General features: G+C 37.9%; 1 protein-coding gene across 1 annotated transcript; it reads right to left on the minus strand.

Annotated features, from left to right (window-relative positions):
• Positions 1 to 24,189: 24,189 nt before the first annotated feature.
• On the minus strand, positions 24,190 to 63,134 carry NAF1 (nuclear assembly factor 1 ribonucleoprotein). The gene is made up of 8 exons (XM_036853641.1): positions 62,748 to 63,134; positions 60,125 to 60,293; positions 46,463 to 46,556; positions 43,314 to 43,396; positions 37,943 to 38,103; positions 34,969 to 35,020; positions 31,717 to 31,819; positions 24,190 to 25,585 (listed from the first exon to the last, which is right to left on the minus strand). Exons 1-8 carry the CDS (start codon positions 62,999 to 63,001, stop codon positions 25,122 to 25,124), a joined length of 1,380 nt encoding a protein of 459 aa, XP_036709536.1. The 5' UTR covers positions 63,002 to 63,134; the 3' UTR covers positions 24,190 to 25,121.
• Between the last annotated feature and the right edge of the window lie 81,045 nt (positions 63,135 to 144,179).

The raw sequence follows: 144,179 nt of genomic DNA on the forward strand, positions 1-144,179 counted from the left end.
TAAGTTAGAGAGCAATAAAAAATAGAGGAGAAAGAAATCATTCTCTCCCTATAGCTTCCACTTAAAAACACGAGCTCATCTGTTGAGAATGAGGGAGAAAGGTCTTTGTTTAGGGTGGTGATTTTTTTTTTTTTTTAACCAGGTTAAATGGAGGAAACCATTTTGAGGTGACTGAATGCTATAACTTCAGACCTGTGTGCTTGGCCTTTTATTGTCATCCAGTAAATATCAAATCAAAATATTATCAGAATTTGTATACCAAGCATAATATACGCTATAACTAGTTTTTCCTAAGCCACCAGCCTAGAGGAAGATAATCAAGAGGATATAAATAAGATGATCTCCTCTCCCTCCAGCCTCACCCATAAGCTGCTGGCAGGATTTCTCAGTCCTCCTCTCCTTCTCATCTTTCTGCCTCACGGACCTCTTTCCGCTGTTCTGCCTGCTCCCTCCAGGCAGTCGTCATTCCCTTTGAGGTTTAGTTTGGTGATAAGGCTTCTGCTTACTTACAAGATATGGGTACACAAAATGCATGTGATTAAACACTAGTACAATTATTTCCTCTTAGGAAAGGGAGCAGTGTCGGTATTTCCTTAAATCCTCCCAAGGTGATCATAATTGTCAGCCAAGGTTGAGAACTACTGCTTTAAAGGAAGACTCTGTTTAAGAAGGAAGGACATTCTAAAGAAATCAATAACATCAGCAAGGAAGGAGTAAAATGAAGGCACTGAGACCAGCTACAATTCAAACACAGCAGAACAAAGTGAGAGACAGTGTGTAAGGAGTGGGGAAAAGGAGAAGTTGGTGGATGTTAGAGTTATTTCGGACAATCAAGAGAGCTTGCTACCTGCCACCCAGGTTTCTGGCTTGGGCGACTAGTTACGGGGTTGTGAGAAAATATTTAGCAGCTCTGCTATTGTTGTCAAGTAGCTGGCCTCCTGCAGGTTCTCCTGCTGAACATAAACAATGCACAGGACCTCAACACCAGCAAGTTCGCTCTGCAGTCACGATGGTGCAAGACAGAACAATGACCGTGACCATGACTGAACACAAAGTAAGAGCAGCACGTAAACCAAAGAAATGACCAAGCATCACCCCCTTCCGGCAAACACGAGTGAGTGACTGCTTCTTCTCTACCAACCACAGCATCCGCCTGCCTGCTCCATTCCTTCTGCCTGATGGGTACAAAATATTAAGATACCCAGTTACAGACCTACCCTAATGAATATACCCAATCCAGAGCCACGCCAGCTTTCGTGAAGTCTCCACGGTCATCTCACCCAAGCCCATCTCCCCTGTCTACCCTCCCAGACCACCCCTGCTGAGATGCCCACATTCCCTGTTTGAGCACCTAAATTTGTCTGGTGTCTCCTGGGGATCTTTGACTGCTGGCATTCACTGAGAAGAGAAATACTGGAGAAGGAGAGGACTGCTTGAGGGCAAGAGGATAGTTTGGTGCACGTTGAATGTCAAGTACATTATTTTTGGAGGGAAATAAATGTATTGATCTGAGACTCAGGAAAGGAGTTTGTGCTGAGAAATAGATCTGCGAGTAATCAGCATAGAGATGGTAAGTGAAGCCAGAGGTAGGCGGGCGGGTAAGGGTACCTAGAGAAAATCTGTACATTGCGGGGAGTATAGGTCCAACACAAATCTTTAGGAGAGAGTGGAAGAGAAGACAGTAACAGAAGAAATCAGGACTGGCCAGGGACTTAGGGGAAAAATACATCACTTAGGAGTGATGTCATAGAAGACAGCAAAGAAATCTCCTCAAGGACAGGGAGTTAACCAAATCTGTACAATTTGTTTAATACAATGCTAAATCTTATGCTATTATTTTTATTTGCATCCTACCTTATGAGCTCTTAAAACTATTTTATCACAAAAGCAATGCATGCACTTAATTTTAAAAAAATACGTACACATGCACCCCATACGTCCCTCAAGTGTATCTACTATTAAGGGTACTGTGTATTCCTGAGGGGTATTTTTTTCTTGAACTTTTATGAATATGGAAGCATACATATATTTTTGTTTTTACATAAATAGGAACATATTACAAGTGCTTTAATTTAATAATGAATTTCTACACAGTAAATATGACTACATAAATATCATCCTTTTCAATGTCTGTTTGATATTCTTTACTACAGTGCATCATACATTATTGTGCCATTTTTAATCAGTTTATTATGATTATCTGAGTTATTTCCAATCTTACAGAATTAAATGAAGATCTTCATACATAAATATTTAACTGCTTATGCAAGTACATTTGAAGGACAAATTCCTCAGACTGGAATTTCTGGGTTAATGGCTTGGTGTATCCAATTATAATAGTTAATTATTCACTAAAGGGTTACATGAAGTAACATACAATAGTATACGAGTTCTTATTTCCCCAGATCTTAGCAAATTCCAGATATATTTTCCCTCACCCCAATTTCCTCTCTTGTTTGCCTGAAGTATGGCCACCCTGCTGACCCCACACTGCCCTGACCTCTCCAGATGCAATTTGGTTCCCAAAAGCTAGTTGCCTTATTTCACTTTCCAGCCTGCTGACACTGTACCAGAAAGTTAGAAACTGAAAGCATACTTTTGATAGTATTTGGTAGTATTATATCCAAAAATATAAAAATGCCCCAAATTTGCCAATCATTCCTCCCTCTCCCTTCTCCCCACAAGTTTCCCAAGGTAGATCTATAAAAAGAAACAAAGCCCAATGGAAAACAAAGTACCACTTAGTGACCATGGAGTCAGTGCCCAGTGACCACAAAGGCAGATTTCTGGCAGAGACTTAGTGGCTTTGGCTAAGCATGACCTTTTCCCACACTACCCTGGCCCCTCCCAAATCTGTATCTTGGGAGGACCTGACCATAATGTAAGTCTATTTTATTAGGTGAGAAAAACAGGCATAGAGCCGCTGAGTTTGTCGGTGAATTGGCTAACCCAGCCCCATAAGATAAAAAAAAAAACAGAAGGGAGTATTTCTGGATTAACATGTATTTTTAACTTAAAGCCATCTCACCACTGGTGAAGGAAGTGGAATGTCTTAGATTTACTTATATCTGAAAGCAGCAGGTCCTCTTCCTCAGGTAGATGCAGGAAGGGGAAGGGAAGAACAGAGCGGAAAGTTGCTCCTCTCCCAGCTGTCAAAGTGGAACCTGGAAGAAAATCTGTCCTGCACCAGGACTCGCTTCCCGAAACTGCATCTTTCTGGGCAAAGTGAGTGCTGCGACAAAGGAAACTCTATAAACACCTCTCCTTCTCGGTGCATTGCTGTCATTTAACTGCTTTTATCTTTTTGACAGAGATAGAAGGAAAACATGTTGTAAAATATTTAGATGAAACTGAACTTCATTCTGAATTTAAGGATGAACTTCACTCCTGAAGACCAATGTATGAAAATATATAAATGTGCTCCTGGTTTCAATTTTTTAAGAAATTACTTTATAACTTATCAAAGATATACTGATTCTGATTTTGCCTAGAGTCAAGTAGTACATAACTAAAAGAAAGATGTGATCTCAGAGTCATGGTTTTTCATATTCTCTGTCTTAGCACATGTTGTAGGCTATTTTGAGAGCTCTTCCCTCTCTTTATCAACCTGGAAAACTCCTACTCATCCATCAAGACACAGCACACATGTCACCTCCTCTGTGCTGCCTTCCCTGCTCTCTCCTTTATTCCCTCACTCTAGCTTATAATTATTTCTACCAAGGCACCCATCTCACTGAATGGAAACCATTCTTTCCTTTCCCTGCCATCCCTGCTAGACAGTGAGATCATTAAGAGTATAGTTTGTGATTTAGTCATTGTGTTTCCAGTACTGAAAGCAATACCTGGCACATAGATACTCATTAAATATTTATAAAATAAATAAAGGAAAATGCATGGCCACTTATTATGCTTCTGGCTTGTTAATTGCAAATGACAAGGAAACTTAAGGAATATCTTTTCTATTAAAGGGTCATCTGGGGAAAGAATTCCATTAACTAGAGGTCCCATAGCATAGAGCTCACAAAATGTGAAAGTTGATGCCTGAATAAAAATTTCAGGAATATTAGTAGCTTCTGGACTCCTGGTAAGAACTTAGGAGAAAAGAAATGATTTGCATCTTCTGGATCCAGCTGAGCACTAAGTCCAGGGCCTTTTCGTGAGTTTCAGCAATTTGCTGACAAGATACATAAGTGTTCTAACGATACTTACCTCCTTTTTATTTTAATCATCTCTAAGCTTTACTGGCAATCAAAGATAATTATATAAAAAGAAATTCAGCACTTCTGCTTAAGAGTTTCTCTGTAGCTCATTCAACTTGCTCCTTTGATTTAACAATTCCCTGGATTAATGCACACTGATAAACGCTCTCACTTACCTAACACAGGGAGCTTAGGAACCTAAATGAAAAACATTTCTCTTCTTGTTACAGTAAATAGAATGACTTGCATTGCAAGTTCTACTTTACTTTGTACACATATAAAATGTTTTATTTCTTCTTGTGATTGCTTTTTTTCTAGTCACACATATAAAATGAATCACATAAATGTATATTACCGAAGTAATCTTAAATTTATTATTGCAAAATACGCAGTAAGATAATAACTCCACTGACAGACTGGAAAGACAATTTTAAATTTATTTATTTATTTTTGGCTGCGTTGGGTCTTCGTTCCTGCGCGCGGGCTTTCTCTAGTTGCTGCGAGTGGGAGCTACTCTTTGTTGTGGTGCGCGGGCTTCTCATTGCAGTGGCTTCTCTTGTTGCGGAGCATGGGCTCTAGCCACGTGGGCTCAGTAGTTGTGGCTCCTGGGCTCCAGAGCGCAGGCTCAGTAGTTGTGGCGCACGGGCTTCGTTTCTCCGCGGCATGTGGGATCTTCCCAGACCAGGGCTCGAACCCGTGTCCCCTGCATTGGCAGGCGCATTCTTAACCAGTGCGCCACCAGGGAAGCCCGACAATTTTAAAAATTATTTTTTTTTCTTCCCAATAACAGATCAACAAACAATTTTGAAGAATGTAGCTCACAGACATTTTTATAGTGTAGAGAAGGAACTGCTATCTATGATTAAATTTTAGCTAGAGTCAGAAAGAGGAGGAGAAGAGAAAATCAGAAGAGATGCTGTAAAGAAAATCTTTTTACCAGGATTGTGGGGAGGACAGAGAGACAGAAGAATAGTGAGGTGCTCATATGTGTGTCCAATTTTAGGTTCTCTAGGGAGAGAGAGAGAGAGAGAGAGAGAGAGACCAAGGAAAGAGAGGGCACTAGGAGAAGGCAGCTGTGTCCACAAGCTGCCCATCTGCCCATATCTACCTGGGCAAAAGCCATGTCAAAATAAACTTGGCAGTGTGAATGAAAAATGCCAACTGCCATATTGATAAACACAGGATGTTGCAGCCACCAAGCCACTATAGCCCCCCTAACAGTGAGCCCTGAGGGGATTCAGGATGGAGACAAATGGGCTGCCCACTGCCAAGCTCTCAGCCACTGCAGTTGTCCCCAGTGGTGCACCTGAGGGGACTCAGGATGGGAAAGAACAGGATATTGGTGCCAGAGAGCGGAGGTGTATATCAAAGGAATGACTTTAGTGAGCCCAAACTCTTGCATCTTCCCATACAAAGAAAAGTGCTTAATTTGAGACGTCTGGTTTTCTTTAGCAGTAGTCTTTTGATGTCCCGACTACCTGGCCTTTGTTGCAGAAACACCTGTGTCTCCTGGCTGCTCCCTGACCTCTTTGGAGCGGTCCCTCCGAGCTGCCTGAGATGCTGCCCTCCGGCCTTGAAGTCCTCAGCAACTCTGCCGAATACAACAAAATTCTCAACTTTTAGGTTGTGCATTTTATTTTTTTAGTTACCAACAGCACAGTGTCATCAAGTAGATGGAGGAGGTTATGGGTTGAACATCCCCCCAAATTTCTATTTCCCCCAAAATTCAAATGTTGAAGCCCTAACCCCCAGTGTGGCTGCATGGGGACATAGGATGTTTAAGCAGGGAATTAAGGTTAAATGAGGCCCTGTGGGCCTTAATCCAACAGGGCTGGTGTCCTTTAAGAAGAGGGGGAGACAGCAGAGACCCCGCTCTCTCCCCAGTGTGCACAGAGGAAAGGCCGTGCGAGGACACAGCAAGGTGGCAGCTGGCTGCGAGCCAGGAAGAGAGGTCTCACCAAACACCAAATCTGCCAGCACCCTGACCTTGACCCTCCAGCCTCCAGAACTATGAGAACATAAATGTTTGTTGTTTAAGCCACGCCGGTGGTATTTGGTTACGGCAGCCTGAGCAGATTCATACAGATGCGCTGAAGTCGAGTTTTCCTGAATCATTCAGTACCAGCTTTCAAGACATTTTGCTTGTCAACTAAAAAAATATTCACAACCTAAAAGTTGAGAGTTATGTTTTATGCGGTGGGAATTTTTAGGACTTCAAGCCCGGAAGACAGCATCTTCAGTAACCCTGAGAAAACTGCTCCAAGGAGGCGAGCTGGGGAGCCAGGTTATATAGGAGTTTTGCAACAAAGGGCAGGTGATCTGAACGTCAAAATATTATTGTCAATTAAAGAAAATCAGATATCTCAAGTTAAGGAATTTAGCGCTTTTCTAAGTATGGGAAGATGCAAGAGTCTGGGCTCACTGAAATCATTCCTTTGATATGCACCTCAGCTATCTTGCTGCTGTAATAGTTGATCTCCATAAAGGATAAGCAGACCTTCTCCAGTTTTCAAAACTATACCTTTACCAAACCAAGTCAGCATAAACATTCAACAGGTAAGTGTATCATCTTATAGGAGAAGCCTAAGCTAACGAAAAACCTAAGTGAACATTGGTGCCGTTCTCATGAAGCTTTTGTTTGTGGTTCTCATTGTTTATCCAACACTTCTTTCTGGCTTCAGAGAGACACTGTCCATTGGCATGTTTCAGTTGTGAGACATCCGGACTTGAGCTGCACCGAACCCTGCAACTTCTTTTGGAGGAAACTCCTCCAGTCTCTGTCTCCTGCGGTTGTGACTTCAAACTCGGGCTCCTCCTCTATCATCTGGCAGAGGACAGACTACGAAGAAGAGAAATCTTCCCGACTGCCCCTCCCCATGTGTCCCCTTCAGTGTGAGGCAGGGAGAAGGGGAGGGAGAGAAAGGGAATCATTTCGTTCTGTTTTGGCACGGAAAGGCCAAAGCTGCCAGGCCTGTTCTCGCACCTTTCAAAATGACTTGCGGCTCCCGGGAAGCTCATGTGTTTTTTTCTCTTATTCAATATTTCAGTTCACTTGAGTCTTGGTCGAGTGTTGTATTATTTAAACAACGGCTGCAGCAATGCTGCATTTCAATTGAGCCACCCAAGTTATGATTGTCAAAGTTTGAGTTGGTAATACATTGACTTGGAATTTTTCTGATCGTTTCTTAGACATTTGTTTCTTTTGGTTAGAAACAGATTGTCAGCTTGTTGCAGATTTGGAAAATATCTTCTAGGGAGCTGCTTGGCCCAGCTACTCTGCTTCAACAGTACACTGGCTGGGTGACTTCCTTAGCTCCTTGGACACCCGTGTGAATGGATATGTGGCTAAGACTGCAGTTTCTGTTTGTGCCATATTTGGTGCACCTAGCATTTTATAAAAATGGGCTTTTAATAAAACTGAATACACCTACTTAGTGAAAAAGACAGATGCTATTATAGAGATGTTCATAAAAATATAGTTCATTTTGGACTGTTTCTGTTATATTTCATACATGTGATTTCTTTTTGTTCCTAGTTTTACTGAATATAACAAAACACGGACATACAAAGATATTGATTTTTTTATGTCTGAAATTACTCATCTGTATTAAAGTAGCAAGAATGAACATTTATATTTGAGACACACCTATCCCAGTCTCTAAGCTCATTAATTTATTAACCAGAGTCATAATGAATGCTCACTGAGAAACAACTTACAATGCATTGGAAATGATAAGCTTCACTTTCTGAAAAACATCAGGGCAGTGGTTCCATGAGCATGCCAGTAGAGTATTTTTCCAACCTCAGTAGTGACATCTGGTGAAATTCCTAGCGATTTAGTATAAACAATCAGGAAAGCTGCTATTTGTGCATAACATAAATCCAACTTAATTATAGCCACGACTCAACAATTTGTTCAGTGCCTCTTCGTGCGTTAGGACATTTTCAGTTTAAAAAAAAAAAACAAAAAAACAGCACTTGAAATTGTAGTAGACTCACTACAAATCTTCTTTCATCCTTGATGCTATCACAAGTCAGACTCACAGTGTTACACCAAGATCTCAGCAGGCCCTCCTCTGTAATCACTAGTTTAGAGTTCCTATTTCTGTTCCTGGCCTGTGTGTATTGGAAGATTTTTAAGAGGCAGTTGGTGCTGAGGTTAAGATGTGAACCCTGGGCTCTGACTGAGGCAGGGCCCAATGCAAGTCTCAGCTCTGCAATTTGCTATCTGTGGCACCTTGGTAAGTAAGTTAAGCACTGTGAGGGGTGGTCTGCTCCATGTATAATTCAGACAATAATAGCTCTTATATAATAGCATTGTTATAAGCATTAAGTGAGATAACATCTAAAAAATCAGCATTTAACATGATGCCTGGCATATACTTTTAAATGCTTAATAAATATTACCTGTAATTAGATCACAAAGTGAAAACTGGAGGAAAACAAGGGAAATAATCACAAGCTGAAACTTATACTTTTGAACCTATTATGATTCTTAACATAAAAAGTTAGCTACTTAATATTTGAACAATTAATGTGAATATTCTCTCCCGTGCCGTATCTAGATTTTAGAAGATAGTCTTTTACAATAGTTGTAAAATTGTGTTGGGAATGATAATTTCTGAAGGTAATAAACATGTTGGAGAACATTTTCATTTTATTATAAGCAAAATTTCATGCCTATAATACAGTACTGACTTAACTCTTTCCAACATACTTGCTTTTAGAGATAACAAGTGCTGGAGAGGGTGTGGAGAAAAGGGAACCCTTGTGCACTGTTGGTGGGAATGTCAATTGGTGCAGCCACTAGAATAAACAGTATGAAGGTTCTTCAAAAACTTAAAAATAGAACTACCATATGATCCAGCAATCCCACTCCTGGGTATATATCCAAAAGAATTGAAATCAGGCTCTCATAGAGATATTTGCATCCCATGTTCATTGCAGCATTATTCACAATAGCAAAGATATATGGAAGCAACTGAAGTGTCCACCAAAGGATGAATGGATAAAGAAGATGATGTGATATATACACACATATATATGTGTGTGTGTGTATATATATATATATATATATATAATGGAATACTATTCAGCCATGAGAAAGAAAGAAATCTTGCTATTTATGACAATATGGTTGGAACTTGAGGGCATTATGCTAAATGAAATAAGTCAGACAGAGAAAGACAAATACTTTATGTTCTCACTTATATGTGGAATCTAAAAACACCAAACTCAGAGGCACAGACAGTAGAGTGGTGGTTACCAGGGGTTGGGGTGGGGGGGAAATGGGGAGACATTGGTCACAGGGTACAAACTTGACATTTTAAGATTAACAGGTTCTGGGGATCTACTGTACAACATGGTGATTACAGCTAATAATACTATACACAGTCAGCCCCCCATATCCACGGTCCTACATCCAAGTATTCAACCAACCCCACATCAAAAATACTAAAAAAAAAAAAAAACCCACCAAATTCCAGAAAGTTCCAAAAAGCAAAGCTTGAATTTGTCACACTGGCAACTATTTATTGAAACATAACATTTACACTGTATTAGGTGTTATAAGCAATCTAGAGATGATTTAAAATATATGGGAGGAGGTACTTAGGTTATATGCAAACATCATTTTATATAAGGAACTTGAGCATCCGTGAATTTTGGTATCCACGAGGGTCCTGGACAAATCCCTCGAGGATACCAAGGAACCACCAGGCCCTGGCAGTGAAAGTGCCGAGTCCTAACCACTGGACCTCCAGGAGATCCCAAGAACTACTGTATTTTAATGTACTAAGACAGTAAATCTTAATTGTTCTCACCACAAAAAAAAAAAAAAAAAAAAGGTAATTATATGATGGGATGGATGGATGGAGGGCGTTAACTGACGCTATGGTGGTAATCTCCTTTCAGTGTATAAATGTACCAAATCAACACATTGTATAGCTTAAACTTACACAATGTTATATGTCAATTATATCTCAATAAAGCTGAAAAAAAAAACCCTAAAAATACACTTGCCTTTGACCAAAGAAGTATGTTTCATTTTATAAATAAAATACATGTACATGTCTGGTTTGTATTTGTCTTAAATCATTTAGTAGATGTGGGAAACATGCATATTTTTCAGTGTTCAGTCATTGGCTGCTAGGTTCTGCCACTGAATGCATGCCTTGATTCTCTTCCTGTTGAGAAATATGCTTAAGTAATGATTGAGAATAAGGAAAATTATAATGAATGAGGTGCCAAGGTATACATGAAATGTGTATTTTTAACATTTTGTTCTAAGCTGCATATTTCATTTCAATATAATGCCTATAGTAATATTTTTAATATTAAGCTTAACCATGTAATGGATTTCAATTTTTTATTTAAGAAATGCACAATGAATCAATGCTTTCCCGTCAGCTACCCCTGTGGGAACCCCCTCTCTTTGGACTGTGAACCAGGGCTTCACTACTGACAGTTATCCTAGAAGAAGACAAGGTATTAGCCCGGGAGCTCAAATCTCTGTAGTGAGAAAAACTCACAGTAATTTGCCACAGTTATCAGAGTGTTTCAAACTAAGTAGTTTGATTGTGTAAATTAAAGTAAATATACCAAACATCCTCACATTCCAGGCATGGCATTGACCAACACGGTAGGCACTAGCCCCAAGCAGGTATATAAATTTATTTTTTAAATTATTTTAAAGATTTTTTTGATGTGGACCACTTTAAAGTCTTTATTGAATTTGTTACAAAACTGCTTCTATTTTATGTTTTGGTTTTTTGGCCGTTAGGCATGTGGGATCTTAGCTCCCCAACCAGGGATTGAACCCACACCCCCTGCATTGGAAGGCAAAGTCTTAACTACTGGACTGCCAGGGAAGTCCCTAAATTTAAATGTAAATTAATTAAAATTAAATAAATTTAAATGGAATTCCTCAGTCCCATTAGCCACACTTCAAGTGTCCAGGCAGCCAGTGGCTCCCATATTAGTGCCAATAGAGACCATTTCCACCATAGCAGAAAGGTCTCCTGGGCAGTACTAGACTTGAGTTTCCATTTTCCATAGTAATGATAACTAAGGCTAAAAAGAATTACTGAAATAACGTGAATACTAAGCATTCATTTTTTTCTCCTTTTCATTCCTTTGTTGAATTTCTTTTTTTTCCCCTTCTGCCTATGTGTCCTTCATCTCAATATAGTATCAACTGATATGACTTCAGTTTCAAGATGGAATAAAATAATTTATTTAAAATAAAAATTAATTTAGAAAACAACTTCAAGTAAAAAGTTTCCTGAGAAATTTAGCGAACAATATAGAAAATGATATTTTAAACACTGTACGTTAGGTGATTATCTAGTTATACATGTAATTCCAAAATAAAAATCTATTCACCCATGGTGAATTAGGCAAAATTAGTAGACAAAATTCACTTTGATTTTTAGTGCTCCATGTTACGGAAAATTCTCCATCCTTTCCCCATAATTTTCGAAGAAAGGAACACTTCAGAATTATTTCTCCCCACCTACCTTCCTCAGGAGAAGTGGCCATTCTTGGTGCTCACTGGGCCGTCTTGCTAGTAGTGGGGACGGCTGGGCCCTACAGCAGAGCCCTGTGCTTCCGTGTGCTCTGGGCATCCCGTGTTCGGGTACAGAGGCGCCCTGCTCTCCCACCACTGTGAGCCCAGGCTCTTCGTGCTCTCCCTATACCATTTTACCTCCAGGACAAGCTTTTCTTTCTTTCTCTTTCAAGTTTAGCCCATCTTGCAGGAATGAAATGACTTCAATTCAGACAAGAGTCACCTCAGTCCCGTCTCAGATCTAGGCATATTCTAAAAACAATCTTTTACCTGAAAGTCCTGTATTGGCTCAACTATTTAAAAGATTGGTTTCCATACTTCTCTACCATTTGCTCCATTAGCCAGAACTGGGCAGAGAATAAAAACCTTTAGTAAACAAAAAGCCCGATGCACAATACTGTTTTTTGGGTTTTTTTTGGACGCACCCAGCAGCTTGTGGGATCTTAGTTCCCCAAGCAGGGACTGAACCTGGGCCACAGCAGTGAAAGCGCGAGTCCTAACCACTGGACCACCAGGGAATTCCTGCTTTTTAGGCATTTTTAACTAATCTTCCCAGCATGAAATTTTAATACCTCAGATATACTGTATATCTAATTACAATTTTATATATCTAATACATAATTACTGTATGTGTATCCGCTTTGTACAGAAAAAGAAAAAGAGTAAGAATTTTTCACTTTCTAAGAATTAAGTTTTATCTCCTTGGAGACGATATAGCTCCCTTGATAATGCCTGATAAACAGGAATTGAAGTATCGGAAATAGGTACTATTTCCTAGATTCTTTATCTATGTTGCAGTGAGCTGTGCGTATATTTCAAAGATTATAGCTCACCTGAGTGTCAGGATTCGGAAAATATTCCTTTCTTCCTGCGTACATTCTCTTTGCCTTCATCAGTAGGTTAGTGAGGAGATGACCTCTCTGGGCTTTCTGAGAAGTCACAGTTTCTGAAGTCACTAGACCTTGACCTTGGAGATCTTAGGTCATTCTACTCCGTTTTCCTGTAACTGCTTACAGGAAGGGGAAGATTGGGTAAGGGTATTGAAGGAGGGGAGGAAATAGATGAAGATACTTAGATAATAGCACAGTTTTTATTTCCCAGTAGCTGTTTATTCAAACTCATTATCGAATAGCTTACTCTGTCTCTTTTGAAACTTCCTAACTTAATAGGTTAGCACTTGGAAAGCATCTCTTATTTCCCCATTTTCAGTTAATAAAATCCTCTACCATTTCCTAAAAGAGAAAATAATATTTAAATGTGGAGCACTGAATTCAATATGAGAAAGTCAGTCATACTTTAATATAATAATTGTTAAAATTTATACTAATCTGCATTTTTTTTTCGTTTAGTCAAAGCTTTCCTCCTTCATATTAGTTGATGAATCAACGAATCGTTATAATTAAGGCAAGAGGTAAGGCATTTTGTTTATATTTTCCTTTGTTATGCTTCACACTAGTAATAAGAAGAAGGAATATGAGATTTTAAAGTGTAATAAGATAGTGTTCTTAAAATGTATTTAATTAAAATAATAGACAAAAATATACTCTGAATTATTCCTTCATTCATTCATTCAACAAACATTCCCTGTGGATACCACGTGCTTGAGGAAACACGTGCGTCTAAAGGAGCTGGTGCCCAGTGACCATCCTGCTCATGTCTGGAGCTCCTTCCTTCTCAGAAGACAGCCTCACAAGTGGAGGGCTTTGTGTCTTTCCCTTGGGTTACAGGTCCTTAATGAAATTAGGCTCATGCAGAGGAAACAGTTCCCCGTTTCCTCCTATTTCTCCCCAAATCATCACTACATGTTGACAATTACTTCTTTAGAACTCTCCATCTGTACCTCTCACATTCCAAGGTATTTCTGCTTGGGGCAGAAACAAGCTCTTCATTAAAACAGCTCCACCGGACAAGGTTTCCGTGTTGTCCTTCCATCTTCTTTTTGCCCAAGTAGAGACTTGACCTTGCAAGGGCTGAGAGAAGACAGCTAGAGGAAATCACTTCTTTCAAATACAATTCAAGAACATGTCCTTCTTCTCCCTCCATTACCTCCTACCCTCATTTGCCCCATCCCAATATAAAAGTCACAATTTACGCCATAAATGAAGTGCTTAAAATAAGTTCATGCTTAAAAAGCTTATACGTCCTGGCTAGATTATCCTAAAATGCTGACCTACAATTGTTACTTATTCATTCTGGGAAAGGAGAAAAAGAAGTTGAAAGTATTCACTCTGTATTCATTAAAATTCCTTTATTTCTACTGTCTAAAACATTTCAATTTGTCTAGGAAGAAAAACAATCCTCTTATTGTGAGGCTAATGTTTGTTTACAGTATTTTCCTATGAGTGAGTGAAGAAGGGAAGTAACATTTAGGGACCCAGAGAAAGAACACAGGTGTAACGAGGGGACGATGACATAATGACCAACCTCACAGAGCCGAGGAAAACCTGCCACAACTTGCTCTGTGACAACAGCGAGATCCACTGTTAGAAGGAGAGAGCTTCTCCATGGGGAGTGGAAACCTGTGCTGTACAGTAGGACCTTGTTGTTCATCCATTCCATATATAATAGTTTGCATCTGCTAATCCCAGACTCCTCATTCATCCGTCACTCATCCTCCCCACCTCCGCCTTGGCAACCACCAGTCTGTTCTCTCTGTCTCTGAGTCTGTTTCTGTTTCATAGACAAGTTCATTTGTGTCGTATTCTGGAGATGATCACACTAAGTGAAGTAAGTCAGAAACAGAAAGACAAATATCATATGATGTCACATATGTGTTTTTTTCTCTTTTTGTTTCCATCAAGTTAAACTCTAGTATGGATATTTTTGAACCCACCGTTGATGAGCTCTAACCACTTTATAACACAGATATTTACATTTGTGGTCCCAGGGATCAGGAACCACAATCTCTGATTTAGTTGTATTTAGAAAATGGATGAAAGGCTTGGATGAGAACTGATAGAGCTGCCTGAGTTTGCTTCTCCCTTTTACAATAACTGTAATAACTAATTAAGCCCAGGAATTACTCTTCAAAGGCTCCTCAGAAAATACTTTATCTAAGCGGATCTGGCAAAAATCTCTCCTTTCTGGATGTGACTCTGGCCATTGCATATCTATCCTTTGCTGCTTTTCCCAGTGACAGGGGTAGGATATATTCTTCTAGATATAAAGCTGAAAGATTGATCTGATGTTAAACAAATAGATGAATATCCTTGTAAGCAGCTCTATGCAGGAGGCCCATTTGTCTTGTCACTAACCTTAAACCAGGCCCCCCCCCCATGCTCTACTCATTCCAGCCCTAGCACACCTTTCAAATCTTTTGATCACCCAATACCTTGCCTAAACTGTTGGTTCTTTCCATGGATCAAAGAAGTAGAAATGAAGAATAAGTAATTAACAGATCTCTTCCCTAGCTTCTCCTTCAGTAATCTCATGAACAAGCTGTGTGAACAGGAGATCATCTAAAGAAAGATCGCAAGGAGTCGACAAGCCTGCACAGAGTGAGGGATGGTGAGGATGCTGACCCCCCTATCTCAATGATTAACTGAAATGACTTCCCTGTTCCCCTTTAAAAATTTTCATGGCCGAGCAGAATCTTCGGAGATGGTCACTGGGGACACTGAGTCCACCTTCTCCCCAGATGTCCAGTATTCTGATTAAAAGCAACTTTACTTTCTACCAACATTTCTCTCTCTCTCTCGTATTGATTTTCGAGAGGCCAGCAGCTGGACATGACTTTGGTAACATCCTACTCAGTGGAGGGAGGAATGATTATTGGTGGAAAGGGAGGGAGAAGAGTTAATCCCTTTGGTCTTGTCAAGTCATCAACCCATGTGGAGTATTTAAATCCAGAGAACTACTCCTAGAAGACTGGAAAGTAGGTTACTTCTCTACTTTAACCACCACTCTCCCATCCCCATCCCTGAGCATAAAGTAAAATATGCAGTCCTTACTGATTTTCCATTTGTTTTGTTTTGAAGCAGGTATCTGAGGCTTGAGCAACTGCAAGGACGGAGTTGTCACCACTGAGAGAGCAGACACTTCTGGTGGAGCAAGCGTGGAGTGAGAGCTTAGAACGGAGAGGTGGACATGTTGAAGTATGGATTAGTCATCGAAGTGAAACATCAGGTGGTCTGTGGAGTTCCAACTCTGAGCAAAGTCAGGGGTAGAGATGAGTGTAATTGGAAAACAGAAGTGCACCGAGCACGGAGCCCTGTGACCGTGCTCCCTAAGAGGCAGAGCAAAGAGCAAACCAGGAACGGAGACTGACAGCAACGCCCCTCACAGCACACCTCCAGGGACCTGGGCATATTTTTGTTTAAGTAAATACTGCCACTTACAGCTGTGCAACAGGTGGCTGGTCTGAGAAAGTGTGACAAGTGAGGTAGAAAAACAAGAGAGCTTGACATCCTAGAAGCCAAGCGGAAAAAGTTTCAAAGAGTAGAAAATTATCAGCCATGAAAATAGTGAAGTATGATGAAGGCTGAGAGCAGACCATCGTAGCTGGCACTGTAGGACGCACGGAATGACTTTGACAAGAGTGGTCCTCACCCATCAGTGGGAGCAAAATCCTGATTAGAATAAACTAAAGAGAGTTGGGAGAAGAGGAATTGGGGACTGGGATTATAGATCATTTTTAAAGTCATTTTTTTGCAAAAGAGAGCAGAGAAACAGGGCAGTAGCTGGGGAAGTGGGCCAAAAGAATGATTTTTTTCTAATTATAGGATGGGACAAATAATGGAAATTTTTCCAATAAGGAAAGATTGGTGATGTCAGAGGGGAGAGGAGAGAATTGCTAGAGTGATGTCTTTGAGTTAAGCAAAAACAGTACACGAATGAAGTGATTGCTTTAAATAAGAGCTCTACCTAGATGAGACAGTCATAGGACTTTGGAACAGAAGCAGGTTGGTAGATGGACATGGCGATGGGAGTCTGGATGCTCTATGAGGTGTCACAGAATGAGTTCTGGAAGCAAAATTAAGCTGGAGTTTGGAATGCTGAATACTAGGGATCAACACTTACGGGAGAGGGAGGAAACAGGATCGTCTGGAAGAAAATTTCAAAGTACAGTGCATGCCTGGCAAAGCCTTAACCAACTCCAAAGACAGACTTGGATTTGCCCCTTGGTGTCTTTATGCTGCTGCCAGCCTCTTCCCTCTAAACTGATATTGGATTTGGGGTCCTCTGAGGGGTCTACTCTTGGGCTCTTGCTAGGAGCCGATTTTGGGCATGTATCTGACAGATCTCCCAACAGCTGGGGTAATGGCTCTTTTCTTGAAGGGGTGATACACCTCTATGTCCAACAAATAGAATCCTTTCCATTTTCTCAGAACAAAGAGGCAGGCAAAATACCAGGAGAGGAAGGACAGTGAAATAGCAGGTGGGGGAAGTGGAGGGCTTGGAGATAGAGGAGAGGCATGAAATTGTCACCTAGGTGGGGACTAGTGAACGGTCTAGCGAAATATGGTGCATTTCCAGGCAGCCCTAAGGGTGCATTTTTAGGGGAAGTGCTGAGGAATTTCAAGTGATCCAGACAGCATGGTGGTTTGGTTTTCTCCAATCACGTGCAAGTATAAATGTGCAGCTGCAGGAACAGAATGAGAAAGAGGAAGGAGAATTTTTCTTTTTAATCGGAGTATAATTGCTTTACAATGTTGTGTTAGTTTCTGCTGTAGAACAAAATGAATCAGCTATACATATACATATATCCCCATATCCCCTCCCTCTTGAGCCTCCCTCCCACCCCCCATCCCACCCCTCTAGGTCATCACAGAGCACCAAACTGAGCTCCCTGTGCTTTATAGCATGTTCCACTAGCTACCTATTTTACACATGGTAGTGTATTTATGTCAATGCTACTCTCTCAGTTCGTCCCACCCTCTCCTTCCCACCCCACCTCCACCACGTCCACATGTCTCTTCTCTACGTCTGCATTTCTACTCCTGCCCTGGAAGTAGGTTCATCTGTACCATTTTTCTAGATTCCATATATATGTGTCAATATACGATATTTGTTTTTCTTTCTGACTTACTTCACTCTGTATGACAGACTCTAGGTTCATCCACATCACTACAAGTGACCCAATTTCACTCCTTTTTATGGCTGAGTAATATTCCATTGTATATATGTACCACATCTTCTTTATCCATTCATCTGTCAATGGACATTTAGGTTGCTTCCATGTCCTGGCTATTGTAAATAGAGCTGCAGTAAACATTGTGGTACATGACTCTTTTTGAATTATGGTTTTCTCAGGGTATATGCCCAGTAGTGGGATCGCTGGGTCATATGGTAGTTCTATTTTTAGATTTTTAAGGAACCTCCATACTGTTCTCCAAAGTGGCTGCATCAAACTACATTCCCACTGAAGTGCAAGAGGGTTCCCTTTTCTCCACACCCTCTCCAGCACTTATTGTTTGTAGATTTTTTGATGATCCCCATTCTGACTGGTATGAGGTGATACCTCATTATGGTTTTGATTTGCATCTCTCTAATAATTAGTGATGTTGAGCATCTTTTCATGTGTTTGTTGGCCATCTGTATGTCTTCTTTGGAGAAATGTCTATTTAGGTCTTTAGAGGAAGGAGAATTGAGAAATCAGTTAATAGGGGCCAGATCACTGAGGGGCTTGCAGGCCACTTAAGGACCTTGTCTTTTTTCTCTGAGTGGGATGGGAAGCCATACCAGGGTTGTTTATCTTAATCCTTTTGACTTTGAATAATAATATACACATATAGATTTGCTTAGAACATAAATGTACAGCCTAATAAATTATCACAAAGCGATCATCCATATAACTGTATCAGGGGTGTGGCCAGAACTGTAGAAGGGTCCCATTTTGCCCTTTCCCAATTATTATTCTTCCTCACTGTTAATGCATTTACTCTCTTGACATTTATAGTTAATTCCTTTCTTGCTATTTTTTTTTCATTTTTAATATCTGTGCTATCAAATCATGTATCCCCAAAAAGTAAAGGTTAGGTTAATTGGTTTTTACATTTCTTTTTTCATCTTTTCATAAATGGAATCAAACAATATACCCTTTTTGTGTCTGGCAGTTCTGCTCTACATTATGTTTTTGAGGTTCACTCACAGTCTTCATCTGAGGTTCATAGTGTTCAGGCAACCACAGGATCAGATATAGGTTTGGTTTTTGGAAATTCCAACCCTGCAGCTAACAGGAGATAGTTTTGTGAAGGGAGTTGGCACTGTCTGTTTATTTCAGGACAATATAGAAGTTTTCTTGGTCCTTACCCAGGTTGTAGGATTAGAATTTAAAGCCCTGGGCTCAACTCTTTTTTTCTCCAATCTCTCCAATCAACGTAGAAGAATCACCTAATGCAAAGTCCTTATTCTTTATTTCCACAGTAATGTTTTCTGTCAGCAGCTACTTGATCAGTTAAAACGTTGTCTTCCCTAGACACCAGCTGTTTAGTTACCACATATCATGGACTATTGTTCTGTTGCTCTTGTGTACGGGCATTTTTTGTCTTTGCAGAATGTTTTTAGACTTTGCAAACTTACCCAAATTTCACTCCTCATCACAGTATGCCTGGAGAGAGCTTTGTAAAACGGAGACTGACAGCTAAATTTGTTAAGGTGAAGATAGTTCCCCTTTCTTTCAGTGTAAGAGTGATTTCCTGTTCATGGTCTGAATTATAAATAAACTCCCTATTGGGCAGAAACAATGGAAAGACATTTTCTAAATGTCTAAGACCATTAAATATTTCTTCTCCTCCTGGCTGTAATTATTTGGAAGTTTTGCCTATAAAGCCATTTGAAATCTAACATTGTTTAGGCCAAATTTTTTTAAATTAAATGTATCCACAGATATATTCTTGCAGGTATAAAAATTCTGTAAGACATCAAAGAGGCACTTTTATAGAATGGAATTTGAGCTTCATAATTCAGTGTCTCCCAATGTGGCCTGTGAGTACAGTTTTGGGGGTTCACAACTATTTTGTTTAAAGGATTTGTGCATTATCAAATTTGAAAAAGATTTGTGTTATATGTGCTCCAGAAAAGGGAAAACCTTGAGAGAGACTCTCTCTCCAGCCCCTTTCTTTTTCTCTCTTTAAAAACAGGAGGAAAGCCACGGATCCTCAGTTCTCCTCCTTCCTAGAAAAATGTACATCTCACAGGTTTTTAGCAGGCTCTAGTACACTGCAGGGGGCGGGGGCGGTGTGGGGAGGGAGGGAAACCAGGTTAAGAAGTACAGAGTCTATACTAAAGAACAGTGGTTTCCTAACCCAATACAAAATATTTAACATTACTTCCAGGTCCCAGGATCTTCTAATAAATTGTCTTCTTAGCAAGACCAGGTATCTCTGAGAAATGTGCCCCACCATGAAATTTCTTCCAGCTATTATCTATGACACTGTTTCCAAAATGTGACCTGTAGAATAATGGGACAGGGAGATGTTCACTGAAGAAAAATAAATATAGGAAGTAATGCATTATGGAGTCCATATTTTAGATTGAACCGTATGAAATTGCCATTTTGTAGGCAACTTCATAGGGGTCAAACGGTATCTGAACGTATTAATAAAGTTAATGCCTACAGTTATTTTCTTCTGCCCTTAAATATTATTCCACCCATAATTTTGCTAAACAGAATTTATCTTGAACTCACGGTGCTGCCAATAAATATACCAGGAATTATAGTTGGTCATATAGCAAGCTGGTGTTAAAGAAAATTAATCATTTGCTTTGAATGAATCGGCCACTAAGACAGCTGGCGTACCTGGGGCTGACAGTGCCACATGGTGAGATGAAGCGCCGCGTGCGCCGCGTGGTCAGGCAGGCATTTGGAGAGCATCCCTCCTGCGTGTCACGGGACAACACGTGAAAGCTTTCAAGAGCTGCCGCAGTGGTTTTGCACACTGCAGTGGCTATGGATACTGAGAGCATATTAGAAGTTCATCTCTACCATCCAAACATTACGGACCCCCACCATCTATGTACCACGTTTTAATAAGGATTCTATGCTAATAGATTTTATTCCTTTGTATTTGTTCTATTACTGTTTGGGTCATATCTCTTGTTAGAGATGATGTTTATGCTCAATTTAAATAAAAAGCTTTTACCATGTAAGGTCAGTTTGTTCTCTTTGGGGGCTGGTGTAATGCAGTAACTATGAAATAAGCCAATGTAATATTTATTCCCATTTCATCAACCTTATGAATAGAAATAAAAGGTACTGAACAACTAAACTATGCATATCAATCAGGCTTTTTGTACTAGCCTTCAAATATAAATATGTAAGTATACATATAATATATATATAATTATTCATAATTTTTTATTGAATATGTGGAAGAAAATTTTTCCTCATTGGCTGTTTTCATTATTTTACCATTTGATACACAACTGTGTACCTCATTTCCAGGACACTCAGTAATTGATCGTGTCTAATCCACCAATGATAACAAGTTAGGTACAGAATACACAGTCAAAGATGAGATATAATTTCATTGCTGCTAGTAGCTCAAAACAAGTACTTTGGCCTGATATAAGAAGATATTTCTCAACTTTAATTTCAGGCACAGTATAGTAATTGTTTCCATGGGTTTTTTTTTTTGGATGGAACATAATTGCTACATAAATTTAGGATCTGACTAGGTCAGAATGACAAGTAGAGAATGGCTTTTGGAATACTGGCAATTTATCTGCAGTGAAGGACACAAATGTGTACTGTTGTTTTACCCTGAATGTATTAAATCATAAATATAGTGCAGACTGTATTAAATCATAGTGTATCTGCAACATAACCTGACAATGATTTCTCATAATTATTTTTTTTATTTTCCAGCTTGCATTCTATTAAAAGTATCTATTTTTAAATAGTTAGACCTGAGATCTTATTATCACTGGAATCAAATATGCAACGTCAGAACGAAGATTTTATGAACGCAAATTGTGTGAACATACCAAGTAATTCACTCTACAAAACGTTAATCTAGTTTTTAATTCTTTTCTTAAAAAGACCTAGTATTTAGCATACTTATTTTCCCTAGCACATAAATACAGAAGTACAAGACTATTTATTCTGATGAGCTTGTGAAGATAGTGTGCTAAGTGTTTTCTCAGGTACCCCAGCCAAGCAGTGGGGAAGGGCGAGAGGTAAACATGTAACAAATTATTTCTCTTCCTCTGCTATGTTCCCTGACCTGGGTCATCATCTGGAGCGGGGAAGGACTGCCTTTTTCCACAACAGAAATCAACAACAGATGTTGTGTAAAATAACTGGTAGAAAGCATTAAGCCAGTTAATCATATTGCCTTAAAATGTTTAAATTCATAATATTGAACGCAAATGCCAATTATTGTTGAAATAGAATATATATAAATGACACAGTATGTCTGAGATCTTCTCTCTCCTCAAATTATTAAGAAAACTTGTCCGTAAAAAATACACTAAGATTTTTCACACCTGGGGATTTTAAATACCACTTCTTTTTTTATCAAATAGGTTAAAATTATAGATTGGAACTCAGATTCTACTCATTTCTTATTCATCAAATGTCTTGAAATTTTAATGTACTTAGTTTCACCAACTCCAAGCAAGGAAAAATAGCACAAAGGGAGTGAGAAGGAGGGCAGGGAGTAACAAATCAGAATGGGGGGGAAGAGGGGAAGAGAAAGAGGGAAAAGAAAGCATCCTGCAGTCCTCAACGCCCACAAGAGTGGAGACCCCTGCACACAGGCCCCTGCCAATGCATCCAACTAGTACTGATAATAGGGTCTACTAATCAGCTACACAGCAGAGATGGGTACATTTTAGGATTTAACTTTATGACTTGACCACAAGGCTTGTGAGAAATGTGTTTTGCTAAGTTTTGAAACTGTACCTCCTCTTCTAGGTCTAGGCAACCTCAACTCAGTTTTCAATATTTATTTCTAATATTGGACAAGTCATCCAATGACCATGGGCCTCACTATCTTTTCCATTAAAGAAAAAAAGAGAAGTTACTCACCTTAATAAAATAAATATACTAGCCTAGGCCATAATTTCATTTTGCCGTACTTACAACTGTAGACATGCAAAAACATTATCTATAGTCAATCATGTGAATGTCAATCTACTTTATTATAGGAAAAGACTTACATAAAGAATTCTCTATTTGAGGTGAGAAACGGTGTGAGAAGAACATTAAGTATTTACCTTTAGATCAGCTAGTAGTTGATCCAGGGCCACATGATTTTAAAAGCAGCACTGCAAGATTAATCTTGGGATGATGAAGACTGTAATATTTCTCTCTTCCAAATGAAAGAGACAACTTGGTTCCTCCTCTTAAACTCCAAAGATGCATACAGCTGAAAACATACAGCTCTGAGAACCAAGTAAGATGCCAAGGATACAATTTAAGTAGTCGGTTTTCTCTCTTCTTCTCTATCAACTCCCCACACCCTCACCACCACCCCAAACAGAACTCCCTTCAGTCCCTGAGTGAAGGGCCGAGAAGCTGGAGTACATACATCTACCTTGAAATCTATATAGAATAAATCCTGAGATTCATCACCCGTGGATTCCTGTTAAAAGTGGTTTCCTAGGTCTCATCTCAGATATACTGAATTTGAATCTGGGGATAAAGTCCAAGAATGCGCACTTTTAACAAAACATCCAAAACTCAGGTGATTTTTGAAGTTTCAAAAGCCTTGAATTAAGTATAGGGAGTAAGGCAAGTTGGACCTAAGTGTTTAAGGTAGCAGCTTAACTGAAAGCAGAAATCAAATGGTATGGTTCAGCTCTTAAGTTTCTTCAGATATTAAATAACTACTGTCAAATATCTACCGACTACTTTTGGACAGAGGTCTAAAGATTTTCTAAATGCCATGGTGATTATAACAGCTTACTGATTTGCTATAACTGGATGGCAACATCTCACATTTTTATAAAAAAGTTTTGGGGTTTTCTTAGTGTTCTTAGATATAATCTCACTTAACTCTTACAATATTCCATGAACCAGAAGACTGTGCCATAATCTATGAAGGCAACTCCTAAAGAGAAGCTGCAGTAATGTTTCAAGAAAGAATCATAAAGCACAACATGATAAAGCCAAGGTATTACCAGAGCAAGAACCTCTCATCTTATGACCTGGTAACCCTGAAAAGAGTCTCCTCAGCCCATAGGGAGGCAAAGTGGGGTCTCGGTGCAACCAGAGTCCAGGGGCTTGTGATAAATTAGCAGATTACCCCAATGTGCATACAAGTACTATTTTGTAAGAGTGCCAAGGAACGAAAGATTGAAAAACACCAATTTAGTAGAAAGTGCTGGTCTGAGAATCAGAACTAGGTTTAACTCCTTGCCACCTCATTGGTGACCTTAGTGACTTAACTTCCCTGGAGCCCCTAGTCAGGCTGCTCCATACTTATTAAATTAGGACTAGTTTAGGCTACTCCCAAGGCCTCTTCTATCTCTAAAATTCTGTAATTTCCTTACGTTTATGTTTCATGAGTACATGAATCATGTAAAATAATACTCACTGGTCATTTAATTAAAAACTCTAAATTCAGTCTGTCGTTCAACAGATATTTATTAAGTACTTAATCTGTGCCAGGCATCCAAGAATCTGGGAAACAGATATGGAAGACACAGCCTCCTAGTGTGGCGGTAAATTCATGTTACTGTGAATAAATAACATATTTTATTGTGAATGATCCTTGTGTCTCTTTACGTGGTTAAACAGTAAAGACTACTGGATCACGCCCAAATAATGGAAATCTGCATAGATAATGGAAAGCCTGCCTGTGCAAAACTAATAAATATTAACTTTAATTATAGACATGGCTTCTGCCAAGACATAAGGCTTTTCTTCTTTGTACCCTTCACTTGCTTTAAAAAAAAAAAAAGTTAGGACGTTTACATTTATTGGTAAACTGCATTTACAATGAAAATCAATTTTCAATGTATAAGTTTATAAAAATAGTTTATTTTAAAGACTCTCAATAGAGGACTTAACATCTTATTTTCAGATATACCAAAAACATAATATACTCAGTGCATTTTAACCCATGATGAAAGTTGCTCCAGATCTATTATTATTAGATCTACACATACTGTTTAACTGGGTAGTGTTCAAAGTTTTAATACCACATAATTGGATTCCCCCCCCTACAAGTTTAATGTTAAATTTTCATGAATACAATTTCACAAAGATTATAATATATATCAACTTACAACTGAAGGGACCATTTAGTAATTTACAATGTTTTAAAACTCTAGCTACATGATCTCTTTTTTAAAAAAAAAAAATCCTTCCTATATATATGTATGTGTGTGAGTGTGCGCGCGTGCGTGTGTGCGTGTGTGTATATATATATAAAAGTCCACATTTCTCAGGAAATGCATACATCCACCTAATAGTAAGGACCAAAATGAGAAGCATTACTATCTCCAGAAGAGGAGGGGGGAGGCAGAGGTGGTGGGGGCGGAGGTGGGGGGAGGGAGTACGGTAGGGGAATTAACGGGTGAGGCGCCACAGCAGGGGCAGCCCAGCCCATGTTTGCAGATGCAGGAGGTGGTGGCAGGGGTGGTGGAGGGGGAGGGAGTGAGAAGTTATGCATGTCAAACCCGGGAGGAGGGAAGGGATACTGTGGCATCATAGGGCCGTCCTGTCTCTGGGGTGGAAATCCTGAAGTCTCCTGAGGTACCATGTGCTCTGAGTTATAAAACTGTGGAGGTGGGGGCCTGCCAGGACAAGACCGAGGATATCTGCCCCGGGAAAACCCTCGTGTGAATTCTCTGCTGTGATATCCTTTTGAAGGCTCTGAAGCAGAGTTATGAACATTCCAATTCTGATGTACTTCTGAAAAACCTTCACCTTTGGGGAAAAAAGCATAAAAACAAAATTAAAATTAACTTTAATACATCAAAAAACACTGTTTAAAATTTCAATAATTTCTTCTTTAACTTCCAGTAGACCTTACAGTAATTACAATTTTATAAGGCTTAAAATTATCAATTTTAAATGAGTCCAAAAGGCCAGAGATCAGGAAAGGGAAAGCAAGACAAAACTTTGAGACAATAACCAGTTGATTTCAGCCAAACACCACAGAGAAAACTGGACAGGAACCTCACTCACACTCTCAAAGGCTGAGTAAGGGGCTTGGCTAGCCCTCCCAACCAGGGTGGTCAGAAGAGGCTGAGCAGGGAGCCAGTTTCCAGCCTCCCCTCAATGACAATGGGGAACCTGGACTTGCATCTCCACCAGCAGTAACACAGTGTTCCTCTACTTCCTGTACTTGGGGTGGAGTCAGAGAAAACCTAGGAGAGTCAGGACTTTCATCAGTGCCCAGCATAACGAGGCCATCCCCCATGGTGTCAGGAGCAGTAACGAGGCACTCTTACCCCCACCAGACACAAGAGGAGGCCTGCCCGTGTGCAGCAGTAATGATTCACCCCCGGCTTCAGATGTCAACAGAAGTTATAAAGAAAAGCTTAACTCCTATCCCCACCTGGTAGTAATAGTAATAACGCAACCTCCTTCCTTTCTCTGCCAGAACAGTTTTAAAAACAAAAACAGCATAATAACTAATATGTCCACGTTTCAATTAAAAACCACTCGTCATACCTAGAACCACGAAGATTTGAAACTCAATGAAAAAGGAAAACTAATTGAGGCCAACATCAAGAAGACAAAGATGTTAGAATTATCAGAGAAATGTTTTTAAGTAGTCATCATAAAAACACTTCAATAAAAAATTAGGAATACACTGAAACAAGTAAAAAATAGAAAGTCTCAGCAAAAAAAAAAAAAACAACAAAAAAACAAAGAAGAAAAATAAATTTCAGAACTGAAAATTTAATAATCAAAATTAAAAACTGAAGGGAGGGCTCAACAGTAGAATGAAGGGACAGAAGAAAGAAGATAGAACAACGAAAAGTATCTAGTCTGAAAAGAAGAAAGGAAATAAACTGCGGAAACAATGAACAGAGAGCTTCAGGGATCTGTGGGACTGTAACAAAATAACTAATATTTACATCTTCAGAATCCTAGAAGGAAAGGAGAAGAAAAATGAGGGAGAAGATGTACTTCAAGAAATAATGACTGAACACTTCTCAAATTTGGCATAAGACATAAACCCACAGATTCAAAAAGCTAAACAGATCTCAGTTAGGATAAACCCAAAGAAGTCTACACCAAGACACATCACAAACTTTTAAAAACTAAAAACAAAGAAAAAACATGAAAGCAGAGGAAGAGAGAAATGATACCTTACCCACATGAAAAAAACAATTTGAATGACAGTAGATGTCTCATCAGAAACCATGGAGGCCAGAAAGAAGTGGCACAACATTTTTCAAGTGCTGAAAGAAAACTGGCAATCTAGAATTCTATACTGAGTGAAAATATCCTCAGGAAAAAGGGAAATCAAAGACTTTCTCAGACGAAGAAAAGCTAAGAATTTATCTCCAGCAGACCTACCCTAATAGAATGACTAAAGCAAGTTCTCTAAACAGAAACAATAAAAGAAAAGACTGTAAGGCATCCGGAAGCAAAGAAGAACAGAGTAAGCAAAAACAGGAGTAAATACAATAGAATTTCCTTCTGTGACTGAGTCTTCTAAATTATGTTTGATGACTGGAACAAAAATTATAACTGCTAATGTGATTCTTACTGTATACATAGGAAACAATTAAAGCAATTTATACTATTAACAAGGGAAAATAAAGGGACATATAGAGAGGCAAGGTTTCTACACTGCACTCAAACCAGTAAAATGACAATAGCAGATTGTGATAACTTATGTATATAAAATTTAAGACCTAAAGCAACCACTGAAAGAAAACCATACTAACTGATACAATCCACACTGCAGATAAATGCAAATGGAATTCTAAAAAATGTTATAGTAACCACAAGCAGGCAGAAAAAAGACAACAGAGAAATAAAAACTAGAGCGAATACAGAAAAACACAGATTTAAAGCCCTAACATATCAATAATTACATTAAATATAAATGGTCTAAATATACCAATTAAAACACAGAAGTTGGCAGAGTGGATTAAAAAACATAACTACAATCTACAAGAAACATTTCAGATGATCCAGTCACGTTGAAAGTAAAAGGATGGAACAAGCTACAATATGCAAACATTAATCAAAAGAAAGAAGGATTAGCTATATTAATATCAGATAAAACAGGCTTCAGAGCAAAGACTGGGACATTTTATAATGATAAAGGGGTCATCTACCAAGAAAATATAGTAATCCTAAATAGGCATGCCCCAACCACATGCTCTCTCAACAACTGACAAAACAGCTATACGGAAAATCACTAAGGCTAGAGAAAATTTCAATACCACCAACAACTAACAAGATCTAATTGACATTTATAGAACACTCCACCACACAACAGCAAAATATACATTACTTTCAACTGCCCGAAATCATATTCCTAGATAGACCATATTCCATAAAACTTTTTAAAAAATGTAGAATTGAAATCATACAGATTGTGTTCTCAACCCCCAATGGAATCAAAAATAGAAATCAATAACAGAAAGATTACAGAAAAATCTCCAAACACTTGGAAACTAAATAATACACTTCTAAATAATCCATTGGTCAAAGAGGATGTCTCAAGGTAAATAAAAACAAAGAAAGGAACGTTAAGCTAAATCACAATAAATAAAACACACCAATATCCGTGGAACAAGTTTAAGCAGTAAAGTCTTAAATAAATAATATAAGCTCCCACCTCAAGAACCTAGAAAAACCAGAACAAAATAAACCCAAAGCAAGCAGCAGAAAGTTAATGATAAAGAGCTGAAAGAATGAAACTGCAAATAGAAAAACAATAAAGAAAATTAAATGACATAAAGAACTGGCTCTGTGAAAAAGCAACATAATTGGCAACCCTCTAGGCAAAACTGACAAAGAAACAGAAGACACAAATGATCAATATCAGGAAAAACATCAAAAGGATGTCAAGGCAATATTGTAAACAACTCTACACACATTACTTGACAAATTAGATGAAATGGGCCAATTCCTTGAAAAACACAACCTACTATAATCTATCCAATGTGAAAAAGATATCACTATTAAGGAAATTGAACTTGTAATTAAAAGTCTCCCAAAAAAAGATATCTCCAGGCTGAGGTGATTCACTGGAGACTCTTTAACAAAAATTTAAACAATTAACACCAAATCTACAAAACGTTTTCAAGAAAATAATAAAAAAAAAAAATTCCCAAGTCATTTTCTGAAGCTAGTAGGAAGCTTCTGCTGACACCAAAACCAGGTAAAAAAATGAGAGGGACAGAGAGAGAAAGAGAGAGAGAGAGAAAGAAAGAGAAACAGAGAGAGAAAGAAAGAAAAGAAAGAAAGAAAGAGAAAGAAAGAAAGAAAGAAAGAAAGAAAGAAAGAAAGAAAGAAAGAAAGAAAGAGAGAAAAGAAAGGAAGAAAGGAAGGAAGGAAGAAAGAAAGGAAGAAAGAAAGGAAGAAAGAAAGAAAAAAAGAGAAAGAAAGACCAATATCCCTCATGAATATAAACATAAAAATACTTATCAAAATATGAGCAAAATTCAATAACATATACAAAGAATTATACACCATGGTTTATTCCCATGATGCTCATTCAATATTCTAAAACCAATGTAATCTACTTTATTAACAAGGTAATGAAGAAATCATGTGATATTATCAATCAATGCAGAAAAACAATTGTCAGAATTTAAAAATTTGACAAAATTCATGATTCCTGAAAAAAAGCTCAGGGAAAACAGAACTAGACAGAAACTTCCTCAACTTGATAAAGGACATCTACAGTACCCCTACACCTAACATTATACTTAAAGACTGAATGTTTTCCTCTATGACCAGGAACAAAACATATTTACTCAATATAGTGCCAGAAGTTATAGTTAGTAATGGTGAGAAAGAGAGCTAAATATGCATACAAACTGCAGGGGCGGGGCGGGGGCATTGTTCTTATCTGCCACTGACATAATTGTCTACATTGAAAATCTCAAGGGAGAAACTCCTAGAACTAGTGAGTTCAGCAAGCTCACAAGACACAAGCTAAACATACAAACAATAATTGTATTTCTGTATTCTAGAAATGAACACATGAACACGAATTTAAAACGCAACACCATTTACAATGATTCCCCAAAAATGTATATCTAACAAAAAAATGTCCAGGACTCGCATTCTGGAAACTACATAATGCTGGTGAAAGAAATTAAAGAAGATCTAAATTAATGGTGATGTATACCACGTTTGTGGAGTGGAAGACTGAATACAGTTAAGATGTCAATTCTCTCCAAACCAACATACAGGTTTAACCCAATTCCTATCAAAATCCTGGCAAGACCTTCTGTCAATATAGGGAAGTTTATTCTAAAATTCATATGGAAAGGCAAAGGAACTAAAATGGCTAAAATAATTTTGAAAACTTTCAGAAAAAAAAAAAGAGAGAGAGAGAGAGAGAAAATCTTTCAAATGTAGGTCTAGGAAAGAAATTCTCAGACTCCATAAAAGCAAAGCAGATAAACTGGGCTTCATCAAAATAAAAAATTTTTGTTCTGCAAAAGATCCTTTTATGAGGATGAAAACACAAGCTATAGACTGGAAGAAATTATGTACAAACTTTCATAACTCAAGAGTAAAACACAGAAACATAATTAGAAAATGGGCAAAAGACGTGAACAAATACATCACTGAAGAGATACACAGATAGCAAATGAGCTCATGGAAAGCTGTTCAATATCATTAGCCATTAGGAAAATGCAAGTTAAAAATCACAATTACATATCATCACATACCTATCAGAATGGCTAAAATAAAAAATAATGAAAATACCAAATGCTAGTGAGAATGCAGACAAACTGGGCCACTCATACATACACTGGTGGCAGGAACCTAAAGTGGTAAAGCCACACGAAAAACAGTGTGGCAGTTTCTCAAGACACTAAACATGCAACTACAGTGGAGCCTTCAAACAACATGTGTTTGAACTGCACAGGTCCACTTATAAGCAGACTTTTCTCAACAGATGCGTACTATACTATCCAGGGCTGGCTGAATCCACGGACACATCACCGCAGATACAGAGGACCAGCTGTAAGTTATACACAGATTTTCAACTACCTTGGGGTGTGTGTGTGTGTGCGTGTGTGTGTCAGTGCCCCTGACCCCAAAGTTGTCCCCTTGTCAACTGTATCATATAACCCAACTGTACGCTTGGACATCTATCCCAGAGAAATGTGAAAATTTGTGTTCACATAAAAATCTGTACACAAATGTATAAAGCAGCTTTCTTCATAAAACCCCAAACTGTAAACAACCCAAATGTCTTTCAGTGGATGCACGGTTAAACCACCTGTGGTATATTCACACCACAGAATATTACCCTGGAATGAAAAGAAACTTGATACATACAACAATCTAGATGATTTCCAGAAAACTGTGCTCAGTGACAAAACCCAATCACTAATTTATATAATCATCCTTGACAGGACAAAATACATTACAGAAATGGCACACAGATCAGTGGTTGTCAGGAGCTGAGGAAGGGGTAAGGGGAGGGAAGTGGATGTGGATATAGAAAGGCAACATGAAGACTTTCTTCTGTGATTGCATTATGTCAATAGGAAATAAAACACCTCGATTTTAGCTTAAGCACCATATCATTTAATTCTAAAAATGGAAGCAAACAGCTTTCTAAAAAAAAAAAAAAGTACTGATGAGTACAAATGATTCTACCAAGGCTTAGTTTGCCTTTTACCCCTAGGAGCCAAGTTTACACCCACAAGCCTGAAAAGCCACCAATGAACATCCCCTGTCACTCTCCCACCACGTCGCATCTGTGTAACGCCTCCAATGCTGGCCAGGTGCCAGAGCGTAAAGAGAGGACCCCAGATGTTCCCTCAGTTTTATTACTGAGGAACTTATATAGATGTAAATGAAGATGAAAAAATGACTATATATTACATTTAACTCACCTGGTTCATTAAATTCAGATCTGAATTTTTTGCGGCCTTGAATCTGCGATTTTTTTCTCTGTTTGGCTTCTTTTTCCTTTTCATCATCACTGAAATCTAAGGCCTTGCACAGAAAAATAGACAGATTTATGTCACATGCATTTACCAATTCAATGGTACATATTTAACAGTGACCCTGACAGAAAAGTTACCCTTTTCAATACTTAATATTTACCAATAATATTCAAATCAGATATGATAGAAAAATAAAATATTTTTTGATAAATGCCTAATGACTCTAACACAGAAGATGAGTACTGAAGGTTTTTTTATATTGTTTTGTTTTGAATTCCTAGAAAGTTTCAGATAGGTAACTTTAAAATGCTGATCTTAAACACCCTTCAGATATGGGTATTCCCTAGCTAGAAATCTGACTTCCAGCTTAGAGTCACGATTCATCATAGTGCCCGCTGCCAAACAATTCTAAAGACAGGAGTAGTTAGGAATAAGCAAATACATAAATTATCAGATCTAATATAAAAATGGAAGTGAATGTTATACCCTTCATTCATTCAAAAATTTACACACACCCATTATATGCCAGGCACTGTTTTAAACACTTTATAGGGATTAATTATTTTAATAATACAATGTCAGGTATAGTAAGGGATATAAATAAATAGTAAGGCAAAGTAAGGGTGGGGAAAGTCACTAGGATGCTCTTTGGATAGGAGTGTAGGAAAAGGCTTTGATAAGTAGACACGTGAATGACCCAACTTCCAAGAAGAAATCATTTTAAATCACAAGAGGGAAAATTCAGATGTTACTAAGAATTGGGATCCACTGTTACAGCCTACCAAAAACCAAGACCTATTAGCTACGTATAACTTCTATGATTTCTTGGAATTCAGGTATTTTACTATCCTATTAATTTCAGAAAATAATGACTATGTTTCGTTAAAAAAAATACAAAAGCAGGGTCACTGTGTATACATGTGTTCCCTAATTAAAAGGAAGAAATAAAATACATATGAAAGTTTCTGTATGGGATTTTCAGCATGGTCTTGCTGAAATATATTCTAGATTGAATCTTCCATGAACCAAGAGTTGATATGCCTCAGAATCTATAATCAAATTCAAAAACATCAACTAATTTTAGTACCTTGAAACACATGATCTTTTATTACTGATCTTTAATGTGCTAAAATTTTTAAGCTCATGTTAAATTTGGTACTGAGCCAGACACTAGAAAGTACTGAGACCAGATGGAAGACACTGCTTTCTCTGAAACGGTTCAAATGAGAAAACAGATAAATAAGCCAATAAACAAGCGCTGTGACAGTGCTCTGGGATTATGGGGCTACGGAAAGAGGAAAGAGGGCAAGGAAGGCTTGCTACGGGAGCCCCAGGAGGAATCTCTGATGACGAGTCAGCGACGAACAAGGGGAAGGAAGCTTTTGGGGAGTGGGTTATACGTGCAAAGGCACCGCATATTAGAGAAGTACAAATGGTTCTCTAAGGCAAAGCGAAAGCTTCTTACACAGCAAACTCTGAGATGATGAAATTGGAGAAGTTAATAAAGACCCTTATGGGGCCAGTTTAAATAACTGGGCATTATCCTAAAAAGCAGGAGGACACCATTGTAAAGCAACTATACTCTAATAAAGATGTTAAGAAAAAAGAAAAAAAAAAAAAAAAGCAGGAGGGATGTATTAAAGGATCTTAACTGGCAATGGTTTATTTTAGAGTGACTACTTTGGCAGTATTTTGCTACCACCTCACAAAATCGGAGAAAAATTCACATTTTTCTTATATATAAATTAATTTAAATTTGCATTCACTGAACACATTTATTCAACTCAAATTATGTATTCATATGTTAGAAACGGATGTGGAGATGAATAAGATGTATTCACTATTATGCTCCTTTATCCAAGTTCAGTATTCCCTGTTTTCAGGGCATGATTTTTTTTTTAAGTTTAAAGCCCACAAATTCCAAATTCTAGTCTATGATTACGACCAGGCAATAATCCTATATTACAAAATCTGATCATTATAAAATTTAGAATCTCAGAGTTTCTCATATTACAGAAATAGAGACATCCAGTCAACTACTTGGAAAAAACAATTCCCATGAACTATGTTGTGATTTAATTTTAAAATTAACCCAATCAAACCAATTTTATAAACTATTAACAATTCCATAATTAACAACTTTAATGCTTAGGTCTAAAACAACAGGGATGTATTAGAATATCTGGATTTCACAAGAAATATGTTTCAAGACCTTTGTGAATCCCCAAATACTTTTAAGATGTCCTGAACATAACTAAGAACATTAAGTGAATCTTCAGGGTCTTAGTGGAAATCACATGTACACATGACACAAATCAGAAAACATAATCCCACGGCAGTGTGGATACTAAACTAGGACTGCTCATTGGCTAAGTGACTATGTAAGTGGGCACTCCCTGACTCATGCTTCAGCAAAATCAGAAATTAACATAGACCATGAACCTTCAGCACTGTTTGAGAACATCTAAAATGACCAAAATTAAATCTGAAATACCAAGAATTTACAAAACTGAGAAACTTCAGCAGAACTACTGAGCACATTTAAAAACTCCCACTTATAATAATTACAATTCTTCTTTTATATTGTATAAATTCACACTATTTTAATAAACATATACACTCACTGCTGTAATTTTCATATTTTAATAATTTAAAGACCATATATATCAAGCTACTTAGAGACATAAAAATAGTCTTGCTGGCATAGATTTAAGAAAGAAATACAAGAACACTCTTTTTAGGAAGGTAATTATACTGTAAAAAATGGAGAAGTAGGCAGACTGTAATGATTTTGTACCTCCAAAAGAAAGGCAGCTTATTAAAAGCACCATCAATAAATGTGATGGTGTATAATCACATCCCACATGGTGAACCTACTAAAGGAAACAAATTTTGTTTTAATAATGACAATTCTGCCTTTGCCAGGCCTCAACGAAATTGATAAAAATAGGATATTTTAAGGAAAATGATAAGCTGATAATTATTAAAATGTGACTGAAAATTTTTTTTCCTGAAATGATCACAAACTCTGGGCGGTATAAAAGCCGTCTGGGACAGGCGAGAGCACACAGGCTGGCAAAAGGCAGTGTGACTGGTGAGCAGCCTTGAGGACCTCCTTCAGGCCAAGAACGATGGGTTTATAAGACTGAGCCCTACCTTCCTCTCTCAAATACTGTGTAAAAAGACTTATACGTGTACCTCTGGTGGTGGTTCTTGATCATTCTTCCATGATGCATCTGATCCCCTATCCCTAGGGGGAAAAAACAAAGGTCAAAGGGTCAAGGTACTAAGATTTTGTTAAGTGCTTATAACCTAATAATATGGAAAATAATAAAGTACAAGACCTAAGCTCAATCTTAATTTGCAATATATATGAAAAGAAGAGCAAAGAATAAAGGCTCATTTTTGTGTTCTTTACCTCATTTAAGAAGATGTGGGAAAGGCACACGTAAATATTAGGAGCGGGGAATCAGAATGAGAGGCCAAGGCTGTGTTGTGCAGGCCAAAGTGGTTCTGCAGTTCCTAAGTAGCTCCAGATGCTCTGACTTTGACGGATAGTTTCATGATAACTGAGCTCAGCTCATAAACTTCCTTCAACAGATGCTTAACCAGTACCACAGGTCAAAATGCTGTTCCAGGTGCCAAGGACACAAAAATGAATACGAGGCATTCCCTTGTCTAAGACTTTACAGGTTCAACAACAGAGATCACAACATGAAATTCTTCTTCCTCGATTCACCTGAGGAATATCAACGATACTCCCTGAGTTACCAAGGCTTGCTCTAAGACTGCCTCTCAAAGAAGAGAGGGTGAGACAAAGGATATCTAGTTTGGGGAGGAGGAGGAGCTTTGAAGATTCTGAAGGACAGTATAATCACAAGCATTAACTACTTTTGGTGGAAAGTTTTACACTCTATGACCAACAAAAGCACGTAGATCTATTATAAGTACAATTATAATTTCTGAAATCTCATTTTTAATCTTATCTGGTTAATCTTCTTGATTTCAGAGTATGACAATATTTGTTATTCAATTACATTAAAATATTACAAGGTATTAGGAGATTTTGTCCTCACTGCTTGAAACCAAATCTCAAAAATAAATGGAAGATTCTCAGGAATTAATTCATTAAAATCATTAATCCATTAATCCACAATCCATTAAAATCAATTTACAGATGTCTGTGGGCTGGCACAACATGAAATCATTAATCTGCTCTAAAATTTTAATTCAGAATTTTGACATTATATACGATTTATATCAATGATTTTTCCGCTTTTAATTATCATCTGACACCCATGCATTTATCATAGCTCCAGGACTCCTTTTTGTATGGATACCATCTGATGGCCTGCAGTGCCCTTAGTGTGGGATCTTAAAGATATAAATGGTAAAAGCTCCCCAAGTAGGGCATCACCACAGAAAATCAAAATCTACTATAGAAAAGACCAAGCAACATTTCAAACAGCATCTTTAACAAAAGACTAAGTTCATGGGAAGCTAAGATTAAAATAGCCTTACTAGAAGAAGGTAAGCTGGAGAGAAGCTAAACTTCTCCACCTCAAAGGCAAAGGAGTCCCCATGACTGACCCAAAAAATGCAGTCTAGAACAGAAGTCTTTGTCAGGCTGGGTTTCTGCAGGGTGGGCTCAATTTCCCAATTCTTTAGTTTCTTGTTCTTTCTTTCTAGGACAAAATTCTTGTGCTTGCAAATCAGTACAAAGACTGCTTCTAAATCCATCTAAAAACATCTTCAGAAAATCTTTTCAACCTATCAACTTTTAGCTAAAATATTTTATCTGTTAAAAGCAAAATATATGGCACATCCAGAGCAACAGCCTAATATTCAAACAGAATGAAATGCTAATTATTTAAGGCATGATTTTAAAACATACTAAAATCTTTATGACTTTGTTGTCTATTTAATTCACCTTTCTTGTCAACATTTAGAAAAACTAACCTTATGCAGCCTGAAGAACACCTTAAGTTCCTTCAGATAATCGTGTGGATTCTTAAAACATGAGTTTAATCAATTATCAGGAATAAAATGTTCATCTCATTTCAGAAATTATTTCCAATAATTGAAACTCAGACTGGATTTAATATGTAGGTGGTAGAGAGGCCTTCTCGTGGCCTGCAGCTGGGACTGGTACCAGGGTTTGACAAGCACCAGGGTTACTACTCACTGTTAGCTCCTGCAAAAACCACACCCCTAATGCTTCACCTGTATTTCAAGTTTCCAACTGAAAGACAGCTAGATCTCAAAGGGACTTTTGTGTCAAATTGAGTGCAAGGTCTTTCCAGATTTAAGATCTACTCTCTGCCAATCCCTTGCGGTCTTTTCTTCCCCCCTTAACTAGGCAATATTTTTATTGGCTCATATTCATTACATCCTTCCAAAGCATTTAACTTATGTTTATAGAAAAAGCTATTCTACTTGAATTCGGTTTGTGCAAAAATTAATTATGTAATTATAATAAAAAAACCTAACTGATATAAACAGCTCTACAGCTAACACCTGGCGACACAATTTACACCTGGCAGATACAGAGCTCATCGGTGGGAACAGAAATATTACCAGACACATGCCACAGGCATCATACAGCATATTTCATATAGCATCCAGACAGAATGGAGACCACTGGTTCGTTGGTGAAGTCAACCCTGTTAACCACGGCTTGATACACAACACACATTTTAGTTCTCTCTTCTATTAAGTTTACAATTTATAAGTAACCTGAAATTTACTCATTTTCTTTTTTCTTCTTGAGAATTATCGTTTCATTAAATAGTGAAGCCTATGAATGTAATCCAAAGAAACTTTTATTTAAAATGGAAGTTTTTTAAAAAAAGATTATAATACTAATAGTAAAGTAGCATATATATGAAAGAAGGTATATAATGGAAAAAATAATGAATAAAAATTGACAAAATGTATATGGCCCAAACATGCTCTTACGAGTTGATCATGTCATTTTGGGCAAAAGATACAAATGATCTCGACCTATAAAGTCTGATAACAATTGTAGCTTTCAGAGATGCTACCAGGAAGACAAATTAACTCTTTGTTAGATAGATAACGTTTTAACTACAAGAAACTACATCACTGAGAATTACTCCTAAAACATAAACATTAGATAAGCAAAGAAATAGCATGCCAATAAAGTACTTACTGTTTAAGTCTTTCTGTGAATATATATTGGGTGAAGTCTTTCATTGATGGAGCAAAATACATAGTGTCCTTTATTTTAATACCTTTATTCTCAATGTGCTCTGAAGAATTAAACCGTAACACATAAAATGGGTGCGCCACAGGTCCAAATATCTCAAATATCTATGAAAGAGAAGAAACATAAAGTTCTCCTTTAACTGCAAAATAAAGAAACCCGATAAATGTTTTCAAAGGTAATGCTGTCAATATAAAACCAATAAAAGTTTAAGTCATTTCTGCGTACTCATAAAGCCTTCATATTTTGATCATAAATGCATTAGCTTATTCCAGATTTCCTTTCTATGAATCTAAAATAACTGTAACAAGTTTGTTCCTTGCTAAATTTAAATCATTTTGGTGGTACCAACTACCAACTAGACGCAAATAATAAATTTTTGTTTTTGTTACTGCTCATTTAAGTTATAAGATACGAACAAAAGAATTACAGTTGGTAACGTTTGAGAAATAAAATGCTGTCACTTTAAATCTTATGAAATGGAACTTTTTGATTCTTTTAGATTCAGTCACTTCTGCTGTTTCCATAGAGTTGTTAACATTTTTATAATATTAAACGACAACATTTTTAAATTCAAAAAGTAGTAAAGTAGATTTAAACTTGAAATTGTTTATTTCTCAAAAACCAAAGATACCATACAGCCTTTAACTTTTATGTAAAGGAACTGCTTTTAGCATATCTATTATTTTATTTTTGAAAATGTTTTATAAATGATGAAAGGGAGCCTCTTGATTTCAAACTCTTCCCAATATAAAGGCCTGAGTTTTTAAATATGTTTCTGATAATAAATGTACATTATAGAAACTAGACCATGATCAGTATCAGTGTAGATTTTTCCAGTCATTTTCCTATTAATAATTTTTTTTCTTTTGAGACTATATCATACTTTTGTATATTGCTCCATTTTAACTATTTTTTTAAATTGAAGCATAGTTAATTTACAATGTGTTAGTTTCAGGTGTACATTAAAGTTATTCAGTAATACACGTGTGTGTGTGTGTACTCTTTTTCAGATTCTTTTCCATTAGATTATTACAAGATGTTGAGTACAGTTCCCTGTGCTATACAGTAGGTCCTTGTTGTTTACCTATTTTACATGTAGTAGTAGTGTGTATCTGCTAATCCCAAACTCCTAATTTATCCCACCCCACCCCACTATCCCCTTTGGTAACCATAAATTTGTTTTCTATGTCTGTGAGTCTATTTATGTTTTGTAAATAAGCTCATTTGTATCATTTTTTTAGATTCCACATATAAGTGATATCATACAATAGTTATCTTTCTCTGACTTACTGCACTCACTATGACAATCTCTAGGTCCATCGATGTTGCTGCAAATGGCATTATTTCATTCTTTTTCATGGCTGAGTAATATTCCATTCTAGGTATATACCACTTGTTTATCCAGTCATCTGTCAATGGACATATAAGTTGCTTCCACGTCTTGGCTACTGTAAATATAGTGCTGCTATGAACACTGGGGTGCATGTATCTTTTACAGTTTTCTCTGGATATATGCCCAGGAATGGGATTGCTGGATCATATGCTAACTCTACTTTCAGATTATTAAGGAACCTCCATACTGTTCTCCATAGTGGCTGCACCAATTTACATTCCCACCAGCAGTGTAGGAGGGTTCCCTTTACTCCACACCCTCTCCAGCATTTATTATCTGTAGAGTTTCTAATGATGGTCATTCTGACTGGTGTGAGGTGATACCCCATTGTAGTTTTGACTTGCATTTCTCTAATAATTAGAGATATTGAGCATCTTTTCATGTGTCTATTAGCCGTCTGTATGTCTTCTTTGGAAAAATGTCTATTTAGGGCTGCTGCCCATTTTTTGATTGGGTTGTTGATTTGTTTTTTTGATATTAACCTGTATGAGCTATCTGTTTATTTTGGAAATTAATCCCCTGTCAGTAGCATCATCTGCAAATATTTTCTCCCAGTCTGTAGGTTGTCTTTTCTTTTGTTTATAGTTTCCTTTGCTGTGCAAAAGCTTTTAAGTTTAATTAGGTCTCATTTGCTTATTTCTGCCTTTATTTCCATTACCCTAGGAGGCAGATCTAAAAAAATATTGCTGCGATTTATGCCAAAGAGTGTTTTGCCTATGTTTTCCTTTAGGAGTTTTATAGTATCCTGTCTTACATTTAACTCTTTAATCCATTTTGAGTTTATTTTTGTAATATGGTGTTACAGAATGTTCTAATTTCACTCTTTTACATTTAGCTGTCCAGTTTTCCCGGCACCACTTAATGAAGATATTGTCTTTTCTCCACTGTAATATGCTTGCCTCTTTTGTTGTAAATTAATTGACCATAAGTGCATGCGTTTATTTCGGGGTTTTCTATCCTGTTCCACTGATCTATTGCTCCCTTTTAAAACCTAAAGTTTCTTTAAGTTTTTTCATGTTAAATATATTCTTCATAAGCATAATTTCTGTGGCTATTTAACACTCCTTTACACATTTAGCAGAATTTATTTAATTTGTCTTATATTGTAGAACACTGAGACAGCTTCCAATTTGTTCAATGTAAGAACTGATGCCCCATAATGAACACCTTTATCTGTAAATCTCTGTACTTCAGATTTCCTGAAAACTGATTTGTAAGGGATGGAATTATTGGAGCCAAAAGCATGAATATTATTAAAACTCTTGATGTAAGTTACTAAATAACTTTCCAAATACCTTAGACCAATTTAAACCAACTGCATTAAAAGTACCTATCTTATTACATCCTCAGTTGCTGATTTGTGATTGTTAAAGTTCTCATTTGTTAAAAAGTAAAACAAAAAATAACAAAAACAAAACCTGCTTGAACAAATGCTCAAAACTAAATGCAAAGAAATTCAGGTTATATAGAAATAACAGGTGATATAGGTTGGTCACTTTTCAAAAATCCCCTAATATTGAAGAACTCAACATTAAAAATGGAATTCCATTCACTAATTATCAAGAGGAACTAATCATTATAAGGATTAAAGTGCAAAAGTAGAAATTCAAATCTGAGGTTGCCCTCCTTAAATCAGTGGGAAAGGGGGAGGAAGGTGGAAGGGGAAAAAAAATCAGACCACCTGGGTTGTAAACTCCACTTTGTTCCTTTTTAGCTATTGTGATTTTTGAGTAAATGGGGATAATTCCACTTCCTCACAGAGTTTCAGTGAATTTTAAAATATACACAAATTATTTGACACTGTAGCTGATCATTATTGTTATTGAAGAGGAGAGGGAAAAGGAAGGATGTGCAAAGGTTTAACATTAAAGGTAAAACCAATTTAGTGTCTGGATAAAATATGCTAAATATCTAAGAGATCCAATTTCATTTTCTGATCACTGGTTTGTTTAACTGATACTCTCAACCCTCCACACCTCCACCATTATCTTGGGGATTATTTCAAGGTGCTAAGATTTATAATCAAATATTTCTGAAAGACTTGTCACTTCTTGAATTTACAAAGCTTTCTATGTAAAATTTGGAGAGAGATTTAATTTTTCTTTCTAGACTTATACCACATAGCTAAAGTTAAAGATGTAAACGTTATATTTTTATCTGACTTGTTCCAAGGCCAAATGACAGAAGGGCTGAGTATTAATATTATTCAGGACTGAAAATTCAAATGTACTGGGGGATATGAGAAATGTGAGTTTAGAGGTTTTCAAAATTGGCGAAGTGTTGAGTATACTGAAATTGAAATTGTCTGAGTTAGCTATTAAAGAAAAAGGAGCTGTCGTGAAAACCATCAATACACGGAATCATGGAAATGGTGAGTTTCGGCTCCCGTCAGGAAGAGCAGGAGGCGGGCTTCCCTCGCCCCTGCTGCCTGGTCTCCCCCGAGGCGCGCGCCAGCCTGCCTGTGCGTGCAGAGCTCCCTCCCAGCAGTCCCCACCCACCTCCACGCCCCTCTCTCTCAGCAGCCTCCAAGGCTAAGCCCCCCGAATCTCTCTAACCCCTTACAAAGGCACCAGCAGTAAACAGGGTTTGTTCTGTATTGCAGTACTTCTTCCTCTGAGTCAAAAGCACGGAGATCCATACGTGAAACAAAAGTACTAAGCCTCGGTATTTGAAAGGGAGAAAAGCACGGCACCATCCTTCAGGTGTTAAAAAGTCTTTCTTCTCTTTGCAAACTTTCTCAAGAATTGCCAAAAAGTATTAGCTCTAGACCCCAATTAATTCTGCTGCTGACTGCTTTGCAATCGTAAGAGACTCATTTCTCTTTGGTAAATGAGTCTGGTGGCCAGAAAGTAGGTAGTGCAGGGGGGCAGGACCCTGATAAAAGCCTGATCCCTTTCTAATTTGTGTTAGAATGGAACAGCAGGAAAAGCCATAGAAAAGGGAAAGTTATGTGAGTTGATCTAATAATATAGTTCAAAATATATGCTTTTTTCTGATTAAACACAAATTAATTATATCTCTCCGAACAAAAAAAGACACCAACTGTTGCTTATCTAGGAAAAACTAAACCCAGGAAGTTGCTTCTCCAAAGATAGCAGCTAGTTTCTTACCTGTTTGTTTTCAACTCAATACATATTTACTCAGCACATATAATTTACAAAGGAGTGTACTACACACAGTGGGGAATCCCGAGGCGAATAAAACTCTGTCCCTGTTGCCAGAAAAAGAACACCTGGTTGGTATTTACATTCTTGATCTTGGACAGTTTTACGTCCTCTGCTGACCACTCTGAATTGCTATTTGCTGAGTAAAATGTGGGGTCTTTCCTCCCTCTTAAGGTTGGACGTGCAGCATGCGGGGTTGCTCCATTAGTCAGACGTGAAAAGGGACCCAACCTCTCGACGATACACACATTCATAATTCCCCAGGAAGTGCTTGCAGTGACACTTTCCTGCTATCACTGACATCTTTTTCCACTTGAAAAATTCCACTCTCAGCTTCCACCTGAGGAAGGCAAAGTCTAAAAAGTTTTGAGAGCCACTATTCAAAGGGCCTCACAAACCAAAAAAGTTTATGAACAAACTAGGCAGTGGAAAGTCTCCAGCACCTAACTGAGTACCTGGAGGAACTGTGTCTTATTCAATACATAGACCCACTGCCTGGCAAACAACCTGACAAACATCAGGAAAAAACTGTATACATGTGTATTTAATGACACAAACAGCAAAGGATAATAAGCAGTATTAAACCAATGTACAGACAGACACGAAGTATTGAAGAAAATCGGGAATGTACTAAAATTTGAGAGCTCTAGATTGCTCATGTACTAAAATTAATAAACTTTTTAAGATAGTGAAAGTCAGAAAAACCAATCAACAAAGAAACAGGATAATTAGTAGGATCTGAATATTTTTTACAAACCTTTCCTGCTGCCTGTCGATCACTTTTAAAAACTACAGTCTCCTCATTAACTGGAGGTACGTTATTCATAGATTCAATTATTACTGAAAAATGAAACAAAACAGATTATTTCAAGATTTAATCAGAAGATAATGCAGAATTTAAATGAGAATTTAGGCTTTAATTCCAACATAATTTAAAATGAAATTTAAGGTGGGATAATATACCTCAGTAACTATTCCTCTTGGATAAAAAAACAAAGTCTATTTATTACCAAGTAGCACAGGGAAATAAATTCTACATTATTTTATTTTATACGAAAGCTACAGTTCTAAGGAAAAAAAAAAATTAAAGTACAAAATCTCACAGAAAATTGGAATCATCCATTAAGACAACAAATTCAAGCTGATCATTTTCTCAAGCAAGTGTTACCCAAAAAAGAATAATCTCACATTTAGTCACTAACTCCTGTTTTAGAAGAAATCAGTCTTCTTTCTCACCCTAGAAATTCTTTTCTGCAAAGCACTGATTACTTACTGATATATGAAAAAGTTAGATTTCACAAATACATTTTCCTCTGAACAGCTGAAGTAAGAATGATAGAACTCCCAGTAATTTTTATCATTTCCCTTCTCAAAAGGCAAAAAGCATTATTCCACTGGTCTGGCAGAATCTTCAATTCGTGTAAGTGCCACAAATGTCAAACAACCAATCTACCACAGCAAAGAGGAAAACAAACACATACACACCTCAAACAGACACACACACACAATAGGTTCTTAGAAAATTAAGGTGACAAACAAGAATACTCTGTCACATTAAACAGATAATGCCATCTCCACTTGGAAAATTAGCGGAAATACTGAAGTATTTCCACTTGAATATCCACTTGAAATATTAGTTCAGATTATTAAAATCCATTCAAAGATTTTCAATTGTATCCCAATTAATTTCAAGAGCTAGTGCTTCTAAGTTCTGAACATGCACATAAGGAACAGATCACAGGTCAACAATTTTTGAGTTAGATCTGCTCCTGGAATAAAGATGACAAGGATAGGTAATAACAGTGAACACTGACAGAATTTATTCTCAATCTTCTCTCCCTCCCAATCCCCCTCTCAAGGAGTCAAAAATTACATGAAAATTAAAAATCACCTAATCCAAAACCCTCATTTTATAGAAAGGTAAGAAAACAGTACTCAAGAGATTAACATGATTACATGGTCAAATCCAGACAGAGCTACCACCACAACCTACTGGACTAATACTTATTGTAATTTAAGGTGGGATAATATACACTCCTTTCTGTAAAAGGTCCAAATAACGTTAGATGTTTTAAGCTTTCAAAACAGAGTGTGCAACAAGCATGTATTGATACAACAGTAACATGTGCTGTTTGATTCATTACTCTTTATTCCCACCAGGTTGAAAATTTTGTTAGTCTATTAAGATGTGTTATTCAAAACAGTATCCTTGAAAAGCATTAGTCCATGTGTATCATATAGTTTACATTTCTCTCCCTTGAGAATAAACGTTATGACCTAAATTTCTTCTATATACATCAAGTCCAATAAATTCCTGTCTGACTTATTTGTGCATATTAAATACCATAAGATAATTCAAAAACTAGTAAATGTAATGACTCGACAGTGATGTAAAGAGTTTTAATAATTATGATTTTTGTAAAAAAAGTTTCATTTTAATTGGAATTTTCATTAATAAACTGCAAAATTATATAAGAATTAACTTTTAAAATAGTGATATGGACACATAAAAAGATCAAAAGACAGATTTCCATTTCTACCATTGACTGATCACAAGAGCAAGTGACCTGAATTTTTCTATGTCCCTTTAAGTCATAAACTAAGGACTGGTAGACAATTTAGGTCTCTTTCCCAGTTCAAAAATCCTACGACGTTGGGACTTTCCTGGTGGTCCAGCGGTAGAGAATCCACCTTCCAATGCAGGGGACGTGGGTTCGATCCCTGGTCGAGGAACTAAGATCCCACATGCCATGGGGCAACTGGGCCCGCGTGCTGCCAATTACAGCGCCCACACGCTCTGGAGTCTGCACGCCACACTAGAGAGAAGCCCGCACGCTGCAACGAAAGATCCTGCGCGCCGCAACTAAGACCCGACACAGCCATAAATAAATAAATAAAATATTTTTTAAGAAATCCTATGACTTTGTCAACTCTGAGTCCTATTTTTAGGTGTCTATTACTAGAGAGGTAATGGTAGCGACATTAATTTCAAAGTCTCTCCTATACATACTTCACATCTTGGGGCTAAAAGAAATCTGTAGAATCTAGTTCCCATGTATTCCAGTGGGTTCATATTTCATGATATTAATATCGGTGTTAAATCACAGAACTTTCTACTTTACATGTTTATAAGATAAAATCAAAGGCAATAGGCAGATTAACAGTCCTCTACCCACCACCCCACAAACAAAAAAAGACATCCACACCCTAATCCCTGAACCTGTGGATGTTACTTCATGCTAAAAAGGAGACTTTGCCGACGTGATTAAGGTTAAGGACCTTGAAACGGGAGATGATCCTGGATTACGTGGGTAGACCCCACCGAAGGAGTCCTTAAAAGCAGGGAACCTTTCCAGGCTGCAGTCAAAGGGAGATGTGATGAGGAGAGAAGGTCAGAGAGAAGCTACATTATGGGCTTTGAGAATGAAGGGAGGGGGCCATGAGCCAAGGAAGGCGGGCAGCCTCTAGATGCTGACAAGGTCAGGAATCTGAGGATTCTCCCTCAGAGCCTCCAGAGAGGAACTCAGCCTGATGGACCCCTTGATTTTAGCCAGTGGGACCCATATCACACTTCTGGCCCACAGAACTGTAAACTAATAAATGTGTTGTTTTAAGCCACTAAATTTGTAGTAATTTAACAGCAATAGAAAACAAATATACCAAATCAAAGAAATTCTGGAGAAATATGTCAGTAAAAGCACACTTTAAATTTTTATAAAGACACTGTATTTATGTATTACTTGTATAAGCAAAAACTGAATTTATCTGTTCAAACCTAATGACTGTAAAATGAAGTGTTACTACATCTTTCAGAGAAAATTTACCAGTCATAAAAGTCTTTGATTTCATTATTAGTACATGCTTGGATATAAATGATAATTTTTATAAATAAAAATATTTACATACCTAATTGTTCAATAATACTTGAAACCATCCCAAGAGGCTTTAATTCAATACCTTCAGGCAGAACAATAGTGAGTTCTTCAACAGAAGGTAGTTCCTGAAATACAAAAAAGCATTAACCTTCCTCCAGCTTCAACAAGTTAACTTTTAGAAAAAGGACAGTTTCCATGTAGAGTGCTACACCCGTTTCTGAGACATAACATTAAGTACTTGTCATCTCTTGGATGTTGTCCTTTTTAGTGTCTGAGCATTTCTCCCCGCTTCAACATCTCCCCACCTAAGTGACTCAAGCGGTCTAGTGTCTACACCCTAACCCATAAGAACACAGACCTGAATACATTCTAGATTTTTCTAATCATACTTGAACAAGAAACCACCCTCCCCCTACCCCCAAAAACTGCTGTTAAGGAATCCAAGGTAAAGAAAAGAGACAACTCACATAATAACTCCCAGAGACATTCCATTCGAAGAGAAATATTTCCAGTTTCTCCACAGAAGGAGAGTTCTCTGAGCTGCCTTAATGTGGTTGGTTAATTAATTTGACTGTGATTAAACATCTGAACAGAGAAACAGCTAACTTTTCTGGGGCTGTGTGAAAGAGATGAATGTCTGGCCTCTTCAAGAAAAAATACAGAATTCCTGGAAACAGAATATAAGCTTCAGTCCAAAAAGTTGTGAAGGTGTTGCCTGATTATCTTCCCTGTCTAGGTTAAAAACCAAATTTTTTTTACCTCTAAAGATTTCTCTTTTCTGACCCAGCTGCTAACTGAATGTCAGCTGCTACAGAAACTAGATACTGAAGTAGAGATGAAGTTGAAGAGAAATCTAAGAATAAAGCAGACGTTAGGCTTTCAACTAAATAAACAGAGCTTTGTATTCTTCACCTTTGCTAAACGATCACAACTGACTCTTCGAAGGAAGTTTTTCCTTAAGAAGGGCTTGAAAGTGCAAAGATATTATTAATGGCATGTTGGGGTTAAGTTTGAGAGAAAAAAGGTAACTTTTGGAGAAATGTTAGAAAAGACAGGAAAACCTAAATTATACAGTGCATTGCAGATGAGCGTATCTTAGGTAATCATCTTCTTCTATGGGAACTCAAATCAAGGTTTTTAACAAAACCACTTAACCAGAGCGAAAGCGTAACTTTCTTCTGCGGATGCTACCTGCCGATCAAGGAGTAGTTATGAAAAGCCACTTGAAGGGTCTCAGCCAACTCAATGCAGAAGACGTACCTCTGTCTGGTTAGCCTGGCCTGCGTTGAAGGAAGTGATTGTGCTTTATATGTCGGAATTTTCCTGAGTACTTTTAAGGAGAGGACGACCGCTTGTCATTTTATGATATTAAATATGAAAAGCCTTTTCTTGGCAAAGCCATGGTTTGAAAATGCCCCATGTGTGTATCAGAATAGAGAAGGGAGTTCAGTTGTTAGAACAAACTGGTCAATGTGGCATGGAACAGCCTTGTTTAAGAAGTTCTTAGCTAAAGAAACCCCGCACCCTATGAAATAGGAGACCGGAGGACTATAATGCTGGGGGCTGCAGGCAGGAGGCTGTAATGATAGAGGGCAATGTGACAGGCATCTCACAAGGACGCGGGCTCCGGGAGTGGCACCTCCTACAAGAGGCGAATGGCATCTTCTAATGCAGCAGCACAGTGATGAAATCTGCCCCGCTGCCTCACCAAATTATAGTAAGGTCTAGAGCAACAACTTTCCTTCCTTCTGGACTGCGATAAAGCCCGCTGGTTAAGTAAAGCCAGGACTGTGCAGGCAGAGGAAAGGAAGAAAAGAGGATGTGCTGTTAGATCTTTTATGAAAACCTCTGAACTGGGCAGGAGGGCAGATTGTATGCCGTTAACACTTAGGACACAAAATCAGCACTATTCTCAAATAAATAAATGCCATTTGACCACAAAATGGAAGGCTCCTTGTTTTGTGTGTTCTATTAGGAGGAATTTAAGGCCCATGCAATATAATTATGTTTTGGCACAAACCTAAACTCTGGTACTATTTTGATCTTTTTTAACTTTAAAGTACAAAAGTTATACATGTCCCTGTTTTTTTAAAAATAAAAACTGAAGTAGTATAGAAGGATACGAAGTAAAAAGCAAAAATTCCCCGCACCCTATTCCTTTCAACCTTCCAATTCCTCTCCATAGATAGCTGTTAACAGTCTTTCAAATACACTTACTAGACGGACACAAACTTAACATTTAACTTTGATATGTTTCACTTAACTAAAATACCCACATTGTAATATAAGCTATCCTTTTTATCTATTATATCTTCCACATCTTTCTACACCAAAACATAAGTATCTATTTTATTTAAACACTCTTACAGTGTTCCACTGTATAGATGTCCTATAATTAGTATACCAATCACCTGATACAACATTTATCTGCAGTTTTAATTTTTATCATTACACAAAATGATACAATGAACGTTCTTTAAAACATATCTTTGTGTAACTCCTATGATAAATTCTTCTGAGTGGAACTGCTAGATCCAAAGGTACAAACATTTTTAATTTTGACAGAAACTGCTATATTTCTTTTCAAAAAGGTTACATCAATTCACACTTCCACGAATGATATATGAGAGATTTTCCTACATCCTTGCCATCACTGAGAAGCAAACTTTAAATCTTTGCCCATCTGATAGGTCTAAAACAGTATCTTGCCTTAATTTGAATTTCTTCATTAATCAGGACGACATGTTTCCTGGCTACCTGAGTGTGTTTATGAATTGCTTGTATACTTTATACACATTTCTTTTGGAAGGTTTATCTTTTTATCAATTTATAAGAAAACTTTGGGTTTTTAAGAACATTTGCTCTTTATCAGCTACGTAGCAAATATCCACTCCCTTACCTCTCACCATGTTTTTTAGCATTTAAGTTGTTTACTAAACTCTGGCATTTGACTACACCAAATACATCAATCTTTTCATTTTTTCGATTTTAAAACTCGTGTCACATTTGGAAAGACCTTCCCTATACTAAGATGACTTTTAAAATTCACTGATACTTTCATCGCTTCTCTAGTTTCACATTTTAAAATTGTCTGAACACAAGAAAACACCATGCTGAAATTTATGTCTAGTGATTTTCTTGTGTATTCACGGTATTACCATATTTTCAAAAAAAATAAGTCCCCCTCCTCCTTTTCAATATTAGTATATCGCATTTTTCAAATGACACTGGTTGGTATGACCACAATTCAGTTGTGATGATAGTGAGCATGATGTCTGACTATTAGGAACGTTTCAAATGTTAAGCATAAAAATGCAATTTGATTGGAACTTTTTATAAGGTTAAGAAAAGTATTCACCTATTCCTATTTGTGTGTGTTTGGTTTTTTTAAATCAGAAATGACTGCTGAACTTTACCAAATGCCCCTTCATCATCTTTTGATATCATCACCACATAATTTACTGTAAGTTGAGCAGGTCAGACTACAGGGTCTAATGGAGTCCTGATGTCCTGCTCTAAAGACATCTATGAGACATCCAGCATGAAGGGAGACAAGCGAAGGTAAACAAAGCCAGAATATCTGTAGTGAGGCAGGCTCTCACCCCTGTGGTCAAAACACAGTCTGGGAGGCTCCCTTAACTCCTGTTACTACCCTGTTTCAAACCTATGCATTAACAGAACAAAAAGTTTTGCCTACAAATTGGGAGGATCTCTGATCTCATGTAGAACCAAAACTTAGAACACAGACACCACACTTCTAATTCCAATTCAGCGACCCCAGTACTCTGTAACGTGGGAATGCATGCACAGTTTTCTGAGATTCCTAAAAAAGGCCAATGAAGGCATCAAATTGCTTCTTGATGGTAAAAGACCCTACCTATAAAAGTGATATGCATGATGTCTCTATACCAAATGCTCTGCAGAACACAAAAGGTATATAAAGAACCAAATATTATACATATAACTTGTTAAGAGAAAATGAAATCAGCCTAGTACAATTCCAGGTGGAGATCAAGAAGTAAAACCAGCCTTGTATAATTCCAGGTTAAGAGCCTGTCCTGGAGCCTTCGAAGGTCCAGTTAAGTCAAGCAGTATATTTGCTTTGGAAATAGCATTTTGGGGACTGAATCAAGGGAGAAAAGAGATATTAGTTCCTCTTAAACGAGCATGCGAGGAGAGAAGAAGGATAAAGGGGGGGGGAAAACGTCTCCCAAACTCCCTCAACAATTCATCCAAGGGATGTGCTTTCCATGAAGATTTTTGGCAGGTTTGAAGGCAGAACTTTAGAAGGTTCAAAGCGAAAGTTTCTGGACTGCAATGTCAGACCATTAATACAAGATCTGGTCGTGATATGTAGATGTCACAAGTTACCTTATCTACTAATCTAAAGAACTACTAATCTAAAGAACTGCACCACCACCAAGCCTAGTCACTCCTCACCAAATTATCCTGTGGCTTTGCGCTCCTGTAAATACATTACTGTCTAACATACTATTTGTTTACCTGCTTAAAGTCTTTCCCTAACTAGACAATAAATCCATCAACAGCTAGGTACCAGGTCTGCCTTGCTTGTTGCTATAGCAGGAACAATGACTAGCACATAGTAGGTGCTCAGTATAAATTTATTAAATGAATCGGCTTAGCTCATCAGTCCAAGCTAAAAAAAAAATCTCAGAAGAGGTCGCAGACTTTTTCAGTCAGAGCAGAAATCAGATAATGAAAACACAATTCTTAAAATTCAAAAGAGAATCCTCAAGGAATGAAAAGGACCTCAACCCGACCTTCTCAAAAACAAAGTAAAAAAGGCAGGCTTCCAATTAAGCTTCACTGCCCAGGACTGACGCACAGATACCTCAGCTTTGCAGCGGCAAACATTACTACAGCCATTAGATTAAAACCTGGCCCCCTGATAACACAGAAGCTGCCCCGGTAAGATAATGAATGAATCTGCTCTGCCTCATCATCTCCTTCAAACAAAAATCAAGCACTCTGCTTTTCCACGAGTGGAGGGAGGATGTGTACGTGTGACAGAAACGAGGAGAAACACAGACACACTCCAATAACCAAGAAAAGGGGCCAGAACACATGTTCAAGGACACTACTGCCTTGACAGTACAGAGGATATAAAGAATCAGAAATAAGAGGCGCAACGATACACTAAACAACTGAAGGAAGAGCTGATGAGGGACATCTGGACCCTTCTTCATCATATAAACAAAATCAAGTGCAATGAAAACAAAAGACTAGAAGGCTATTTACAGCCGGCGAGGAAGATTAAAGTATGAGCCGAGTTTACCTACAACCCCCATGGAAAGATTAATGAGCGAGTAGAAAAGCCTCCTTCTATTCTGCTTATCCAATACAAGACACTAATTACATTTGATTATTTAAATTTAATTAATTAAAATTAAATAAAATTTACACTGCAGTCTTCAGTCATACTGGCCACATGCAAGTGCTCTGTAGCTATGGTATGAAGACAGGGTCACTGTAGGACATTTCCATCGCTGCAGGAAGATCTACTGCACAGCACTGCTTTACACTCTCACACAATCAAAGAGCCCTCCATTACTAAATATATACCCAGGTAGAGGAGGACCAATCTATTTTCGGCCATCAGTACAAGTATAATTTTAAGAGCATGTTGTAACATCACGCACCATATTAGGTCTTAATGCTAACCTGAATACTCCACTGGCAGAAATGAAGGTGTGTGATAAATCTGTCGTCATCATTGTTATTTGTTATTTTCCAAAATTAAAAAGAAACCAACAACCTGTTTTGGATGTACAGTGTCTGCAACTAGATATAAATATCTATGCACTCATTTAAGTAAAATTAATATTATCTTTATTGATCCAAAATCAAAGAGTAAAAATAGTTTTTATGGATATATTTATTCAAAATGTCTACATGTAATGACAAATGTAACAACAAAGAGCAGACAAGGAAAGGAAGAAAAGTATTTTACTCGCATCACCAGGCAAAGAAAAAAAAGTCACAGCATTTGGCAAATGAACTCCTGAAATTCAACATACTAAAGAAATCCAATCCTCTACTCTAACACACTCTACACCTCCAAGTCAAAGGCTTTCTTAAAAGGCAATGTAGGGTTTCTTACAGCAATGTAGGCAAGCGTAAATTAGACGACAGAATCATCCTTTACCATGACAAATTATCCTATGTTATTCAGAAACCAAATACTCAGGAAGTTCAAATGATCAAATTCCAGTGTTGCTAAGCAGGCCTCCACAACAGTGACTGAAAACAGAGCTGACTGGAACCCACCTGATGCTAGCTCTGGATCTGCTCCCCTCCACTCACTACTTCAGGCTTCTTATCTATAAACAGTGAGAAACTAAGCAAAAAAAGTTCTGAATAATTCATACGAGTGATTAACAATACAATTGTAAAAAATGTTTAACAGCATGCAATCAAAAAGACAGAACATTAATACAGAAATTACACACCAGACTTGAACAAAGTTACTCTGATTCTGGAAAACAGATGCTCACAGCTATGGCATTAAAGAAATGCAAGGTCCTAACCACACTTCTCAAGCAGGCGTGAAAGATCAACCATTGTCTATCAGAAGAATATGATTATATTCTGATTCTCGGACATCTTTATGGTCTACATGGTTGCTCAGTTAAACAAAATATTCAAATGAGAAGCACTGAACATTAAAAATCCATCCTATTAAAAATTAAACTGTAGACACACCAGTCAAAAAATGGTGCCTAAAACTTCCAGCACAATAACAGAAGGAGCTAACGGGTCAAAGATGGCTCTCCGAGGGCTTCCCTGGTGGCGCAGTGGTTGAGAATCTGCCTGCCAATGCAGGGGACACGGGTTCGAGCCCTGGTCTGGGAAGATCCCACATGCCACAGAGCAACTAGGCCCATGAGCCACAACTACTGAGCCTGCGCTCCGCAACGAAAGGCCATGATAGTGAGGCCCGCGCACCGCGGTGAAGAGTGGCCCCCACTTGCCGCAGCTAGAGGAAGCCCTCGCACAGAAACGAAGACCCAACATAGCCAAAAATAAATTAAAAAAAAAAAAAAAAAAAAAGTCACAAACTGCTATTTAAAAAAAAAAAGGCCCTCCGAGAAGACAGTCATACCTTACAATGGTCTTGACTTCCCTAGTTCTATGAAGACTTATCATTGGGGTAGGGGAAAAAAATCAGTAATTTATGATCTTTTGAGGTAAAATTACCTAAAGAACCTTGATTTGGGTTTTCACTCACAAATACAGAAAAAGGGCAGCAGAAAGTGGGAAAGGAACCAAACATTCCAAATGGCAACAAATCCTTTTGGTGCCAGTTTGGGGAGAACTTTAAAAAGTGAGGAAAGTGGAATGAAGTTATCTGACCACTTTCTCATGTTACCCAAGAATAGGGGACATGCATGTGGAGGCCAATTACCTGATGCTATTAGGTGAGCCTTCACTTTTCAGATATGGTTGGAAAGTAGGATCCAATCTCTGAAGTACTGAGAGCCATGATTGGAAACTTTTTTTCCTATAGCTGGTAAAACATATTGGAAAGAAGAATGGATTAGGTCTCTACACTGTGAGTCAACTAGGACCTCATATAACATTTAGTCGAATTCATCAACTTCTCCAGGGAAAGTACTTTTACGACATTCCATGGAACTCAGCTACTCCTTTAGCCATCACCAACAAGCATTAATTTGCCCTCATCAATTACCCTATCATACATGACACTAGATTCACATTAGCCCATTAAATATTTTCACCTAAAGTTGAAAGTGAACACTTCTTTGAAATGTCTTTATACTCTCCTTTTTTTAATAAACTACAATGTTCTCATCCCATCTTTCTCTAAAATTACTGTCACAAAAACAAAGCTCATAAGAATACTCTCGAAAGTTAACTGGCATAAATATAAAAGTAAAATAAAATCATAATCCATCTCCATAAGAAAAAACCTTCAACGATGAATATAACCCTAAGCATTATCTTTGATGTTAACTGAGGAGTCCATACCTCACAGAATCTGAGACACTGACTTTATGTACCACAAAATTAAAAGCACTGCCAAAAAACTGTGAAGCTAATCACTGCCATCAATTATTAGTCCCAACTTTTCAGAAGTGTGAAAAGGTTAAAAAGTGTCCATTGTAGAAGTGACAACATTCCCATGGATGATGAGTGAACAAAGAAACTTTCCCTGAGCCCCTAAAACGTAACCAACACTGGGGACACAACTCTGCTGCGACAGACTGGTCCTTTCACTGGGAAATTTCCTATTCCGCTCACCTGTCCGTCTCTGTGGAGATCCTATCCACCTTTTGATCTAAGGTCCAGCCACGATGCCTTCCCTGACCACCGCGCTGCAAGTCACCTCCCATTCCACTCGGTCCTTCGGCTTCCTGTACCTGGCACAATTCACTGGGCTTTCCGTCATTAACTCCGTTGTTACTCTGCTTTCAGCCAACTGTGTATGCTCACTCTCTAGGTGGAGTCTTCTTTACAGACATTTGTCTTTATTCTCTAAAACAATCACAACTCACTTGTTAAATCTACTGGGGATGGAGAAAGCTAATAAATGGAATGTTTCTGTGCAATAATGATCATATACATGTACGTACACAGGGTATATATGGATACTCTACTGAATAAATCAGTATTCAGGATTATTTGTGCTTCATACAAGCTCTACTGAAATAACTTTGTGCAATGAAGCACAAAAATCTTAATTTTTTAAAAAATCTGAGCACTGTTTTTAAAAAGCACCAAGTATTAATGAAAACCTATCTCCTTTCAAGTATATAAGCCATTTCTTAAATATCAGGTATTTTGAGAATGTTAATAAGTGCCATCAGTATTCTAAGATATGATATAATAATTCCAGATATACTAAAGTCGTAAAAAGCTGAAGTTGAACAAGGCCTGCATTTTGGACAAAACTCATAAACCAAGTTGGGCCCTGAAAACACCACATTCAATCAATGATTATTAACTGTAGAACAAGGTGCAATACAATTTCAAGATGGTGGGAAGTCAAAAACTGTGAAATAATCCACTGTAACTTCTGACCACTTGAGGTGGCCCACGTATGTCCATATCCTCATGTTAGGATAAGGGTGTGCACTGCCAGAATCAGAAAGAGAAAAAGTGTACTCACCCTAACTACAACTACAGGGGTCAACCTAATTATACTGCATTTGTATGTTACCTATATTATACTGTATATTGTACATACACATATACTGCATTTGTATATTGCCTATATACTGTATATTGTAAATTACATACCCTATATTGTGTATATATATGGTATATATACAACATACTGTATACAATATACAGTATAATATAGGCAGTCTCTAACTTATGAAGGTAAATTTACCAAGAACTGCCTATAAGCGTTAAGTTTTTTTCTTGGTCACGTTATATTACATATATAAATACACGTTATCTATATTGCGGTATTATCCATGTTTTATCCCCAAAAGCACTGTGATCATAATTTTAAAGTATTATGTAAAAACTTCAGGTTTTCAATAGGCACTAATTTATACAATTCATTTCTGATTAAGACTTTTCAATGTCCCAATCCCATAAATGTCCTTATGATTCTAAATTTTAATTACACCAGATTTATTTGAAAGAACAGTTGAGAGCATAAATTGATGAGAAAGTTCTTCAAATAGAACCTAATTTTCCAATTCATTGAAACACTGAATAAACCCTATGTGGTTTAATGTAGTTCCAAAACTGTAATATGCATGCTGCTTTACATTTACTGTAGGTTATATATTAATACAAACCTGCTCAGCATTAAAGGGTTTATGTTTTAAAAGAACGATTCCACTTGGTTAACTTTAAGTCATATATTACATAATTGTGACATTAAGAAAAGAGCCAATTAAGACTATTCTCCTTTCCAATGCCTCTACGGCTGACCAATCCCTCATTTTTCCTCTTCCTCTCATCTTTTTTTAAAACAAGTTATAACCACATCTTGTCATCCCAAGGGATTGTTGCAACTGTTTAATTCTAGTGCCACAACTACTGAGCCTGCACTCTAGAGCCCGCGTCACAACCACTGAAGCCTGCGTGCCACAACTACTGAAGCCCGCGCACCTAGAGCCAGCACTCCGCAACAAGAGAAGCCACCGCAGTGAGAAGCCCGCACATGGCAACGAAGAGGAGGCCCTGCTCGCCGCAACTAGAGAAAGCCTGCATGCAGCAACGAAGACCCAACGCAGCTAAAAGTAAAATAAATTAAAATTTTTTTAAAAAAGCAACTGTTTAATTCTAAAAGAACAATCTCGAGGTTACCTCACTGTAGCTCCCACATTCTTACAATGAGAGATCCGCAATAGCTAGTAGGTAGATCACCAGGACCTAACTTTGCAACAATGGAAAAGATTTAAAAAGCTAGACCCAGGAAGGCAACATTCTGGAGGTAAAAATTAAGCTCGGCATGCCTGAACAACAATAGCAAACAGCCTAGAATATGAGATACTTCATAAAGAGGTAGGACATAAAACCGGGCTAAACTGGGCATGTCTATGTTCTAAAGATCTCAACGATCCAGCACAAACTCTGGAACTGGTATTAACTGCTTGGCCCATTTTAATTTATGTATGCCTTTTGGCAAAGGCAACACAGAATAATATTTCCCTCATCTTCTTCAGAATTTCATTAGGAAATTAAATTAATAGACTGCACAGAGCAAACAGTCCCACTGCACAACCCCTGCCGCCTAAGACGACACACACCAGTAGACCTGAACAAATGGCACGTTCAATACCAGCCAGAGCTAGTTGTAACAAAGGAGGGGATGCTTCCCAAGAAGCGCAGACTGTCATCTTCTGAAAAGAGAAATCTAAGCTAAGTCATAGGACTGTCCCAAAAGTCAGGAAAGAATATGGCACTAATAGCCAGTTCGTGGAGAAGTTTAAAGTAGAAGATACCAAATGTACAGCCAGGAACAAGAAAAGAAATGCATGTGTAAGCTAGAATTAAAAAGATGAATCTACAGGTAAACAGAAGAAGTGAGTCAGGAAACAGTAATATGACACTCAGAACGATGAGAGTCCCAAGAAGCGAACAAAAGAAACAGCACGGCCATCCACAAGAGCTAGCTTGGTTGCCGACGGCTTTCCTATCCAAGTAAGTTTCCAACAGATCCCCCTCCTCTTGATGCAATCTGAGGGTCTCTGTTGCAGCCACGAGAGTCCAATGTAAGTCATGTGATTAACTGCTCCCAAGTATCACTATTTCCCTCTTCCCCGCCACAGAAGATAAACACTATTACTGACGAACAGCAACTCCGTCTGAAGTGTTCTAAGCCTCCCTTTCCTGTGACCGAGAACCCATTCCTTGCAGCTTGCATGGGGCTGAAAACACCCACCCAGCCCCCGCCCTCTTCAAAGCCCACACGCTTTCACGCTTCCTTTCTGTCACCTGGCTCTCACACGCTCCTGCCCTCCCACTCGCCCGTGTGCCTTCTCTCAAGCACACACTTTCCTACACACTCTCCACAAGAGCAGCAGTGACTAGGTAACTCAGGTCCAGGCAATCCCAATACCCACCTCACTGCACTCAAGTATTTGTTCAGGCCTGAGTACCGAGCCCCCGGTAAACCAGCACAAGTTCTCGCCGTGGCTTTCATACAGGAGTATCAGTGGCCAAGCCGCCAGCCCCGCGCAGAAACACCTACTGAGCAACAGAGAAGGAGCAGAGTCCTAAAGATACTGAGTACCTGTAGCCACACCATCCTTGGTGTTCAGGGTCGAGTCATTCTCTTCCCTTGAACTTCAGAGCTGAAGTCCTGAAGGAGTCCTCAGATACTCCTTCAGACCCTAAGTCAAAAGGATTTAGGGCAGACCAGAGAACTCATTCCTGCACCGAGCTCTGGCACCAGAGTGGCCTAAAAGACTAGGAACTTCTAGTACATTTACTTCCTAATCGTGAAAATATAAAGTAAACAGCTAGTTAAGAATCCAAAATTTAAAAATAAAGACTATAATTGCCCCTTCCATCCTTCCCAAAGATCCTTCAGAACTGGCACAAAAAGGAACAGAGCAGCACACTATTCCAAGTTTTAAAAGCTAACATACTTTCCCAGCAAAAATGCTATTTTCTGATATGAGCCAAGCATACACTCACAATTCAACAGCACTTCCAGCAATTGACTGTATTTGTCTCTGCTTCATTTACTATCTCTGTCTCTCCAGTAGGTACTATGAGAGCAAAAAGGGGATGGGTCTTGTTTACAGCACTTGGCATATGGCAGGTGTGCTGTAATAGTTTAAAAGTGGGTGAATGTAAGATGCCTGTTCACTCACCCATTCTACAGTCACATATTACCGTTGACTGAGAACCAACACCTGAAAAGCACTCTGCTGGGCACTAAGGGAACCGCAAAGATCAGGTCTGAACTCAGTCCTCAAGAACGTGGTTCCTGGCCTCTATGGACATAGACCCTTTTTGACTTTCTGATGAAAATATGAGCACTCTATCCAGAAAAATACCTAAGTATATTGCCTAATATTTTGCACTAAATTCCAAGGGAAAAATTCAGATCTAGTAAGATAAATAAGAAAATGAAACACATACATAAATCAAAGTACTGTGGTCCTTTATTTGTTGATTCTTATACTCTAAGAGAGAACTTAAATAGAAAGGTGATCAAGATACAGGGAAAAGATCAAATTTCTCAATACTTTCAGAAAACAGTCATAAGTTGGGAGAGCCTTTGTGTAAAAAGACCACTGAGAGAGATCAATGTCTATAATAGGAAAATATAAATCAATGATGAATTTGCATACAAATCCAAGGGTTCTCAATACATGAGGTGTTAAGTGAGATAGGAAATTTCTAATTACAAGTAGAGAAAAAGGAAATAATATCAATTGAATACAGTCATGAAAAGGTGCCTGAATGACTCTAAGCTTTAAAAATTTTTTTCAAATCTTGCTTTACTACTTCATTGATTTAAGTACTATATCATTACAGTTAGTGATCATTAAGGTTTTTAAAAGCTTTAATAGTAACTAAAGTACACGTGGGAGTGGGGAGAATAAACATGTGGCAATATCCTGTGAAATTCTGAGAAGACTTTCCTCTTGGATCATAAGGTTTCATTCAACCAGACTACCATCAACCTCCTAGTAACAGCTTAGAAGGAAATAACCACGCAAGAGTTAAAATTTATAGACCAAACCTATCAAATGTCAATACCAATCCACAATAAACAAGTTTTTTCCAACTGTAATAATGAAAACACTGCAAAAACTTCAAGTAAATATAAATCCTCAAAAGTGCAACCGATCTAATTTCACTTTCTATTTCTCTAAATGCAGTCGATGAAAAAAATAATTTCAATTGCTACTGAGCAAAACTTTCTGAGTTGTAGACCAAAAAAAAAAAAATCTTTACACTCTTTAGGGAAGATACAAATGAAAAGCAGCAAGCCAAACTGGATGCCCAGCACAACTATCAAATGTTAGTGTTGGAAGCAACCTGAGAAATTATTCAGATCAATACTTTCTTTTACTTAAGAAAGCCAAGGCATGGCAAAGGTATGACCAATAAAAGCTGAGAAAGGTATTCAAATTTATGAAGCAGATACAGGCCAAATGAGATCAATACTGGTACCATAAAATATTTTAGAACATGCAAATTAAGTTCAGTAACAAATCTGAGTACTTACACTAAGAAGTAACTCATCTTTTGTTTTAAGAGGAAAATTCTTATTTTCCTTCTCAACTTGTAAATCATCGTCTCCATCTGACAGCACTGCAGGGAGGGATATAGGAGACGAAGACGATGAGGAGGAGGATGAGGAAGAAGAGGAGCTTGAACTATCGGAATCTGTTTCACTGTAGAGAAGAAAACATTGAGAACAGTACAAAAGCATTATTATGAGGGTATCAAAATACGATTATTCAACTAGGAAATATCTACTTTACTAGATGTTTATGGCTGCTGTTCAAAAGCTTAGCATTTCGAAACTGACTATGGTATCTGGAAAGCAGTCTTTAATCCACTGATCACAAAATTCCTGCTATAACCCAAACCCTCTTATTACAATTGTCTCACGTGTCATGCAACAGTCTGAATATAATTAAGCATGTGACAAATCACTGACAGAAGAGAATTCTGGGAAAGGCACCTCTCTTATCTGAATTTAGTCACCAAGGACCAAATCACAACTAAGCCAAGAGAGTTTCTTCTCAAGTCTTCAATTTGGAAACTCCTCAAAGTTACTAACCATGCTGAACACCACTCTCTGAAATCTCCTTTAGCCCTCGACTTCCACAGCAATTCTCAGGGCCAGTGACTCTCCTCTTAAGTTGTTTGCTGGTACCCACTTCAGCTCCTTGTATGTACTGTTCCTAAGAGTCCCGTCCTCATGTTCTCTTCTTTCTCTGGTACCCCTTCCATGGATAACCTCATCCACTCCAATGAGCTCAATCATTACCAATGTGCAGGTAACTCCCAAATCTTCAGCCTTGATATCCCCAGGCTCCTCTCCTCATCTCTGGTTGCTTACCAGCAACTGTGGTATGAATGACCTATACATGTCTCACACTCACAAGTTACAAAAAAAAGTGCATTCTCCTTACTAAATCTGCTTCTGTCTTCGAGCTTCTACTTTTATTTCATTGTTTAGTCCTCAATCCAGTCACCAGAGGTAGAAACCGTGGAATCATTTCAAGCTATTGCATTCTCAGTCAACGATAAAACTCGTAAATGTGACTCCTATTCTGCTAGAAAAATCTGAATACAGAGTGTGTATTAGGTGATATTGAGGAATTAGGGTTCATTTTACTATGATTGATAATGACATGGTGGTTATGTAAAAAGTATTTCATCAGAGATGAATAGTAAAGAATTTACAGGTAAGGTGGCATGCTGTCTGAAACTTAACACTACCAGGTTAAAAAAAAAAAAAAAGTTAGAAATGTTAGATAAAACAAAGTTAGCAAAATATTGGAAAAGTGTCAAGTTTGGTGATGAGTATATGTGCATTCATTGTATTACTCCCTGTACTTTGTATGAGTTTGAAAACATCCATAATAAAAAGTCCAAGTAAGTTTCATCTGTAATCTGATGTTCGAATTTACATCTCCATACCAGAATTGTCCTCTGAACTCTAAACTCACCATCCTACTGCTTACCTGACATCTCCAATTTGTTGTGAGGGAAACCTCCAATTAACTGTCCGAAGTTAACATTCCTATGGGTCTACAGCCCCCATCCCAGTAAACAGCACCACCATCCACCCAACTGATGCCTCTCTGACTCGGCCACTACGACATCTACTAGCGACCCTGATCAGGGAGGTGTCAAAATATTCAATCCAAACATGGTCACGTCGTGGACTAAAGGCGCATCTTTCCAGCTGCTTCCACACTAACCCTGCCCATTCTGCTGTCACTCTGGGGCCCAGTTCAATTCCTTCTCCACAGAGCAAAACATCAGGACGTTAACCCGAGCATGTCAATTATCTGCTCAAAAATTCCTCAGTAGTTTCTCCACCACTTAGAATTGAAACTTTATCATGGCCAGAGGGTCCGACAGGGTTGGGTTCTCCTATTACTTTCGCAGTGCCTAGCTTGTTCCTTCGTGGTAATTTTCACCAGCTCATTGGCTGACTGGTATGTTTACTTTTATTTTTCGTCCCTCTCAGCAGAATGCAGGGCAGGGGTAGGATCTATTTTGTTCACCGGTACAGCGTCGCACAAGACACAAACACTTGTAGACGATGTGCAGCGTGATGTAGTAACGTCACGCCGAAGTCCCCTCCCTCCACAAAACTTTCATATTTAAAAGACCGCGAGGGAGGGAGGAGGAGCCTCATAAAACCTACGGAGAGCCTGCAGTAAGAGTAAAATAACAATGTTTCGCTAATTTCATTAACAATTCCTCACCACGAGGCTTCTACGAACAAAACTGCCGGGACCCAACTTGTAAACACATAAAACCCTTCACCTGATGCTCCATTTATCCGGCTCCACAAGCAGAAGCACCCACTAAACTGGATGGGGAAAAGTCGGCTCTGCCCCAAACTGTAAGCTACAACCACCAAGGACACGCCACACGACTGGTCACGGGAACAACTCTGTATCCGCAGGTTTCCTATATTCCAGCTGAAAACGATACGGTGTACACAAGACCCCCAGACTTCGGGGACGAGGGGCCCTGACGGCGACGCTCAGGCCCCCAGCGTGATCCACAGCGGGCGGCGAGGAACGCGCCCCGGCTCCCCGGGCCCTCCCGCTCCCCGAGCCCGCCCCGGGCCCCGCGCCCCGGACCGCCGGGCGCCCGACCTGTCCGAGTCGGAGTCCGAGTCCGAGTCCGACGTCTCCAGGCTGATCCCTCCGGGAGGCGGCTCCGGGAGCGACGGCGGGGCGAGCTGAGGCGGCTGCTCCCCCGCAAGGTCCGGGGCCCCCTCGTCCGCCCGCGGCGCTGCGACCGGAGCGGGGTCCGGAGCCGGCACGGCCAGACCTTGGTCAACCCCGACGCCGGCGCCACCGAATTTCAGGGTTTGCAGCCGAGCGGCGGCGGCCTCCACCACCTCCATGGCGCCGCGCTTGGGGCGCCCGCGCGGGGAGACACACCACCTCGGCGGCGGAGGCGACCACGGAGCGCTGGGCCGCTTCCCGCGCTGCTCGGGCAGCTGCACGCGGAACCGCACGCGGAGCCGTCCGGAGACGCGCCCCCGCCGTGCACGCAGCTGCACTTCCGGCAGCGCGTGACGTAACGCGACGCGACGGCGTTCCCTGGGGCGGGGCGGGCCGCGGGCCTTTGCAGCCTGGACCGCGGGGTCCGAAAGCCGCCGGATTCCCTGCGTCCGGGGAAGTGCGTCTCCGCAAAGCGGGATGGAGAGACTTTCCTGCAGCTGGTGCTGCTGCTTCTGCTGCTGCGGGATCTGGGGCAATTCCGCGGCGGCGGAGACGGGAAGGAGGGATGACAGGACAGGGAGATGCCTGATGGGCCGAGACCGTGTACATCAGCAACTTGAGCCAGGAATCCTTGAGCAGGCACTTCTAGTAAACGTCCTTAAGGTTAAATGGAGTTCCAGCCGTGGATAGACAGCAAGCACGATGATCATCCGTCTCAAAACGATTACAACTCTTCCATTTTTTTTTCTCCTCCAAAGCGCTCCCAATTTAAAGAGAGCACTAGTCGTGGAAAAAGTGTTGCTACTGGTTGATGTTATAGTTGATACAGCTTCGCAGAAAGGGTGGGATGTAATTAAGATGACTAACTTGGCCTGAGAAACCACAATTCTGGGTCATAAGGAAAGCAAGCAACAAGTTCTTAGGATTGAGGTAGACATCAGAATTTTCTGGTTTTCTGTTAGAACTTCACTTGATGCATCAGCCCCTCGAGTAATAATAAATAATAATCGTCGTGACCACTGATTAAGCATGCATATGTGCCGAGAACTGTGCCAAAGACGTTATCAATTATTCACGGAGTTTTATTGTGTGCCCTCCACAGTACTAGACCTTCATAGAAATTAAGACAAGAATAATGCATAGTCTCTGGAGCTTACAATTTAATTGAAGTAAACAGGTCAATGCACAGGAGATAACGAGAAAGATATTTGAAATGTGAAAGGAAGTTAAATAAGATTGATTGGCTGTATCATGGAGACCTTCCAAAGAGAGGCAGGAATTTAAACTAGAGATACTATTCTCTAATGCAGTGATTCAGCAGAGCTCAGTGTTCCCAGCTAAATAGACCTGTGTTCAAATCTCAGCTCTACCATTTCCTTGTTGGTGTAACTGTGACTTTGGGCAGAGAGTCTAACATACCTAAATTTCATTTTCCTTATCTATAAAATGTAGATAAAAATACTATCTCATTTAGTTCATGTGAACATTAATTAAGGTTTTATGCAAGAGAATGGCATGTGTCATACACATTCACAAAATTACTTGATAAATAGAACAACACATGGACATGAATAAAATGATACTTCAGTGATGATCTTGCAGAGATATGCATATTAATTTAAGAAGAAAAGAAATTTGAATCAGAATACCCTCCAGCCAGCCAAAAAGGTTTTGTATTTTTCCAGGAATTGAGTGATGAAAGTCTGAACAGAGGCTAGAGTCAGTGAAATAGAGTAAAGGAAATCCTCAGTGTCAGAAGAAGACTCAAAGTACTCTAAAATGTCTAACAAGGAAACTGGAAAGAAGTTGATATTACCGATAAAGATGGAGAAGTTGGGACAACATAATGAGTTTGTGATGTTGAGTTTGAGGAAAAACTGGACAGTCAATTGAAAAATGTCAGCAGCCCTTTGAAAATATGAGAATGGAGTTGAATAGAAAGGCTAAGACCAGAAGCATAAGTTTGGGAACAATTCAAATACCTAGTTGTTCACTCAGTGATCATTTACTTACTAGCATGCCTATGCACTGCATCATGAACTGGGCATACAGGAAGGTGAATAACACAGTCCCTGCCCTTAAGTAGCTAACAGTTTAGTAGAAAAGACAAGTTGGAAACAAGCCATAAGTACTTTAGTAGAGAAATGTATTATAGTACAAGCATGTACTACAGAAGAGGGATGTACCAAAGGAATATGAAAGAGAGAGAAAGAGATGGGAGAGTGAAGGAAGACTTTACAACAAGTATGACATTTGAGCTGGACTTTTAAAGAGAACCAGGAATCTAAGAATCTAAGAAAGTAGAAGAACTTCATATTGATGTTGATCTGAAACAAATGAACTGACTCATATTTCTCCAGCAAAGATGGGTTTATTCAGGATCAGCAGAGAATTGCAATTCTGGGTCTGTAATCATGGCAAACCATATGCATGGCAAGGGAAGGAGACTGCTTTTATAGACTGGAAAAGGAAGTTGAGAGGGATGTAATAAACAAAGAATCCATGGCTTGACCAGGAAAGAAGAGGAGTCTTTCTTCTTCCTGCTGGGCTCTGCTGTTGTCACAGGGTGTGAGAGATCCCCCTTCTGGTCTCCCAACTCTATTTAATTGAGTTTTCTGTTTATTACATTTTTTGCATTTCCCTCTCTTGATCAAGATCTCTCTCTAAGCATCATTGATCAGGAGTTAGTTTTTCTAGGTTCACTGACTTTCTGTCCCTCAGTGTCAGAAAGGACCTTTCCTGGGTGTAGTGTCTCACATTGGAGGGAAAGTGCACAAATTGGAAACCTGTTAAGGTCACATTCAAGTAACAAGGAGGGGTAGGAGGGAGAACTCTCAGGCACTTTTCATCTAAAGTCCATATGTTATCAAGAGCATAGGCACTAGAGATCATCTGAAGCGCTAAGTCATCATCAAAGGTTTGGTGACAAACTTCCAACAGCCTTGGTCTGGCCATCTTGAGAAAGCTGTCTCATCAGATGTCATCTGCTTCAGTTGCAGGAAATCTTTACTTTCAGGTCACCAGATGATGCACAGGTCCAGTCAAGGTTCAGTGCTTTCTTTAGGTGTCATGTGAATCCAAGAGTCTACCCCTTGGAGTGTGGCAACGCAAAGGTTGGTTAGCAGTACCGGATAGGGGCGTCTCCAGTGAGGGTGAAGAGAGTTCTACGGGAGGTGTCTTTTCCAATAGACAAAATCTCCTGTTTACAAAGCATGATGCTTAGGGTCTTTGTCTCTCAAGGGCACACTGTGAAAAGGTTGCTCTACCAAAACATGGTTATTTTTAATAGAAGCAATTAGGCCTTTGTAATATTGGAGGACTGTCTCTCCTTTTATCAGTTGTGGGTCAAGAGAAGCAGGAGTCAAGTGCATTGAGCATCTGTGACAAACCTCAAAGCTGAGAGTTTATGAGTTCCAAAAGGGGTGGATCTGAGATTAAAAAGGACCAAGGGCAATGCTTTTGGCCAAGGTACTTCTAGCACCTCTACAGATTTTGCCAATTGAGTCTTCCAATAATGCAGTTAAAGAAAGTGCTGCAAAGCTGGCCAAATAGCACAGACTTGTCAAAGTACCTGGCTGGTACAATGGGTTCCTCCATCACTATAAAGTTTGAGAGGAGTTCCTAAGGTAGGGATAAAAAGGATTTTAGCTGCAGAAGAGGCAGTAGCGTGTCTGCAAGGGAAGGCTTCAGTGCAGTGTGAAAACACACACACCATGACTAAAACATATTTGTATCCATGAGAGGAGGAAGTTATATGAAATCCATTTTCCAGACCTCAGATTGTCCATTAGGTAGTTTAAAATGCCCCAGAGCAGTATGAACATGCTTCCCCAAGTTGTACTGTGGATAGTGAGACAAGGAGGTAGGCACTGTTTGAAGCCTTGTTAATGTTTCCCCACCAACACTGATTCATGGAGGCTCTCATTTTGTCAGTAGACTGCTGGGTTAAGGCACGTACAGTAGGGAGGAGTAGAAATTTTAGAGTGTCTGCTAGAACCGGGTTGTTATTTGGTCCAAACTTGGGCTTTCTCTTTTATCAAACCAACAATTATTGAATTTCCAGTCTTGTTTTTCCTTTTCTGAGGCCAATTGCTGGGCTTCTTTAGCCAGTTTTTTAAAATTATCATTTGGGGAAATATCCCTTTGAATCATGACAGAGGCTTGGCTGCTGTTGGTCCCTTTAAGGACAGCATTCCTTGAGGATATGTCAGCAAGGTAATTTCCCTTAGCTACCAGACAGTGAAGTTTAGAATGCTCTTAGATCTTAATAATAGCAAGGAAGCCACATTGCTTCCATAACATTCCAAAATCATGAGCTACTCCAAAAGCATATCTGCCATCAGTATAAATATTGGCAGGTTTGTCCTTGGCTAAAGTACAAGCCCCTGTAAGAGTGTATAATTTAGGTGGTCAGGCCAAAGTAGCCAGAGGTAAAGATATTGCCTCAATAACATTAAAAGGAGTTGTAATAGCATACATAGCACAATATTTGTTATTGTCACCTTTTAAATAAGAACCATCAGTGAACCATGAGAAGTCAGAGTTACCCAAAGGAATTTTCTGTAGATCATTATGAAGAGCCAGGAGTGGTCTGTCAGCATTAAGCAGTCAAGAGGGATTTTGTCAGTGATGGAGGGAAGAAGAGTATCCAGGTTAAGATTATTACGATATAAAACAGTTTTGTGAGGGGCAGTTAAAAAGAACTTCATGCGAGTTGAGGCTGCTGACTGAGAAATGTTGAATGTGATGAGAATTCAGGGGAGATTCTATTGCATGAGGTACAAAAATGGTTAAAGGGAATCCCATGATTTTCTTGGAGATAGTAATCAAAAGGGCAGTTTTCATAATAGCTTTATGACAAGGGGTGTATCCCCATGCCACAGGGTCCAGTTGTAGGCTATAATACCCTATGGGTCGATGGTGGTCCCCATGTTTTTGGGTGAGTACCCCAAGGGTGTTCCCTTCTTTTCATACACAAAATGGAAAAAGGAAATCTGATAATTGAGATGCCCAAGGGCAGGTGGGTTCATCAAACTCTCATTTGAAGTCTTGAAGGCTATGTTGTCAAGTTCTTCCCATAAAATTGGGTCAACGTTGTTATTGTTGAGTAAAACATGTAAAGGTTTGGCCATAAGAAAGAAATTTGGAATCCAATTTTGGCAATAACCAACTATCCTGAGAAAACCTTACAGTTGGTGTTTAGTTTTGGGTTTTTGGAAACTGAGGACACCATGATGTCATGTGGATCTAGGTGTAGCCCTTGTTCTGATATCAGATCCCCTAAGTAACAAACCTGAGTTTGGGAAAACTGCAATCTTTCTTTGGAGACTTTTTGTATCTTTAAGCTTGAAAGCTCTGGGAAGTGGGTGCTGTCTCCCTGTGAAGAAGCTTAAGAAGGAGAGCAAAGAAGCAAGTCATCCACATACTGCAACAAAGAGAACCTCTAGGGACTTTATATCATCCAGATCAGACTTCAGGATTTGTAAGAAATAAGAAGGACTGTCAGTATAACCTTAAGACATTACTGTCCAGATGAAATATTTTTGTTCTTTTTCCGTTTGTTTGTTTGTCTTTGTTTTTGTTTTTCTGTAGAGCTGTATCACTCAACACATGGATTAGCTTTTTATATTATTAAACATAATAATTAACATTAATACCTAAATATGTTGATTGCACACAGATAAATTAGGGAGTGAGATTATTCACAATGCCAAAAAAAATTATCGGGTTATATAAAAGGATCACAACATCTTAACATCATTCTTACATTAGGAAAAAAATAATAAAAACACAATTATTCCAAGTGTTGTGGATTAAGTATTAAGCACAAATTAAGATGAAGGAAATGTGAATCATAAAATCGTAAACAAGTTATTTCGTTGTTCTTGCTTTTTTCCCCCATTTGATTTTGAACAGGAAGATACAACTCCAGGTACCTTGCAACCTGTTGCTTCTCAGGTACCAATCACTATGCTAATCTATTTATAAACATCATATTTAATCCTTGCAAAGTATTATCCTCTTTTCACACACAAAGAAACAGGCTTAGGTAGGTTAATAAACATACCCAAGATCACAGCACTGGTTGGATGGGAGCTGGCATGTCACCCCAGGTAGGCCTGATTCTACATCTGGACTCTTCTTTCTTTTTCTTTTCTTTTTTTGAAATTGATGTTGTGGAAAGGAATGTTGCTTGCCATATTGGTAAACAAAGGGATGTGTGGCAATCAAGCCATCAGCCACAGCAGGAACCCCAGACTGTGTACCCTGAGGAGATTCAGGATGGAGAGAAGCAGGACACTGGCCCTAGATAGTTAAGGTACACATCACAGGAATGATTTCAATGAGCCCAGACTCTTGCTTCTTCCCATACACAGAAAAGCACTAAACTCTTAGCTTGAGATGTCTGGTTTTCTTTAATTAACAGTCATCTTTTGATTTCCAGCTACCTGTTTTGGGTTTTTTTGTTTGTTTGTTCTGTGTTTTGTTGTTGTTTTGCTTTTTTTTTTTTTGGTGTTTTGTTGTTGTTGTTTTTGCAAAAATCCCTGTATACTTGGCTCCTGCCTTACCTCTTCAGAACAGTCCCTCAGAGCTATCTGAGAGGGTATCTTCTGGGCTTACGTCCTCAGTATGTCCACCAAATAAAACATAATTCTCAACTTTTAGGTTGTGCATTTTTGTTTCAGTGGACAATGTATAATTGATTTACAGTATTATATTAGTATCAGGTGTACAGGTGAATATTTCTCTTCCCAAGTGAAGGCAAAAAGATATTGGGTAGCTTCATCAACTGGAATATGAAAGAATGCACTGCACAAATCAGTTAAAGTGAAGAATTTACTTCTGGTGGGAATGGATGTTAGTATGAGATTAGGAACAACAGGGTGTCAAGGGATAACAATGTCGTTTATTGCTCAGAGGTCCCAGACAAACCTCCATCCTTCATCCTTAAGTTTTCTTAATAGTGAAATGAGAGTGTGACAGGGGCTAGTACAGGGATAAGAGGCCTTGAGCCCTGTAATCTTCTATTATGGGCTTTATGCCTTATGTCCTTATGGTAAAGGACTTTTTATCCTATAGGATATTGATTAATTCTGGGTAGAGATTTTGAGGTATCTATCTGAATCATGATGGGAGGTGTGCTGTGAATTTTGCTAACATCAGTTGGAGATTTTGCCCATAAGGAGGTTGGTAGCTGATTCAATAGGGACAAATGATAAGTGTTTCCAGAATCAGCTCTAGTACCATCAGAGATGGAGCAAATAAAAGGTGTCAAAGGGTCATTTAATTCACTTGGTTGGTTACTTTGATGACTACTGTCAAATTCTAGAATTATTTTTCCCTTTTGGGAGAAAGACATTCCAGCATGATAGTTTTCCAAGAAGCCTAATAAATAGGTAGGGGCAGAGTAACTAAGGGGAAAGGGGTGTGTATCTCTCAAAGGGCCTAAACAAAAGGGAACAGGTTCAGATACAGGAACCTCTTGAGGTTCACTAGAAATCCCCACTATTTGAACTGTTTTAGTATTCTGAGGCAGCTACACAGTCACAGCCCCCAGACTTTCCAGTCATCTGTCCCCCGAACCTGGAAGAGACCCCCACTGCTGCACTCCTTTATAGCCAAGGCCATGCACCCTTCACCACCTCACAGAAAAGCATGCTTCCCTGAGAGTGCAGAGTATTTCAAACACACCCCAACTGCTGCAAGGTGGAAGGCTGAGTTCCTGACCCAAACCAGAGATGCAGTGCGATCCACCTCATCGCTTTCTTGCCTAGAATTGTTCACCTTGCATGTTAATCGCACTTTTCTTCACTCCTGACTATGGAAGCTGTCTCCTCCCTCTGTCCCAAGCCAGTCCTGATGCTTAGCTCCAGTGCTGGCAGGATGGGGGGCCTGCAGGCACGACCAGGGTCTCCGGCTTCCTCCCACACCCTCCAGCCCAGCACCTCTGTGGCCACAGGGTAGGGCACGGGGTGGGGAGGGATTGGGGGTGGCGAGGGCGCCTTCCTGGTGAGCCGGCGTCCACAGCAGTCTCAGGTTCCAGGTTAACTGGGGTCTCTGAGACATAATGAGCCGCTAGACCCAAACCACGTTCTACATCTATCTTTGTCTCTTTATGCTTGTGACAACCTCTTTGTCATTTCTTCCCAGTCCCATTGCATCAGACTTTGCGTCATTATTATATCTCTGTGTACACTTTTGACCCTGTTAACTGTTGTCTCTCCATCCCAATGACACAGCTCAATCACCTGGGCTAATGCTGCTTCAGAATCTCAACCTCCAATCACCTCTATCCCAGGGGTGCATCGCTGTGAGCAGGGTTGCAACCCACCAGGCTCATCTGTGCTTTATGAGTGGCATTTGAAAGAGGCAGATAGGAAGGGCAGGCACAGAAAAGAGGATGCTGCCATGTAACCTCAAGTCATTTTTATATGTCAATTATACCTCAATAAAGCGGAATTTTTTTTTAAAAAAAGGAGAAAAAGAAACTTTGAGTATTTTTGGAACTGCTATAACACACGTAGATGTAAAGGTAATACACTCAACAGATTTCTTACACTTCATTTTTGTTCATTTTCAGTTTTGTCTGAAGCCAGGGTTTACACTACCCTATTTCTAAAGTTTCGTTTCCAGACCAATTTTGAGTATTTCTATTTGTTGCCTAGAATTCAATCTTGAGGTTACTGAAAATGATTTTACTCTCCCAAGAAAAATATTTTCTTTTTAACAAAGCAATGTGACAGTTAAACAGAGGTCAATCAATAGTTGAATGGTGTCATGACCCAGCCAATTAGAAAGAAGCAGCCGTCATCATTTCCAATTTGGTGAAGAAGCACTAAAAACAGATGTTTTGTGGTTTGTTTTTTGTTTGCTGGGTCAGAGAAAATTATTTTCACACTGCCTTGTTGAGATTTGCTAACAATAGAGGGACTGTTCTTATTGGAAATCCTGTTTTCCTCTAGATTCCAAATTCAGATATTCTCATTCAATTCTCTGAATTAAATCATGATGGCAATCAGTGGATTACTTACTGTATATATCACAAGAAGGTGGTATTTGAATGATGGAATGAGGAAAAAGTGCTTTGGCCTAACTGGCCTGGGGTCTTTTTGTCAGACACTCTGGTGCCCTCGTGAAGAAGGCAAGAGCCTTCAGTGTTGTCCAGGGACCAGGGGCTGACTCACTTCTGAATCGTACATTAAGATACAAGCAGCGGCCCTACGACCTCTATGCAGTCTTCTCCTTTCACCTTGCAAGGGCCAGATTAAAGGTTGTTCGTTGCTCACAGCAGGACCCAGCAGTATAGTCAGCTGCTTCAAGAGGTGGTGAGTTTAAAGCCGTACTGGAATATTTCAGAATATTGAAGAAAGTCTTATACTGAGCTTGAAGGTAGACTAGGTGACTTCTAGGGTAGGGATCTCCAACCTTCTTTTTTTTTTTTTGGTATCTGTACCTGTTTTGTGTTCTTTTGATACGGCCAAACAGGTGCATTGTAAGAAGACACAGAGGTGAGGCTGAGAAAACAGCAAAGTTTTTGATACTCACAGGTCCTGGGGGCAGGAGGCATGGCATGGCATGTCGAGTCACCTGGGAAAGTCTCCAGGGCTGGGGGAGGGGTGTCAGGAGGCAGAAGACGGGAGGGAGGGGAGATGCAAGCCACAGCCTTGGCTGGGGTTTCCATGGAGAAGGCAAGGCAGGGCTGGGTGAGCAGTTTAATGGGCTCCTTTGAGTGTTTTTGGGGGGATGGGGTTAGACTGTAGGGGTGGACCCTGAAATGATTGAGACTGAAGAATATTGCCCCCAGTGGGTAGCCAGACAGAGGAGGTCTGGCTCTGGACTGGTGAGTTTGCACCTCCAAGACACACTCCTAGCAGGGAGCTCTCTCCCAGGCCTGGCTAGCCCTGGAGGGGCGGTCACTCCCCGGCCAGAAAAGGTGTTTTTATAAGATGTCACAGCATCATAATATATAGAAAATTTTTAATATTTTTGATACAGAAGCTCATCAGAAAATTATTTGGGAGTACGTGCCCCTAAAATATGCATATTCATTTGCCTATAAATTTTATGTGTACCCTACATTAATATTATATTAAGTGCATTCAAATAGAAATTAGCAAATGATGAATTTTAGATGATACTTTAGATGACATAAAGCACACTGAAATAATTCAAATTTAAAAGCAGTGCAAATTTTCAAATTAATCATACAAAAAGTTTTGCTTCTCTTGAATACAGGTCAACTTTAATAATAATTTAGTGAGAGCAGTACTACTGAATATGCTTCATTATTTAAAAGTATTGTGTTGTCGCAGGAAGAGGGACCCCTTCCAAGGCCTGAGTGTGGGCTCTCGTCTAACACCGGGAAACGAATTGTCCGAGGAGACTCACGTGCTGACAAAGCAAGAGACTTTACTGGGAAGGAGCCCCCTGGGCGGAGAGCACCAGAGTAAGGGGCCCCAGGAGAACTGCTCTGTTATGTGGCTCTCACAGACTTGGGTTTCATGGTACTGGGGTTAGTTTCCAGGTTGTCTCTGGCCCATCATCTTCCTTGGCCCATATTTGGTCCGACTCAGGATCCTCCCTGGTGGCGCGCGCATCTCTCAGCCAAGACGGATTCCAGCGTGAGGGCTTCTGGAAGGTTGGCAGGACATATCGTGTCCTCCTCCTTTCGGCCCCTGCCGGATTCTCCCGGTTAGTTCTCTGCAGCTGCACCGTGTTCCTTATTGGGACCCTTATTGTGAGACAGCTCAGGCAAGCGGTATCATCGTGCCTGGCCAAGGCGGGTGGTTTCAGTCAATGGTTCCCTAACAGTGTTGGCATTATGTGATACAACAAATTGATTCTAAATTAAAGTTTTTTAGCATTTTATCTTATTTTATTTTATTTTTTGGCCACACCATGAAGCATGTGGAATCTTAGTTCCCCAACCAGGGATCAAACCCGCGCCCTCTGCAGTGGAAGCACGGAGTCTTATCCACTGGACCGCCAGGGAAGTCTCTTTAACCTTTTAAATACGGAATTTTTAATAGTTAGAAAAATAGACTGAATACCAAAACAAATCCCTCTGTATTCTTCATCCATTTCAATCCTTATCAGTGCATAGAAAGTTTGGCTTATCTATACACTCCCCCTGACTACTGCCCTGGATTATTTTGAAACAAATTCCCGGTACCATATAATTCATCTGTAAATATTCCAATATGTACCTTTTTAAAGATATGTATTTTTTACATAAACCACATTATTAACAAAGGAAAAAATTAACAAAAATTCCTTAATATTGTCAAATATGTAGGCACTATTCATATTTCTGCACTATGTTTTTCACAGCCAATTGCGATTATATTGGTACTTGATTTCATTACTGTGATAGCTGAAACAGAAGCATTGCAAAAGCATAATATATAAAAAATATACATTATACGTTTAGAGTAAGTTAAATTATGAATGATATAGTGGATGTGAAAGCATATTTCAAAGAGTCTCCTTGATAATTTTGAACATTTTAACCCAACTTTATAAAATCTAATTAGACTGCCATTGCTTTCATCTTGTAATACCTTGGCCAAAAGAACTCTTTTTAAAAAATTATTGAGATATAATTGACATATGACATTGTGTAAGTGTAAGATGTACAATGTGCTGATTTTGTAAGCAGCTTTTGGCAGGAAGGAATGATATACAGGAGGTCCCTTTTGTCTTGTCACTAACCTTAAACCAGGTGCCCTGATGCTCTACTCATTTTCGGCCCCAAGCACACTTTTCAAATCTTTTGATCACACAATACCTTGCCTAACCTGTTGGTTCTTTCCATAGATTAAAGAAGTAGAAATGAAGAATAAGTAAGTAACAGATGACCAGATTTCTTCCCTAGCTTTCCCTTCAGTAATCTCGTGAACAAACTGTGTGGACAAGATAGCATCTAAAGATAAGTCACAAGAAATCGATGAACCAACAGACAAGTCTGCACAAGTGGGGGATGGTGAGGAATCTGACCCCCTATCTCAATGATTAACTGAGATTACTTCCCTGTTTTCCTTTAAAAACTTTCATGGCTGAGCAGAATCTTTGGAGGTGGTTTTGAGGGGACACTGAGTCCCCCATCTCCCCAGATCACCGGCATTCTTATTAAAAGCAACTTTACTTTCTACCAACATTGGTATCTCTCTCAAGTATTAGTTTTTGAGTGATGAGCAGCCGGACCTGATTCGGTAACAATTTGGTACCTTTATACATTGCAACATGATGGGTTAGCTAACACCTCCATCATCTTACAAAGTTATCATTTCTTTTTTGTGATGAAAACATTTAAGAACTTGTCTCTTAACTGCTTTGAATTATATGATACAGTATTTTTGACTATAAAAAGAGCTCTTACTAAGAAACAGGATGTTCAGCTCTGCCGTCTTGCTGCTTTACCAGTATCCTTGCTTATTTCTTGCTTGCTTTACTAGCATCACTATTGCTTTACTAGTATCACTGGTTTCTTAGAATAATCTTTTAAAGCCACTTGTACATGTTATGAGAGCTACTTTAGTTAAAACCATCTATCATATATCACATATCATAAGACCATATGTAAGCCACAAATCCACTTAAGTCACACTTAAAATTCACTGTGTTACCATATGCTTCAAGTAAAGGACAGGGGACACTCTGCTATGAAGCCCCCTGTGCTAGGGGACCATCATCCTCCCCTTAGGATACAGATGAACTTATTTGCAAAGCAGAAGTAGAGACACAGACGTAGAGAACAAATGTATGGATACCAAGGGGGAAGGGGGGGTGAATTGGGAGATTGGGATTGACGTATATACACAACTATGTATAAAATAGATCACTAGTGAGACCCTACTGTATAGCACAGGGACCTGTACTCAATGCTCTGTGGTGACCTAAATGGGAAGGAAATCCAAAAAAGAGGGGATACATGTATATGTATGGCTGATTCACTTTGCTGCACAACAGAAGCTAACACAACATTGTAAAGCAACTATACGTCAATAAAAATTAATTAATTTAAAAAATAATACCTCTCTTTTTTTTTTTTAATAAATTTATTTATTTATTTATTTTTGGCTGTGTTGGGTCTTCGTTTCTGTGCGAGGGCTTTCTCCAGTTCTGGCAAGCGGGGGCCACTCTTCATCGCGGTGCGCGGGCCTCTCACTACCGCGGCCTCTCCCATTGCGGAGCACAGGCTCCAGACGCGCAGGCTCAGTAGTTGTGGCTCACGGGCCCAGCCGCTCTGTGGCATGTGGGATCTTCCCAGACCAGGGCTCGAACCCATGTGCCCGGCATTGGCAGGCAGATTCTCAACCACTGCGCCACTAGGGAAGCCCCAATACCTCTCTTATTACAGGGAAATCAGTACTAATCTAAAGACAGAATGAGGACAACAGGATCAATCCATAGGCAATATTTATAAAGGTTATTTTTTTCCAAAATTCTTGCAATTAAAAAATAAATATAAAGGGAAGCTCTAAAGATGTATTTATTCCTACTCAGTGGATTGTCAGATGTGCCCCTTTGGGTGAATATACCCAGTCAGTATTCTCTGAGCTTTCTAGATCTGTGATTTGCTATCTGTCAGTACTTTTGGAAAGTTCTTAGTCATTATGACTTTAAATATTTCTTCTGCTCCATTTTTTCTTTCTTCTCTGTTTGGTGTGCCAGTTACACATATGTTACACCTTTTGAAATTGTCCCACAGTTCTTTGATATTTTATTCTGTTCTTTTACTCTTTTCTTTGCATTTTGTTGGGAAATTTTCTGTGAACCTATCTCAAGCTCACTGATCTCACGTCCAGTCTACTGATGAGCTTAGCAAAGGCATTCTTCATTTCTAAGTGTATTTTGTTTCTAGAGTTTCCTTTTGATTCTTTCTTAGATTTTCCATCTCTACATTACCCATCTGTTCTTGCATGTTGTCTACCTTTTCCATTAGAGCATTTAACATATTCAGCATAGTATTTTAAGTTCCCTGTCCCATAATTTCAACATCTGTGTCATATCTAAGCCTGGTTCTGATACTTGCATTGCCTCTTCACACTGGTCTTTCTGGCTTCTTAGCATGCCTTGTAATATTTTTGTTAAAAGCCAGACATGATATATCAGGTAATAAGACAGGTAAACAGTCTTCAGGGTGAGGTTTTATATTAGTCGGGCTAGGAACTCACTTGTGTTTAATGTCTTTGTCAGTGCTGTAAGTACCAGAGGCTTCAAATTTCTCTAAAATCCTTTTTTTTTTTTTTTTTTTTCTCCCCTGTTGACTTTAGGCTTTCCTAAGTGGTGGTCCTCCTTAGAGAGAGTCTATGTCTCACAGCTCTTCCAGCCTAATCCACTGTTGTTATATTGGAGCCCCTGATGGTATGTACTAAGGTGTGGGGGAGGGTAAGCATTCTATAACCCTAAAATTAAATCTCAGTCTTTAGGTGGATCTGTGTCCTTGGAGGGTTACCTTCCCAAGGACTTCCCCCTGTATGTGAGACAGAAATTCTAGAGGGGACTACATTGAAATAAGTGCCCTTCCCCCACTTGGGATAAAGCTCTGCTGAGAATTTTTTCTCTGGAGAGTAGGTCTTTATTATGGAGAACACACTCAGTGTTTTTCACAAGGATTACTCTTTCCTTGCCTCTGTCTGAGCCACAGGGGATTTTTCTCAGCTCTTCATCATGAGAACCAGTTTTGGAAAAAATCTCAGACATTATCTTTTGAGATATTACTACTGTCTAAACGCCCTCTGTCTTCTCTTTCTGGGACTCCAATTTCACATGTGATAGACACTTTAACCATGTCACATGTTTCTTGTGCTCTTTTATGTGTTTTCCATCATTATGTCTCTCATACTTCAGTTTGGATGTTTACTCTGACCTATATTTTGATTCATTTGTTCTCTTTTGATTCTGTTATACCGGGTGATTTTTCTTTTAATGTCAGACATTTTTATGAAAAAGTATAGATAACTTGAATCTCTGGATGATATTTTCCCACGGAGAGAATTTAAGTTTCTTCTACTAAAGTGCTAGGAATCCCAGGTCATCTTAATCTAATCAGGGGTTGAAATGATTCTAATTTGAGCCTTATTTCTGATTCACCCTTGATTCCTAGGGTGAGGCTCTCCAAGGTAGTAGCATAAAACCTGTAATATTTGCTAGGCTTCTTCCTACTTTGTAGTCCCTAAAACTCAGTTTTTTGTTACCAGAACTTCATGGGTCTATCAAAGTCTCAGTTTGCAGCCCACATAATTACGTTTGGAATTGACAATACTGGACTCACCTCTCTGAACTTCATTTCTCTCCAGGATCTTGGTCTCACAAATATTTGCTATTTGGCAGCTTTCCTATGCCTTCAAATAGATTTTATTTTGTTTCATTTTATTTTCGTCCAGAATGTCTTGTTCTTAGGATTAGAATTACTGAAAATACTTTTTTTTTTTCCAACAGGACCATAAAGAGTCAAAACATTTATTTTTTGTGTCTGTATCTTAGTGATCTAAAAATTTGGTCTCATAACAAAGTATCAAATAAGGTCTGGTACAGAAATAGTATATGTCCTTTTTTTTTTTTTTATGACATATAGCAACTGCAAGCTAGTCTGTGGAGTTAAATACAGCTCTCTGGGAATTGTGTGGTTAAGCATGCTCTGTAGGTGACAGCTTTCTCTTGAAGATTCTGCAGGTAGTCTGTTCCATTTCACAATTATGCAAACTTTGATAGTACCCTTGTTGATGGTATATCTTCTAGAGGTCATCCTAGGGGAAAATGAGCAAGCTTTCCGAAGTTGCCTTAAATAGATTTCAAACTCCTAAGAAGGATGTTCCCCACCTTAACTAGTGCCTTTTATGCTTCCTGGACCGTGTAAATGTTCAATAAGTGCTTGATATACACACGAGTGAATGAATGCATGAAAACAGGGGGCATTCTCTAGATTTTCAATGTTCTCCTCAACCTTAGCACAATATTCTACATGTGTTCTTACCAACATCAAGTAGGGCAAAGCAATCACCTCTGAAATTCTGGAAATTTTTAATTGGAGAAAAATAGTAAAAAGAACAATATTAAGAATACAAGTAATACAAGTAACTCAGGTTAGCAGAGAATTAGATTGCCTGTGGTTCAGGCAATTATTTGCCTCCAGTCCTTAAAATAGTTTCCAAAGGTTTGTATATCTTAAATCAGTGCCAAACTCAGTTTATAGTATTTCCAGAATAATTTATTCTTTCTCTGGAATTACGATAAGCTATTGCAGTTATTACCTTCATGTAGTTTACATATTGAAAGATGCAAAGATGCACTAAATATGAGTAAATTGGGAAAAGTAGAAATTTGGGAAACATTTAATAAATTCTAACTATATTTTCAACATGGTAAAATATTCATTAATTAACATGGTACTATTTCTATTGCAATATGTTTTCTTTTATTCATTGCATTCTACCTACTCTTCAAAACTTTCTTAAAAGTGATGAAAATAATAATGGATAATTAAAGAAGAATGTGCATTTTGTTAAATGATATTTAGAGTGACTGATGCTTTCTGTTTATTTACATTTTGATAGTTTTTATTTTAAAGCAGGTTTCCTTGATTTATTGTATTCAGTAGCAATATGATGAACTGTTGAACTAGACCAGATAAATTGAAGTATTATAAAGAGTCCTCTTTTTATGACAACAGATGGTGGTTCTATCCAAAAAAAAGCAATCTTCCAAATAGATATTACCTGAACATACAGAGTTTAATGTGAAAAGTTACACTTTTGCTTGAAAAGCATCATTCAAAGTACTATATTTGTACAGTTGATGTGAGTTCTTTTGGTGTCCTCTCAGATAGTTTTATACATAGGAAAGAAACTTCAGAAGTTTACCTTGTGTATACTCAATCTGTCAACTTTACAATTTTAAAACCCTGATACTTTCTTAAGCAATAAATTTCACCTCATAATCTTATTATTCACTTGTAAGACTAGTAACTTTTAATAATCATTTTTAAGAGATCTTTGAATAATATTTGGAACTGCTTAGACAAACACCTTCAACATTTCAAGTTGCATTTACAAGTTTAATGTAGTTTATCTCCTCAAGTACATCAGTTGTCTTCAAATAGATCCTGCATGATTACATAAACAGCTCTTACAAATCTAATAAATTTGATTAAATAATTAAATAATTAAGTGAATTATTTAACTTCACATAGTAAATTGAAGTAACAAGACTTTCATTCTAATAACCAAATTCTTGTTAAAAATTACTAGTGTAAGAGCTTTCAATGCTTACTTCCCTTCCAAACACCAAACTATTAATTATGCATAGTATTCTGCTTTTCCTAAATCTTTAAACTGTTAATCCATCATATTCCTGTGTTTAACAAAGATACCTATAAGAAAATAAAATCTAACCCAATTCACTCACTCACTCATTCATTAACTCATTCATTCATTCAACCGTTATTTCCTTAACACCTGCCAGGCACAGTCTAGACACGGTGTATAGTACATTGAATAAATCAGGGAAAAAGCAAGCCTACATTCACATAGTTTAACTTTTAAGGTAGAGAAAAAATAACAAACAAGATAAATTCATCACATAATTTATAGTAGTTAAAAACACCCATTAGGATGGATGGTGGTGTTGACTGCAAAATGATATGAATGTACTTACTATCACTAAACTATAAACTTCAAAATGGTTAAGTAGTAAATTTTATGTTTTGTGTATCTTGGCACAATAAAAAAATGGGGGAGGGGGAGGGAGGTGATACAGCCAACAGAGAAAAATAAACTTGGAAAGGGGACTGAAGCAATTTTAAATAGGATGGCAGACAACTGAGGTTACATAAGATCACAGATTTTAAAATTATTATTATATAAGTTTCAGGTGTACAACATCTGTATACATTACACAGTGATCATCATCACAAGCATAGTTGCCACCTATCACCATAAAGTTGAACACTTTCACCCATTTCACTCACCCCCAAACCCCTTTCCCTCTGGTAACCACTAATCTGTTCTCTTTATCTGAGTTTTGTTTTGTTTTATTTTGCTTGTTCATTGGTTTTATTTTGCTTTGGTTTCCACTCTGAGTGAAATCATACAGTATTTCTCTTTTTACTTCTGGATTATTTTACATAACATGATACCCTCAAGATCCATCTATGTTGTTCTCAAATGGGAACACTTGTACACTATTGGTGGGGTTTTAAATTGGTACAGCTACTGTACCAAATAATACGGAGATTTCTCAAAAAATTAAGAATAAAACTACTGTGCGACCCACCTATATCACTTCTAGGTATTTATCCAGAGAACACAGAAACATTAAATCAAAAATATATATGCTGAATTCTCTTAGCTTTTGCTTAACTGTAAAGCTTTTGATTTCTCTGTTGAATCTGAATGAGATCCTTGCTAGGTAGAGTAAACTTGGTTGTAGCATTTGCCCTTTCAGCACCACCAAACAAACCTTACAACAAATGCTAAAAGAACTTCTCTAGGTGGGAAACACAAGAAAAGAAAAAGACCTGCAAGAACAAACCCAAATAATTAAGAAAATGGTAATAGGAACACACATATCAATAACTGCTTTTAATGTAAATGGATTAAATGCTCCAACCAAAAGACACAGACTGGCTGAATGGATACAAAAACAAGACCCATATATATGCTGCCTACAAGAGATGCACTTTAGACCTAGGCACACATACAGACTGAAAGTGAGGGGATGGAAAAAGATATTCCACGTATATGGGAATCACAAGAAAGCTGGAGTACCAATACTCGTCTCGGATAAAGGAGACTTTAAAATAAAGACTGTTACAAGAGATAAGGAAAGGCCCTACATAATGATCAAGGGATCAATCCAAGAAGAAGATATAACAATTATAAATATATATGTACCCAACATAGGAGCACCTCAACACATAAGGCAAATGTTAACAACCATGAAAGGGGAAATCGACAGGAACACAATAATAGTAGGGGACGTTAACACCCCACTTACACCAATGGACAGATCATCCAGACAGAAAATTAATAAGGAAACACAAGCTTTAAATGACACAATAGACCAAAGAGATTTAATTGACATTTATAGAACATTCCACCCCAAAGTGGCAGAATACGCTTTCTTCTCAAGTGTACATGGAACATTCTCCAGGATAGATCACATCTTGGGTCACAAATCAAGCCTTGGAAAAATGAAGAAAATTGAAATCGTATCAAGCATCTTTTCTGACCACAACATTGAGATTGGAAATCAATTACAGGAAAAAAACTGTAAAAAACACAAACACATAGAGGCTAAACAGTGTGCTCCTGAATAACCAAGAGATCACTGAAGAAATCAAAGAGGAAATTAAAAAATACTTTGAAAAAAATGACAATGAAAACACGATGACCCAAAACCTATAGGATGCAGCAAAAGCAGTTCTAAGAGTGAAATTTATAGGAATACAATCTCACCTCAAGAAACAAGAAAAATCTCAAATAAACAATCTAACCTTACAGCTAAAGCAACTAGGGAAAGAAGAACAAAGAAAAGTTGGTTCTTTGAGGAGATAAACAAAACTGATAAACCTTTACCCAGACTCATTAAGAAAAAAAGGGAGAGAACTTAATAAAATTAGAAATGAAAAAGGAGAAGTTACAACTGACACTGCAGAAATACAAAGGATCATAAGAGACTACTGCAAGCAACTATATGCCAATAAAATGGACAACCTGGAAGAAATGGACAAATTCTTGGAAAGGTACAACTTTCCAAGACTGAACCAGAAAGAATTAGAAAATATAAACAGACCAATCACAAGTAGTGAAATTGGAACTATAATTAAAAATCTCCCAACAAACAGAAGTCCAGGACCAGATGGCTTCATAGGTGAATTCTATCAAACATTTAGAGAAGAGCTAACACCTATCCTTCTCAAACACTTCTGAAAAATTGCAGAGGGAGGAACACTCCCAAATTGTTCTACAAGACCACCATCACCCTGATACCAAAACTAGACAAAGATATCACAAAAAAGAAAATTACAGACCAATATCACTGATGAACATAGATGCAAAAATCCTCAACAAAATACTAGAAAACAGAATCCAACAGCACATTAAAAGGATCATACATCGTGATCAAGTGGGATTGATCCCAGGAATGCAAGGACTCTTCAATATACACAAATCAATCAATGTGATACACCATATTAACAAATTGAAGAATAAAAACCATATGATCATCTCAATAGATGCAAAAAAAGCTTTTGACAGAATTCAACACCCATTTATGATAAAAACTCTCCAGAAAGTGGGCATAGAGGGAACTTACCTCAACATAATAAAAGCCATATATGACAAACCCTCAACAAACATCATTCTCAATGGTGAAAAACTGAAAGCATTTCCTCTAAGATCAGGAACAAGACAAGGATGTCCACTGTCACCACTATTATTCAACATAGTACTAGAACTCCTAGCCAAGGCAATCAGAGAAATAAAAAGGAAATAAAAGGAATACACATTGGAAAAGAAGAAGTAAAACTGTCACTGTTTGTAGATGACATGATACTATACATAGAAAATCCTAAAGATGCCTAAAGATGCCACCAGAAAACTACTAGAGCTAGGATACAAAATTAATGCACAGAAATCTCTTGCATTCCTATACACTAACAAAGAAAGGTCAGAAAGAGAAATTAAGGAAAAAATCCCATTTAACATCACAAGAAAAAGATTAAAATACCTAGGAATAAACCTACATAAGGAGGTAAAATATCTGTACTCCAAAAAGTGTAAAACACTATGAAAGAAATCAAAGATGACACAAACAGATGGAGAAATATACCAATGTACGATGTTCTCGGATTGGAACAATCGATATTGTGAAAATGACCATACTACCCAAAGCAATCTACAGATTCAATACAATCACTTTCAAATTACCGATGGCATTCTTCACAGAATTAGAACAAAAATTTTACAATTTGTATGGAAACACAAAAGACCCCGAATAGCAAAAGCAATCTTGACAAAGAAAAATGGAGCTGGAGGAATCAGGCTCCCCAACTTCACACTATACTACAAAGCTACAGTAATCAAGCCAGTATGGTACTGGCATGAAAACAGAAATGTAAATCCATGGTACAGGATAGAAAGCTCAGAGATAAACCAATGCACCTATGGCCACCTAATCTATGACAAAGAAGATAAGAATATACAATGGAGAAAAGACAGCCTCTTCAATAAGTGGTGCTGGGAAAACTGAACAGCTACATGTAAAAAACACTCCCTAACACCATACACAAAAATAAACTCAAAATGGATTAAAGACCTAAATGTAAGATGGGACACTATAAAACTCTTAGAGGAAAACATAGGAAAAACACTCTTTGACATAAACCACAGCAAGATCTTCCTTGACCCACCTCCTAGAGTAATGAAAATAAAAACAAAAATAAACAAATGCAACCTAATTAAACTTAAAAGCTTTTGCACAAAAAAGGAAACCAAAAATAAGACGAAAAGCCAACACTCAGAATGGGAGAAAATATTTGCAAATGCATCAAAGGAGCCATTAATCTCCTAAAATATACAAACAGCTCATGCAGCTCTATATAAAAAAGAAAACCCAATCAAAAAATGGGCAGAAGACCTAAATAAACATTTCTCCATGAAGACACACAGATGGCCAAGAGGCACATGAAAAGATGCTCAACATCAGTAATTATTAGAGAAATTCAAATCAAAACTACAATGAGGTATCACCTCACACTGGTCAGAATGGCCATCATCAAAAAATCTACAAACAATAAATGCTGGAGAGGGTGTGGAGAAAAGGGAACCCTCTTGCACTGTGGGTGGGAATGTAAATTGATACAGCCACTGTGGAGAACACTATGGAGGTTCCTTAAAAAACTAAGAATAGAACTACCATATGACCCAGCAATCCCACTACTGGGTATATACCCTGAGAAAATCATAATTCAAAAGGACACATGTACCCCAATATTTACTGCAGCACTATTTACAATAGCCAGGACATGGAAACAACCTAAATGCCCAATGACAGATGAATGGATAAAGAAGATGTGGCACATATATACAATGGACTATTACTCAGCCATAAAAAGGAATGAAATTGGGTCATTTGTAGAGACGTGGATGGACCTATAGTCTGTCATAGAGGGTGAAGTAAATCAGAGAGAGAAAAACAAATATCATATATTAATGCATATATGTGAAATCTAGAAAACTGGTACAGATGAACATTCTTCCAGGACAGGAATAGAGATGCAGACTTAGAGAATGGACATACGGACACAGGGGGGAATGGGAGAGTGGGACGAATTGGGAGATTAGGATTGACATATATACACTACCATGTGTAAAGTAGATAGCTAGTGGGAACCTGCTATAAAGCACAGAAAGCTCAGCTCAGTGCTCTGTGATGACCTAGAGGGGGGGAATGGGGGAGTGGGAGGGAGGTCTAAGAGAGAAAGGATATATGTATACATATAGCTGATTAATTTCATTGTACAGCAGAAACTAACACAACATTGTAAAGCAATTATACTCCAATAAAAAAAAAGACACCCAATTAAAAAAAAAGATATATGCATCCCTATGTTCATTGCAGCATTACTTACAATATCAAAGATATAGAAGCAAACTAAATGCCCATCAATGGATGAATGGGTAAAGAATGTGTGGGTATATATATATATATATATATATATATATATGTGTGTGTGTGTGTGTGTGTGTATATATGTATATACACATTGGCAGAATACTCAGCCATAAACCCCCCCACAGATTTGAGTAGGGTGGGATATTTGGATCTCTAGACATTCAGAAACTTTGGTCTTGTTGTCATCTGATCCTCCATTTTTTATTGAAGTTTAGTTAATTTATAATATTGTGTACAACATAGTGGTTGAGTTATTTTTTTGGACTATATTCCATTATAAATCATTACAAAGTATTGAATATAATTCCCTGTTCTATACATTAAATCCTTGTATCTATTTTATGTATAGTAGTTTGCATCTGTTTATCCCATACTCCTAAATTTTGGTTTTGATTTGCATTTCTCTAATAATTAGTGATATTAAACATTTTTCATGTTCCTGTTGGCTATCTGTATGTCTTTTTGGGAAAAATGTCTATTTAGGTCTTCTGCCCATTTTTGATTGGATTGTTTGGGGTTTTTTTTTTTTTGGTTTTGAGTTGTATGAGCTGTTTGTATATTTTGGATACTAATCCCTTATCGGTTATATCATTCGCAAATATTTTCTCCCATTCAATAGGTTGTCTTTTTGTTTTATTGATGGTTTATTTTGTTGTGCAAAACTTTTTGATTAGGTCCAATTTTTTTATTTTTCCTTTTATTTCTTTTGCCTTGAGAGACTGATCTAAGAAAATATTGCTACAATTTATGTCAGAGAATGTTTTGCCTATGTTCTCCTCTAGGAGCTTTATGGTGTTTTGTCCTATATTTAGGTACTTAAGTCATTTTTAGTTTATTTTCATGTATAGTGTGAGGGTGTATTCTAACTTCAATGATTTACATGTGGTTGTCCAGCTTTCCCAGCACTACTTGCTAAAGAGATGGTCTTTTCTCTATTGCATATTCTTGCCTCCTTTGTCATAGATTAATTGATTGTAGGTGTGTGGGTTTATTTCTGGTCTCTCTATTCTGCACTTGACCTATATGGCTGTTTTTGTGCCAATACCATGCTGTTTAGATTACTATAGCTTTGTAGTATAGTCTGAAGTCTGGGAAAGTTATACTTTGAGCTTTGTCCTTTTTCCTCAGGATTGCTTTGGCAACTGTGGGTCTTTTGTGGTTCCATATAAATTTTAGGATTATTTTTTCTAAATCTGTGAAAAATGTCATGGGTATTTTGGTAGGGATTGCATTTAATCTCTAGATTGCTTTGGGTGGTATGGCCATTTTAACAATATTAATACTTCCAATCCAAGGGCCTGGGCTATATTTCCATTTCTTTGAATCATATTCAGTTTCCTTATCAACTTTTTGTAGTTTCAGCATAAAGACGTTTAACCTCCTTGGTTAATTTTTTTCCTAGGTATTTATTTATTTTTTGACATGATTTTAAACAGTTTTTTTTTTTTACTTTCTTTTTCTGATATTTCATTGTTAGTCTAAAGAAATTCAACAGATTTCTGTATATTAATCTTGTATCCTTCTACCTTGCTGAATTCACTTATTAGTTCTAATAGCTTTTCTGTGTACACTTTAGGATTCCCTATATAGAGCATTATGTCATCTACAAATAATGACACCTTTCCAATTTGGATACATTTTATTTCATTTTCCTGTCTGATTGCTGTGGCTAGGACTTCCAATACTATGTTGAATAGAAGTGGTGAGAGTGGGTTTCTTTGTCTTGTTCCTAAATTTAGTGCAAAGTTTTTCAGCTTTTCAACATTGAGTATTATGCTAGCTGTAGGATTGTCTTAAATGGCCTTTATTATGTTGAGATATTTTCCCTCTATACCCACTTTTTATCGTGAATGGATGTTAAATTTTTCAAATGCTCTTTCTGTGTTTATTGAAATGATCACGTGGTTTTTGTCTTTCCTTTTGTTCACATGGTGTATCACATTGACTGATTTGCATATATTGAACCATCCTTGCAACCCTGGAATGAATCCAACTTGAGCATGATGTATGATCCTTTTTCTATATTGTTGGATTCGATTTGCTAATATTTTGTTGAGGATTTTTGCATCTATATTCATCAAAGGTATTGGTCAATAATTTTCCTTTTTGGTAGTGTTTCTGTCTGGTTTTGGTGTCAAGGTGATGGTTGCCTAACAAAATGAATTTGGGAGTGTTCCCTCCTCTTCAGATTTTTAGAATAATTTGAGAAGGATAGGTCCAAGTTCTTCTTTGTATATTTGGTAGACTTTCACAGTAAAGCCATCTGCTCCCTGAATTTGTTTACAGGGAGTTTTTTTTTTTTTTTTTTCCAGATTCTTTTTAACTTCTAGTGATTGGTCTGTTCAAATTATCTGTTTCTGCTTGACTCAGCTTTGGCAGGCTATATCTGTATGTATCTAGAAACTTGTCCATTTCTTCTTGGTTGTCCAATTTGTTGGCATATAACTGTTCATAATGTTCTCTCATGGTTTTTTTGTGTTTCTGTGGTATCAGTTGTTCTTTCTCCTCTTTCCTTTCTTATTTTGTTTATTTGGGTCCTCCCTCTTTCCTTCTTGGTGACCTTGGCCAGAGGTTTGTTGGTTTTGTTTACCCTTTCAAAGAACCAGCTCTTGGCTTTACTGATTTTTTTAGATTGTTTTCTAATCTCTATTTCATTTATTTCCTCTCTGATCTTTATTATTTCTTTCCTTCTGCTGACTTTGTGTTTTGTTTGTTCTTTTTCTAATTCTTTTAGGTGGTGGTTTAGGTAGGAGATTTTTCTTGTTTCTTGAGGAAGCCCTGTATCACTGTGAAATTCCCTTTTAGAACTGCTTTTGCTGCATCCCATATATTTTTAAAGGTGTTTTGTTGCCATTTGTCTTGAGATATTTTATGATTTCTTCTTTGATTTCATCATTGACCTGTTGATTTTTTAGTAGAATGTTGTATAGTCTCCATGTGTTTGTTCTTTTCCCTTTTTTTCTTCCTGTGGTTGATGTCATAGTATTGTGAACAGAAAATATGCTGGAAGCAAATTCTATCCTCTTAAATTTGTTGAGACTTGCTTTGAACCTAGTATGTGGTCAATCCTAGACAGCATTGGGTGTACACTTGATAAGAATGTATTTTCTGGTTTTTTTGGATGTTTTGTCTTGTAGATGTCAATTAAGTCCAGCTGGTCTATTGTGTTATTTAGGATCTCTGTTGCCTTATTTATTTTCTGTCTGGATGATCTGTCCATTGATGTCAGTGAGGTGTTAAATTTTCCTATTATTAAAGTATTATTGTCAATTTCTCCCATTATGTCTGTTAGTATTAGCTTTATATATTTAGGTGCTCCTATATTGGGTGCATATATGTTAGCAAATGTAATATCCTCCTCTTGTAGTGACCGTTTATCATTATGCAATGATAATATTTCTTTGTCTTTCTTTATGGCCTTTGTTCTAAATTCTATTTTCTCTGATATGAGTATTGCTATTCCCACCTTCTTGTTGTTTCCATTTGCATGAAATATATTTTTCCATACCTTCACTTTCAATCTGTGTGTCTTTTGCCCTGAAGTGGTCTCTTGTAGGCAGCATATTGTAGGTTCTTGTTTTCCTACCCAGTCTGCCACTCTATGTCTTTTGTTGGAGCATTTATTCCATTGACATTTAAAGTAATTATTGATAGGTATGTACTTATTCCCATTTAATCCTGGTTTTCCAGTTGTTTTTGTAGTTTTTCTTTGTACATTTCTACTTTTTGTTTTCCCTCTTGTGGTTTGATAATTTTTTTGTAGTCTGCTTGAGTTCCTTTCTTTTTGGTTTTTGTGAATCTATTGTATGTTTTTGATTTGTGGTTACCATGGAGTTCAAGTATATTGACCCATAACTATATCTACTAGCTTTAAACTGATAGTCATTCAATGGTGACTTTTTTCCATCCTATCCAGTTATGTGGTGATCTTTCTTGCAGCTTTTGTTGTATAGGAGATCTTCTGCCAGCTTCCAGTTAGTTTTCCATGAGAATTGTTCCACGTGTAGAAGTATTTTTGAGTGTTTGTGGGAGGCGGTGAGCTCCACATCCTCCTACTCTGCCATCTTGATCCTCCTCTGAGTCTCCAGTTTTGATGACTAGGTCACTGACTGCAAAATTTATATAGAAAATGGTTTCACAGCTCACCTTACCCAATTTTCTTTCCACTACAGATGTCTTGAAGTCTCTTCCAGGCAGACAGTTCAGAGATTTTCCATCTGTTCAACTTTTAAGATATGTAAAATTTTCCCCTCTAGGGCTAAGGAATCCTGTCCATATGTTTTAGGAACTCTAAGCTTTTCTGGATATATAAAATCTAATCTGATGGACGTTTGGGATATCTCGTAGGGTTTGTATGATCTGTGGTTACATTTATGAGATCATTCTACCTTCTGAAGCATACTTTTTTTTTCCCTGAATGCACAAAATATAAAAATTGCTTGACATTGCAGTAATAGATGTTTTTCCTGAGAAAATCTCTTTATTATATGTAAGTTCTTAATAACAATATTACTTAGAAAATGATACTTGGAATATATTTAAAATGCTAATAGTTCCCAAAAGTAATTATATTCGATTTATATAAACAAAGGTTGAGAAATTTTGCTAATTGATATCTAAACAAGTTTACATTAACAGATTTTTAACTTGATCTGGTGAACTTTATTTTAATGAGCAAAACCTGCTTCCATCGATACAACTTGATTTGAGAAGTAGCAAAAATTTTCCGTGTACAAATTAACTTTATTCAGTAAGAGTAAGTTGCCAGTATTTTTAGGTTTATCTATTTTTTTTTTTTTTTTTTAATTTTTGCCATGCCGTGCCATGCGGCATGCGAGATCTTAGTTCCCCAACTAGGGATTGAACCCATGCCCCCTACAATGGAAGCGTGGAGTCTTCACCACTGGACCACAAGGGAAGTCCCAAGGTGCATTTTTAAAGTTTGAAAATTGGTTTGCTATGTGACTTGAAGAAAGATACCAGACGTGCTTGATTAAAATTTGGGACCACATTTAAAAAACACATGATATAGAAACTAAATTGACAAAAATCTATATTTCACATTAAATTGCCTTATTTGTGTGCATATAAGTCATGTCATAAAGTGATTAAATCTTATTTAATTTAAAGTTTTAACGGAGGCATGGATTTGTGTGGCAGGCAGAACATTACGTCTCTGAGTCACGTCACAGTTCTTCCTCCTACCCCTATGCTAAGGTATAAATTGCTTAAAGTAGCCAGAAGGAGGACATTGCTGGGGCTGGAAAAGCTTTCCCTAAGACTGGAGAGAGGACACAGTCATGTGTTTTGTGAGTAGCTTGAACAGGGAGGTGGCAGGCCTTCAGAGAGAATAATTACATGGTGCTCTATGACACCTGTGCCTTGGATCGTCCTTGAATGTGTCAGCCATGCTCCCAGCTGAGGAGCTCTGCCCCTGCTCTTTCTGTCTGGAAAGTGCTTCCCTTTGTTCTTCAAATGTCATGCCAATTTTTTGTTCAAAGGCAATGTTGTCAATAAAGTTTTCAGTGGCAGATTATATTTTGTCCAAAATGACACAGCAATATTTCCAGTCCCTCATCCTTTTCCAGAACCTGGCTAGAGGCAGAATTTATTAATTTATTTATTTTTGGCCGCACCACTGTCATGCGGGATCTTAGTTCCCTGACCAGGGATTGAACCTGCGCCCCCTGCAGTGGAAGTGTGGAGTCTTAACCACAGAACCACCAGGGAAGTCCCAAGGCAGAATCTATTTACCAATCTCTGGAAACTGGGCATGCCTTTGCAACTACCTCAGCAAATAGAGAGAATCAAACATTGTCACTTCAAGGCTAGGCTACAAATGGTTTCTGCTTGGACCTCTCAGGACCCAAGTACTCTGAACTTGGCTTTTTTTGTGAGAAAGCCCAAGCCCTGAGGAGAGGCCATACCACATATAAGTGTTTGAGCATCAGCTTCCGGACGCTTGAGAGAGCAAACCTTCAGAAGATTCTGACTCTCAGCCTTCAAATCTTCCAGCTGAGGCCTCAAATGCTATAGAACAGAGACAAGGTATCTCTGTCATAGCTTATCCAATTTCTTGACTCACAAACCCTTGAGATAACAAATGGTTGTTTTATAGCATTAAGTTTTGGGATAATTTATTATGCAGTTAGAGATAACTGGCAAAGCTGCTGGTAGGGATGTGTGGCCTTCAGGAAATAATTATTGTGGATCCCGTGTCTATAGAAAACATTTGATTAAAAAATAGATGACAAAAGTCATGGGCCCATGTGAGGTAAGTGATTTGTCAATGAAGAGCTTGTTTCCTCTCCAGTCAGTGCACGTGAAGATTCTTAGTCCAATGTCTGATCTATGTTAGAGTCACATCAAGTCAGCAGGCCAACAGTATTCTGGTGGTCCAGTCTCTTATGACCCAAGAAAGAAATACTGCACTGGCTGGTGGAAGTGATCGTTTATCAGGTCATCCTCCTTGAACTGGAGCATGGCCATGCAACCCCAGGATGAACTTAGAGGCTCAAGTTTCTGGAAGCACCTGGTCAACCTCATGCATAGGTTGGGAAGTCAGATAACGCTTCAAAGAGGAGAAAGTGGAACCAGAGCTCAAGTCCCTCAGTGGCATACCTGGCCCCTGGAAGTCCCAAACACCAGAGAGGAACTTGGAATATTTCAAGGAGCATCAAAGTATGAGGCATGGGACTGGGACCTTGAGGCATGGGACTGGGTCAGGGGCTCTGCTTGTCACTATCTAAATACCATACTGATTATCAGAACACCTTCTCTAACCTCCTTATTTAAAGTTTCTCCGTGCACTCCTAGCACTCTTATTCTTTTTCCTGCTTTGTTTTACTACATAGCACTTACAACCATTTGATACACAAGATAATTCATCTTAAAAATATTAGTATCTCTTTCCTTCCTCTAAAATGTAGGTTCCAAGAAGGTATTTACTTTGCTTGTTTGTTCACAGTGATATACCTATCACCTAGAATAATGCCTGGAGGGTGACAGGTATTCATGAATATCAGGTAGAGATAACTGCTAAGAAGGAAATAAGAAGGGGTAATGGCATAGATAAAGGTTGGGATGGAGGGCTACTTTAGCTGGGGCAGTCAGGGATGGTCTCTCTGTTGACGCGATGTGTGAGGAGAAGCCTGAACGAAAAGACACAGAGATCCGAAGACATAAGGGTAGAGGATTTCCCGGCAGTGGGAATAAAACTGCAAAGACCCTGAAGTGGAGATGGTTAGTGTGAGGAATAGATGAAGGTGAGTGTGATTAGAGCAATGGAGGACGGTGGAAGGAAGTGAGGTTGTGAGAGAATCAGGACCTAGAAAATAAAGAGCTTTTTAAGCCAAACTAGGACATCTGTAGTTTAGTCTAAAGTCACTGAAAGTCATTGGAGGGTTGTGGGCAGGAGACAGCATGGTCAGTGAAAGTGAGTGGGCAGGCAGTAAGGAGACGGGCCCCACTGGAATACGAGGGCTCCAACGGAAGGATATAATGGAAGCATATAAATGTGGGCAACAGAGTTCAGTTTAGGAATGGTTGGAAAAGAAAATCATTCAACAAGCATTTGTCAATTACAGTGTGCTTACTGACAGTCTGCTAGGTTTTAGAGATATAGAAGTTAATAAAATACAGTCATAGAACTCACATTCAGTGGAAGAAGAAGCAAAACCAAATAACGATAAGACCTTGTGCTGTCATAGCTGTCATCACTGATTGTAATTTCATTGTCTATTTTTCCCACTGGACTAAGAGGAGCCCTCACCTATTTTGTCTTTCTTGCCTTTCTTTTTTGTTATCTCTGGCTCTGAACATAGTGACGATACTGAGTATATGACATAGTGGAAACTATGTATGTGCTTTAAGAATGAATGAGTAGGACTTCCATGGTGGTGCATTGGTTAAGCATCTGTCTGCCAGAACAGCGGACACGGGTTCGCTCCCTGGTCCAAAAAGATCCCATATGCCGCAGAGCAATGAAGTCCATGTGCCACAACTGCTGAGCCTATGCTCTAGAGCCCACGAGCCACAACTACTGAGCCTGCATGCCACAACTACTGAAGCCCACGCACCTGGAGCCCATGCTCTGCAACAAGAGAAGCCACCACGATGAGAAGCCCGTGCACTGCAACGAAGAGTAGCCCCCACTCGCCATAACTATAGAAAGCCTGTGCACAGCAACAAAGACCCAACACAGCCAAAAATATAAATAAAAATTTTAAAACAAAGAATGAATGAGTAGTTATGAAGGCGATGATGAAGATACATATGGGTATTAAGAACACCAAGGGAAGGGACATCAGGAAAGATTGCTAGATCTCTAGATGGTGCTGCCTGAGCCAGTGGGAAGTAGGTTTGGCATTTCAGGAAGATACGCTGCTTGGGAAATTCTGGGGAAAATTGGTTTGATGTTATAAAGTATAACTTGAGGTGTGGAGACCTCAATGAAATTGCGTTTAAGAAATAGGCATGCGTCATATCATGGATGCATTAATAAGCCATCTTAAGATTTACTCTAGACAACATGGGGAAATAGCAAAGAGCTTTCAGCAAAGGAGGGATGTGCTTCGGCTGCCGTGGTATGGCACTGGTTTGCAGGATGGGTTTGATGTAGGCCCCTCCAGATTTAGGAAATCAGTCATTGGCTGCTTTAATGGGCACGTGACAAAATGTTTTGCTGTCCATTAACCTGGAGTTTCGGAATGGAGGCAAACCAGGACGCTGACATAACGGCCTCCCTCACTGCCTACTCTCCCTGCTGCTTTTAGACTTGTATTGGAGCCATTTGACTCCCACCTGCAATCTTGCCCTTGCCTTGGGACTTGAGACCAAATCTGTCTACAGTCAGAGGTAGTTAAGAAGGAGATCTGAGAGCCCAAGGGACAAAACTAGGTTCACTCTGCTGCTCCTCTCATTCAGGCTTTATGCCCTATATTTAGTAATCTGGCTATTACTTTGTTCCTATAATCAAGATCAAAGGTCTACCCATATGTCCACTGGGACCGGGGCCATGTCTTGTTGTTACTACTTGCCTTGGTTGTAGAGTTTACACATATTTCTGTGTGAATTAGAAAAAGGCGTCTTCTCTGGGAAGAAACAGCTGGAACTTAAAACTCACAGGATTGGTAGGTAGCCCCGATTGACTCCCTTGGCTGGACACCCGTGTGCTGTTTACAAACTGCACAACAGGATGCGTTGGTCCTGCCTGAACCCCATGTCCTGTCTGTGAACCTCAGCCTCATGACCCTCATCTGGTGACCAGACCGCTAATACCAGGCTGACCACCTGCCTGGGTCTCCCACCACCACCCCCTCCCCAAAACCTAGCTGAGTAATTCCTGCCTGCTAAGACAGTTTAGGATTTTAGGGCAAAATGGTTTTAATTCAAGTTTCAATTTAGAGAAATATATTTGTACAATTTTTTCAATTAGGTTTAGAAACCATATTATTAAGAGTTCAATTTACTTATCTTTCTTTTGTAAATTATTTACTCATTAGAAAATTAATATCTGGTTTTATCATATGTGTAGTTAAATTTCTTCTCAATGGTTGGTCCAAGTGTTTACTATTATATTTTCTTTCTCAAGAGTACCACCTAAATTATAATCAGGAATTCATATATGTATGTATCTTTAAAATCTCTATTCTGTTCCATTGTCTATGCATATATATTGTTACACCAATACAACCTTGTGCTAATTACTCTAGCTTTATAAGAAAGTATATATATATATATATCTTTATATATATATATATATATATCTTTATATATCTTTATATATATATATATCTTTATATATATCTTTATTCAAACTAATGTTTTGGGGAGTTTTTACCTGCAAGTCTACTAGTTTGATTTTACTATAGCTACAAAAATTTCTTTTAGGTAATGTTTACATGGTGCATCTTTTTCAATCCTATTTTTCCTTACTTTTCAGTATCTTTATATTTTATGTGAACCTCTTGTAAGTAGCATATAGTTGGCTTTGTTGTGGTGGTGCAATATTATCATTTTTGTCTTTTAATTGGAGAAATTAGTTTATTTTCATTTATATTAATAACTAATATGTTTGGATTTAAATCTATCACTTTGCTATTTGTTAAGTGTTTATCTTATTTACTCTGTATGCCCTTTCTCTCATTTAGGTCAGTGGTTTGCTCAAAATATATATGATTTAAGTTATGTTATCCCAGCAGGATCCCTGTACTAAGATACAAATATGCTTAGAAATAGGCAACTTTAAAAAACATAAAACCATACCTTGAAAGAGAAACCATACCTTTAAGAGAAAGCTAGCATCTATTCAACCCCAGTATTGGAGGGACCTAGGTTATAGCTGGAAAAGTGTCCAAGGATCAAGGCTGTGGTGGGTAAACACAGAGTCTTCTGATTAATTCCTATAGTCACAGGTGTGTGTAGTCAGTCTTGTCTGCACATAAAACAACCACACTGTTGCTATATCCTATAACAATAAGTATTTGTTCTCACACTGGAAACCACATGAATCATCCTCTGCGACTCTGTTTCCAAGGCAGCTCCACTCCATGAGGGTCCATTCTGGGGCTCAGGAAGTAGGAATAGTGGCTACTTTGGGAGAGGTCGGAGTCACACCTAAATAAGTGTAAATAGACAATGATATTTAAGATCTGGACTTGAACTTGTACAGTCTTACCTCCACCTGCATCCATTGACCAAGACAAGTCACGCGGAGAAGGCCAACATCCAAAGTACAGAAAAATATCCTTCACCAAAGGAGGTATGGGGTTAAGGAATAGATATTTGCTGGACAGTAGTTTAACTGACCTCAGTGTCTAGGTAGAAATGCGTTTAAAGCACCCATCGTTCTTTTCTGTGCTTTTTGCTCATGTGGCAAAAAAAGTCATCCTTGGGCTTCTGTACCTACTTATTTTGGTCTTTATGAATCTTTAAATGAAATCTGGAAAGCAGCTGGGTCCTTTCTTTATAAAATCAGCTTGCAATAGCCTACCATATATTTTAGAACTTGAAAAAATTCATGTAAAATATCTGACTCCTTTCCTCCTCCCCCCACAATAGGGACTTCTGTGGGGCTCTTCAGAAGCAATGAACCTCAATTTCAGTAGGCAATTTCAGCTAGGTTCCATTAAATGTAGGAATTTGTTTTTGGGCTTTAGCATGTTTGCAATTATACTCTGAAATTACAGTATTTTGAAATTGATTCATGTAATAGATATTAGAATATAGAAAATCATAATGTAGACATAAGAATAATGCTTCAATCCTTTCCTTATTTTTAATATTAGAGAAGAATAATGAATTCCCAATGTATTAGAAATATTATGTAGGGAATAAGATGAAGGTACTTCCAAAAATGCACTCACATATATATAATGCATTATACTGTCCGCCTGCCAAATATAAACCACACAAATATAAGTCCTCCACATACGAGAAACACCTAAAGATGAATAACCGCAAGATACATATCTAAAAGAGTGTGAATACACTACCATATATAAAACAGATAACCAAGAGGGACCAACTGTATAGCACAGCGAACTATACTCAATATCTTGTAATAACCTCTAATGGAAAAGAATCTAGAAAAGAATATATGTAACTGGATCACTTTGCTGTACACCTGAAACTAACACAGCATTGTAAATCAACTATATTTCAACAAAGATTTTTTTTTTAAAAAAAAGCATGAACGAAACAAACACCTCCAATCCATTGAATATATGTAGCAAAACCAAAAGTACAGGATGAGATTGCAGAATATTGGAGCAGTTATTATCAGCGGTGGGAGTTTCATCATTACCTAATATCTTCAGATAAAAGGAATTCCTATTAGTCACTTCAAAAGAAACAAAAGAAGAATGGCAAGAAGGGATTTATGACAATAGTGGAAATGGCATTGTATTTTTAGAAACTGTGAAAAGCAAAACAGACTCAATGAGGGTTTTAATTTGTTTGGGTGACCCAGAATGGCAAAGCACCACTGAGGCTGCAAAGTCACGAGCAGCAAAGACAGAGCACAACCTAAACACCTGGACAGAAGATAAAATAAAAAAGAAACCAGGAGACTTGGGAAAAGGGAAAAAGAAAGAGAGAGAAAGAGAGAGGGAATAGCACAGGGCGACTGCCAGCTTTAGCTCTCATGCGCTCCTCTGGAGTTTTGCTTTGTTGTTTTTATTCAATGAGAATTTTTCTTACTTTTTTGCTCTACAAAGAATGCCTTAAAAATATATCCAGCATTTTGTATGTGCTGAACTGGGAAGGTTCCTCTGAACATTTAAACTCTTTGTTGCCAGAAATAAAGTCTCTTCTTATGAAAATCTTCACCAAGTCTTAAGCAGAAACAAGACTTGAATTATCATAAAGTTTCCCAAATCTTTTTGTTGTTGTTCTGAGATGCTCAGTTTTGTAAATCAAAGTCTTTTCTTTTGAGACAATTTAAATACATAGGTTTGTAAAATATATCCTATCACAAAAAAATTCCAAGAATTTTTTTCCTGCCCTCTGTTTCTATAGCAGCATCCATTTTTTGAGCTGAGTAAGATGCAATCCACAGCAGCCTGGACTGTGGAGATGGTCCAAGGGAACAATACAAGGAGTTTTGGGAGGAAAATTATTTGATCAATATTCAAATTTCATTTTATCAAATTTTAGTTTTATGAAGCCCAGGCTTATGAAGGACAAAACTCAAAGTGTAAAGCATATCTCATTCTTGCAGTGCCTTAAGGCCAGGCTATGGGGGTCAGTGAGCTTTCTTCTTACTCCTGCCTTCTTTCTTCAGAAACCATAGCTTCTTTGGAGCTTATGCACTTTGATGCACCACCTACCAACTTCCTTCATTTCTGTCATAGCCATTTTCTGGGCCATTCTCCTTCATTCACAAAAGACTGGAAATCCTCCTCTTTCAAACTGGTCATTCTCAGGTCAATGTATTGGCCTCATGTGTGATGCTCGTCATATCACTTTCATGCAAACACACCAAAATCTTTTGCTTTCCCTCTGTTGTATACACTAAAAAATCCCATCCTTTGTTGAATCAGCTATCTATGTTCACTGATTACAGGAAAAAAATATATACTCACATAACTTGTGATTGAATATACTACAAAAATCATGAATCAAGCCCTCAAACAGGTATTCAAAATTGCCCAGAAATCCTTTGGCTGGAAGGTTCACTTTTACCCTTTCTGAGATAATTATTTCATACCTTCCCTTTTCAAATTTCTAATAACACTTTCTCCACTCACTTTAGTGATGACCCCACTTTTTACTTTACTGTAAAAGTACTCAACACCAGACCTAATCAATACATCAATGAAGCCACATGCATCCATGTTCATAGTGTCTGTGTCTTCCCTCTTGCAACAAAGGAATAAGAGTTTCTTCTCCACTGAAAGGTCAGCCCACCGTGATGCTCTGGATCCTGTCTCCTCTTCCTTTTTCCCTGTCTCCTTTTCCCTCTCTCCTGCAGCAGCTTTCCTATTGGATCCTCTTATTTTCCCTGCCCAGGTGTGCACCCTCAGCGTTACCTTCCCTCGACTCCACATCCTGTTTTGCCTTCTATCATGTGTGCTCCCTTTAACTCTATTTTTTTCTTCTCTTCCTTTTTCATTTGTTCTTGAACTTACTCACTTCTCCCATCAAATATACCGACATTGTTTTCGTAAAGGTCTCAAACACTTTTCAAGTTAGTCAAGTCAATGGACTATTCATAAGTCTTGTCTTGACTGGGTTCTCAGCACTATCGCCTGTCACTGGCCATGCTCTGCTTCTTGAAATAACGTATTGTCTGCTTCTACTTCTTTTGTTTTCTACTCCACAGGCAGTCTCAGGAACCTCTGCAGATTAGACTTCTCTAACTAACCTGTAGTACTGGAGTTCTCAACGCTGGACCTTGATCCTTGTTTTCCTCTCTAAACTTCTGCTCTCCCTAAGCGATGTCTAGCTTCATGTCTTTAAATACATGTTAACTTCTACATTTAGAGCGCTTGCTTTGACCTCTCATCTGAGCTCTAGACCCTTATCTAACTACCTACCTGGAATCTCCACTTGGATAACGTATTCGTTGGGATAACACTAGCTGCTTTAACAACAACAACAGCGAAACTTTCCAAATCTCAGTGGCTTAAGGGAATAATAAAAATTTATTTCTCATTCACATAAACAATGCTGTTTGGGTGATTCCAAAGGCATCCTTCTTCTTGGTGGTGAGATAAGTCCCAGACTTCTTCCTATGTTTTCACCCTTGTCTAGGGCCTGAGGGTATTCTGCATTTGCTGATAGGAAATTGAGAGGAGGTAAAGCATATGCATAGCCTGGTCTTCTCTGCCCAGAATGAAACACAGCATGTTCTCCTTTGTTCCATTGGTGAGAACAAATCATATGGCCCCTCATGGATGCAATATGATCTGGGAAGTATTATCTCTGGCTGATAATTATCACCAGCAATGATTATACTATGCTAAGGGGAATATGAATCTTTGATGTATAGCTAGCCATTTCTGCCACATTCTGCCTTCCTTGCCACCAAATAAGCATCAAAACCCTTCTTCTCCTATACAAAATATAGGCTTCCCTTCTTTGAGGGATAGAACCAAAATTTCATCCAGTTACCGCATCCAGCAGGGGTGAATATGGTTACTTGTACTTGGTAACACATGAACTAAAAGAAAATTTATCCCTACTTAGTTCCCACTCTGACAACCTCCAACACAGAGTAGTGGAGCAGGGACAAAAAAAAAAAATGCAATAAAATCTCACATTCTGGAAAGAGAAGTGTCTGGGAAAACTTCTCTACACCAGAAGAAGGACAATTCTGTTTTTTCTTCTATTATGCACACCACTTCTTGCCATCAAATGTGTGACATTTTCCCCACACCGTTCAGTTCTCCAACACCAGCTAGATGTTCTAAAATTCAATTCAGTTCTGACCCTGGCTGGAGTTAGCATCAGATCTCACAGGTTACGAGCTCAGAACCACAGGACTGAGCCCACTTCAGACACAAATTGCGAGTCCTGAGCTGTTACCTGTACTGACTATACCTTGGGGTTCCCATGACTCCCTCCTCCAGCTCAATAATTTGTTAGGATGGCTCGCAGAATTCAGGGGAACACTTACTTACATTTACCAGCTTATTATACACTAATGGATGCATTCCTTACCCAATGAATAGCCAGATAAAGAGATATGTAGGGTGAAGTCCAGATGGGTCATAAGCACAGGAGCTTCTATCCCCTTGTAGCTGAGATGCATCCAACTCTTGACTCATGAATGGGTTCACCACATTTCGGGGAACTTTTATGAAGGCTTCATCACATAGGTTCAATCAGTTATTAACTTTAATCTCCAGCTTCTCTCCCATCCCTGCAGGATAGAGGATGGACTTGAAAATCCCAAGCTTCTAAACATGCTTGACCTTTCTGGTGACTGGCCCCATCCAGGATCCCACCAAGAGTCGCCTCATTGGCACAAAAGATGATCCTGTCACCGAGGAATTTCCAAAGGATTTAGGAGCTCTGTGTAAGGTGTTCCTATCACCATCATCACTCAGGAAATTTCAAGGGTTTTAGGAGCTCTGGCCAGAACATGGGGATTAAGACCAAAATACACCTTTCTTAGTATATCACGATATCGCAGTAAGCACAGGAGACAGAGCAGTCACTGGTCCACAGTATTAAGAAAACCTGAAGGCAGGTGCTATGAGTCCCTTTACTCAGGTGAGAGGAGAAGTTTCCTATTTAGACCCTGATTTTACTTTCTGGGAAAAGCCTGTTTGTTCATTTTTCTCCATGGCCCCTGTCAACATGGCCCAGAATTACACTGAGTGGTTCTATCGTTTCCATTATCTTTATGGCCTCATCTGAAGTGGATTTTGAGACGTGCCCTTCTTGAGGGTATGCATTTTTGCAGCCTTTTTCCTGTGCATGCAAGTTTGGGAGCCCAGTGGTTTCCTGATGGCTCAATGCATCAAATGGACGGCTGCTGGTTTCCTTAGCAATATAAGCTTTCAAAATTGTGTGAGCTGCTGATCTATGTGTCTCCAGTTCCATGGACCATAACGGTATAAAAACTTACTTTCTAGACAACAGTTCTTAGGCCAGCTTTATTTTTTTTCCTTACCCAAATGCTTCTCTTTTAACTTGACAGTGACCACTTTGGGGTAATCTGCAACGACATGCTTGTATGATGAATCCATGCCTTTGCTGGGCCTTCCTGGGTCAAGCTTTTCACTCATCAGACTAATGTCCGCAGCAGTGGGTTCTCTCCAACCCTGAGAGGTCCTGAATCGTTGAACTCTATTCACTTCCAATTTTGCTTGCAAATTCACCAATTTCCATCTAAGCTGATCCCTTTCACTGAATATCCTAAACACAGCCAATAACAACCAACCCGCATTACTAACATGACTTTCTAATTATTTTCTCCTGGAGCAGAGATTCTTAACGTTTTTTTCCCCATGGACCCCTCTGGCAGTCTATGGAATCCTACACACTTCTCAGAATTGTGTTTTAAATATATAATGGAAAATGCTGAAGATCACAAAGAAAACAAGCTATATAGAAAAAGTTATTAAAAATGGGAAAATCTTGTAATGTTGCAAATATGTGTTGCTTCATTAATGCATTCAGTAATGACAATACATTTAAAATAAAGACAAGTTAAAAGTGATTTTTTTAAAGAAGTGTAGCAGTATAAGCTGTTGTTATTGGCTTAGATCAGAGCATAAACAACACCGTGGCTTCTGATTCATCTTCCACATGTAGGAGACAATTTGTATTTCACTGGAAACCCATACACCACCCATATGTAAAACAGCCTTTCAGGTTATCTGATTCTAGCCTTTCGCTGTCTTTGAGTTATTTTATAATTCTTTTATTGTGGAATTGATTGATATGTAAATTCTGTCCTGACTGGTAGACATTTAATTGACTTTTCCAGACTCCCTCCTCCCCCTAAAAAAAAGTTCTGTCTCCATTTGCAATACGTTTCAGCATTTCCTTTACTTCATATCCAGCTGTGCTTTTTTGACTTTTCCCTGAACTGGCTGTAACATCTGCATGATTCCCTCATTCACCAAATGGAAGAAAATCTTTACCAAGCTTTCCATTTTTGTATCTGTATGATAGTCATGATTTTATCTTTTTTTCTGAAAATTATCTTTTAACACACATAATTGTCAACAAAGAATTGCAGATCAGAAACGCTGGAAAGCAACATCGATGTGTGTGTCACAGATGATTACATGCAACTTTCAAGGTGAAGAGCTGCCCGATGGTTGCATGGCAGCCCATAGCGAGGAAGACACTGGCTCCTTGGCCTGGAAGTGATTTGTAGCACCACATCCAACAGTCCATTGTTCAGAACTAATGGCATGGCCTCACCTAGATGAACAAAGGCTACAAAATGAAACCTCTGAATGAGTAGCTATTTGTCAGCAACAAGTCGCATCATAGAATGAAAGCAAGAATATTTAGTGGGCAGTTAATGTCTTAAACAGGGATACATGGTGGATGATTAAGAGTCTTTGCCACATGTTACTAGCAGACCTCTCACACTTAATACACTCCACACAAGAACATACAATATCTGCATTCAGTAAAACAAATATTTCAAGGTCAGCAAATTTTTTTTTTTTTATAAAGGGCCTTCTTGTTTTTTACCTTTTTTTAAAAAAAGTAACTTTGCTCAGCTTCTATCACTATTGAAGAATTAAAGACCTTCTATTACATTTCAGTATAAAGAGACTATATAGAGAAACGTATGTCACATTCTTAATAAATTTGTGCTATAATTGTAGAGTAACCCATGGCAATATAGCCAACTGTGAAATACACATAATCTTTGCAGGTTTATTCTTAGAGAAATCTTCCAAACCAGAAAGATGAGCAGCAAAGGATCCAGGGTGCACATCATTATTTGGAACATAATTAAGAACCATATAAGGGAAGTTTCCCCATCTATCCTGATTTTTTAAAACATACTGGTTATGTCTGTTTTCCTAATTGCATATGCCTGTCCTGGAATATACTATTTCCCTTAGTTTAAAATCACCCTAAATGCTAGTCCCATCCCAGAATATTGAGCTTAGATAAAATTTTATGTAATTGTAACACTTTTTTTAATTTGATTTTTGAGATTTTAGTTTGGAAGTATTTACAATAAATTGGAATATACAAGGGCACATTCATGTGTCTGTGTAGCTAGCAAAGAATATAGCATCGCTTTATATCCTTTGTGTAAATTATCATTAATTGTCTATGACATGGATTTTTTCTAATTAAACTGTATATAATTTGGGACTACCCAAAAGGCCAAATTAGGGTTTCCCAAATGTGATTAATGGACACCTGTTTCTCAAAGTGTTTGTAATTACAACGTTAAAAAAAAAAAGTAGTAATAAATTTGGAAATCATTGGTTTAAATCCAGTCAAATATGTTTCTTTGCTAGAAAACTTCTTAGAGCCTTTAATATATGAATGTTTACTGTGAATCATTAGGAGGGGATATGGTGTTTTCCAAACTTATTTGAATATAAACCCTTTATTTTTCATGGCACAACTGGCATTGTTAATGATCTGGAGAACATTTTAGGGAGACATTTTTAGTTTTCTGGGCTTTTACTTGAATTCCTCATGACTCCACCATTCAGATGTGTTTAGAGGATATTATCAGGAACTTGAACCAACCCAAGACCATCTAGATTCCAGAGAGTATGGCTTCAGGAGTGGTCTTGTTCCATTGTTTATCAATCACATGACAAAAATTATGACAGAATGTTCATTTATTTTCCTTCCCCTATCCTGTGGAAAAATGTTGCTACGTCAATAATCAGTTATCAACGTGTATTGCAATACTGTGATGTTTGTTTCCTCCAACAGAAAAGATTTGCATGGTGCAGCCACTTATGGCTGTCACTGATGACCTCAAGGGTAGTGAGTATTTATTGTCTTTTAGATGACAGGATTTTTTCTTTTTCTTTTTTAATATTATGAATTTCTTATGAAATCAGATCACAGAAGTATCTTTTTAAAAATAGCTAACACTACTTGGGGTTAAGCACAGTTTAAATATACTCACTGCTTTAAATGTGTTAATTTATTTAATCCTCACAACTATCTTACACAAAAGGACTTACATTATTCCTATTTTATATATGAAAAAGATAAGACACTTGGAGATTTTTGAACGTTTTCCCAAGTCATGCCACACTATAGTTAAAGACAGAATTTGAACCCAGAATTCAGGTAATCCTTAAGCATTCTTAGATGGAGACGTCACTTCCAAGATTCTCTTGCATACTGTCCAAGAGGACTATGTCAGGAAAGATTCTGTTTTGTGGTTGAAACTTTAGAAATTATCATTATTAGTACATAAAGGTGGATGAATAGTGACCATTTCACATGTTTGACCTCATGGCAAAGAGAAAAGTAGGAAGATGCCAAGGTAGCTGAGTAACTGAGTACACAGTACTTGGCAGATTCTTGATTAGAAGTTGCAGATGTACAGGTGAGCAAGACAGACCTGGACATTAATTTTAAAATTAATTAAATTATCAAAACTTGAATCCATAATTACAAAGTGGAATAAAAGAAGGAAGAAAAGCTGGTGCTGAGAGTGTGTTACTAAGGGACCTGATTTATTCTGGAGGTAGGATTAGGAAAATTTGCCTGAGGGACAGAAACTGGAGTTCAAATCTAAAGGTTGAATAGGAATGAATAAAGCAGGGAGGTGGGCAGGATGCGAAGGAAAGAAAGAGAAAGAGAAAGGAAAGAAGAGGCAGGGAGATAGGAAGGAATAACAGGAGAGTTGAAGATGGTGGGGAAAGGCTTTCCAGGCAGAACCAATAGCTTGTGCAAATATTCTGAATTCAGGAATATACGTGATGTGTTTGAGAGACTGAAAAAAGACCAGTATCTTTGTAGAAAGCTCTGTGGAGTGTGGAAAACTTCCAGAAGAGGAAGATTGGGACCAGTTAGGGTGTAGGGTTTTATCACAAAAATAATGGGAAATTACTGAAAAGATTTAGAGAAGCAATTGATAAGATCAAATTTACACTGTTAACTGCATTACAGATGGACCTTATAAACAGACTCTGTCATCCAACAGAACAGTAACATAAAGGTCAATTCCATTCCTGATGAAGAACTCAAAATTAATCATTAATAAAAATGTATCTTAAATCAAACTTGGAATACACACAAATCTTTGAATCCATTTAAATGGTAAATATGTCCTGGCTTTTATAAATAAGCATATATATGATATACAATAATCAAATTATTATTAAATTATGTTAAAGAATAGATTTTTAAAAAGTAAAATTATGACTTGTACAAATATAAGATGAACACATGTCAAATATTTTATTTTTAACTCATTATCAAATGAAATCAGTAAGATGCTACAACCAGTTTCAAAGGAAAATTCAAAGACTATATATATATATATATATATATATATATATAGGAAAATAAGAAATGCTGAAATAAATTCACAAGTAGATGTGCAATGGGTCTACCCAGAAGCAATAATCAATTCCATTCCACCTGACACACCTAATTTGCATTTCTATGGGGAAGGATCTTTGTATGGTTATTAGATACTCACAACTTGTAGAGCTTCAAAATAGTGCAAAAATGATGAAAGAGTGAGAAAACCTAGAAGAACACATTTTGGGTCAATTTCAAGTCTTTCAGAATTTTTCCTACACATATATAAATATAAATTTCATGGCCTGTAATAAGGATGCTCTAATACTGGCCTAAAAAGCACTGCTCTATCCGGTAATAGATTTGACCTAAAATCAATGCTGTTATTTTTGACAAAGCTCTATGGGCTCCTGGAACACTTCTACATTATTCTTGATATAGGTCAGGTTCAGAACCTATGAATCCAGATAGATTTCAGTCATGTGAGACACTGAGCAGAGAATCAAGTCACAAAATGCAGGACTCCTGATCTGTGGAAACTGTGAGATAATAAATTCATACTGTTTTAAGTCACTAAAGTTGTGAAATTTTTACACAGAATACAAAACTAATGTAAATATATACAGTATGAGTCCATCTCTATGGAGTTCAAAACTAGGCAAAACTGAACTATCGTGTTAAGTATTAAGATGGGGCTATCTCTGGGATGTAAGGGGAGTAATAATTGAGCAGGGGTCTGAGGGGGGCTCTGGACTCTGATAATACTCATTACTTGACCTGGGGAGGTGTGCTCACTTTGTAGAAATTCATTAAGCTGTACACTGGGAAAAGTACTCTGTACTTTTCTACATGAATACTTCAGTTAAATATTATTGAAGAAAGATAGGATTTAGCTTTTCCATGAGTTTATATTTCTTAGCCTATTGCCTGAAAGGAAAAACCCTGATAGTATTAATATATATCGAGTTCTTAACATGTGTCAGGCATGTTTCTAAAGGCTGCATATGAATTAACATGTTTTTATATTTTAATTTTGGTTTTGGCACTATTTTTTAATATAGAAATTTGTTAATGTGATATAGTCAGATGTAAAAATACTTTCCCTTTGAGGTATACAGTTGACCCTTGAACAACACGGATTTGAACTGTGCAGGCCCACTTATACGTGGATTTTTTTCTATAAATATAGTACCCGTATTTTCATTTTACAGATCTTTAAATTTACTCAGTGTGGGGAAAGGTTTGTGTTCAGTTAGGGATCGCAATATGGGGAATAAAAAGAACTAGTGTATGAGTCCTGATTCTATCTAAACTGTTTCAGTTCCCTGCCCTTGGCTGAGTCATTTATCAATTCCTTTGTTTTTGAGACAGAGATAGCAATACTTGGACTTTTGGCTGTGGGGTTGTGAGGGGCGGGGGGCAGTAGGTACCCTTAACCACTACCTTGTCCAAGGATCCACTGTACTCAGATCCTGCTTAAGAATCTTTCCCTACCCTGTAATGTTTTTAGAGTTAAATCAACACAGAATTGATTAAACTACATCTAGGAAAAAGTAAAGTGTTTCTACATACGATAATTAGTTTAATATACTCCATCTTCTTTAAGGACAAACTCTTTGCTGTATATGAAAGGAAGTTTCCTTTCTCACACAGACACCTATAATTGAAGAACATTTCATTAACTATATGAACTATATTAACTAACCCGGCAAAAGAAACAGTCACACAAGTCCAGGAAGCACAGAGTCCCATACAGAATTAACCCAAAGGGGAACATGCCAAGACACAGCCTCTACTTTAACCCTGTCCTATCTGAGTGAAGAACAGATGCCCTCAGGTGACCTACACGCAGAGGCGGGTCCAAATCCAAAGCTGAACCGCAGGAGCTGTGCGAACAAAGAAGAGAAAGGGAAATCTCTCTCAGCAGCCTCAGGAGCAGCGGATTAAATCTCCACCAACAACTTGATGTACCCTGCATGTGTGGAATACCTGAATAGACAACCAATCATCCCAAAATTGAGGCGATGGACTTTGGGAGGAATTGTAGACTTGGAGTTTGCTTTCTGCATCTAATTTGTTTCTGGGTTTATGTTAATCTTAGTTTAGTATTTACAGTTGATTAACATTGGTAGATTAGTTTATTGATTTGGTTGCTCTCTTCCTTTTTATTTATTTATTTTTATTTATTTATTTATTTATTTATTTAGATATTTGCCATATATTTCTTCTTTAGGTCTTTTTTTAAAAATTTATTTATTTATTTTTATATTTATTTTTGGCTGTGTTGGGTCTTCGTTTCTGTGCGACGGCTTTCTCTAGTTGTGGCAAGTGGGGGCCACTCTTCATCGTGGTGCACGGGCCTCTCACTATCGTGGCCTCTCTTGTTGTAGAGCACAGGCTCCAGACACGCAGGCTCAGTAGTTGTGGCTCATGGGCCTAGTTGCTCCACAGCATTTGGGATCTTCCCAGACCAGGGCTCGAACCCGTGTCCCCTGCATTGGCAGGCAGATTCTCAACCACTGCGCCACCAGGGAAGCCCTCTTTTCCTTTTTAAATTTCTTATATGTATATATATATTTTCCTTTTTTTATATATGTATTTCTTTCCCTTTTTCTCTTTTTGTGAGTGTGTATGTGTATGGTTCTTTGTGTGATTTTGTCTGCACAGCTTTGCTTTTGCCATTTGTCCTAGGGTTCTGTCTGCTTTTTTCTTTTTTTTTTAGTATACTTTTTAGCACTTGTTATCATTGGTGGATTTGTTATTCTGGTTTCGCTGCTCTCTTCTTTCTTTCTTTTTTATTACTTTTTTACTATTTTATTTTTAATAATTTTTTTATTTTAATAACTTTATTTTATTTTATTATTTCTTTCTTTCTTTTTTCCCTTTTCTTCTGAGCCATATGGCTGACAGGGCCTTGGTGCTCTGGCTGGGTGTCAGGCCTGAGCCTCTGAACTGGGAAGGCTGAGTTCAGGACCTTGGTCCATCAGAGACCTCCTAGCTACACGTAATATCAAACAGCAAAATGCCTCCCAGAGATCTCCATCTCAACGCTGAGACCCAGCTCCATTCAATGACCAGCAAGCTCCAGTGCTGGACACGCCATGCCAAACAACTAGCAAGACAGGAAAACAACCCCACCCATTAGCAGAGAGGCTACCTAAAATCATACAAAGGTCACAGACACCCCAAAACACACCACCCAATGTAATCCTGCCCAAGAGAAAGACAAGATCCAGCTTCAACCAACAGAACATAGGCACCACTACCCTCCACCAGGAAGCCTACACAACCCACTGAACCAACCTTACTCACTGGGGGCAGACACCAAAAACAATGGGAAGTACAAACCTGCAGCCTGCATAAGGAGACCCCAAACACAGTAAGTTAAGCAAAATGAGAAGACAGAGAAATATGCACCAGATGAAGGAGCAAGGTAAAAACCCTCCAGACCAAATAAATGAAGAGGATCTGGCAGTCTACCTGAAAAATAATTCAGAGTAATGATAGTAAAGATGATGCAAAATCTTGCAAATAGAATGGAGAAAATACAAGAAACGTTTAACAATGACCTAGGAGAACTAAAGAGCAAACAAGTAATGATGAACAACACAATAAATGAAATTAAAAATTCTCTAGAAGGAATCAATAGCAGAATGAGGCAGAAGAACGGATAAGTGACCTGGAAGATAAAATAGTGGAAATAACTATGGCAGAGCAGAGAAAAGAAAAAAGAATGAATAAAATTGAGGACAGTCTCAGAGACCTCTGGGAAAACAACAAATGCACCAACATTCAAATTAAAGTGGTCCTGGAAGAAGAAGAGAAAAATAAAGGGATTGAGAAAATATTTGAACAGATTATAGTTGAAAACTTCCATAATATGGGGAAGGAAATAGGCAATCAAGTCCAGGAGATGCAGAGAGTCTGATACAGGATAAATCCAAGGAGATAAACACCAAGACACATATTAATCAAACTATCAAAAATTAAATACAAAGAAAAAACATTAAAAGCAGCAAGGGAAAAGCAACAAATAACATACAATGGAATCCCCATAAGGTTAACAGCTGATTTTTTCAGCTGAAACTCTGCAAGTCAGAAGGGAGTGGCAGAACATATTTAAAGTGATGGAAGGGAAAAACCCACAACCAAGATTACTCTAACCAGCAAGGATCTCATTCACATTCGATGGAGAAATTAAAAACTTTACACACAAGCAAAAACTAAGAGAATTCAATACCAACAAACAAGCTTTACAACAAATGCTAAAGGAATGTCTCTGGTAGGGAACACAGGAGAAGGAAAAGACTTACAATAAAAAACCCAAAACAATTAAGAAAATGGTAATAGGAACTTACATACCAGTAACCAGCTTAAATGTAAATGGATTAATGCTCCAACCAAAAGACATAGACTGGCTGAATGGATACAAAAACAAGACCCGTATATATGCTGTCTACAAGAGACCCACTTCAGAACTAGAGGCACATGCAGACTGAAAGGGAGGGGATGGAAAAAGATATTCCATGCAAAGGGAAATCAAAAGAAAGATGGAGTAGCAGTTCTCACATAAGACAAAATAGACTTAAAATAAAGACTATTACAAGAGACAAAGAAGGACACTACATAATGATCAAGAGATCAATCCAAGAAGAATATATAACAATTGTAAATATTTATGCACCCAACACAGGAGCACCTCAATACATAAGGCAAATGCTAAAAGCCATAAAAGGGGAAATTGACAGCAACACAATCATAGTAGGGGACTTTAACACCTCACTTTCAGCAATGGATAGATCATCCAAAATGAAAATAAATAAGGAAACATAAGCTTTAAATGATACATAAAACAAGATAGACTTAATTGATATTTATAGGACATTCCATCCAAAAACAACAGAATACTCTTTCTTCTCAAGTGCTCATGGAACATTCTCCAGGATAGATCATACCTTGGGTCACAAATCAAGCCTTGGTAAATTTAAGAAAATTGAAATCATATCAAGTAACTTTTCCGACCAGAACGTTATGAAACTAGATAACAATTACAGGAAAAATTCTGTAAAAAATACAAACACATGGAGGCTAAACTATACACTACTAAATAACCAAGAGTTCACTGAAGAAATCAAGGAGGAAATCAAAAGATACCTAGAAACAATTGACAATGAAAACACGGCGACCCCAAACCTATGGGACGCAGCAAAAGCGGTTCAAAGAGGGAAGTTTATAGCAATATAATCCTACTTCAAGAAACAAGAAACATCTCAAATAAACAACCTAACGTGACACCTAAAGCAATTAGAGAAAGATGAACCAAAAATACCCAGAAGTTAGCAGAAGGCAAGAAATCATAAAGACCAGATTGGAAATAAATGAAAAAGAAGTGAAGGAAACGATAGCAATGATCAATAAAACCAAAAGCTGGTTCTTTGAGAAGATAAACAAAGTTGATAAACCATTAGCCAGACTCATCAAGAAAAAAAGGGAGAAGACTCAAATCAATAGAATTAGAAATGAAAAAGGAGAAGTAACAACTGACACTGCAGAAATACAAAGGATCATGAGAGATTACTACAAGCAACTCTATGCCAATAAAATGGACAACCTGGAAGAAATGGACAAATTCTTAGAAAAGCACAACCTTCCAAGACTGAAACAGGAAGAAATAGAAAATATAAACAGGCCAATCACAAGCACTGAAATTGAAACTGTGATTAAAAATCTTCCAACAACAAAAGCCCAGGACCAGATGGCTTCACAGGCGAATTCTATCAAACATTTAGAGAAGAGCTAACACCTATCCTTCTCAAACTCATCCAAAATAGAGCAGAGGGAGAAACACTCCCAAACTCATTCTATGAGGCCACCATCACCCTGATACCTAAACCAGACAAAGATGTCACAAAGAAAGAAAACTACAGGCCAATATCACTGATGAACATAGATGCAAAAATCCTCAACAAAATACTAGCAAACAGAATCCAGCAGCACATTAAAAGGATCATACACCATGACCAAGTGGGGTTTATCCCAGGAATGCAAGGATTCTTCAATACACGTGAATCAATCAATGTGATAAACCATATTAACAAACCAAAGAATAAAAATCATCTGTTAATCTCAGTAGATGCAGAAAAAGCTTTTGACAAAATTCAACACCCATTTATGATAACAACTCTCCAGAAAGTAGGCATAAATGGAACTTACCACAACATAACAAAGGCCATATATGACAAATTCCAAGCCAATATTGTTCTCATTGGTGAAAAAGTGAAACCATTTCCACTAAGATCAGGAACAAGACAAGGTTGCCCACTGTCACCACTATTATTCAACATAGTTTTGGAAGTTTTTGCCACAGCAATCAGAGAAGAAAAAGAAATAAAAAGAATCCAAATCAGAAAAGAAGTAAAACTGTCACTCTTTGCTGATGACGTGATACTATAAATAAGGAATCCTAAAGATTCTACCAGAAAACTACTAGAGCTAATCAATGAATTTGGTTAAGTAGCAGGATACAAAATTAATGCACAGAAATCTCTTGCATTCCTATACACTAACAATGAAAAATCTGAAAGAGAAATTAAGGAAACACTCCCTTTTACCCTTGCAACAAAAAGAGTAAATACCTAGGAATAGACCTACCTAAGGAAACTAAAGACCTGTATGCAGAAAACTATAAGACACTAATGAAAGAAATTAAAGATGATACAAACAGATGGAGAGATATACCAGGTTCTTTATTGGAAGAATCAACATTGTGAAAATGAGTATACTACCCAAAGCATTCTACAGATTCAATGCAATTCCTATCAAACTGCCAATGGCATTATTCACAGAACTAGAACAAAAAAAATTGCATGATTTGTATGGAAACACAAGAGACCCCGAATAGCCAAAGGAATCTTGAGAAAGAAAAACAGAGCTGGAGGAATCAGGCTTCTTGAGTTCACACTATACTACAAAGCTACAGTAATCAAAACAGTATGGTACAGGCACAAAAACAGAAGTATAGGTCAATGGAACAGGATAGAAAGCCCAGAGATAAACCCACGCACATATGGTCACCTTATCTTTGGTAAAGGAGGCAAGAATATACAATGGAGAAAAGATAGACTCTTCAATAAATGGTGCTGGGAAAACTGGACAGCTACATGTAAAAGAATGAAAGTAGAACACTCCCTAACACCATACACAAAAATAAACTCAAAATGGATTAAAGACCTAAATATAAGGCCAGATACCATAAAACTCTTAGAGGTAAACATAGGCAGAATGCTCTATGACATAAATCATGGCAAGATCCTTTTTGACCCACCTCCTAGAGAAATGGAAATAAAAACAAACATAAACAAATGGGATCTAATCAAACTCAAAAGCTTTTGCACAACAAAAGAAACCATAAACAAAATGAAAAGACAACCCACAGAATGGGAGAAGATGTCTGCAAACAATGTGACTGACATGGGATTAATCTCCAAAATTTGCAAACCTCATGCAACTCTATGCCAAAAACACAAACAACCCAATCAAAACATGGGCAGAAGACCTAAATTAACATTTCTCCAAAGAAGACATGCAGATGGCCAAGAGGCACATGAAAATGTGCTCAACATCACTAATTATTAGAGAAATGTCAATCAAAACTACAGTGAGATGTCACTTCACACCAGCCAGAATGGCCATCATCAAAATGTCTACAAACAATAAGCGCTGGAAAGGGTGTGGAGGAAAGGGAATCCTTTTGCACTGTTGGTGGGAATGTAAATTGGTGCAGCCACTATGGAGAACAGTATGGAGGATCCTTAAGAAACTAAAAATAGAGCTACCATAGGATCCAGCAATTCCACTCCTGGGCATATATGCAGAAAAAAACATGGTTCAAAAGGAAACATGCACCCCAATGTTCACTGCAGCACTGTTTACAATAGCCAAGACATGGAATCAACCTAAGTGTCCATTGACAGAGAAATGGATAAAGAAGATGTGGTACAGATATACAATGGAATATTACTCAGCCATTAAGAAGAATGAAATAATGCCATTTGCAGTAACATGGATGGACCTGGAGTTATCATACTAAATGAAGTAAGTCAGACAAAGACAAATATCATATGATATCACCTATATGCAGAATCTTAAAAAAATGATACAAAGAAATTACTTACAAAACAGAAACAGACCCACAGACTTAGAGAACAAACTTATGGTGACCAGTGGGGAAAGATCGGGGGAAGGGATAGTAGGGAGTTTGGGATTGACATGTACACACTGCTATATTTAAAATAGATAACCAACAAGGACCTACTGTATAACACAGGGAACTCTGCTCAATACTCTGTAATAACCTAACTGGGAAAAGAATTTGAAAAAGAATAGATACATGTATATGTATAACTGAATCACTGTGCTGTACACCTGAAACCGACACAACATTGTTAATTAACTCTACTCCAATATAAAATAAACATTTTTAAAAACTACATGGAAGCATTATCAAATTAGTGATAACAAGCCTTCTTAGGTTATACTGGATGGATGAATATTTGTAATATGTGTTGTAAAAAATTATATGAAATTCCCCAAAATCTGATATGTCCTGGTAAAATGTTATCAATCATAATTCTAGTTATCATTTTAAATTGTTGTATGTCACAGAAATAACCAGATTTTCCTGTCAATTGCATTATAATCAGATCTATAACCACGTCTTTTGTCATTTACAGACAACTATTGTTTTACTCTGACACTTTTACAAAAATGCTTCATCTTCAAAAAAGATTCATAGAGAGGACTTTTTGACAAATATGGGCTTTTGATAACTTTCAGATCATACCACTAAACTAAGTAAGAAATTACAGAACCCTAATAGAAAAATGGGTGGTTTCATAAAACTTCTAATAAAAGATTAAGATCAACAAGAATTAATTACATAGGACTGAATGAACTGATGAATATGATTATAATTTTTAAGACTTTTGTCTGAAATATTACTGCCTTTTCAATCTTTGTTTTCCAGATATAAGGAAACATCTTCTCTTAAGCTAACTAAGATTTACAGCAAGTTGCTGAATTATAACTTTGTAAGCAGAATTGAAATATTTATATTTATTCTCCCTGCCTGGTCCCTCCAGAACTTGAAAATTCTTAGTGAGTATTCTTATTTTCATGGCAATATAATTATTTACATAAGTTCACTAAGAATATGTTCTCCTTGGAACTGGACACAGTTGGAAACATTGATTATATTTCTAAGGCTTTGACCAGCATATCATAGTTTGAGAGAGGCAAGCATGGCCTCAGATGTGACCAGACAGCTTTAAGGAACTAAGATTGACTTTATGGAGCCATAAAGCCCCTTGAAAAAATAGCCTGGCACCTTGTTTACAGGGTTCCTAGCAGCCTTACCAGGTGAGTGAGGAACGTCACTTCCTGGCAGATGCAGGAAACTCGGGATATTTTGGGGACCTCAGGAAGAGAGGAATTAACCCAAATCTATAGGTATTACAGGTGAGTCTGATGGTAATTCCCTGGCATGGCTTCCTGACCTTGAAATGCTATTCAAAGTTCAATCTGGAGATTCCTTATGAAAAGTTCCAGCAAAGTATATTTAAAAGAAGCTGTAGGGTCACTTACTATTCTTGCTGGACTTATGTAAATAATCAATTCAAGTTTAATGAAACTAAGCTTATTTTGCAAAAAAAAAATTAGTCTCAATTTATCTTTGTAGAAATGTGGGTGCTTTTAGAGAAAAAAAAATGTTTCAGTAGCACTATAATACACAGTTGTAGATATTAGATTCTAGTTCTGTTAATCATCTTTGAAGTTTTGTTTTTCCACCTGTAAACTGGACTGGATCCTGAATTCTTCTAGTTTCCTCAAATATTTGACTACAACTCTCCAAACTAATGTATCCATTTTTTCCCACTTTTGAAGTAACATTAATCTTTTCCCGAAACCCTGAAAACTGAAGCTGAACAACTTGATTTCAACTTAAGAAACATCACCACCGTAGCCCATGTTTAGACAATCCTTGTGCCTGTTGCTGTGTGGGTCACTCAGAAGTTTACCTGAACACCTGATGACATCATCAGAGACATTCAAACTACAAAAGGTACTTGGACACTGACATCTAGAAATCTTCTCAACTGGCAGCTCTCAGCACTCAGATACTGAGTTTATAATTTGCTTCAACCATTAACCTTTGTTTTTATCTTGTCTCTAGAGAAATTCTTCTTAAGAAGAATATTTAAGAAAGACCTGATTTCTCACAACTTAAAGGCCTAGCTTTCAGAGCCCATCTCCATCACCACTTCCTGAAATGAATTTAACTGGAAAGACCTACTGTCAGGACTAAGAGACTGGTTCAGTGAGATGGAACAATCTACCAACTCAACTTCTGGACACTGAGACTTCTTGGAGAAGTTTCAAATGTGAGACTTCAGGGCAGCACAATTTGCCACCCCTAAATGTGTATCTTTGGCCACAGGATTAATCTAGGCTGTTATTTTCAAGAAACAGAAGACTCAGGAAGTTTTTCTTGTCATCTTCCCCTTTTTCTGTCTAAAGAAGAATTATCACCAGCGATATCTGCCAAGACCTTGGCTAGGTAGGTGTGGTGGGGAAACAGGGCCTAGACAGCAGAGTCCAATCTGTGTCCCATTGTGAACTGCAGGGCCCAGGAAACATTTGTTTAGCGAACTTTTGCTTTCCCATCTCCAGGTGAATTGCCTTCATCCCCTTTGAAATCCCAAACCACTATCCCCAACATCCTCTTTTATCTTTAGCTGAAGATGGTCCTTAAGGTGAGAATTTCAGGTATTTGGGGGAGCTACTCAGTTTTTCTAGGTATCTCCCATGCATACATATTGTTAAACTTTGTTTCGCTTTCTCCTGTCAATCTGTCTCATGTCAATTAATTTCTTAGACCAGCCAGAAGAACCTAAAAGGTAGAGGAAAATTTCTTTCTCTCGAAAAATGTATATATGTATATCTATCATCTATCTATCTATCTATCTATCTATCTATCTATCTATCTATCTATCTATCTATCTATCTATCTATCATCTATCTATCATCTATCTATTTATCTTGACATAGTTACATCCTGTTACTCAGAAATGACCAGGCTGTTTTTAACACTTAAATTCAATAAGCTCCTCAAAATAAGAGTCTGTGTCTGATTCATCTGCATGATCTCTCCAGCCTGGTGAAGGTGCATATAAATTTCCCCCACTTCTTTTTCACACATGGTAGCATATATACCCACTCTGCACTGTAATTTGTTTTTGGTTTCTAGATAACATCATTCCTTGTAGTGAATTCTATATCAGTATCTAAAGCACTTTCTTATCCCTTTGGCTGGTGGTATAATATTCTATGTATTTTTTTCTACCAATCTCCTCTAGATGCATATTTAGGTTTTTCCCTGTTGTTTACCATCATAATATACACGTGGTCATCAAAAAAACATTTTAGTATCTTTCCTTTATTTATTAACAGCTAACTGCAGGTGAGTACTTAGAATGATTTTGGTACCATGCGAAGCGTTTGACAGACATTACCTCTTTCAATTCTCAAGCTAACTCTCTGAGGGCAGCACTTTTTTTATTACTTCTTCAGAGATGATAAAAATAAGAGGTTGACTAATTTGTCTAAAGTGAGAAAACGAGTAAGTGGAAAATTCAGCATTGGATTGCTTGTCTTTGTGTCTCCAAATATCTGATAACAGAAAATAATTATGTGTTTACTTGATATCCTCTATGTATGCAACCTGCTAGGGAGATCACGCAGATGAATCAGACACAGAGCCACAATGTGAGGCGTTTATTGTCTGTAAGTGTTAAAAAACAGGCTGATCATTTCAGAGGAAGAGTAAATCAATTAATAATAGCTGATTTCAATAAAAGTGATTGGTCCATAGCAAAGATATTCTGTGTATATAAAAATTACAGTTTAAAATCATATTCTCAAGTTCACGTTTTATAATTTTAACTAAAGAGTACCACACTTATAAAGAAGTAATTACAACATTTAATCAAAACTACAAATCTGCTTTTGATATAATCACAGTAGGGTGTAAACTTGAGAGCTAAATTTCAAAGATGAACACTTTTTAGAGGTGACCTAGGAAACAGCTCTAAATCATTAATTACTGCTAGAAATAAATTGTCCAACAGAGGAGAAGTTTAAACAAATATTAAGAAAATAAATGGCTTGGGAAGAATTCTGAACATGGCTTGTCTGTTTCTAGGACAGAAGTTAAGCTTCATTTGATTATCAGATTTTGGAAATTTCCATGTCATTTTTTTTTTCACTGCCAATTTCCTTCAGGGACAAAGAGTAGAAATATCAAAAATGACATATCACAGACATTCCTTCCAAATGTTGGGGTTTGTGTGGGGATGGAATGTGTTATGAAGAAAACTGCTTTCAAATTTCCAGCCCAGTTTGGAAGGTTAAAAAAGAAAAAAACAGTTGTAGTAAGAGCAAAAATCATAGTTTGTAGAGAAACATTTACATCTGAAATGTGGTTTTAGCAATTAAATTACTCTTCACACTCTAGTTCTGCAGCTGCCCTTGAATTCACCCTAAGATATCAATGCTTGGCTGTCATATTTCTTAACTAATGATTCCTGTAATTTGCCTAAACGAAATTTTAAAAATAAGGTAGAATTAAAACAGGAAAAATTTTAATTTTGGCCTTTGAACCAGCAGTTGAAACAACAGATATGACTATCAAAATGCAGAGTCCTTGGCCCCAATCCTGACTTTTAGGACAAAGTATCCTGGAATCTGCATTTTGATAATTCTTGTGCACTCAAGTTTTCCAAATGTAACTGAGCAGGACCCTATGGGGTCTTCCTGGGACAGACCCCTCCTCCCATGTCCTCTGTCTGTCTCTTGTTTGTAGGAACGCTGTAGTCTCTCACGCACCCCTGAATCACAAAATCCTGGCTTAAGAATTAAGGATTGAAAGGATGTGAGCATGTAGTGACAAAAGTAGCAGTTGGGCCAGGAGAACTGGTAACAGTTTAAACAGTAAATCAGCCCTATGGCAGCCACAGAATCTTTAGTTCCTCCCTGAAGTACCTAGGTAATGGTATCTGATGTACATTTCCTGAGCTGTTTTACAGTTGCTAAACCCCCCACCAAATGGAAGAAGTTAACTACTTGATGACTGTGAGCATGTAGTCCCCAGACCTACTGGAGCCTGACGTCAACCTCTGTGACCCTGTCCTGTTACCTCACCATCAACCAATCAGAAAACTGTGTGTGAGCTGATCACACACCCTGTGACTCCCCTCCCTCACCTTGCCTTTAAAACTTCTTCCCTAAAATCCATCAGGGAGTTTTGGGCATGAGCCACACTGTTCTCCTTGCATGGCCCTTGCAATAAACCTTTCTCTGCTCCAAACTCTGACATTTCATCTTGTTTGGCCTCACTCTGCATCAGGCACATGAACTTGGGTTCAACAACAGAACCACTGCATTGAGAGAAAGGAAGGGATTGCCTATGACTTCTCCTCACACATTTAGAGACAAGCCAATGGGTAGAAAGTGCACCAACCCAAGAGTCTGGAGAAGTGTGTTCTATACACGACTCTGAAACTTCCTAGCAGACTAACCTTGCATGAGTCACTGAACATCTATGACCCCCCAGAGTCCTCCTGTTCCTCGGGGTGATGGGGGGGGGGTTAAAATAACATATGTGCAGGCTCTTTCTCTCCTGCCATAAAAATGTGTGATATTCATAGTGTTAATCTTCTCAGAATAGGTTAAAGAATAATATGTTTTAAAAATATATGCATTTCTATTTCCAACAAAAAAGAGAAGACTAAAAACCAAGGAAGAAATATTTTTAACTATTTGTACATTAATGACAGTATTAAATACAAATTTTCCAGAATTATTATTATTTTTAATTTAATAGCTGTTACTTGTGTTACTTTTTCACATGGAATCAAAAGGCACATTTGCTTCCACTGATTAAAAATAGACAAGTTTCACTGTATAAAGCATTGTCTACTTTTTGATACAATTGCATTTCCACAAGTTCCTGAAAATCTTTTTTTGTTGTTGAAGCATGTATGTCTTGGGGATTATAATATCTTTTGCTTTTTACTTCAGAAGAGAAGCATGACTTATTTTGACATGTGTGACTAATATGATCACAACCCTTGGGAAATTAAACGGTTTTCCGGAGACATCAGTAAGGAATACTGACTGGAGCTATTCCTGTCTGACATATGGATTGTAGCACACCAAGGCTACAAACTGTCAGAATGAACAAATACTAAAAGGAATATATTTAGCTAGTTGCTCAAACTGGTCAAGTCACCGATGAATCAGTAGACTCATTGGCCAGTTGCACAAGCTTCTCACCATTTTGGAACCTCAGGAGCCATGTGGAAAATGAAGAAACAGGATCAGAAAATGAAGGCACCATCCAGGATCAGGGTTCTGCGATGTACCTGATATCAACATGATCCAAAAATAAGGATGCTGCAGCTAACAATAAAGGGTGGAGAGGAAAAATCGAAAGGAAAAGTCTAAAACTACAGAGAAATGAAAGTAAATTGTAAAGACAAAGTGCTATGTATTGCTAGAACTGAAGAGAGAGGGTGAGGGAGAGGAAGGAGGAGAAGAAGAAGAGGAAGAAAATAAAAGAAGGAGGAAGAGGAGGAGGAAGAAGAAGAAGAAGAAGAAGGGGAAGAAGAAGAAGAGGAAGAAAAGGAAGAAGAAAACAGAAAATGCAGCAGAAGGTTTAGTTTAAGGGAAGAATGGCCAGATGGCCTTGTGGTGAAGCATGAAGTCTTCAGAGACAGGCTGCCTCTGTTAGAATCACAGCTCTGCATTTCTAGCTGTGTGACCTTGGGCAAGTGACTTAGCCTCTCTGTGTTCCACATCTGTAAAATGGGAATAGTGCTAAACAGTGCTCAAAGGTTAATTTTATCACTCAGTGATAAAGCTCTCAAATGTTAATTTTATCAATGTTATTAAATGGATCATACAGTTAATATTCAAAGTTACCCACGAATAGTATCTGACATACAGGCACTTGGCAAATAAATATTGATTTAGTTATTATTATTTTTAATTTGAAGTCTCAGCTCTTCTAAGTTTTGCTCTGGAAGTTAATCTACTACAAAATTTGAAAATAAATTTTCTTTTGATTTTTTTAATGTACCTAGAATAGGAAGAAAGACAAGATATTTTCCCCTTATTAATCTGCTTTATTTTTACTCAGAATTAAATTATGTAGATGTTTCAGTATAATTACTCTCAACCTTATTCTAAGATTGCATAAATAAAAATTAAAAGACATGTTTTTAAAAATGTCAAAGGCATATTTTAAAATTCTGATGGGGTCATTGATTATGTTATTCCATTTAGCTTAGATTTTTAAGGCCAAAATCATAATTCAAAAGCTTCTGAGTGGATATATGACATTTAAAAAGTAGCTAATTAAATGAATCAAAGTGAGCTATGCAGACTTGTGATTAACCAGGCAGGCAGATTTTAAAAGAAAATAAATGAGACGGTATTGTGAGTCCTACCTTGTAATTTTATGGCTGAAATATTTCATCAGTCTGATTCCGACAGGGGATTCTTAGTGGGCCCTAGGAGAAGGATGAGTAGTCACATTGCTGCCTGTGGCTGGATTATATAGATGTGCTGTGCAATTCAGAAGGGAAGCAAGGAGACTCGAGCTTGCTGCCATTTGGTTCAGCGTCGCTGCTCTGGTCTGTGAACACTGCAGTAACTGCTCGTACATGTCACAGTATTATTTAACGGCTATGGGCTGAATTCATCAGTATTAAGGGATGAGACTGACAGAAATTCAAAACATGATCTGTCTGGCATTAAAAGAATACCAAAGGAACATTGGCATGGCACCCCCAACTCCTTTCCAAGGACATAATGGAAAGATAGTTGGACAGCCCACACCGCCCACAGTTCCCAGGTGGCTAACGAATAAGCGGATCATTATTGAGCAGCAGAGTTCCATGATACTTGAAACAAACTGTCCATGACTATTTTTCAAGTTTAGAAACAACTAGGAATTCATTCCTTGACATATAAAAAAAAAGTCTTCTTGATTTTCAAAGGAAGAAAGTAATCTAATGTGAGGTGAGGATAAAATAATTTCTATTGCTTTGTGCTGCTACAGTTTTTCTCTTACTCTGGGCAAAGCAAATGACTTATTTGGAAATTTAGAGTGCTTGTATTCTATTTTACGTAAGTTATATAATTTGATTAATATACCTCTAACCTTAACAGAATTGTGGCTCTAGGAATTAATAGGAATTTGTTGCAGTTTTTCTAAAGTTAATATATTTCAATCTGTTTACACATGTAATAGATGTCATAGTTCAAGAGGCACGACTGGTTTTGATACAACGGAATTAAGAGAACGAATTAAATTATTTTAAAGTCACCTAGGCATAATTATATGGGCAAGCAATGGTTGGAATAATCTGTAATGGCTAAATGTTTGGCAACTTAAAAGTTTAAAAGATCAATGGAACAGGATAGAAAGCCCAGAGATAAACCCACGCACATATGGTCACCTTATCTTTGATAAAGGAGGCAAGCATATACAGTGGAGAAAGACAGCCTCTTCAATAAGTGGTGCTCGGAAAACTGGACAGGTACATGTAAAAGTATGAAATTAGAACACTCCCTAACACCATACACAAAAATAAACTCAAAATGGATTAAAGACCTAAATGTAAGGCCAGACACTATCAAACTCTTAGAGGAAAACATAGGCAGAACACTCTATGACATAAATCACAGCAAGATCCTTTTTGACCCAGCTCCTAGAGAAATGGAAATAAAAACAAAAATAAACAAATGGGACCTAATGAAACTTAAAAGCTTTTGCACAGCAAAGGAAACCATAAACAAGACGAAAAGACAACCCTCAGAATGGGAGAAAATATTTGCAAAGAAAGCAACTGACAAAGGATTAATCTCCAAGATTTACAAGCAGCTCATGCAGCTCAATAACAAAAAAAAGAACAACCCAATCCAAAAATGGGCAGAAGACCTAAATAGACATTTCTCCAAAGAAGATATACAGATTGCCAACAAACACATGAAAGAATGCCCAACATCATTAATCATTAGAGAAATGCAAATCAAAACTACAATGAGATATCATCTCACACCGGTCAGAATGGCCATCATCAAAAAATCTAGAAACAATAAATGCTGGAGAGGGTGTGGAGGAAAGGGAACACTCTTGCACTGTTGGTGGGAATGTAAATTGATACAGCCACTATGGAGAACAGTATGGAGGTTCCTTAAAAAACTAAAAATAGAACTACCATATGACCCAGCAATCCCACTACTGGGCATATACCCTGAGAAAACCATAATTCAAAAAGAGTCATGTACCAAAATGTTCATTGCAGCTCTATTTACAATAGCCAGGACATGGTAGCAACCTAAGTGTCCATCATCGGATGAATGGATAAAGAAGATGTGGCATATATATATACAATGGAATATTACTCAGCCATAAAAAGAAACGAAATGGAGTTATTTGTAGTGAGGTGGATGGAGTTAAGAGTCTGTCATACAGAGTGAAGTAAGTCAGAAAGAGAAAAACAAATACAGTATGCTAACACATACATATGGAATCTAAGGAAAAAAAAGAGGTCATGAAGAACCTAGTGGCAAGACGGGAATAAAGACACAGACCTACTAGAGAATGGACTTGAGGATTTGGGGAGGGGGAAGGGTAAGATGTAACAGAGAGAGTGGCATGGACATATATACACTACCAAACGTAAAATAGATAGCTAGTGGGAAGCAACCGCATAGCACAGGGAGATCAGCTCGGTGCTTTGTGACCACCTAGAGGTGTGGGGTGGGGAGGGTGGGAGGGAGGGGGATGCAAGAGGGAAGAGATATGGGAACATATGTATATGTAAAACTGATTCACTTTGCTATAAAGCAGAAACTAACACACCATTGTAAAGCAATTATACTCCAATAAAGATGTTAAAAAAAAAAAAGTATATGGTATTAAGGAACAAAAGTTTTTTTGGGGGGGTGGCTGTGTTTGGTCTTCATTGCTGTGTGTGGACTTTTCTCTAGTTACTGTGAGCGGGGGCTACTCTTCATTGTGGTGCACAGGCTTCTCATTGCGGTGGCTTCTCTTGTTGTGGAGCATGGGCTCTAGGCACACGGGCTTCAGTAGCTGTGGCACGTGGGCTCAGTAGTTGTGGCTCATGGGCTCTAGAACGCAGGCTCAGTAGTTCTGGCATGTGGGCTTAGTTGCTCCGCGGCATGTGGGATCTTCCTGGACCAGGGCTTGGACCCATGTTCCCTGCATTGGCAGGCGGATTCTTAACCACCACACCACCAGGGAAGCCCCGTGGAACAAAAATTTTTTACATAGATATAAAAGTTGCCCTTCCTCTTTAGGTCCATTCTACATTCTACAATTCAATTGCTTTTTAAAAATAACAGCTTTATTGCAGCATGTATTATGTCAGTACTTCATTCTTTTTTTATCACCAAATGATTCCTTTGTTGACAAAAATACTGCCACGTAGGTACAGACCACATTTTGTTTATTCATTCATCAGTTGATGGACACTTGGTTTGTTTCCACCATTGGGCTATTGTGAACAGTGCTGCTATGAACATGATGCCCAAGTTTTTGTGTGGCATGTGTTTCTGTTTTCTCAACATATACCTACAAGTGGGTCGTGTTGGATCTTGTGGTAAATCGATGTTTAACATTTTGAGAAACCTGTAAAGCATTTTTCAATATGGTCCCACTATTTCACACTTCTACCAGCAATGTATGAGGATTCCATTTTTGCACATTCTTATCAACACCTATTATTGTCTTTTTAATTTGAGCCATCCTAGGGTGTGGTGTGGTATCTCACTGTGGTTTTGATTTGCACTTCCTTTGTAATTAATAATGCTGAGCATCTTTTTGTGTACTTATTGGACATTTCTGTATCCTTTTTTTAATGCCTATTCAATTCCTTTGCCATTTTTTAAATTGGTTTGTCATTTTTAAATTGATTTTTAAAAAAACTTTTTTATGTTCATAGCAAAATTGAGGGGATGATACAGAGGTATGCTATAGATCTATGCCCTGACACACGCATCACCTCCCCCATTATCAACACTCCCATCAGAGTGAGTGATACATTTGTTAAAATTGATGAACCTACACTGACACATCATAATCACCCAAAGTCCATAGTTTACATTATAGTTCACTCTTGGTGTGATATATTCTGTGGGTTTGGACAATAATGACATGTGTTCATCATCATGGTATCATACAGAATATTTTCACTACTCTAAAAATTGTCTGTGTTCCACCTATTCATCTACCCCCAACACCACAACCCAACCCCCGGCAACCACTTATCTTTTTACTGTCTCCATAGTTTTGCCTTTTCCAGAATGTCATATAATTGGAATCACACAGTATATAGCCTTTTCAGATTGGCTTCTTTCACTTAACGATGTGCATTTAAGGTGGTCCCATGTCTTCATGGCTTGATAGCTCATTTATTTTTAGCACTGAATAATATTCTATTTTCTGGATGTAACACAGTTATTTATTCATTTATCTACTGAAGGACATCTTAGTTGCTTCCAAGTTTTGGAAATTATGAAAAAAGCTGTTATAAATACCTATGTGCAAGTTTTCGTGTGGACCTAAGTTTTCAGTCTTCACAATCTATGAAGTAGGTACTCTTATTATCTTCATGTGTCTCTTCATTTTACATATTTAAAAAGAAATATACACAAATAAGTGATTTATTTTGGTAGCTAGGCTCTTAGATGGTCTTCTATAAAACCCTGCCTCCTGTTATGAGCATGGTGGGACCTGTGATTTGTTTCTTACCAATAGAGTATGGCCTGGTGTTGGGATATCACTTCTGTGTTAGGATACATGAGATTGTAAATCTCATCTTGTTACCAAACTCTCCCTATTGAATCTTTCTTGTCCTGGCTTTGGTGCAGTAAAACTGCCATATAAAGAGGCCCATGTCACAAGGAACTAAAGGTGGCCTCCAGTTAACAGCTAGATGTTGGTGTCCTAAGTCCAATAACCTGTAAGGAATTGAATCCTACTAACAATCATGTGAACTTGGAAGTGTGTCTTTCCCCAGTCTAGCCTGATATGAGACCCCAGTCTTGGCTGACACCTTGAATTTCAGCCTTGTGAAATACCCTGGAGCAGGGAACCCAGTCAAGTCCTGCCCAGATTTCCAACCCAGAGAAACTATGGGGTAATAAATACATGACTTTTTAAGGTGCTAATTTTGTGGTTATTTGTTACACAGCAATAAATAACTAACACTTGCCCAAGGTCATACATGTAGTAAATTGATGAGTAAGGATATAAAACTTGGTAGTCAAGCTCTGATTTGGGAAGTTTATGCTGACCGCTGTAATTTTAGGGCTTTTCACATTAGGATTTTTTTCCTATATTTCAGTGGTCATTTCTCTAATACTAGTTATACTTATAAAATGTCTCATTATAAAAGCCTAAATTAAGGGGTTAAATCTAGGAGTCAGATGATTCTCTCTGGTGGAGGTATTGGATATCTATTTACATCCATTGATGAATAGAGGTTTTGAAGGTTTCCCTGGGTGGGGGGAAGACTCGGACTTCACCCATAACTAGTATTCAGATAAACGCGAGTTTAACAGAGGCCCCAGCAGCTGTCATTGTGCATGGGAGGTGATGGGGCTTCTGATACTGAACTAGCTAAAAGACAGGATAGCATCACCCACCACTCGGAGGCAGGTTCTAATGGCATCTATGTGCTTTGTGAAGAAGAGGACCCTGTGGGAGTTGAAAGAGCTGCTTCCCTTGACTCCACAAAGTGCTGGCACTTATGCAAGCTTACTGTGGGACCCAATTGACTGTAAGACAGAGGATAGGATTTTTCTCACTTGGCAAGTGTGTCAAGAGAGTTCCAGCTCCACAGAGCCGAGGCTCAGATAATTCTTCCCCCAGTGGCATCTGCACTGGGCATCAGGAGCAGAGGTCCCGCTTCTGGTGGAGTGTCTGTGGACTGCCTGTGCCCGAGGCAGGGGACCCCATCCCAGTGACTTTTGGCAAAGACCAGCAAGCAGTACCCATAAATATTTGAGTGGAGGTGGTGATGGGGAGCTTGGCAGTCAAGCAGATGAGAGTTTAGGGAATTCAAGTTTAATATAGTTGTAAGGACATTTTTCTGTGTAGGTTGATGAAGCTGGGAGAAAATTAACCTATCAAATGCCACAGAACAATCACTCACTTGCCTGTGCATGATGGCTCCTATGTACAATTGTTGATCATTTTCTGAAGAAAGTTGTTCCTGAATATTTTATGCTGACTTGGAGTTATCTGAAAGTACTAAACAAAACAATGGAAATTATCTTTGAAAATGAAAGTTTTTTACGTCAGTCTCCAGTCACTACTGATTAAGTGCTTGTTTGCTGAAGAGAGACAGAGACAGAGACAGATACAGAGAGAGACTTGGGAAGGTTGAGTAGATAAGGAAATATCTCCATTAAGAAGTTTCCAACCCACTGAACCAGACTGAAACTCATGATTTGATCATGATATTTATCAATTTAATGTCTAAAGACTGTAGTCTGTGAAAGATAGTGAAGCAGTTATGCAAATTTATGCATAAAAATAAAAACCCCATATGTGCCTAGAGGGAGTGGTTTCCAGCCAAAATGCTAATGATATGAGATAACAATACTCAGCATCTCTACAGATTTTAGTTCACAGAGCTCAAAATGTATTACAAATTTATTATCTGCTAAATGAGAGTAAGTGATGTTATTTTCCTCTGTTATAAATTTCAAAAGTGACTACATTTTAATTGGACAAAAATATACACATAATAATAAAATCTTTGAAAGGAAAAACACCAGAAGACACATAAAATCAAATTTTTAGGATTTAAAAAATCTCAGTGACCCAACTGAATCGAATACATGAACAAAACTGCATGCAAATTTTAACATTATAAATATTTAAAGATTATTCCATTCCACAGCATTTACATTTTTACTATAGAAGCTATAAAATTTTTTTTAAATAGTGTTAACTCTAGGTTATGTGAACAAAATATAGTGGCTGTCTTAAGGTGTTTACAAGCTAATGGAGAAAAGTGAATGAACACTTCTAACCTTAATCAGATGTTATGTGCTAAAAAGTTGTAAAGGAGGCACCTTGAGGGAACTGAAAAGGAAATAATTATCTGTGGTTGGCAATGTCAAGGGCAATTGAGCCAGATTCTGGAGTATGTATAGCATTTCCCAGATCTATGTTGGAGGAAGTAAATTTGGGGAGAATAAAATAATGTTAACAAACTCCCAGAATGTGAAGTGTGATCAGTGGATGTTGGGGGTGAGACTGAAGAGGCAGGTCAAGGTCAGACAATTTTGCTTTCTTTTACCTATGGAGAAACAGATAACATTCAGTTTGTTGGTTTTTGTATAAAATACACAAAATTTGATGATGTTAGAAATTATGTTTCACTTCTGTATTATGGGCAGAAAAATAAGCAGGAATAAAATGAAGAATGAGGAAAGTAAAGACAAAAGAAAAAGAGAATTAGAAAAATAGAAACAGGAAAACAATTGAGAGGAAACAAGACACGTAAGGGGAAATTTGTAAATGAAAATGCATTGAACTCCTCCTCTGTATCAGGTATCCTGCATATGTGACAGCATGTATTGGTTTTCCCACTCAAAACCAGCCCCCTCTTTCCCCACTGTCACAGCCCACCCCTATGACAGACATGAAAATTGTCAGATACTCACTTTCCAAGTACCCTGACGGCTGTGGTTCGAAGGCTAGGACATAAAGAGCTACATAAAGAGAAACCAGTCTTTGCTTGGTTGCCGCTGTGTGGGCAATCGGGCACCTTGGCAGCCACCAGGCAGGTTCAGACCAAAGGAGGAGGCCTTCAGGACGGCGGAGGAGTAAGACGCGGAGATCACCTTCCTTCCCACAGATACAGTAGAAATACATCTACACGTGGAACTGCTCCTACAGAACACCCACTGAACGCTGGCAGAAGACCTCAGACCTCCCAAAAGGCAAGAAACTCCCCACGTACCTGGGGAGGGCAAAAGAAAAAAGAAACAACAGAGACAAAAGAATAGGGACGGGCCCTGCGCCAGTGGGAGGGAGCCGTGAAGGAGGAAAGGTGTCCACACACTAGGAGCCCCTTCACGGGCGGAGACGGCAGGTGGCAGAGGGGTGAGCTTCGGAGCCACGGAGGAGAGCGCAGCCACAGGGGTGCGGAGGGCAAAGCGGAGAGATTCCCGCACGGAGGAGCGGCGCCGAGCAGCGCTCACCAGCCCGAGAGGCTTGTCTGCTCCCCCGCCGGGGCGGGCGGGGCTGGGAGCTGAGGCTCCGGCTGCGGTCGGATCGCAGGGAGAGGACTGGGGTTGGCGGCGTGAACACAGCCTGAAGGGGCTAGTGCACCACAGCTAGCCGGGAGGGAGTCCGGGAAAAGTCTGCAGCTGCCGAACAGACAAGAAACTTTTTCTTACCTCTTTGTTTCCTGGTGCGCGAGGAGAGGGGATTCAGAGCGCCGCCTAAACGAGCTCCAGAGACAGGCGCGAGCCGCGGCCATCAGCGCGGACCCCAGAGACGGCATGAGACGCTAAGGCTGCTGCTGCCGCCACCAAGAAGCCTGTGTGCGAGCACAGGTCACTCTCCACACGGCCCCTCCCGGGAGCCGGTGCAGCCCGCCACGGCCAGGCTCCCGTGATCCGGGGACAGCTTCCCCGGGAGACCGCACGGCGCGCCTCGGGCTGGTGCAACGTCACGACGCCTCTGACGCCGCAGGCTCGCCCCGCCTCCTCCGTACCGCTCCCTCCCCCCGCCTGAGTGAGCCGGAGCCCCCGAAGCAGCTGCTCCTTTAACCCCGTCCTGTGTGAGCGAAGAACAGACGCCCTCAGGCGACCTACACGCAGAGGCGGGTCCAAATCCAAAGCTGAACCCCGGGAGCTGTGCAAACAAAGAAGAGGAAGGGAAATCTCTCCCAGCAGCCTCAGGAGCAGCGGATTAAAGCTCCACAGTCAACTTGAGGTACGGTGTATCTGTGGAATACCTGAATAGACAAAGAATCATCCCAAATTGAGGAGGTGGGCTCTGGGGGCAACTGTACACTTGGGGTTTGCTTTCTGAAACTAATTTGGTTTTTGTTTTATGTTTATCTTAGTTTAGTATTCAGAGCTTATCATAGGTAGATTTGTTTATTGATTTGGTTGCTCTCTTCCTTTATATATATATATATACATATATATATATATATGTATATATATATATTCCTTTTTCTCTTTCTGTGAGTGTGTTTGTGTAGGCTTCTTTGCATTTTTAATAATTTATTAAATTTATTTTTTAATAGTTTTTAATAATTATTTTAAAATAATTTTTATTATAAAAACTTTTAATAATTTAATAATTATTAAATTTTTATTTTTAATAAAAAATTATTTAGTTTTAATATTTTTTATTTTAATAACTTTATTTTATTCTATTTTTTTCTTTCTTTCTTTTTTTTGCTCCCTTTTCTTCTGAGCCGTGTGGCTGACATGGTCTTGGTGCTCTGGCTGTGTGTCAAGCCTGAGCCTCTGAAGTGGGAGAGCTGAGTTCAGGACATTGGTCCACCAGAGACCTCCCTACCCCACTTAATATCAAAAGGCAAAAACTCTCACAGAGATCTCCATCTCAATGCTAAGACCCAGCTCCACTCAACAACCAGCAAGTTCCAGTGCTGGACACCCTATGCCAAACAACTAGCAAGACAGGAACACAACCCCACCCATTAGCAGAGAGGCTGCCTAAAATCATAATAAGTTCACAGACACCCAAAACACACCACTGGAAGTGGTCCTGCCCACCAGAAAGACAAGATCCAGCCTCATCCACCAGAACACAGGCACCAGTCCCCTCCACCAGGAAGCCTACACAACCCACTGAACAAACCTTACTCACTGGGGTCAGACACCAAAATCAATGGGAACTACAAACATGCAGCCTGTGGAAAGGAGACCCCAAACACAGTAAGTTAGGCAAAAAGAGAAGACACAGAAATACACAGCAGATGAAAGAGCAAGGTAACAACCCACCAGACCAAACAAATGAAGAGGAAATAGGCAGTCTAGCTGAAAAAGAATTCAGAATAATGATAGTAAAGATATCCAAAATCTTGGAAATAGAGTGGAGAAAATACAAGAAATGTTTAACAAGGACCTAGAAGAACTAAAGAGCAAACAAACAATGATGAACAACACAATAAATGAAATTAAAAATTCTCAAGAAGGAACCAATAGCAGAATAATTGAGGCAGAAGAATGGAGAAGTGACCTGGAAGATAAAATAGTGGAAATAACTAATGCACAGCAGAATAAAGAAAAAAGAATGAAAAGAATTGAGGACAATCTCAGAGAACTCTGGGACACATTAACGCAACAACATTTGAATTATAGGGGTCGCAGAGAAGAAGAGGAAAAAAAAGGACTGAGAACACATTAGAAGAGATTATAGTTGAAAACTTCCCTAATATGGGTAAGGAAATAGTCAATCAAGTCCAGGAAGTGCAGAGAGTTCCATACCGGATAAACCTAAGGAGAAACATACCAAGACACATTAATCAAACTATCAAAAATTAAAAATAAAGAAAAAATATTAAAAGCAACAAGGGTAAAGCAACAAATAACATATAAGGGACTCCCCATACGGTTAACAGCTGATCATACAGCAGAAACTCTGCAAGCCAGAGGGGAGTGGCAGGACATATTTAAAGTGATGAAAGGAAAAACCTACAACCAAGGTTACTCTACCCAGCAGGGATATCATTCAGATTCGATGGAGAAATTAAAACCTTTATAGACAAGCAAAACATAAGAGAATTCAGCTCCACCATACCAGCTGTACAACAAATGCTAAAGGAACTTCTCTAGACAGGAAACACAAGAGAAGGAAAAGACCTACAATTACAAACCCAAAACAATTAAGAAAGTGGTAATAGGAACATGCATATCAATAATCACCTTAAATGTAAATGCATTAAATGCTGCAACCAAAAGACATAGACTGGGTGAATGGACACAAAAACAAGACCCGTATATATGCTGTCTACAAGAGACCCACTTCAGACCTAGGGACACATACAGAATGAAAGTGAGGGGATGGAAAAAGATATTCCATGCAAATGGAAATCAAAAGAAAGCTGGAGTACTAATTCTTATATAAGACAAATAGACTTTAAAATAAAGACTATTACAAGAGACAAATAAGGACACTACATAATGATCAAGGGATCAATCCAAGAAGAAGATATAAGAAATGTAAATATTTATGCACCCAACATAGAAGCACCCCAATACATAAGGCAAATGTTAACAGCCATAAAAGGGGAAATCTACAGTAACACAATCATAGTAAGGGACTTTAACACCCTGGTTTCCACAATGGACAACTCATCCAAAAGGAAAGTAAACAAGGAAACACACACTTTAAATGATATATTAAACAAGGTAACTTAATTGATATTCATAGGACATTCCATCCAAAGCCAACAGAATACACTTTCTTCCCAGGTGCTCATGGAACATTCTCCAGGATAGATCATACCTTGGGTCATGAAACAAGCCTTGGTAAATTTAAGGAAATTGAAGCCATATCAATGAAATTAGAACACTCCCTAACACCATACACAAAAATAAACTCAAAGTGGATTAAATACCTAAATGTAAGGCCAGACACTATAAAACTCTTAGAGGAAAACATAGGCAGAACACTCTATGACATAAATCACAGCAAGATCCTTTCTGACCCACCTCCTAGAGAAATGGAAATAAAAACAGAAATAAACAGCTGGGACCTAATAAAACTTAAAAGCTTTTGCACAGCAAAGGAAACCATAAACAAGATGAAAAGACAACCCTCAGAATGGGAGAAAATGTTTGCAAATGAAGCAACTGACAAAGGATTAATCTTCAAAATTTACAAGCAGCTCATGCAGCTCAGTATCAAAATAACAAGCAACTCAATCCAAAAATGGGCAGAAGACCTAAACAGACATTTCTCCAAAGAAGATATACAGATTGCCAACAAACACATGAAAGGATGTTCAACATCCCTAATCATTAGAGAAATGCAAATCAAAAGTACAGTGAGGTACCACCTCACACTGGTCAGAATGGCCATCATCAAAAAATCTACAAACAATAAATGCTGGAGAGGGTGTGGATAAAAGGGAACCCTCTTGCACTGTTCGTGGGAATGTAAATTGATACAGCCATTATGGAGAACAGTATGGAGGTTCCTTAAAAAACTAAAAATAGAACTACCATATGACCCAGCAATCCCACTACTGGGTGTATACCCTGAGAAAACCATAATTCTCAAAGAGTCATGTACCACAATGTTCATTGCCTCTCTATTTACAATAACGAGGACATGGAAGAAACCTAGGTGTCCATCAACAGATGAATGGATAAAGAAGATGTGGCACATATATACAATGGAATATTGCTCAGCTATAAAAAAAAAATGAAATTGAGTTATTTGTAGTGAGGTGGATGGACCTAGAGACTGTCATACAGAGTGAAGTAAGTCAGAAATAGAAAAACAAATACCGTATGCTAACACATATATATATGGAATCTAAAAGAAAAAAAAAAAGAGGTTCTAAAGAACATAAGGGCGGGACAGGAATAAATACGCAGACATAGAGAATGGACTTGAGGACTCAGAGATGGGGAATGGTAAGCTTGGACGAAGTGAGAGAGTGGCATGGACATATATACACTACCAAATGTAAAATAGGTAACTAGTGAGAAGCAGCCAACCTTGCCCAGAACTACGTTGGCAACCTCGAACAACTTATATTTAATGCCTCTATGGCTTGGTTTTTGACCTGCTCTTATGACTATGAAATGAAATTTTTGTGAAGTGCTTAGGAGTGCCTGGCACATGGTAGATGCTGTATAAAGCTTCTTAAATCAGTCAAGTAAATACAAAGACACAGGCTATGTCCAAGGGTTCTGGCTTTTATGATGTGTGGCTGGTGGACGATCGTGCACTCACTGAGCTGAAGAATGGGGCTGAGAAACTTCTGGTTTTGTTTCCAGGAAGTTGGAGGTGTGGATAGGGTCATAGGCCCACGAGTGCTTCATTGCAGAAACACGAGAGAGATGAAGTTCCAACGTGGTCAAAACACCTGAGAAGGCAGGTAAGATGACCGGAGAAATGAGAGCACTTTTAAAAAGCACATCCTGACTATATTCTAAAAACAGTGAGGTCTTGTTCTAAACAAGTTGCTTTGCTATAAACCAGGAACTTCCAGTAAACATTGCCTACTCATCCTTGCACTGAAACAAATAAGATGCTCTAGGCTTGATTTCCCTTCTTCCCAAGAGGTAACTCAGCAATGAGCTAATGTTACTTCAATTACCTTTTATCACTTTGTGACCTTAACTGTTACTATTTTACGTGATGAAACAAAAGAAAGAAATTCTACTAACAATATAACCAGAATTCCATGAATGCTAAAGACAGTTTTAAGTCTCCATGTTAATAATGAACTTATCCTTATTTAAAACAAGTGTTAATTTCCCCTTTCCTTCAGATGTATAACTACCTTCCACTGTGCAGGACCAGGATTATAATAGAATAAATTAAAAGATAATAATATTGTTTTTATACAATATTATTAATGTATATTATTATTATAAAAATAATAAAATTGTATTTCACCTGGGTGCTTGGAAGAAAATTTAAGGTTTCATAGAGACATGAAAGAAAGATATATTTGAGGCAAAATTATCCAAAATTATAGTGTTAAGGGCTATAGAAACCAGCCTGAAATTTCTTAGCACAAATTGCTAAGAATCTTTGTTTTTGTCCAATTGTTTATTTAGAGCATGGTTTTTTGATAAAAGAGGAAAGATATGTGGGAGCATTGTCTCTGGCAAAATGTTCTGTCTCTCTACTTCAACAAACGCATTGGGTTAATTACATGGATCCTTGATACAAATATTTTAAAAAAAAGAAAGTCACATAGGGTTTGGGGAGCTTGTTTTATGTACTGCAATCCTAGAATGGAAAAAAAGAAAGCCCAGTGATAAATTTTAAGTGTTAATTGCATAGAAGAGAGTAGAAATTGTTTTAATTGTATAAAGAGTCTAATTCCAGAATTCTGTGAATTTACATAGGATGAGAAAAGAGAAAATTGCATCTTATCTTCCCTTGAGCATAAAATAGATCATCATTGCACAGGCCACTTTATTTACTCCTTATATTTCACATAGATTTTGAAGTCTAACAAGTGTTGTTAAAAATATTATTTTACTTGGTTCTCAAAAGAACCCAATGATATAGATACAACAAGGCATTATGGCTATTTTCTAAGTGCATAACCAGGAATTAGATGTGAGGTCACATAGCGAATAATAGGAATAGCACACATCTAACATGAAATCTTCTGATTCCAGGACCACAGCTATTTTACTCCACACTGATTTTCATATGTGTGTTTTCTTCATTGGATTCAAAAAGCTTGGACATTCTAGGAGAAACCCAAGGGTCTGATTAAATCACCAACAGCTTCACTTATATTTTTGGAAACATCTTAGAACTAAATGTAATGATCCAGAGCCAGTTAAAGTCTTTATCATTCTATTTTTTGATAAGCCTTGTTTTTAAAGCATCAAAGATTTTGTTTGCATTTTAATTGACCTTCCAGAAACAGGTACCCACACTGTACATTGTACACTTGGCCTGTCGTGCAGTTCATGAAACATGGTAGCAAAATATTTCCTTACTAACTTCATGAGTTGAAATACCAGTGCCTCAGGTATGGGCAGGTTACAGGCCTGCCACTTGTAGCCCAAAATCCCAGGGGTGAGACAGTGACAATGCAGGACTGAAGACATTCTTATTTTAGGGTCATTTGAAAATCTGTCTATTGAGAGCAGGGGACATATCTGGTTCAACGCTGCACATCCAAACTGAGTACAATGTCTGAGACATAACATGCACTTAGTAAATATTTGTTGAACAAATGAATAAATGGGTTTAATCATTTTCGGCGGGCCTCTGACACCCATAAAAGACTACACACCCTTTAACATCCAATTCAGCAATCATCCATTCAATCAGTCGAAAGATATTTTGTACCTTTTACATGTCAGACTATTCTAGGTGCTGGAGATACATAAGTGAAAAAGCTCATTGAATTTATAGTCTAGTGACAAGAAGCAGAAATAAATAAGACAACATTAAAATGGTAGTTGGTGATAAGAGCTAAGGAAAAAAATAAGTCAAAAGATGGAGACAGAGAATGTTGGATTGGTTTACATATTACAGTCAGAGTAGGCGAGAACCTCTTTAATCTATGGAAACTATTGTTATCTCCATTTTATGGCTCTAGCCACTAAACTAAGTGTCTTGAAATTCACATCCTTTTCTAACTCGCAGGCTTATAATGGAATGCTGATATTTTTCTAGGCCCTTTATACATTCTTAAATGTCATGGAACTTGTCATCAGAGAACTTCCATTTTAAACGTTGTCCCCTAACAAGGGCCCAGTACGACACCTGGTGTCCTAACATATCTTAGACAGACTCCTGGCATTCGGATGGTGTCCAGATTAAGCTTTAGAAGCTCACATTCTCAAACAGACAAATCAAACCTTCTGACAATGAAATTCTCAGATTTTATTTTTGAATAATTTTTCATTCTTTTGAAGAGTTAAAATACTTATAAAAAATTCAGAATTTAAAATTTTGAAGTTTCTCCCTCACCATTATATTCACAATTATTATTCAGTTTATTGTGTCCCTTCTACTTCCTAAGTATGTTAGCTCAAGCTGCCATAACAAAATGCCATAGACTGGGTGGCTTAAATAACAGAAATTAAGAAAGTCCAAAGTCATGGTGCCAGCAGAGTCAGGGTCTGGTGAGGACTCTCTATAGGTTGCAGATGGCCCCTCTCATGTCTTCACGTGACCTTTCCTCAGTACACACACCTGGAGAGAGAGAGAGAGATCTCCCTTCCTATCCTTGTAAGGCCACCAATCCTATTGGATTTGGATCCAACCTTTATGAACTTCGTTTAACCTTAACTATATCCTAAAAACACTACTTCCAAGTACAATTACATTAGAGACTAGGTCTTCAAAATATGAATTTTGTGGGGACACAATTCAGACCACAGCAAAGAGAAAACAATTTTTTAACATACAGTAAGTCCCCTACATACAAACATTTAAGTTGCGAACTTTCAAAGATACAAACGTGCATTCACATGTCCAATCATGTAAGTTAGTTCACGTGTCTGGTGTATATTATCACGTGCATGCACATGTTACAAGTGGTCGTGCTTTTGTGTACTTTACTGTACAGTACTGAGAGTACAGTAGTATAGTATCTTTATTTCAAGCCCAGGATGTCTGGAAGCAAATGTAAAAGCAGTGGTGATGTAGCTGGTACTGCTAAAAAGTGCCAAGTTATAATGATGGAAACATTGCTTTTGAGGCACAGGACCCAAATGTAGAATGGTACACGAAGGTTGTAGCAGCCATTCAGAGTGCAATCCAGTGCTACCATGTCATCTATGACAAGAAAAACAGAGCTACTACACAGACATCACTGGATCGCTCCATCACTCCCACCTCCTCTCCCTCCTCCAGGCAGTAACCCTTCTTGCCTGTTCACTCGATGCCAGCCCCTGTATGCCAGCTCTTGTACTGTACTACTGGACTTTTCAAGGTACTGTACTGTAAGATTTAAAATGTTTTCTTTATTTTTTGTGTTTGTTTTTTATGTGTTATTTGTGTGAAAAGTATTATAAACCTATTACAGTACAGTATTGCATAGCCAATTGTGTTAGTTGGGTACCTAGGCTAAATTTGTTGGACTTACAAACAAATCAGACTTATGAACGTGCTCTCACAATGGAACTCATTTGTATGTAGAGGACTTATTGTACTATTTTTAAAAGAATGCATACAATTTATGCAACCAATATTTATTGAGCATCTCCTCTGTGCCAAACACTATTCTAGGCATTTAAGTTATATAGATGAACAAAGCAAAGATCCCTGCCCTCATGGAATGTATATTTTGTCAGGCAATGTTATTAAATGGATTTTAATCTCTTATGGAAGTCTTGCTTGATAATAAATAATTTTTGAAATACCAGCAAAAGGGAAAAATCAGACACCTTGCAAAAAGCCAGACATCGTTAAAAGTACCATATTAGATACGATGATAAAATATAACAAAAGTCTGCTAAATATTGAAACTTGTGTCACAGAACTTCACTAAAATAAGCTGAGTTTATGGAGCCATGAGTAAAGAAAAAAAGTTTTTTCTTAGTGAAGAACTGAACAGTATTTCAGAGCATTTTTCCAGCAGGCACAAATAGTATTAGAAAGTCTTGGTAGAAACAAGAAATAAATAGCAATGAAACATTACATTTGGAAATCAGTGACCAGCCCAAGAATAACAGTGAAATAGCAAGGAAGCCTTTAAAGTATTGCTTATTAGGGATTAAAAAATTTCTAAATGCTTATCTTATTATGTCACAAAGACTCTAACAAGGCATTTAATCTGAGAGACGCAAAATCAGAAAGTATAAATTTCTTAAGATTTTTTAAAAAATCAAGCTGTATTACTAATTACATAGCGTTTAGCAAACAATAGTTGAAATATATTTAAACATCATAATATTGTATCAAATCCATTTCTAAACATGTTTGGTTAAACAAAAGGAAAACTAATTGTATCAAATGTGTTCTTAGCTATAACGTGATTTAAAATTTTCAGAGTTCAACTGACAGCCAGTCATATCTCTTTACTGGGAGAGCTCCTTCTAAGGCATAAGACGTGCTCCTATGTGTCTGAAGACCTAACTCTGCTCTGAAGACCCATAGCACTAGGTGAAACTCATTGGGAAAGGAAGGAAGAAGGAAGGAAAGGAGGGAGGGATGGAGGAAAGAAAAGAAAAGAAAGAAAAGAAAAAAAGAAAAGGAAGAAAGGAAGGAAGGAAGAAAAAGCTGTAAAGTATCCTCTAAGTCACCTTTCTTTCCCCTACCCCCATGACTCTGACACCATCAAAGCTATTCAAAGACACGTAATATGTGACCAGCTGTACTGCACACTGTGAAAAAAATGTTTTCATATTTTATTATTTCCACATTAAGGACCGCTGTAGGGATGGTGGTTTTTATCTCCTCCAATTACAGCTGGTACAGAATGGTTGTCTTATTTTACTTGGAAGGTTATTAAAGCCTCCCCTTCTTCCTTTCCAACCCACAGCATTTGTTTTTAGAGTAAATTCCAGGGTCTATAGCTTTCCATTATTTAAGGAATTTTTTTTAAAGTTATGGTTCATTACATCTTCTATATTTTCTCTTAAATCCTTCTACATCACACATATTGCAGTCCATCTTCTAAATGGAAAAAAAAAACTTAAGTGTATTATAAAGGAAAAACTTGGAGCATGCTATGTCAAACTTTGTATTATTTCAATTATGCATTCTTAAATAAAATTTAAATTGCAGCTGTGAAATGATTGAGAATTTTTGTTCAATGGAATGTACCTTACTTCTGAGACCATTTCTTTCCCCCCAGTTTTATTGAAATATAATTGACATATAATATATTATAAGTTTAAGGTTTACAATATGATGATTTGATATATATTGTGAAATGATTACCATAATAAAATTAACACATCCATCAACTTCCGTATTACAAGTTTTTGAAACCATTTAAAATTTTTATTTTTTCCCCTAATTTTTATTGAGGTACAGTAAATGCCCTGCATATGAACAAGCTCCATTCTGAGAGCATGTTTGTAAGTCCAATTTGTCCATAAGTCCAACAAATTTAGCCTAGGTACCCAACTAACACAACCAGCTATATACCGCTGCTTTTATGCTTGTTTCCAGACATTCTGGGCTTGAAATAAAGAATCTGTACTCTAGACAGTACTGTACAGTAAAGTACACAGAAGCACAACCACTTGTAGAGGATACATGCACGTGACAATATACGCCAGACACGTGAACTAAGTTGCATGATTGGACATGTGAACGCACATTCGCATCTTTGAAAGTTCTCAACTTGAAGGTTCATATGTAGGAGATTTACTGTATAGTGGATTTACAATGTTTCAGGTGTACAGCAAAATGATTCAGCTAAATATAAATACATATATTATATATATACACCTTTACAGATTCTTTTCCATTATGGGTTATTACAAGATTTTGAATATAGTTTCCTGTGCTATAGAGTAGGTCCTTGTTGTTCATCACTTTTATATATAGTAGTGTGTATTTGTTAATCCCAAACTCCTAATTTATCCCCTCACCACCCCACTATCCCCTTTGGTAACCATAAATTTGTTTTCTATGACTGTGAGTCTATTTCTGTCTTGTAAATAAGTTCATTTGTATCATTTTTCTAGATTCCACTATAAGGGATATCATATGATATTTGTCTTTCTCTGTCTGACTTACTTCAGTTAGTATGACAATCTCTAGGTCCATCCATGTTGTTGCAAATGGCATTATTTTGTTGTTTTTTATGGGTGAGTAATATTCCATTTTATATATATATATATATATATATATATATATATATGCCACATCTTCTTTATCCACTAATCTGTCCATAGACATTTAGGTTGCTTCCATGTTCTCACTATTGTAAATAGTGTGGCAATGAACATTGGGTTGCATGCATATTTTTGAATTAGAGTTTTCATCTTTTCCAAATATATGCCCAGGAGTGGGATGGCTGGATCATATGGTAGCTGTATTTTTAGTTTTTTAAGGAACCTCCATACTGTCCTCCATAGTGGCTGTACCAATTTATATTCCCACCAACAATGTAGGAAAGTTCCATTTTCTCCACACCCTCTTCAGCATTTATTGTTTGTAGACTTTTTGATGATGGTTATTCTGACTGGTGTGAGGTGATATCTCATTGTAATTTTTATTTGCATTTCTCTAATAATTAGCAACATTGAACATCTTTTCATGTACCTATTGGCTATCTGTATGTCTTCTTTGAAGAAATGTGTATTTAGGTCTTCTGCCCATTTTTTGATTGAGTTTGTTTTTATGATATTGAGCTGTATGAACTATTTGTATATTTTGGAAATTAATTGCCTGATGGTTGTATCATTTACAAATATTTTCATCCAATCCATAGGTTGTCTTTTTATTTTGTTTATGGTTTCCTTTGTTGTGCAAAAGCTTTTAAGTTTAATTAGGTTCCATTCATTTATTTTTGCTTTCATTTCCATTACTCTAGGAGACAGATCCAAAAAAATATTGCTGTGATTTACATCAAAGAGTGTTCTGCCTATGTTTTCCTCTAGAATTTTATAGTATCTGGACTTACATTTAGGTCTTTCATCCATTTTGAGTTTATTTTTGTATATGGTGTTAGAGAAGTTCTCATTTCATTCTTTTATAAGTAGATGTCCAATTTTCCCAGCACCACTTATTGAAGAGACTGTTTTTTCTGCATTGTATATTCTTGTAGATTAACTGACCATAAGTGCATCAGTTTATTTCTGGGCTTTCTATCCTGTTCCACTAATCTATGTGTCTGTTTTTGTACCAGTACCATACTGTTTTGATAACTTTAGCTTTGTAGTATAGTCTGAAGTCAGTGAGCATGATCTTCCAGCTTCATTCTTCTTTCTCAAGGTTGTTTTGGCTATTTGGGGTCTTTTGTGTTTCCATGCAAATCTTAAAATTATTTGCTCCAGTTCTGTGAAAAATGTCATTGGTATTTTGATAGGGATTGCATTAAATCTGTAGATTGCCTTGGGTAGTATGGTTATTTTTAAAATATTCATTCTTCCAATCCAAGAACAAAGATGCCCACTCTTGCCACTTTCATCCAACATAGTTTTGGAAGTCCTAGCCATAACAAACAGAGAAGGAAAGTAAATAAACGGAATCCAAATTGGAAAGGAAGAAGTAAAACTGTCACTGTTTGCAGATGACATGATACTATACATAGAAAATCCTAAAGACCCGCCCAGAAAACTACTAGGACTCATAAATGAATTTGTTAAAGTTGCAGGGTACAAAATTAATATACAGAAGTCTTTTGCATTCCTTTTTTATTAATTTATTTTTTATTGATGTATAGTTGATTTACAATGTTGTGTTAATTTCTGCTGAACAGCAAAGTAACTCAGTTATACACATATATACATTCTTTTTTATGTTCTTTTCCATTATGGTTTATCCCAAGATATTGAATATAGTTCCCTGTGCTATACAGTAGGACCTTGTTGTTTATCCATTCTATATGTAATAGTTTGCATCTACTAACCCCCAGTTCTTTGCTCCCTCAACCCCCCGTTTGCATTTCTATATACCAACAATGAAAGATCATAAAGAGAAATTAAGGAAACAATCCTTTTTACCATTGAATCAAAAAGAATAAAATACCTAGGAATAAACCTACCTAAGGAGGTGAAAGACCTGTACTCTGAAAACTATAAGAAACTGATGAAAGAAATTGAAGACAACACAAACTGATGGAAAGATATACCATGTTCTTGGATTGAAAGTTTTTATTTTTTAAATATAAAATCGAATATGAAAATTATGATGCACAAAATTTAACTCAGTTCTGTCTCATTAAAAGTAAATCCCTTGGGAATTAGCAAAGAGATAAATCACAGCTTCTGAAGTATCTGTTAATCAGTTGCAGTGATATTTTCTGGTGAATGACTATTTCAGTCTCAGATCATGAAAAACTGGCAGAAAACCATGAATGAATTAATAAAGAGAGCCTTCAAAAGAAAAGATTGTACTTAATAAAAATTGAAGTTTTGCTGAAACTTCATCCAAGACAGTGCCCAGATTCCTACTCACGTTAGATGACCTTGGCTCCAGAAGTCACGTACCCTCTGGTGGTGCTAGGGCTAAACCTAATAATGGCTTGTTTGTTGTAGCTCAGAAACAGAATGCTTCTGAATGTTCTGTGACATCTTCTTTTATAGCTTTATTTTGAGTTTACTGTTTAATGACATTTCCTCAACATATTTTATTTATAGACTAGCAGACCTTATATATTTTAAATTAAATTGTTTTGCTTATAAATATCACCCATGCTTTTTCAGTCTACAGGATGTTATTAAACTGCAAACAGAGTCACTTAAGAGGAGTAGGATGACGTGAGTGTTGTTGCAATCCATGCTTCCTAAATTTCCCTTACACTTTTTCCTAAAATTTTGTTCTTTTTTGCTTACAAAGAATTCCTCCAGGTTCTCATTCCTAAAGCTAATTCACAAACACTGGAAATACTTGGGTGATTGATGGAGTTTAATTTCACCCATGGAGGAGAAAACCAACCTGAAGCAATAGTACTGATGACTGGTGTGGAACAGCCAGTCAGAGCATGCAGCAGTCTGGGACATGCTTAGTGAGGAAAACAGCAGATGCTCTCTACAGGGAGAAGGGTCACAGCTGCAAAGAGCAAGAACATGCAAAAAATAGGGCCTCAGTGTCTGCGCTCTGAGGGGGAAAGATGCTGGCCCATCCAGGACATCTTTGTTCCCACAGGGCAGCAATTTCAATCAGCAGGGTTATTTCTAGATTGAAAAAAAAAAACAAACAGTGAAATGGATAAATTATATACACGTTCATTTTTATTGCTGCCTAGTCAATAATAGTTTATTTTCCTGAGAAAAATCAAAGCTGAGCATTTTTTTCCTCTTATTTGTCTTTGAAGAAAGTAGGGGAAGGGAGCAGCATTTAATTTAGTTGGATTGCTGAATGGAACAATAACCTTCTACCCTGGCTACTTTTAGATTCACATTTTATGATATTTATCAACTTAGCCTCATCATAACCTCTGCCACTCTGTGGAAAGTTGGAAATGGAGTAGTCAATTTGCTTTACAAATATCCCAGGCCACTCTAAGGCAGTTTATCCTACAAACTAATCTACAGCTTTTAACAAAATGAAACAATACTGGCAAAATATGGCCCCCAAATAAAATTCCTAAACTTTGACTGTTCCCCTCTTCTCCATTCTTCCCTATATTCGTGTTTCTATTTAAATACTCAACCCATCCAGCAATCCCACTCCTGGGCATATCCCTGGAAAAGACAAAAACTCTAATTCTAAAAGATACATGCACCCCAATGTTCATAGCAGTACTATTTACAATA

This window comes from Balaenoptera musculus, chromosome 5 (genome assembly GCF_009873245.2).
Source record: "Balaenoptera musculus isolate JJ_BM4_2016_0621 chromosome 5, mBalMus1.pri.v3, whole genome shotgun sequence".
NCBI lineage: Eukaryota > Metazoa > Chordata > Mammalia > Artiodactyla > Balaenopteridae > Balaenoptera > Balaenoptera musculus.

Excerpts from the sequence above, each read along its gene's own strand:
- NAF1 (XM_036853641.1), bottom strand. The coding sequence starts at position 63,001 with ATGGAGGTGGTGGAGGCCGCCGCCGCTCGGCTGCAAACCCTGAAATTC. Across the intron at positions 35,021-37,942 it reads TTCACAGAAAGACTTAAACA|GGATAGGGGATCAGATGCAT; the intron begins GTAAGTACTTTA and ends TTTTCCCCCTAG. Across the intron at positions 31,820-34,968 it reads ATCAAGAACCACCACCAGAG|GCCTTAGATTTCAGTGATGA; the intron begins GTACACGTATAA and ends TTTCTGTGCAAG.